General features: G+C 37.1%; 5 protein-coding genes across 8 annotated transcripts; 1 reads left to right on the forward strand and 4 right to left on the reverse strand.

Annotated features, from left to right (window-relative positions):
- Positions 1-5,377: 5,377 nt before the first annotated feature.
- On the reverse strand, positions 5,378-19,441 carry tmem192 (transmembrane protein 192). Of its 2 annotated transcripts, none has more exons than XM_030146966.1 (6): positions 19,397-19,441; positions 17,701-17,853; positions 17,198-17,459; positions 16,666-16,788; positions 7,518-7,623; positions 5,378-6,199 (listed from the first exon to the last, which is right to left on the reverse strand). In XM_030146966.1, the coding sequence occupies exons 2-6, from the start codon at positions 17,821-17,823 to the stop codon at positions 6,085-6,087; spliced, it is 729 nt and encodes a 242-aa protein (XP_030002826.1). In that variant the 5' UTR covers positions 17,824-17,853; positions 19,397-19,441; the 3' UTR covers positions 5,378-6,084. The 2 variants fall into 2 exon arrangements, with proteins under 2 accessions (XP_030002826.1, XP_030002817.1); XM_030146957.1 differs by having other exon boundaries at positions 19,303-19,436.
- A 4,343-nt stretch (positions 19,442-23,784) lies between these two features.
- LOC115424151 (LIM and calponin homology domains-containing protein 1-like) lies at positions 23,785-69,487 on the reverse strand. The gene is made up of 31 exons (XM_030141257.1): positions 69,051-69,487; positions 55,361-55,431; positions 55,183-55,252; positions 54,980-55,086; positions 54,429-54,459; positions 54,212-54,322; positions 53,308-53,435; positions 52,814-52,884; positions 51,166-51,367; positions 50,783-50,998; positions 48,971-49,279; positions 48,506-48,775; positions 45,232-45,489; positions 43,338-43,685; positions 42,884-43,201; positions 42,012-42,362; positions 41,697-41,735; positions 40,517-40,646; positions 39,285-39,439; positions 38,563-39,172; positions 36,970-37,293; positions 34,647-34,740; positions 33,550-33,575; positions 33,237-33,350; positions 33,009-33,101; positions 31,636-31,837; positions 31,435-31,537; positions 28,736-28,810; positions 28,002-28,110; positions 27,795-27,897; positions 23,785-25,162 (listed from the first exon to the last, which is right to left on the reverse strand). The coding sequence occupies exons 1-31, from the start codon at positions 69,156-69,158 to the stop codon at positions 25,137-25,139; spliced, it is 5,172 nt and encodes a 1,723-aa protein (XP_029997117.1). The 5' UTR covers positions 69,159-69,487; the 3' UTR covers positions 23,785-25,136.
- Positions 69,488-72,504: 3,017 nt separating this feature from the next.
- uchl1 (ubiquitin carboxyl-terminal esterase L1 (ubiquitin thiolesterase)) lies at positions 72,505-78,459 on the reverse strand. Its single transcript, XM_030141248.1, has 9 exons — positions 78,318-78,459; positions 78,212-78,223; positions 77,644-77,772; positions 76,469-76,610; positions 76,188-76,273; positions 75,461-75,508; positions 75,245-75,314; positions 75,106-75,164; positions 72,505-73,543 (listed from the first exon to the last, which is right to left on the reverse strand). Exons 1-9 carry the CDS (start codon positions 78,348-78,350, stop codon positions 73,460-73,462), a joined length of 663 nt encoding a protein of 220 aa, XP_029997108.1. The 5' UTR covers positions 78,351-78,459; the 3' UTR covers positions 72,505-73,459.
- A 12,148-nt stretch (positions 78,460-90,607) lies between these two features.
- anxa5b (annexin A5b) lies at positions 90,608-113,567 on the forward strand. Of its 3 annotated transcripts, none has more exons than XM_030146384.1 (13): positions 90,608-90,734; positions 91,050-91,085; positions 103,369-103,453; positions 103,816-103,910; positions 105,370-105,483; positions 106,269-106,359; positions 110,425-110,504; positions 111,319-111,369; positions 111,758-111,851; positions 111,929-112,024; positions 112,134-112,192; positions 112,945-113,067; positions 113,158-113,567. In XM_030146384.1, the coding sequence occupies exons 2-13, from the start codon at positions 91,083-91,085 to the stop codon at positions 113,218-113,220; spliced, it is 954 nt and encodes a 317-aa protein (XP_030002244.1). In that variant the 5' UTR covers positions 90,608-90,734; positions 91,050-91,082; the 3' UTR covers positions 113,221-113,567. The 3 variants fall into 3 exon arrangements, with proteins under 3 accessions (XP_030002244.1, XP_030002255.1, XP_030002233.1); XM_030146395.1 differs by having other exon boundaries at positions 90,660-90,722; XM_030146373.1 differs by lacking the exons at positions 90,608-90,734; positions 91,050-91,085 and having other exon boundaries at positions 103,360-103,453.
- Positions 113,568-140,576: 27,009 nt separating this feature from the next.
- On the reverse strand, positions 140,577-143,589 carry LOC115417897 (fibroblast growth factor-binding protein 1-like). Its single transcript, XM_030132115.1, has 3 exons — positions 143,568-143,589; positions 141,550-141,707; positions 140,577-141,432 (listed from the first exon to the last, which is right to left on the reverse strand). The coding sequence occupies exons 1-3, from the start codon at positions 143,587-143,589 to the stop codon at positions 140,677-140,679; spliced, it is 936 nt and encodes a 311-aa protein (XP_029987975.1). The 3' UTR covers positions 140,577-140,676.
- Between the last annotated feature and the right edge of the window lie 590 nt (positions 143,590-144,179).

The following is a 144,179-nucleotide window of genomic DNA, read 5'->3' on the forward strand; positions in this document are numbered from 1 at the left end:
CTGCTCCTGCTGCTGGTTGCTGTGGTGGCATCAGCGTCCTCTGCCAGGCCAGGTAAGAATCCAACAACTCATCTGCCTTGTCCAAACTGGATGAGAGGTGTATGTTTATTCATGGTTATTAATGGACAAGACATCTTAAGATCAGTTAATAGTCCGAATTAATAGTTAAGCAGTTCTTCCAAATCAGTTTCCCCTAGGCTAATTAGGGTAACCAAAGCCACGGCATCATTCTGCATAATTAGTACCTGATAGTTGATTTAAAAAAAAAAAAACCTAAGCATTGTCTTAACTATTACTACTTAGAAGTGTAAGACTTTTGAAAATTTTACGCAAAAGTCCGTCAGGCGTCCGACTCCTACAATATCTGACATATTTTCATTTATATTCTACAGTATTTTATGTTTAAAAGCCAAACAGGAAGGGATGTGTAATAATTAACCTGTTAGCCGAACACAAACCAGCTAGCTAGTTAGTTAAAACTACTGCTCAACATTTGTAAAAAAAAAAATAAATAAAATAAATAAATAAATAAAATTTGTAGAGTTGAATTCCATATTATTATTTTAGCCACAAGATGATGCCATTATGTAGTACAGCGAAATACATCATTTTATTTTCATTTCTCTGGTGAAATAAACTGATAGCAAAGAGGACATTTAAGCTAGCTTTAACGCTACCTGTAGCTAATGTACGATTGTAAGCTGCAATATATTTAGCATAAGCACTTTCACTTGAAATTTAAAAAAAAAAAAAAAAAAACACACAAACTAGCAAACTCTCTTAACAGTTAAAACGTTTGTATTTATTAATATAAGTACCAAATAATGTATATTGAAGACATATTACCAATTGGCTGTTGTGAATGTGGACAGAGTGCGACAGGTGCGCAGAGCCACCGTTCTGCTTTACGGCAGTATGTGTGCAGGTATGTGATGGTGGGAGAGGGCAAGACCCGGGGGTTATAGTTCGGGAGGGATGCGGAGGGTCGGGGATATGTGGGGGAATGGGACCCCTGTGAGTCCCTTTGTCCGCAGCTGGAAGGCACTCTGGCGCGCTTTTGTTAATGACGGTGTAAAACGCCATGCAAATACCAGAGCTTTATTAACATGACATGGAGCAGCAGTGCCAAGTGTAAAGAAGCCTACCTTCAGGCGTGGGGAGTGGGTTCTTTCAGTTACTTCTCAGGAGGAGAAGGTGGAGGGGAGGAGGAGGAAGACGAGTCATAAAGTCATCTGGCACTTTATCTCTTCCTGGGCTTGGCTGGCGGCCTGTGAACTGCAGGAGTCAAAGTGGATTTATTAGGGAGCTTAAAAATAATCATGTGTTAGGTCTGAGGGTCTCACTTTATTAGATGGGGGTCGCTCTGCTGTTGGTATTTGGGTCTTAACAGGTAGAACCAGGAAAAGTGAGGTTTTCCATGGTCAGTAGAGGATAACATCAGCCATCATGAGGCTTTCTTAGTGTCAACATTAAGACAAATTGAAAGATACAATAGATAGATAGATAGATAGATAGATAGATAGATAGATAGATAGATAGATAGATGTACAAAACCCAGTAACCCTCTGAGTTTCTGTTGTCCATTTGGGATTAACCCTTTCATGCATGAATTATGAGAACCTTAGTCACATTTTTTTTCCTGAGTGTTTTTATTCCTCTGTAGGCCTGAAAAAAAAAAAACCACAATTGATTTTTTTTTTTAACAAAGCTATTTTTCATAGTTACAAAAATGTCTACTAAGCCGGACACCATGTTTTTAATTTTTGAAGCAAAGAAACATGTATTCAACCCTTTCATGCACAAATTATGAGAACCTAAATCAAAATTTTTTTCCTGAGTGTTTTTATTCCTCTTTAGGCATGGAAAAAAAACAATGCAACTGAAAATTTTCTTCTGAACAATAAATAAAAATAAATAAATAAAATAAAAAATAATTGAAAAAATTTTAAAAATGCATTTAAAAAAATAATGAAAAAAAAAAAACTAATTCTAATGAACCAATTTTTCATGAAGTTGCAAAAATATCCACTCAGCTGGACACCACGTTTAATTTTTGATGCACAGAAACATGTATTTACTGATAAATTGTGTGAAAACTGTGGGGAGGGCTTGTAATTCTGGGGGTTTATGATCAGGAGAGATCTGCATAATGTTACCAATTCATGTCAGAAAAGACATGTAGTGTCTTAAAACTTTGATAAAGATATGTGTAAAAAAAAACAACAACGAAAAGAACAACAAAATCCATGAATATACAAGAGAACTGCTGTAGAATAGCTGTCCACTGTAGTGACCACTATGCATGAAAGGGTTAAACACAATATCAGAAAGTGATATACTGTGTGAAAACTATTAAAAACATTTTTAATGCAGGTAATTTGATGTTTTGTCTCATTTTAGGCCTTCGGGGTCATACTCTAATACTAGCTATTACTCACTTCATGGAGATAATACAAAAAAAAAAAAACAAACTCAACCATGTTAGTGCAGATCAGGTTTATCTAGAACAGCAAAGTTACAGTAATGGTATCAATTACAGTGTATGGGATGGTGCATAAGCATCCACTGTGTTGGCTGATATGGAAGTAAAACAACAAAACCCATGAACATACAAGAGAACAGCTGGAGAATATCTGTCCACTATGCATGAAAGGGTTAATATAAGCTATAAAATGCAAACATTACAAACAAAAAGTTAACCCTTTCATGCATACTGGTCACTATAGTGGACAGTTATTCTACATCTGTTCTCTTGTTTATTCATGGGTTTTGTAGTTTTAGTTCTATATCAGCCAACACAGTGGACACTTACGCACCATCACATACATTGACATTCATACAATTACTGTAACTTTTATTCTATTTATTCTTGATAAGGCAAATTTATTCGTATAGTACAATTCATACACACGCTTTACAAAAATGGAAAAAAAGACAGTTTAAAAACACACAATTATAATTAAAACATAATCAATAAACATAAATCATAACCAATTAAAATAAAGTAAAAGAGAAGAGTGCAGATAGAACACTTACAGTTGTGATACAAATCTGATCTGCAGTAACATGTTGAGTCTAAATCAAGTGCTAGTTGTTATTAGACTATAATTAAATGTTTTCTTACACAGTTTTTTTTTTTTTTGCATATTATCTAGATGAGGTGAGTAATAACTAGTATTAGAGTATGATCAAATGTGAGCAAACATTAGATTAACTGTATTAAAAACTGTTTTTATTTCATAGTTTTCACACAGTTTATCACTTTGTTATTGCATTTTTTTAAATACACGTTTCTTTGCTTCAAAAATTAAACGTATGTTGTCCAGCTGAACGGACATTTTTGTAAATCCATAAAAAAATAGGTTCATTTAAAAAATTCAATCACATTGTCTTTTTTTTAATACCTAAAGAGGAATAAAAACACTCAGGAAAAAAAAAATCTTGATTAAGGTTCTCATAATTCATGCATGAAAGGGTTAAGGATATTTCTTTTTTTGTCATTTTGGCCATTTGTTAATAAAACTATGTCTGGTCATTTAAAAAAAAAGTGTTTCAATTCAATTCACACACAAAAAAGTAAAAAGCACTGTGTAAGAATCCCAACTGGAAAAAAAAAAAAAAAAGCCCAAAAATGAAAAATATTCCTTAACTTTTTGTTTGTAGTGTATCAATTATCAAGAGACTTAGAATATTCTCTAACATTAAACAACCTGTTGAATGATTCTGTACAATAAAAATGTGTTCCATGTCTTGCAGATTTCTTGAATATCAGGAGAAAATACCACCGACACCACCACTGCAAACAAAGACGCTGCTTTCCTCTCCACTCCAGAGTACCTTTCCCCTAAAGTAAGACAAACACACCAACACCACAGCGCAGGTGTGCACTTATTCACTGCATGTGTTTCTGTGTAAAAGAGGATATGAACAGAGCTGTGTGATACATGGAATGAAACCACACAACAGAGTCAGCCGGTGGCACTTAAGAGGGTGTGTGTGATTAGTGGCAGAGGTGTGTATTCACTCAAAACACAATCCAAGTGGAAAAATCTTAAGGCATAAATCTTACTAATGATGAAAAAGAGGGATTTAGTACCGTAGGGAGTGTTTGGGGAAAGGGTGGGGTAGGGGTTTCTTTCATTTTGGTCTCAGGTACACGCTCAGTTCCCTAATCTGTTGATGCCTTCTTCTTCCATGCGACTAATTATGTTTTTCCATTACAGGTTCAAGCGCAAAAAAATGAGGGTGAAAACCAGTATGACGCAGCTGCAGTGTGTGGAGCAAACACCATGGATGGATCCCAGTGCCATGACCCAGAGTGTGAAGAGGAGGGGAAAATGATGAATCACTTCTCTACATTGTACATACTCTACATTATGCAGAAAAGATAAAAACAAACCCAAGCCCTGCTCCATTAACAAAATATAAACCATGAAATGTTGTGGCATTTGCAGCCTGGTGGTCACATATGTAACTTTGTGCAATTGCAAGCAGCTCCTCTACCCATCTTCAGCCAGTATGTCTTCATTGGTATGATTAAGTGAGAGGGAACATGTGTCTTTAAGTAATTTTTCAGACTCTACTTAAAAGCTATGGACCAAAGAGCTGGAAGCATCTTAGTGACTGCAGCTGAAATGAACAGCATCCACCGAGTGTTCTCTGCAAAGTGTTTATAATGCATGTATGCACTTCAGATGTCTATTGTATTACGTTTTAAACTTTTTAATAAATGTTTGTTTTGCCATTTCTTCATGAGACCTTGTTGTTGGTGCATAAAATTCAATTACTACTTTTTACATTAAAAATAAATATTAGAAAAGTCTTTAATGATACTGTAAGTAATGAATATGGGAAAATCCAGGTTTTAAATCAGACTTCATGAAAATTTGGGCGATATTTAGTATGAACAAAGTATTTTTATTTGTGTAACCTAAAAGCCTCAGATTCTGATCCTGCCCTAAAATACTTGAGAGTTCCCCATAGAAGCCTCATGGGAAAGGAGTTGTAAATACTGCACTCCCTGTGGAGTTACGGATGTCAGAGCATAAACGAATCACAATAGGGAACAAACACCAAGGCCTGGAATGATGACCTCAATATTCTGTTGCCACAGATTACTGTGACTGTTGCGAAAAGGTGAGGAGGGAAAAGGCAGTCTCACTGGCTGAAGCTAACATTCCAAAGTCTCTACTGTTTGAGCCCTTCTTTTACCTCTAAAGAAGCATTAAATGGGACAAATAGTTGTTTAAACACAGAAAACTACAGCCACCTGCTTGGATTTCATTGTAGTACTGCGGCCCACTGGTTAACAAGGTAGCGGAGGGTGTTACACTGTGTGTGAACTTAACCTGGAAAAAAAAAACATGCCTTGAATAAAAAAAGCATTAAAGAAGTATATTAAAGATTTATTAGAATCTGATCACAAATACACAATATCAATGATTAAACAAGTAGAAAAAACATCACCAAATCAGCAACAAACATATTTTATCTAACTCATAGCACATTCAGACATAAAAATAACATATAAAGACATTTCAGCTCAGCTTTACTTAATTCTCTCTGTTGACCCTGATAAATGATAACCACCCTCTCCTTCAGTCTCTCAGTGCAGATAATCTCTAAAACAATTTCCTTATTCTTTTCAGTTTCTCTCATAGTCATAAGCAGCGGCATACATAGTTCACCGGGGGTCGCAGCAAAGTGATAAAACCCCCTCACCTCTGATCTGTGAGCCATGACTCCTGTGACCCTCCTCCCACAGTGCCACTTTAACTGTTCTCCACCTTCAACTCACCTTCCTCCCTCTGGGTTATCTGTCCATCACAGGTGAGGATGCCTCGCACAGACTCACCCCGTCATTCTGTGCATACAGGTGCATATGTGCGAATGGATATCCCGGCATTATCCACTGGTTCTTGTTTCTGCGGTGCTCTTCTTTAAAACAAAACAACAACAAAAAAAAAAAACACAGAACCGCTCTCTTTTGCATGCTCCCTTCAAGAGCAGGCTGTTAAAACCATCAGGCTCTTGTTACGAAAAGGGTGGCGGCTGGTTCACAAAGAGGATGAGGTCAGGCAGGACTCAGTGCTGAGCGGTGAGGTTGAGGAGCCTCTTGCTCAGTAAGGTGTTGTGCTGTTTCAGGTATTCTATTAGGTCGGCCTGTTTCTCCACCACCTCCTCCAGGTTGGAACCCTCCCTGTAACTCACACAAATAAACACACAAGCCCTCTCAGACATGAAACTAAACAGACAAAGGGAGTGGATTCCTAATGGAGTTAGCTGCACACGGTTACAATTACTATCCTTCCACTGTTCTGCTATTTCTCTTCCTTCTAAAGGCCGATCACTGCGGGTAAACAGAACTGACAGAGAAAAACATTTGCAATTGATATTGGAGACTATAGGATTACAAACATTTTATATCCTATCCTATGAAAAATGAGCAGTAATTAAAGTTCTCCTACCTCTTGTCAGCTAACCCTAAAAATATACACATTAACATCGTAGAATCATTTTTATGTCCAAAGTAAAAGAGCTTCACTTCAATGTATTTCATAATAGACACTATAAAGACCCAACTGTTGGCACATATTGAAGTCAGATGCTTCTTTGCTGACCAGATGTTTAGGTAAAAAAAAAAACAATAAAGATGTTATACTGTGACACGCTGACAAAATGTTTCAGAATTAGTTTTTAGTTAGTTTTAAATCACTTCTTAAAACACATTTTTATAGACTTGCTTTTGTGTGATGTCTGTCCCTTTTTAATTTTAATTGTTTACATTTGAGTTTTATCCTGTTTGGTTATTAATTTATATTCTCATACATGATGTTTTATCTCACTCCATCATTTTTATACTGACTTGCCAGCATCATGTTATCCCTGCCCTCTTTACTCGAGTTCACTTAATTTATTTGAAGTGTCATGTTTTTGCATTTGCTGTCCATATCTCTTTTATTGTGTTGCCTCTGTTTTAGTGTCTTTACTTGCATCTTGTATCCTGCTGTTGTGCCTTCCGCTTTGTCTGTCAAAGCACTTTGTAAACTTCATTTTTAAAGGTGATATATAAATAAAGCTATTATTATCATTATTATTATTATTATCATTATTATTATTATTTACTTAATTTTGCTCAACACTGAAATTTTTATGATTATAACAAATGTTTTACCTCTAAAATTCTGGAAAAAAAAAAGTCACATTCTGACCCTAAACAATACATTTACAACACAAGTAACTGTCTGGTTTCTTCAAATCTCACTAACGAAAAAAAAAAAAGCCTTTAAATATTTGACATGATAATAAATAACAACAGCTGACATGAACATTTTAATAAGCGCACATTTCAAATGAATGAGAATGTTTAGTCTTACAACCTGTAGATGTGATGTGTTCCAAGATTTTTGCCCACTTACTGAGAATCCTCAGACAAAAGGGCAGGTTTGATCATAATGTACCCACATCTTACATAATTCGGTTCTTGTGTTATATTAGTAGGAGTGAAATGTGTGTACCTGAAACCCGTCTCAGTCGGCGAGCTTGTGATGCTGTAGTTGTGTGAATGCTCTTCTTGGCTCACATCTGGTGCGGCGCGCACTCTGTTGAACTGCGTCACTTTGACTGAAAAACAAACAGAACACTTTCTTTTGTTTTTCATTTAACTGATAAAACCAACATTTGAAATGCTACTTGTACACGAAGATATACAGTCGCGGAAAAAATTAGACCATCAAAAGTAATCAAAAACAATGGTTACGCAATCAAGTACTAATTCCTGTGTGACAGAACAGAAAACATGGAATGCCTAAAAGCACTATTTTTAGCAGTACAATGCTATAGATACTGATGTAAGAATTTAAATGATTTTGGTTATTATCAAGAAAACATGGAAAATGTCTAGATATCAGCTCTGAAATTAAACTCTTATGAGCTATTTTTGTTGCTATCGTTATATTTGTCCAAACAAATGTACCTTTAGTTGCACAAGGCATTAAAATGACTAAGAACTTGAAGAAAACAAGGGGTGGTCTAATAATTTTTTCTGCGACTGTTGGAAACTTAAGAGCTTTCCTATCAATGTTAAGCATTCAGGTGAGAAACGGCACACTCTTGTGTTTTTTTTTTTTAACTGTCCTCCATTCCTCTCCCTTTCCTAAACACACACAGGCTGTTATATCCTGCACTTAGTCCTTATGGGCTGTCATATCCTGCACTCAAACGTCTAATTCCTACACCCTAAACATACACCTTTACTCAAGGGGCGGGCTTAGTGGTAAGGTGTGGGTGTGGGTGAAACAGTAGCAGTAAAGAAGGGAAGGAAAAATATGGGAGATGGTGCTGATGTCTGAATCAAGATAAGACCGTGGTTTGTGTGTCTGTGTATGCGGATCGAGTGTGTGAGGAAGGGGGCAGGGGGCGGAGCTGGCGGAGGTATTGATAAGACTGAGTGTCATTAGCCAGAGGAAATTGTCAGGGAGGTTCTAAAGAGTGCTATCTTTACTTTGCTCCAGCACAGCATCTCTGTATCCACACTCACACACAATTCTAAAGAAATACTGGACATTCCTGCATAATGAGGCCCTAAATCTGTGTGTGTGTTTGTGTGTGTAAATATAGCAACAGTAAGCAAGTATGTGTGAGAGATAGACAGGGACATTCCAGAATAAGAAAGAATGAAAGGGGTGGAGAGAGGACCAGAAGATGGTGAAGGGACAAAAAAAAAAATAAATAAATAAATAACGATGAGGTTGTGTTTGCTAGGGGTTTGTTACAGAAACAACGAGGCACAGAGACAAATGAATTGCAAATATTTACAGTTCATACCAGAGTAAATAATTTTACCGTCTGTTTGGTTCTGTTGAACTGCTGTTGAAAGTGAATCACTTACTAAAACAAACAGAATGTCTAATGTCCATAATCCCCTAGGTTTGTAGAGGTCTTAGGTGCTCTTTTGTTATTATTTGGCTAAAAATGATAGGATTTTGGATTATTCTGGATGTAAAATAACTCAAAGACACAAATCTTTTTATCAATGAAGTTATCATACAACTATAATTTTGTGAATAATAGGTGACCCCTAGTACAAAAAAAAGCCTGTTTCCTAAAACGAATCTCAGACTGGAATTTAACTATTTTTAACTTAGGATTGATGACATGTGAAGAGTATAGTGTGATAAAAGAGTGGGTGATGCAGAGTGTTTTCAATACTATCACCTGTATATAGCAGTAATGTTTTCCAATTATGTTATTAATGATTGTTATATATTATTGTGTTGTTTTTGTTTTTAACTCCTGTGAGGTTCCTATTAAACTAAGTTATTAGTACTCTTAAATGTGCTATATAAAAATTGCATGAACATCAACATCAGTAAGGGCAAGAACAACTAGTATTAGTAGTAGCAATAGAAGTAGTAGTAGTAGTAGTAGTAGTATTGTGTAAGAAAACTAACTCAACATGAAAGTACCTATGCAAGCAGTGCAGTCTCATCATAAAAACATCTACTAGTTAAAACTATCATAGCAATACTGTAGAAAGAACTTTAGGTACAAAGACATTAGAGCTGCACAGGAAGACAATTAAAACCCACCAGCAAAGAATCACCAGCTTTCACCTTATTTAACTACATATTACACTGAGTGAATCAAAAAAGTCCAGTCCCAGTGTGACAGGAAGTAAACTAGGTCTTAAATTATACTTAATCCAATCCAACTTTATTTATAAAGCCCTTTAAAACAACCATAGTGGACTAAAGGGCTGTACAGACGACTAAAAGCACAATAAAATTAATAAAAGCATTAAAAAACATTTAAATCAAATACAATCACATAAATAAAACAAGTTAAAATATAAAAATAGGAACAAAATATCAACACTGCATGAGTGTTAAAAGACAAAGGAGAACAGGTGGGTTTTAAGATGAGATTTTAAAAAACTGAACAGAATTTAACTTATTCAGGGTGCAGTAACTCTCTTATTGCTGATAAATTTAGAAATGCAATCAAGCAGTGTTGACAGAAAAGACAAGTGGTTATGTAGAGTAAAATCAGTTTGGATGTTCAGGAAGTTCAAAAAGCAGTTACAGACCCCTGGATGACTGGATGGATAGATGACATGGATGGAGAAAAGTAAAAAAAGTGACACATTTCACACATCTGTCAGAGACGCACACAAACTCACACGGCTCAACAGACAAGTGCTCAGACCAGGTCTACTCAGATCTAACAGGAGCCTGAATCACCCATCTAGAAGCACACATTTACAGGTGATTCACAGTGAAGCTCAAGGTGCTAAGAGCTAATGGAACCACAGATAGTGCTTACACACAGCTCTGCCGCGCCTGCATTGAAATCAAACAACCAGAAGGAAACAGATCCCAGCAGCCGAGGTGACTGATGTTCAGAGACTGGGGAAAAGCACTGACTGACACCTTTTTAGTTGCAACACCACAGGACGTGAAAAGCAGCCAGTTTACAGGCACCTCATTGAAATGTACAGTATATCATATCATATATTAGCAGTGGGGGGTGTTCTACAACCAATACCAACTATTAGTAATAAGAGGACAGATTAGCAATATTTGAAAGTGATATATATTTGCAAAAATGAACATCTTGGTGTCAAAATTTAGGATAACACAAACTGCATCATAAAACTTAATAGAAATGCATTCAAGTGGATTATCGAATTATATACAAATACACATACAGTCTCCTACTGAGCAATGTTCAGTTTTCATAATGAACTTTATTGATGTTAAATGCTCCTCTGATAATGATCTAATAATGCATATACACTGTTTTCTCACGTTAAAGGAGTGATATTTTGCCATTTTAAATGGAATTATGCATTTTAAAACATTTCCCTGTGGTCTACATAAACTGTAAATGCTATGCTTGGGTGTGAATTCTTCATTAATTCAACTCCACAGGTCCATCTTCAACCCTATTTCTGAGGAATGACACCAGAAAAGTCATTTTGAGCGCTGCCCCTTTAAATGCAAATGAGCCACTACACGCCCCACCCCCTCCAGGTTGTTGACTGTGCTTTCTGTTCCATTCAACCACTTGTGTTTGTTAAAATGACCAACAACTGAACAGTTTAGGTAATCGGCTTGAAGTTTGGACATATTTTCAGTATGAACTTCAACTGCTGCTGCTGACAAACAATTATGGCGTATTCGGAGAAATGTTCGTCGGAAGTCTTGACCTTATATGTGCAAATGTTTTGATGTAACTAGTTAAAAAACTTAACAAATTAAGCAAGAATTGAAACGGGTTGTAGAAATCCACTCGATTTTTGCCAAAATGAATATAAAGATAGCTTTGCAGCACCTGGAGGGTTCAAAGTCAAACTTTTTGAACTATTAGGGTCCAAATATACAAATAAATGTACCAAAGACTAATAAAAGTGGATTTAGCAAAATATGCCCCTTTTTACTTTCAATATCTGGACATTAATTATCATTATTATAAACAATAAATGCTTAAAACAGTGTGTTTTAGTAAAAAAGAAAAAAAAATTGACATTCTTAGCATATTTATTATCAGAAAAAAGTGCAAATGTCCATAACAAAACTTTTTGAGATTGCAATATTCAATAAGACCCCTTTAAGTTACATAAGGGATGTATGTAGAAATGGAATAATTATATTTGAAAAAGGCCTAAAACAGGTACAGTACAGGCCAAAAGTTTGGACACACCTTCTCATTCTTTGCATTTTCTTTATTTTCATGACTATTTACATTGTAGATTTTCACTGAAGGCATCAAAACTATGAATGAACACATGTGGAATTATGTACTTAACAAAAAAGTGTGAAATAACTGAAAACATATCTTATATTCTAGTTTCTTCAAAGTAGCCACCCTTAGCTCTGATGACTGTTTTGCACACTCTTGGCATTCTCTTGATGAGCTTCAAGAGGTAGTCACCTGAAATGGTTTCCTAACAGTCTTGAAGAAGTTCCCAGAGATGCTTAGCACTTGTTGGCCCTTTTGCCTTCACTCTGCGGTCCAGCTCACCCCAAACCATCTCGATTGGGTTCAGGTCCGGTGACTGTGGAGGCCAGGTCATCTGGCGCAGCACTCCATCACTCTCCTTCTTGGTCAAATATCCCTCACACAGCCTGGAGGTGTGTTTGGGGTCATTGTCCTGTTGAAACATAAATGATGGTCCAACTAAACGCAAACCGGATGGAATGGCATGTCACTTCAGGATGCTGTGGTAGCCATGCTGCTTCAGGTTGCCTTCAATCTTGAATAAATCCCCTACAGCGTCACCAGCAAAGCACCCCCACACCATCACACCTCCCCCTCCATGCTTCACGGTGGGAACCAGGCATGTAGCATCCATCCGTTCACCTTTTCTGCGTCGCACAAAGACACGGCGGTTGGATCCAAAGATCTCAAATTTGGACTCATCAGACCAAAGCACAGATTTCCACTGGTCTAATGTCCATTCCTTGGGTTTCTTGGCCCAAATAAATCTCTTCTGTTTGTTGCCTCTCCTGAGCAGTGGTTTCCTAGCAGCTATTTGACCATGAAGGCCTGATTCACGCAGTCTCCTCTTAACAGTTGTTGTAGAGATGTGTCTGCTGCTAGAGCTCTGTGTGGTATTCATCTGGTCTCTAATCTGAGCTGCTGTTAATTTGCGATTTCTGAGGCTGGTGACTCAGATGAACTTATCTTCAGCATCAGAGGTGACTCTTGGTCTTCCTTTCCTGGGGCGGTCCTCATGTGAGCCAGTTTCGTTGGAGCGCTTGATGGTTTTTGCGACTGCACTTGGGGACACATTCAAAGTTTTTGAAATTTTCTAGACTGACTGACCTTCATTTCTTAAAGTAATGATGGCCACTCGTTTGTCTTTACTTAGCTGATTGGTTCTCGCCATAATATGCATTCTAACAGTTGTCCAATAGGGCTGTCAGCTGTGCATCAACCTGACTTCTGCACAACACAACTGATGGTCCCAACCCCATCAATAAGGCAAGAAATTCCACTAAGTAACCCTGACAAGGCACAGCTATGAAGTGAAAACCATTTCAGGTGACTACCTCTTGATGCTCATCAAGAGAATGCCAAGGGTGTGCAAGGCAGTCATCAGAGCTAAGGGTGGCTACTTTGAAGAAACTAGAATATAAGAGATGTTTTCAGTTATTTCACACTTTTTTGTTAAGTACATAATTCCACGTGTTCATTCATAGTTTTGATGCCTTCAGTGAGAATCTACAATGTAAATAGTCATGAAAATAAAGAAAATGCGAAGAATGAGAAGGTGTGTCCAAACTTTTGGCCTGTACTGTATAGCCATCAGCCTCCTGGCCTTTAGTAATTGATGAATAGAGGTCAAGAAATATTCATGACAGAAATGATGACTCTTTTACTTAAATCTAGAGGCAGAGGAAAATGATTCAATTTTCTTGGGATTCTTTGGATGATGAACATCCAGTGTAATTAGGCATTGTTACTTAAAATTTACAGTATGTGGCAAAAGAAAAAATGTTTTATATTTGAAGAAAAAGGCTAATAAAGCAGATTGTGTGTATGTATATCTGAATAAAGTGCTTGATTTCTGGAGAATGAAATAGAAAGTTCACACATTGTTCTTAAGATCAGTTTTACAGAGAAAAACAGGTAAATAACTCTGATTAAAAAAGTTAGAAAAATGCTGAAAATGCGATCTGATGATTGGTTACGACAATAGTTGGTTTCTGAAGTGTGAAAGTGAGATTGGTTTTGTCTTAAAGTGAATAGTTTGACTGTCAAAGTCCTCAGTCCTCACCTGGGTCTAAAATTGTACTGTATATACAATGGAAACTGAGTAAATTTATTAGATCTGAAGCTGTTTATTGTATATTTGTCCTTATGTTGGTGATTCAAGGTAAAAACATAAAAAAAACATGTAAATCATTTTATATAGCAAAGGGTTCTCTGGAGACTTTCTTCTTAAAAACAGCAAACCAAAATCCTGAAAAGCACAAATTTGTTCATAAATTAGGTGTTATCTGAAACATGTACACATGAAAACACTTTATACCAACACAGTAACCCATTCTGTTTTTCCTCTCATGGCATATTCTAAATTTAATACTAGAATTGCACTTCTCAAAGTCTCCAATTATTGACATGTGGGTCATGACCCTGAATGCTATGAAGTATAAGGATCACGATCAGTTTATAATGTGGTCTGGGCCTTCAACCCGGTCCGTTACTATGTGAAGTTTACATTTGACATGGCTGCAGGTATCTGTATCTGTGTGTGTGTGTTTGTGTGTGTGTGTTAACCTCATGCCCTGCAGTGCTTACATGAAGCTCTGACCAGGCAGAGCAGAGAGATGTATTCTAAGTTAAGCCTTTGAAGGCCAAGCCATAGCTTTGATGTGTATGGGGGTCTATAGAGGACAGAGTATTCATGTTAAAATGAGAGGCAGAAACATACAGCACACCTCAAAGACACACACACACAGGCAAAAGAATGCCCACACTCACACAAACACACACTTAAAATCAGCATGGACTTCAAAGAGAAGCTGAATGAGGTCTTCCTGTATGAACTCCATAGCTGCAGGCACTATATCTCTGCCTCTCCGTCTCCTCCTGAAGGACACATTTTATTTTATTTTCCACAAACACCGATGTCCCTGACTTTGCATTAGTTGAAGTGTGTGCACATGCTTGAGTTTGGGCTTTTAAAGGTTTGTACTGCGAGATGTCACTCAGTTAGTGTCGTGCCTGACTGCACGGATCTGAGCTGGAATGTGGCGGTGAACAGATACCCCCTCACACACCGAATGCCCCTCACTGTAAACACCAGGACAATGTGTGTGTGCCTGAGTGTTTGGGTGGAGTGGCTGAGGGCTACCCTTTGGCTAGGCTAAACCCTAATGTCTCTTATTTTCCCTCCTTGCCCCTGTGGTATCTCGATCCTCTATCTGTGCCCTTCAGCTGCCAAACACAACTTTACTATGGATTTCCTATTAAATACACCGTCTTCAATAATAATATCCTCTGATACAGCAGCTTGAAGAGTAGTTTTCCTTTACATAATGACAGAGGCCAGTGGCTAATGCTAAAAACAGTCAAGAAATGTTCACTTGATTTTCCATTCCGCAAAATATGAAATTAAATATAACTTTTTTTTTGTTTTAATTTAGCTATAGTCTGAGAAAACTGCATTACACTGAGGGTGAAAGAGTTCCCCCTATGTTTTAATCAAAAAATTACAGGTAATAAAAACTAAGACTAAACCTAGCAATGACAAAAATATTCTGTTAAGACTCATAAAAATAAAAACGATTCAAAACTTCAATGAACACTGCGGCATGAATGAAAATGGAAATGCTAATAAACTTTGTTTTTGTAGAGTATACACAATTAAAATTTATTTGCATAGTATTGGACAATAAACCACAGTTTTGTAAATATTTGAAGCCATTCAATTATTCTTTCTTGGTCCCACTAATACATAGTAAAATACTCCATGTCAGTCGTTCATCTTGCCATTTTTAAGTTCATTATAAATTCTGACAAACCAAAACTGTAAGATGTGAAAACAAAACTAATTCTAGCCAAGACATTAAAAAAACTACTTATGAAGTCAAGAACTAATCTGAAACTTTAACAACTATGGTTATGAAAATTTTGTGAAATTTTGCAGTCAGATGTTTCCTTTTTGAGGTGCAGGTATCATGTGACTGATCAGTTTAATAAACTCACACAAGAGGATGAGAATTTCACCTTAAAATGAGTAAAATCTCAAGTTATGTCAAATCACTGAGTAATTATTCTAAGAAAGTAGGTAGTTCTGTGACACATCTATGTCATCTCTCTGAATAAATCTGTTAATTCTATTTACTTTCAAGGTGTATGAAACCACTTTCCTTCATCATTCTTTGGTGTCTTTACTCTCCCTGATAATGTGACCCTTGTGGAACACAGCGCTACAGTATGACTGTGACACTTAAAGTAGCATTTTTCAATGGCATTATGAGACATTTGGAACAATTGGACCTGGAGTTAATTCACACATAATCACTTAGTTCTCAAGACAATAGACAGAATATATATGGGAATGGCTCTTATCGGACAAAGTTTGCATGGTGCTTGTGCCAAAGAAAGAGCAGATCAGCAGAGTGAGACAGAGACTGAGGGTGGACACACAGCTGAAAGGCTGATTGTCATGCTGTTGAGTCTGAAAAGGGCAGGGCAGGCATTGTGATGCGAATGTGCACAGACAGATACAGAGTGGGGGTAGTGTGTGTGTGTGTGTGTGTGTGTGTGTGTGTGTGAGATCTAAGGGGTGTGTCTCTTCATAAAGCACTATAATGCTTACATTTCTCATCTAATTTCGGCGAATACTTTTTACATTATGGTTTCTGTTTAAAAACAAACCCATTTTCATGTGTCTAAATAGTTACATTTTTAAGTTTGCTTTGAAGTAACAGTAAAGTTAATGATATTCTAACAGAATGACACCAGATTGGTCACTGCAGTGAAGAGCTTTAGGAAACTGCTAGCAACAGTGCATACATTGCTATATTTGTTAGGTTTTCTAAAGACTACTTTAACATGTAGACTGAATGCGTAAACATGTATGTGTGTGCTGTACATGCAGGCTGAGATTATTTGATTTAACACGGAAAGCAATAAGACACCTCATTTTACCTGTGTAATAAACCAAGCATGGCAATGCCACAAGGAGCTCCACCCCCAGAATACTGAGCAGCATGTAGGTGCACACTTTTTGTGATAATCCAGCACTCAGAAGCACCAGCAGTAAAGCATTACCTACACATAAACACACAAAGTCAGGATGTCAGTCAGGTAGTCACAAAAAAGGATCCATGTTAACATTACTGCCATCCTGTGGACAAATCAAGACTCTACAAGACTTTTTATGGAGCACATCGCATCATTTTCACACACAGATTGTTCACCACAGAGTCCAGACCTGAACCCCATTGAAAATCTTTGGGATGTGCGGGACAACACTTGCTGTAAATGTCAAACTCTACCATCACCAATGCAAAAATGACTTACACTGATTGTGACAGTGCATAAATATTGTGTGTCATAAACAATGCCATGGCAAATGCATCCTATAATTAAAGCTAAAGGCATTCCAACAAAATATTGTGTGTGTTTTTTTGGTTGTGTTTTTTTTGGCCAGGCAGTGTTTGTGATTATGAAGTTGTACCTGTTGAATGTATGGTAAGCGGCAGGTGCATCAGTCCCTGCATCTCTCTGTAGAATCGCAGGTACCCCTTCTTCCTGGCTCGACTGTGGTGGTGCTGTGCACACCCGGTAAACAACAGCACCAGCACCCATAAACATACCTTCCCAAACACAATGGCACTGTCACCTCCTATGACACCAAATATTTTTGCACACTGATCCACTTGGCCATATTCCAGAACACACAAAACTGCCACACACACTGACAACACCACATAAACCACCTGAGAAGAGAAAGAGTAACAGGATCAAGAAAGATTTTCAGTGACAATATTAAACTGATGTCAAACTTTGTGCTACTTTGTATTTTGATTCTAAACACCAAGTTTTTATAATACTATGTGTATTGTATTACATACTTTCCCCAGCATAAAAATGCTAAATTTACAAAGACAGTTGATGTTAGGGAAAAATCAAATTTCATCAAACAAACACAGGAGAGATGTGTGTTAATGCAAATCGTACATGCAGCAGAGACAGCAGACCGCTATGACAGTATGTTGGTATAGTTTGGAACTCTCTCCGGATGGCAGAGTGGAGAGCATCAGTAGAGATCAGAGGACCATCCACCAGAGAGTCTTCATCCATACTGCGTGAAAAATCTACTGCAGCACCTGTCTGATGAAAGAAATACCACTTCAGGGTCAAGCAAAGTGAGTATAAACTGGAGTTTTACTGTGTGCATTTATATACACATTAGTATCTAAGTTCATCATCTCATACACAATGTTTGCACCAACAATGAATGGATCAGGATGAACCTTCTACAGTCCATAGTATGCTAGTCTCACATATATTTAAACACATCACAATCAGTAAAAGCCCAATACAAATTTCATAGCTAGGATCAAAAGAGTTCCTGTGTATAAAACCAGATTATTCTAAAAATCTGAATTCGAAGTGTTAAAGTTTTTCTACTATTACTTGTGGATGTGTATGGGGAAATTATGAAGACAGTATAATTTTCATCCATACTTTTTAACTGATGGTCCCCTTAAAATGCCACATCCTGTGGGCTTAACTTCACTAACTCTGCACAGTTTGACCCAGTTACAATCTGGGAGGAGGGTATCTGGATCTGGTACAATTTCTTTTATATAAAAAACAAAAAACAAAAACATATTGTAAAAAAAAGACCTGCATTGAAAATCTTACTGCAGTAAAAGCGATATTGGTTTCAAAATATAGTTAAACCACCAAAAGCTAAAGAGCAGAGTGGTCCATTTCAGAATAATCTTTTTTACTGTTTTTTTTTTTTTTTTTTTAAATCAGCAAATCAATATATTCATCTTTAAAGTTGAAAAAGGTAACAGTTTGGCACTTTTAATATAGTGTACTTGTACACATATTTAGCAGCTAAATATTTAATTTTCTTCTTTATTTTGAATTACTAATATGAATCTGCAAGTAACTACTGACTTTTTTTCACTTGTAATATAGTGGAGCAAAAAGTACATTTGCTTCTGGAACTTAATGACATTAATGTTTAAACAATTAAAAATAGCAAAACTTGAGTGATCAAAATGGTATTTAATGTAAACATGATTATGTACAACTTCATTATATTCCACCATTTGTAGCGATCAATGACAAAACACCAGCGTGACAGAGACAGGCACGAGTTACAGAGAAAGAGCACTACTCTGAAGGGACTTTAAACAGCCATTTAGATCGTAATTTAAATGAAACATATGCGTGCATGACTGCTTTAACGACAGAAAAATAAACACATTCACTCGCTAACTAATGTTTGCTATTGGTCTGCAGCGTGCACTAGCTAGTGTTCATAACATTCTCACTGTAAACAGGAAACAGTTGATAAAACCACCGAGATATCATATCATATGCAACACTAGTATTTGTGCATAAGTGGTTTTAGATAAATCCCTGCTTATCATGCACGTTTTACTGATAAATATTGCTAAATGAAAAATAATGATTTTTTTCTAGCTTCTTTTAGTTGACAACTTTAGCTCCGATGCTAATTGTCTAGCATAAAACATAATTTTCTCTGTGTGGAAGAGGCGAAATGTTAATAACTTTCAAATGTTAAATAGTTTTACATACTGCATAAGGTGACGGTCCCTTTGAGTCCATAGGGTTTCAATATTGGATGTTTGTAAAGAAAACAAACAGAATACATTACAAATCATTAGCTTACATGCTAACTGTCAAAGGGGCGAGCTATCAGTTTTGTAAACTTCCGGTCCGCCAATGTGGTCCGGACGTCAGGTGAACTTTGGTTCCGTATATATTAGTTCCTAGGTCCGGACTGGGACAAAAAGTCTAAACGATATGGTATTTATTATGTTGCGTTAAATAACATGATTGTATTATTTGTCAGTTAATAATTTTGTGTATGCTATCTTAGTGAATATAATCTGACAAGAGCAACATTCAATGCAACAGTTAAAACAAGAAGTGGTTAACAGCAACTTCACTTAATATGATTGAAGTAACATGAGACTATGAAAAAGTCAACTCAGCTTCGACAGATAAGAGACTGTCCAACCTTATGATGCTGTTTGGCCCTGCAGAACCCACCAAATATTTCATGCAGTAAAATAATAATACATTACCATATATAAACAAATATGAAATACTAAAATGACTCTATGTATAATGGTTATTAATCATCACTGTAACGTTCCCTTTTTCAGTCTTTAAATATGGTGTGATGATCAGATGACCCACATCAAGCCCATTCAAATATTAGTGAGATTTTAAACAATAAAACAACAAAAATAAAAGGAAGCGGGAATAAGAATTTCGGATGAGAAATGGGAAGAAATCTGTCAGTTTCAGTGGGTCTTCTACAAATTCTTTAGAATGGAGAGAGCATTATTGGAAAAATGTGGTTAGATTTTTGAAGACACCCCATCAGGGTAAGTACAGAGATGGCACTTCTGAGTGTTGGAGACAATGTGGATCAAAAGAGGCCAATCATTATCATGGGCTCTGGGACTGCCCCAAGATGCATCAGTATTGGAGGGATATTCATGGGACTTTAATATCGGTCTTCAAGATTCATGTTCCTTATAACTTTGTAAATTTATATCTTGGTGATGTCTCAGTACTGGAACGGTGGGAGGATACAAAATTATTACAGGCGCTTTTAGCAGCCAGCAAGAAATTGATTACAAGAAAGTGGCTAAAGCCAACTCAACCATTAGAAGACTGGTACGAGATCGTCTTGCAAATTTTCAAAATGGAAAAATTGACTTACAATATCAGAATCCAGAGGGATAAATTTTACCATATTTGAGACAAATGGATTAAATTTGTATCCTCTAGCCGCCCAGAATTTGTATCACTCCTCTAAGAATTCCTTGTTTACAATCTCCCTGTATTTACTCTTTGGGAATGTTTTACTTTTGCATAAAAGTGTAATGTTTAAAGAACCCAGAGGTATTGAAAATGGTGATTGTCTTTTTTTTTTTTCTTTTTTTTTTTTTTTTTAGTGAGAAGTTCCAAAACTGTAAGCACCCAGTTCAGGTTTTGTTTTTTTTTTTGACACTGTTGAATGTATAAAATAAGAAAAACAAAAAGGACTCTAATGGATATCATATGTATGAATGTTGATGCAGAGATATCTTGCTTCTTGTCCAATAAAAACAAAATTAAAAAAAAAAAAATTTACACACATTCTTGATTTACAAGGTCAGCAGGTGATATGTGTCAGCTATGTAAACATATAAGCAAATGATAATACAGAAAATAAAGGGCTGAGATTTGTATATAAAATAAAATAAACATAAATATACTAAACTAAGATCGCTACCTCAGAAGGTCAAACAAGAGGCATGTTTCATCTATAGAAACACACATGCAAATAATACACATTCACAATAATTTAAGTATTTTTACCTCTTTGCATGAAACGATTGTGATATTGTGATTTATTCTTGACAGATAAAGTGTAGCCTGGAATCCTTGCGCCTGGTTGAAGGTGATGACCTTTGGCCTCCTACTCCTTAGTGCCTTCTCTTTTTTGTTTGAAGACATTCCCTCTCTGCTCCCCTTTCCAGTCCATCTAAACTTGATATATGTTTGCAAAAACAAATTTTAAAACCACGATCTGAATTTTGTTGGAAAACTTTGACTAAATAGTTGAGTTAATTTAAGATAACTCATTAAATGTGCGACATGAACAAATAAGGCACCTATTAGTTAGCTCTACTAAAATATATGAATTATTTGATAGTTTTACTCAGTCACATTGCCACAGCCTACAGCAGAAGTTCTCAACCATTTGGAAATCCTCCCAAAATAAAAGACAAAAAAGCTGAATATGACATCAAGAGATGAAAACCTGGTTTGTATGTGTCATGCCACTGTCAACTGTAATGTCCTAAATAAATACTGTTGTTTTTCCTGCCAACCAGTACAAAACCAGATTGATTTGTGATTTAGTGATTTACTTCGAACATGCAATGAAATTTAACATACATGTACTTGCAAAACATACATAATAATACAAATATCAAGAATCATAACAATCTTAGTCAGAAGAAAAGCACAATAATTCCATTTACATGCCCAAAAAGGGGTGGAAAGAAGTATAATTTATTTAATCCCACCCCCTCTCCCTACAGTATTATTAATAATATATGTCCCTCTTCCTTTTACATTACTCTTCAGTATTTATATATCTATTCACACACACAAACACACCTACACACACACTCATTCATCCATATACACATATATATGTTTATACATATACACACATAAAAATACACATATAATCTTTTACAAATGCCTTTCTTAGTTGTGCTAGCTAAAAAATAAACAAATAATAACTAACTCAAGGAAGGAAATATATACATAAACAACAGTGAACATATGGTGACAATTAATAACCCTCTTCCCTACATCTTGTGAAAAACATGTTCTTATAAGTGTTTTTGAATTGTCTTATGTTTGAACATTCCTTGTGCTCCTCCCTTTATTTAATCCATAAAGACCCAAACATCCATCGTCTACCAGAACCATCTACTGATCTAAACTGTTTAATACCTGTTGATCCACTAATCCTATCAATACATGTAAAAAACTGGTGTAAAATGCAGTTTGTCGTCTTTTCATGGTCATCAGATATGACCCATTTGGACGTTCAGAGGCTCCGTAGTGAACGTGGAAACACCGTCATCTTCTACAACATTAATTCACTAGTAAAACCCATGGAGTTGGATCAATGACAGTGGATGGAGATGCCTGTTTTATGTTCAGCTAATGCTATATTTGACTGTAAAAGTCACTTTTTCTTCCATTTTCTCTGTTTGTGATATAATAACCTTTGGATTTATTCTGAGGTTTCATGAACATCTACATGATCAGTGAATTAAACAGAAAAACACCAGATTTTTACTGAAGAAATGCAAAATAAGGAGGGTAATATTACCATAAATGGTGATAAATCACTTAAATAGGTAAATATAGAGAAAAATTCATTTGCAAACTGCCACAAAAGTAGAGTATGTATTCAGTTATATTTCCTATTTATCTATCTCCTATGGGAAAAAAAGACTGTTCTTGGCCTGATTACACTGGTCTACAATTTTTTAGAAATGATTTGCTTCAGAGATTAAATGTGCTAAATGTTACGTATTTTAATAAGATAAATTGGAAAATAAATGACAAAAGTGCCGGTTTGCTGATGTTTTCAAGGTATATGATTAAGTGTTATTACACATATATATTGGTTTATGTACATTTATATAATAGTTTTATAAATCTTCCACTAAATAGAACCTGTAAAGTGAATGTATTCTAATGTGCAGACAGTGTTTTGAAGTAGATCTTGTAGCTCTGAGACAAATATTCCTTTTGAGTCAAACCCATTCTCTCGTTAATTCTTGAATTTCACATTTTGACCCAAGGCTGTATCTTGGAAAGTTCAGCCAACCAGCATTTTTGACTTGATTTTTCTTTATCAGTGACTCTAATGTGGTAAAATTTCATTACTTTTATTCTGGAAGCATTTTCCTTGTAGACCTGTGTTATGTGTAATTTCCTACGTCAGACCTAATTAGTCACTGAAAATGCCGCTTATTTTTGTAAATTCTCACATCTATATAATAGTATATAAAACAGTACAGGTTATTTTAAATGGCCTCAAAATGCACTTTTTATCTGATCATTTGGCAGCACCACTGTTTATGCGTCACTCTTGATGTTACTTTGAGACCCACTGGTGGAACACGTCCCACTGATTGAGAGTTCTCCAGGGGGACAGATAGTACCAGTCCAGATGGCAGATCATTTTGTCCCTTGGACTTTATACAAGGTTTACACTTAATTGACTGGAGGATTTTTACTTGTAATATACTGCTTATGAAAAACTCAAACTCTAACATGTCACTAGAGGTCACTATTGCACCACACAAAATTAAGTGTTTTTGTTTTGTTTACATGTGTTGCAATTTCTTTGAGTATAATGTTTCACAGCTCCTTATATTTTATTCGTTGTAGATATTTTTCTATACCTTCAGAATCTCTCAGTCACAAAAAAAAACAACAAAAAACAACATCAAAAGGTTGATATAATCCCATTTAAAACATTTTATTGATAAACATACACTTGCTATAAAAGATGATGAACTCAGTGCTCCATTCCTCTGAGGGATGAAGATGCTGTCAGGTGTCCAAACAGAGGCAACGACACAAACAGAGGAGTTCAGCTCAGACTCTGGGGAGGCAACATTTGTGATACAGGCCGACGAGGAAAGACGGGGAAGAAGGGTGTTGGATTAACAAGAAAGCAGCAAATAAGTCGGTGTCATTGGTTTAGCTCGTGAGAAGGAAGGGGTTGAAGAGAATGACAAATGACAGGAGAGGCCGATCTATTCAAACATTTTTTGCTGGTATGGAACTGTGCTTCAAGTCCAGTCACACATAGATTACATACATACTGTTACATGCATGAATCATACACACATGCACACACTTATTACACACACACACTGTGCCTTAGACCCTGAGGTCTGTGTGAGTGTGAAATACTCCTAGCCCTGCCATTCATTACATAAGGCACTGATTGGGATGCAGTCGACCGACGAGAATTAACAATGACTAAAATATCTTAAAGGGAAAATATTTAAAATCCAAAGAACAAGTATTATTAATAACATGCATTCTCATTCCTGTAAAATTAATGAATAAAGAAATTGCCTGTGTAGTATAAACAGCCACACAGTTAGGAGTGACTGTGATCTGAAAAAGTCAAAAAGAAGATGATGTACAACATGTAACAGGAAATAGCAAAGTTAAAACTGCTGAGAGGATCACAACTGACGTCAAACTCACACTGTTCCATCTGAGCAATACTCACAATAACTTATATATGTTTTTCTTTCATGCAAAATATAAACAGAAAAGCCAAAATGAATGAGAAGATATGAGTAAGGCATAATAATGGTCAAGCTACTTCAGGTTATTCAACCCAAACCACTTTACGTCACGCTCAGAGACGAGTCACATGACCAGTGCAGAAGCAGGGGCTGATGAATCTCTGCTGAATTAGATTTTGGGACTGATGTGTTAAAGACAGTAGAGTTCAGGTTTGAGCTGAACCTTATTTTAGTTACTTGACTGTGCTTAACATGGATGTGCAAAGGCCTAAACACACTATTTTCTTGATTAAGTCCATGCTACAGATAATCATCAGAAGAAGTGTATTCACATGTACGCTTATGCAGGTGGTGTTTCTGTCCATGTATTGTGGATTTTTTTTTTTTTTTTTTTTGCTGTAAAGCTGTTTGCGCATTTCAGGAAAAAGCGACAATTCCAAGAGTTTTCCAGGAAATTCCAGAAGGTCCAGAAAGTGATTGAAGATTCCAGATTGTTCTCCGTCCAATCACTCGTGGTGACAGTTGGTGTTTGAGTCCAAATACAGGCCATCATAGTGTGGTGGGCTGACCTCTGCCTGCACACAAAACACACAACAGCGTCCTAAACACTGAGCCCATAAACGTCAGTAACTTTACATGAAAAACAATAAATGCTTTTTTTTTTTTCTTTACCTCTGATTTCAGTGAGGAAATACTCCCTGTCTTGTTAAAAACTCTGCATTCTGAATCAATCTTTCTATTTTAGGGGTAAGCTGACATCTTCATGGGCAGAAAACTGACCAACAAACCAATCAGTGCATAAGGCTGATGCTAAGTACAGAAAGAACGTGCGAAAAAATGTTAATTTAGCAAATCCTTCAAAATAAAACCAGTGCCATTGTATTGGTTGCGTCTATTACAATGATATATATTTGCAATGACTTTTAATTTGCCAGTGACCTCATGTGGGCCAATCAGGGTCAGCTATCGGGCCGTATGTGGCCCACAGGTCATACAATGCCCAGGTCTGGTCTAGACAGATGTGCTCATGGTTTCACAGTACTCATACTTTTTATTTTAAAATCAAGTTTCTACTGTTGGTACTCAACAGACAACAACATATGTACTATGTGCATCTATAAACAAAGCATGTTTGGCCCATATTTACTGATCCTTAGTGTCAAAGTGTTTTACAATCTACCCTCCTATGAAACAGGCTTCTTTGTCTACATTTGAAGTCATCAAATTGCCATGTTTGTCATCAAGACACCCAAGGACACTACAACAAGATAAAACAGACAATGCATAAAATACAAAGAAGTAAACAAATAGATAAAAGAATAATTACAATATATAGAAAATCAGTAATGCATTCAACCCCTTATGCTGATTTTAGACCTACATAAATTACTTATGTAGAACATTGACAGAGGGTCTGTATTTCTGGGTTGTACCACCCAAGATGAATTTAACTTGAACTCAGATGAGTTCTCATTAGACTTCAGCAAAACTAGGTTTAAAATGAAGAAATCCAGATATAACATGAAGCATCGCTCTGTTACAGGAAATATGATTTTTTAATGTAAACTGAAATTAAGCAGAGTTTAACCAATATGGAGATGTGGCCATAAATTAAAAATAGAAATAAATTAATATATAAATATAAATGTGTGCTGTCATGACCTGGTAAGTATAAAGAAGCTATAATTTGTCCTTCAAGAAAAACTTGTACTAACAGAACAATATGGCTAAATAACAGTAACAGTAATCATTATAGTAATATATAGTAAAGGCAATAGTAACATAGTGACCTCCATAATAGTTTTGTCAGTGAACAGGTATTTTGACAGTTTGGGTTGAGTCTGTCCATTAACTTTCTATGAGAAATTTGATTATTTTGCTCAATCCATCTCAAAATACATTAACCCCAAAAGACCCAAACATCCCCCAGAAACCAAAAGCATCATCTGAGCTAAGATGTTTAATACCTGTTGATCCACTCATCCTATCAATACATGTAAATAACTGGTGTAAAATACAGTTTGTCATCTTTTCATGATCATCAGATATGACCCATTTGGACGTTCAGAGCCTCTGTAATGAACATGGAAACACTGTCATCTTCTACAACATTGATTCACCGGTAAAATACATGTAGTTTGACAAATGACAGTGGTTGTAGATGCTTGTTTTTACTATATATTTTGATGGAAACGTCACTGTGTCTTCAATTTTATGAATATCTATATAGTCAATGTATTAAATACATGGCAAATGGCAAATGGACTGAACTTATATAGCGCATTTTCTACACCTTAATGGTGCCCAAAACGCTTTACACTTCTTCACATTCACCCAGTCACACACACATGCATACACCAAATATAGGAAAATACCTGATTTTCACTGACAAATGAGAGCTAACAGAGCACAGGTCTGGTGATGTGAGACTAGTTTCAGACCAACCAAATCAAATCCAGGTATGAAATAAAAACTAAACTGAAAAGAGTTAAATGTCATCTTTCAAAATTTTGGTTTTTAACATTGGTTCAGTTGGGTTTATAGTGTTAAAAGGGTCATATTTTGCTAAACCCACTTCTATTAGTCTGGTACATTTATTTGTATATTTGGAGCCTAATAGTTCGTAAAGTTTGAATTTGAACCCTCCAGGTGCTGCAAAGCTATCTTTATATTCATTTTGGCAAAAATCAAGTGGATTTCTACAACCCGTTTCTATTCCTGCTTAATTTGGTACGTTCTATAACTAGTTACGTCACAACATTTGCACATATAAGGTCAAGACTTCCAATGAATATTTCTCTGAGTACGCCATAATTGTTTGTCAGCAGCAGTGGTTGTAGTCCATACTGAAAATATGTTCAAACTTCAAGCCAGTTACCTAAAATGTTCAGTTGTTGGTTGTATTAACAAACACAAGTGACTGAACAGGACAGAAAGCACGGTTAACAACCTGAAGGGGGACGGGTCATGTGGATTTAAAGGGCCAGCGCTCAAAACGACCTTTCTGGTGTCATTAGTCAAAAATAGGGGTTGAAGATGGACCTGTGGAGTTGAATTAATGAAGAATTCAGACCCAAGCAGAGCATTTACAGTTTATGTAGACCACAGGGAAATGTTTTAAAATGCATAATTCCATTAAAAAAAAGCAAAACATCACTCCTTTAAATTGTGATTTATTCATGTCAGTCTATGTTTATGTGTTCTCACCCCTGGATGCTATGTAGCATTCATGGCAGCTCAGCAGTCCATTACGGATCCTGACGTCAGTCCCTGAAGTGGCATCGCCCAGCTGCCCTTGACACACGCCACACTGAGGACAGAAACAACAAACACACATAAGATATCAACCATGGTTAAGATGCTAAAATTCTAACACAGTAGGTAAGAAACTCGAAGAAAAGGCTTTGAAAGTACCTTGAAGCACTGCATGTGGAAAAACAGCCCCAGCGTATCGATGATCATGGCGGCTCCTTTCCCCAGAGGCTGAGAACATCCTGAACATAGCCTCTTCCCGCTAACACATCTACACGTGGAAAGGAAAAAGCAGGCGTTCAGATAATAACTTAACTCATAAGGATACAGTGATACTTTTGTGTCAGTTCCCAAATTAATTTTCTCTATATTTGACCTTCCTTAAGCGATTTATCACTATTTATTGTCATATTATCTTCTGTATTTTGGGTTTTTTCACTGAAAATCAGGTATTTTCCTATATTTAATTTACTGATCATATAGATGTTCATAATAGCTCAGAGTAAAGTTGAGGGTTACTATATCAGGAACAGAGGAAACTGAAGAAAAAGTGACTTTTTCCGCAAATCTGTCCTTAACTAAACATAAACCAAGTGTCTCCATCCACTATCATGGATCCAACTCCTCAGGTTTTACTGATGAATCAATGTTGTAGAAGATGACGGTGTTTCCATGTTCACTACGGAGCCTCTGATCATCCAAATGGGTCATATCTGATGACCGTGAAAAGCTTTTACACCAATTATTTACATGTATTGATAGGATTAGTGGATCAACAGGTATTAAACATTTTAGATCAGTAGATGGTTTTGGTTGACAGTGGATGTTTGGGTCTTTATGGGTTAAAGAGTGAAAGTCACATTTCTGCTAATCTTTGTAAATGTAGTGAGCGTCACCTGCTTGGTGAAGGAGGCTGAGGCGATGACGGGGAACACTGCTGGGTGCTCGTCACAGCATCATGTGATCCGGACCTGAAGGCAGAAAATCATGAACGTTAATGCTTTCAGTGACTTAAGAGGATTAAAAAAGTTACACGTCTAACAACTCGTTATGTAAAAAAACGCATTATGTAATAACGCAGCAAAATATGACCAATTTTAAAGTAATACATAATAGGTTTAAATAAATTTCCCCACATTCTGCGACAAAGTATTACACATTGCAGTGGTGTGTTTTCAATGTTTTTTTTTTTCCATGGAGTCCTGTCAAATGACCTTTATATTTGCAAGGAATAAAAATCTCAGTAAGTTTTTCCAGAAGTCTTTGAAATTGTTTGTAATTAGAATAGAATAGAATAGAATAGAATAGAATAGAATAGAAAAGAATAATTTATTGTCATTGCATTGTACAGTACAACGAAATTTAAAAGCTCGCCACTGGTCATTCACTCCCACACACATACACACACTCACTTACACACCCACACAGGCAGATATCAAATGAATAAATACAGTGGTAGAGTGCAGGAGAAATAAAGTGCGATGCAGTGCTGAAGAAAAACAAGTAATTGTAAGATAAATACAATAAACATCTGATTCTGAGTTGAATTTCCCTCAGGATTAATAAAGTGTCTATCTATCTATCTATCTATCTATCTATCTATCTATCTATCTATCTATCTATCTATCTATCTATCTATCTATCTATCTATCTATCTATCTATCTATCTATCTATCTATCTATCTATCTACCTACCTACCTACCTACCTACCTACCTACCTACCTACCTACCTACCTACCTACCTACCTACCGATCTATCTGAGTCTGTTTAGTCCAAGGTCAAGTATAACTCTGGACTGATTTTTTTTATGTTGGGTTTTATTTTGAGTTTGATTCAGCATACACTATTCCCATTTTCATTGTAAAAAACACTCCCACATTCTTCAATATCTGCTACAACATGTGATGCTTCAAAATGCAGAAGATTAGGGTCAAATCCAGGTGTTACATAAGTGAAAACATATTACATTTTGCTGAGTTACATAATGCAGTTTTTATATAACAGGGTTGCTACATGTACGATATATAAAACCAATGCAATATTAAAGAGAACAAGTGAATATTCAGCATTTGTTCAACGCTGTGGAACATGTCATCCACTTTTCAGATAGGAAATGGTTTCTGTAACATTAAATTATCTGCTTGAAAGAAAACGAAATCACGAGAGAAGTGAGATATGAAACCCCCCCACAAATTTCAGGATTTTGCCTTCCATTACAAGTCTGAGGTGCAACACCATCTAAGCCAAAATTAGAATAAAACCAATGTGGAGAGCATTATCAGCGATGTTACAGAATACTTACAATTTAAATACCACCTCCTTAATGTCAACAGTAAGTAAATCCAAAGAGTTTAAGAACATAAGTACTGCCAACTTTCTGCCACAAAATAATAGAGATTAAAGTTGCAAATATTAGGCAAATAACTTGTAGTAACAAATAATTTCGACCCACGACCGGATAGTGCCTACGACAGTGGTTCCCAACCTTTTTTGGCTCGGAACCCCATTTTAACATCACAAATTTCTAGCGACCCCAGACATTCAAAACTGAGACATTTTTCTCTTGGAGATGTCTTAGCGGGGCCAGGCGAGTGAAGAAATCTTTCCATTCTCTGTTCGGTCCTCTCAGATGTGACATCCTGCATTTTATTTGAACTTGATTTTTATTAGGAAAAATGTGTGGTGTTTTAATTATAATGAAATATATATTGAATCATTAAAAAATATGTTTTATTAGTAATTCATCTACCTTTTTTTTTTTTAAATCAATTACTAGAAATTTCAAGCAACCCCATATGAATTCCCTGCGACCCCACGTCGGGTCTTAACCCTCAGGTTGAAAAACACTCGCCTAAGACCTCTGAAAACATCAGAAAAACCCTAACATTTAATACTAAAGTGAAACCACAAATGAAATATTTCAAGAGCAAAAATGCATCAACACGAGGGCAACTCAAGATAAATGTATAATAAAACACAAACACTAAAAAGACTCAATTGTTTGGAGACTTAGACTCTGACCCCTGACCTTAAACCTGGTCTTTACCTTAAATTTGACTCATTTACATTGTGGGGTCCAACATTTTGCTCCCACCAAGTTCTTGGACCATAGATGATCAGTTTGTTTGTTTTTTTTATTACCTCCGCCAAGGAGGTTATGTTTTTGCCAGGGTTTGTTTGTTTGTTTGTTTGTCTGTTTGTTTGTCTGTCCGTTAGTGTGCAACATAACTCAAAAAGTTATGGACAGATTTGGATGAAATTTTCAGGGTTTGTTGGAAATGGGATAAGGAAGAAATGATTAAATTTTGGTGGTGATCGGGGGTGGGGGGACCCACGGGGGGGCCACTGATCAGCCTTGGCGGAGGTCTGTGCTCTCCGAGTGCTTCTAGTTTAAGAGGTGTTATTAATAGACACAGACCAAAACTCCTCGGGACACAACAGGATAGACCTTCAACCCAACAACACATGGGCCACAGAGCCAACTGATGAATTAAACTCACCAAAGCGTCTATAATACGGAAACACATGAAAAAACAAAAAATGCAGACTCACATACAGCACACACACACACACACACACACATCCTGCTTTACCTTTTAACAGTGTGTGGCTGGTTGGGCTGCTGAGGGTTGCGGTCCAGAGATGCCGTCTTCCACAGCTCCTGTTTCTTTGATGCTTCTTTGTCACAAGCGGAATCTGCACAAAAACACATTTTCAAACAACTACCATCATAAAAACACTAACTGATATAAGACTGAATCATATATTGGAAGGTATTTCTGAATGTAGCTCACCTTGGAAAAAATGCAGCTTTGAGGCATGTTGACCTTCACTGGGTGTGATGAGGTTCTGTCCATTGTGTAGCAGGAGGTTGTTGCTCTTCTCTGACTTGTTGTTTTCTTCAGGTGATGGGGTCATATCTGCTTGTCCAGACTGCTGACTCAACAAGCCAGAGGGATTGAGTGGTGTCACAGTTTCCTCCAGAATACGTCTCTCCTGGAATAGATGCAGATGAAAAAAAAATATAAGACACTTAAGATAAGATAAGATAAGATAAGATAAAATAAGGTAAGGTAAGATAAGGTAAGATAAAATAAGATAAGGTAAGGTAAAGGAAGGTGAGATAAAATAAGATACGGTAAGGCGAGGTAAGGTAAGATAAAATAAGATCAGATAAGGTAAGGTAATATAAGATAAGTTAAGATAAAGTAAGGTAAGATAAAATAAGATAAGGTAAGGTAAAGCAAGGTAACATAAAATAAGATAAGGTAAAGTAAGGTAAGGTAAGGTAAGATATGATAAGGTAAAGTAAGGTAAGATAAAATAAGATAAGTCAAGGTAAGATAAGATAATGTAAGGTAACAGGGTGCTTGCTCTTTATCCAAATAAAAATTCCAGACTTTTTCAAACCAGCGATTTTTTCCCCCCAAGACCTCATGTATTTTTATACTTGCGTGCCTATCTTTTGGTTGAGATTGTACCTGTTGTGTGTAATAGAAAAGTTCATTTTAAAAAATGTATGAATGAATGAATGCATCATTCGCAGTAAATTATGTTTAACTGAAAGAAACATTTTCAAAACCTATGAAAATCACAAAAGTGCATGGATATAAACAAGTTTCACTAGAATCATTCCAGTACTGACCGGTTAGCGAAATCATATCCAGTTTGTTAGATGGTTCCCTCATGTATTTTGTATCTTACAAGATTATGTGCCTTTGAGCATACTCTAAAATTCTACTATGACAGAAACTTTTTTCCATACTTTATTAAGACTTTCACATAAAATTACAGACTTTTCAAGGTCTGGAAAACAGAATTTCAAAATTCCATACGTAAGACTTTCAAGACCTGCGCAAGCACCCTGGGAAAGGTAAGGTAAGGTAAGGTAAGGTAAGATGAGATAAGATTAGGTAAGATAAAATAAGATAAGACTTTATGTAGGGAAATTTCACAGGTAATAGCAGTAACATACAACAAACAAGTGTAGAGAAAAAACAGGTTGAAAAACCACAAACAAGTGAAAAATGAAAATATTACAGACAAATAGTAAAAAAAAAAAAAAAAGAAAATCACAAGACAGAGCTGCTGGAACTCGCAGTCACTCAGATGGTGCCATCTTGGATTTCAGGAAACTGTATTTCAGTATCTGAGTGCGAGTTTGTACCTCTTCATTGTGTTTCCGCTCCTCCTCCTCCACCTCTAACTGTGCTCTCTCCCACTCCTTCTTCAGCTTCTCCTGTTCTTTCTGGTATTGCTCCTGCAGAGATACCATAAAGTTAAGTCCTGCATGCACAAACACGCAGGAGCAGACATAAACACCTACACATATATGTACACACATCCAGTACAGTCTGTGTCCGAGCCATGCATGCACACACCATTCCACCAGTACCTGTAGGAGGCGCTCCTGCTCTTGCTGCCACCTTTCCAGGCGTTTACGCTCCTCATTGGGGTCCCAGACCCAGTGATTAACACGTTTAGCCAAGTTCAACATGGGGGTCTCAATCTAACCAGACCCAACCCACAACCACATACACAAACACACACATGGATACGAACCAAAAGGACAGAAAAAGAGGAAAGGTGAGAGGACAAGTCTGACTACATCCACTACAACTACTGGAGACGAAGGGTCAGGACAGGGTCAAATTTAAGAATGAAGAAGGAACAGAAAGAAGGAGCCCGAGCTGCTCAGAGATACTCACAGTAAAACCGCTCTCCTCAAGACCCTCTGTGGGAAAAACAAAGACAAAGATCACAAAGTACTCTGACTTTAGTACAAATCTGAGACATCTGAATTTTTCCATTTTACACAGCTTCATAAATCTACTCTTCTACATCATTCCATCTTGTTTTTTTTTTCAGATGACAAGTCATTTGATTGATTATGATAAACTGAGGTAAGAAGTATTGGTTATAAATACAAATATCTGACACGTGTTGAATGAAATCTGGTATAAAACATCAGAAAATTAATGCCATAAATCTCACGTTGTCTGAACAAAAGGATTAAAGACATGTTAAGTGCAAAGGGAGGCCACACTAAATAGGACCACTTTGGTTTATAGAAGCTGTTTTTTCAAAAACTCATTTATTTAAGATTGCTTTTAATGTTTTATTTTAATATTTAATTGTATTATATTCATATACCTGCCTTTTGCAGCTGCTTTTTATCAGTTTTTAATGTGTTTGGTTTCTGTTTTTTATCTGCTGTATGTAAAGTGTCTTTGAATTTCATGAAAAGCGCTATACAAATAAAATGTATTAGCATTATTATTATTTCTTCCTTGACAGTTTAGTTTTTACTGCTGTACATAATTCACATATGAGACCCAGTAAGTAAACATTTTCACCATTTCACACTAAATAATTGCCTTAATTGGAAACATGATGCAACAGTTTTTTCAGATACAATTTTTTTTATTTAATTTAAAATTTTTCATGTAATGTCCTTTTCAGCGGACATTTTTTTAAGTAAAGCTGTGGATTGCAGGATCTCAGGAGGATAAATCCAGATTGTATCTTAATGCAGAGACTGTAAAATGCATATGTGTGGTCATTAGAACTTTAGTAAACCAAGAAACATAATGTTGGACTAATAGTTCTGCACAGTACTATAATAACACAACACTGTCAGGGACTATTTTACTTCATAATGACTATTTGTATTTTTCATAATATAAGCACATTTTGATATCAATAGTTCATATTCTACTACTATACTTGAGTATAGGATGTGAGCACTTGTACCATCACTGTAAATAACAATACTCAAGAAACAGAAGAACAGAGATACTTTTACCTGTCACGGTGGGAGAGTAATCTTGCATGGGTGTTGTCGCAGGTGGACTCTTTTTTTCCTCTGGTTTTGGACAGAACCCTGTTGTGCCATTCACCTAAAAGTGCATTGAGCAGAATGTAAAACATGTAAAACATGTTAACTATACATTCATCCTTTTCTTTTGTCTTCATTCATAAACCTACCTACATTATATTACTGCACTGAGATTGCTACTAATACAATACATTTTATGTTTGTTGAGGCTTGTCCTACCTTCCTGCCAGTCATCAGTTTGAGTTCATGTAAATAAATATTAAAATCTCTTTGCAAACACTCGCTTTACATAAGCAATCCATCTCAACAACTATTCTGTCAAATCATTTGTCAAAGCTCTGTTCTCATAAAGGAATGATTTCTTTGGGGAAAGGTCTCTGTTGGTAAAACGTAGACTGGTTTCTTCACTTTTATTTTCCACCAGCATGGTCCGTGAATGGCATGAATCAGCAGCCGACCTTTATTCACTTCCCACGATCATTTGAATGCACCAGCACAGCACAGAACAACCATCAAAGCCACCCACAATTCACCCACATTAGTCTTACACAACACAACACTGACCCAAAAAAAACACACACACAGAGTAAAATTCCCTCTGATACATTGCCTTTGTGAAAATAGTAAAAGCACTGATATGTATGGATGTCTGATAGGTTGGAAAAGCATATTGTTTGACCCATATAAGACCCAAACATCCACCGTCTACCAGAACCATCTACTGATCTAAACTGTTTAATACCTGTTGATCCACTAATCCTATCAATACATGTACATAATTGGTACAAAATGCAGTTTGTCGTCTTTTCAGGGTCATCACATATGACCCATTTGTACGTTCAGAGGTGCCGTAGTGAACGTGGAAACACCATCATCTTCTACAACATTGATTCACCAGTAAAACCCATGGAGTTTGATCAATGACAGTGGATGGACACAATTGTTTTATGTTCAGTTAATGACAGATTTGCTGAAAAAGTCACTTTTTCTCAAGTTTTCTCTGTTTTTGATATAATAACCCTCAACTTTACTCTGAGCTTTTATAAAAATCTAGATGAATAGAAAATTAAATGTAGGAAAATACCTGATTTTCACAAAAACACAAAATACATAAGATAATATTACAGTAAGTGGTGATTAATCACTTAACCCATAAAGATCCAGTGCTAGTTTTGTGTCAGTTCCCAAATGAATTTTTCTCTCTATCTTTTTTAATTTTAAAAATATTTTATTTTGCAGTTTTCAGTTTTGTTAAAACATAACATAGGATTAGATGTGTGACAACTAATTAATTAATTAACTAGTCAGTCCTTACTTAAAGAAAGAAAGAGGGGCAGAGGCAGAGGACAGTCACTGGTATACAGATATAATCCTTAGTCTAATCTAACTTCCTCCAAGTAATTCCTCTCTCTATTCAATCTTTCTCAAGTGATTTATCACCATTTATTATAATATCATCCTCTGTATTTTGAATTTTTCAGTGAAAATCAGGTATTTTTATTAGCTGATCATGTAGATGTTCATAAAGCTCAGAGTAAATTCAAAGATTATGATATCAAAACAGAGAAAACTGAAGAAAAAGTGACTTTTTCAGTCAAATCTATCATTAACTGAGCATAAACCAAGCTCTGCAATTTATCAAACTCCATGGGTTTTACTGGTGAATCAATGCTGCAGAAGATGATGGTGTTTCCACTGTAACTACTGAGCTTCTGAACGTCCAAATGGGTCATATCTGCTGACCATGAAAGCACGACAAACTGCATTTTACACCAATTATTTACATGTGTTGATAGAATTAGTAGATCAACAGGTAATAAACATTTTAGGTCAGTAGATGGTTTTGGTTGCTGGTGGATGTTTGGGTCTTTATGGGTTAAAGTGGAGATGGAGGGATTAATCAGTTTAGGATGAATAACATAGCATCAGTATGGGTTCCGATTGTGACCAGTGGTTACTATTAGGGTTGTGAAAATGGAATAATTGACTTTGAGGTAAAAAGAAAAATGCAAAAACTAAAAATCACATCTAGAGTTGCCTTGATTTTTGATGGTTTTTGATGAGTTTGTACAGCATTTATTTAATGAGTTTACTGTTGTTCAGGAAGTGGCGATAACAGTCAACGATCTGCGTTATCCTGTTAGAAACTATTGTTATTAGAAAATCCATTAACGGTTGACACTAAGCTCTGAAGACACTCTTAAAAACTACACCATTAGCAATGTCCATCAGTATTTTCAAGTATGTGTCCATTGTGATATTTAACTTTAACATGCAGATGTCATTGTACCTGTCCATTGCTTTGGATATTGTGGGGATGTGGCTCCACATGCGTCATTTCTGTCACAATGGTCGTGGTGATGATACAGTTTCTGCCTCCAATAAGGGAGCTGATGGCTGAGCCTGAGGACGGCGTTGACCTCAGTGTTTGTGGAGAAGGTGGCTGCTCTGCTGTTTTCTGATCTGTCACAGTCTGTTCAGAGGGAACGTCTTTCTCCGTCTTTTTGGGTGAAACAGTTTTGTTCTCCTCTGGTGAGTGTAGTGGGGAGGCAGGAGGAACAGAAACAGACAAATCCTCTGTTGCCTCTCCATTCACTCGAACCAAGCCGTCCATCTGAGTGAGACATTAATGTTAAAAAAGTTAGGTAGTATTTTAGACTGAATGCAATTATAGACTCATTCCGCTCAGTAGGAGTAGCTGTAGCTCCTGAAAAACACTTCTGTAATGTAACTGGTCTGTATAATTTGCTGCTGTTAAAATAAGTCCCTAATCTAGTCTTTCTTTACAGTGGAAGAACATAGAACTACAATTACACATTTGAGATACTCATACTATTAGTACATTTTCTACTACTTTTAACTCTACTCCACTTCATTTTGGAGGCAAACATTGTCATTTTTACTGCACCTCACATATGTAACAACTTCATTTACAAGTTACTTTGCAGATTCACCTCAATAATATGTAACAAATATACAGTAAATTATAATAAAACTATTATGTTGATCCTTTGGGATCCACAGGTTCCAGATGTGGTAGTTTTTAATGCTATTGTGTATTCCTGCATGTTGTACTGCATTTGCCCACTAGTCACCGCCAAAGTGTTCTGGGTATAGTAACATGATTGCAAGGCTATTGTATTCCAAAATTGCTAATATCTCCCAAAATATTGGTCCTATCAACTTGCCGTTTTTGCTTGTATGTTCCTTGACCAAAAATACATAAGTATGCCAAACTGCAGCAGTCAGCTCTTTCCAGATTGTGTGTGAATCCCCAGACACACATACAAGCATGCACACAGAGGCCCCTTGGCTTTTATAATATAGATAAGCTACTGGTGTTGTGAATGATCCATTTCCAGTATCGGTATCAGGTGCCATTACTGAATTTACTCATGCATACTGATCTAGATTCCATAGAAATTCTATAATTGAATTAAAACAATTAAATTTAAAAAATTTTGAATAAAAAAAAGTAATGGTTCATGAAATTTTTGTCTAGATCATAGAGACTAACATGTGCAGTATCATGAGCCCACTGTAAAGAGCCCACTCTTTCTTTAACTCTTGAAATACAGAACAGTGAGGTGTCCATTTTTAATGCAGGGCTTTTATGTGTAACATAGAATATAGTTTAGGTATTTTTGCACCAAGACATGGCTACTTTATTGAGTAAACATCTATGCATCCCTCTACAACTCCTTTGGAAAAACCCTTTTTTGTACTGAAGATGATCTGGTGACAGCTAAGCTAAGCTCACAAGTCGACACAATTACAAATGACAGGAGCAGAACTACAGAGTGAATAATGAAGCATGAGGTAGAATAATCAAGTACAGGATGATGATGAAGTATCAGTTGTTGCTGACTGGATGTACCCTCACCTTGACAGGTTTGAGTCCAGACTGTGAGCTCCTGGGCTGACAGTAGGGTTTGGCTACCAGCAGGGGGACGGGTCTAGAGGATACAGGTGGAGGGGAGGGAAGTGTGTGAACAGGATGTGAACTGTGAGGAGGCGCAGAGGGTTTGGTCTGAGGCTGTGTATCCTCTGTCATCGGCTGTTGGTGTGTGGTTGGAGTCTCTGCTGGTTTAGACTGAGGTTCACTAAGTTCTTTTGCCTGAGGTGGCACATCTTGTGTGATTGCTTTAACGGGACTGTTGGGTGTAGTGGAGGTGGAGGACTTAGATTCTTCCTGTTCAGCAGATGTCTTTGTCTCCGTTTCTGCAGGCTTCGGGTCCTTTACAACGACTGATTCTGGTTTGTGCAGATCCTCTGACATCTTAGAGTCATTAACAGGTGACGTGGGCTTGTGTGCATTGTCCTCTAGTATTAGTTCGCCTTTGGGTTTTGAGGTGGATCTGGGCAGTTTAAGGCTGTCCAGGGTTGCATCGCTGATGGTGAACCGAAGAGCATAACGCTGTAAAACTGCAGCTGCTTCCTCTGGAGTGGCTGCGCTCCTGTAGGCTTCACACAACTCCGCCTCCCTTCGCTCCCTGGAAACAAGAGATGGGGAGGAAGTTTTGTAGAAAACAATCCGCTATTTGTATAAAGTCTTTTGAAACAGCAATAAAAATTTAAATGAAGGACTTGTACAACATAACTTACTTCTCCTCCACTATCTCTTTGTAGGTTTTTATGCTTTTCCTTTTATTGCTTTCATTCCCCCCCTCCTTCATCTTCTCAATCCTCTTCCTCTCTTCCTCCTTCTTGATCAGGTCATGTGATGCAGTGCGACGGCGGGTCTTCCATCGAGCCAGATCCTGTCACATTTACATCATCAGTTGAATATTATGGTGTATTTTAACATGCATGTATAACTTTTTAAAATTATTTATATTTGGGTACTTCTATGAAACTGGTCCCCCTAAGAATTCAAACCAGATGTAGACTAATGTTATGAAGCAAATTTGGAAGGACTTTGGGTCTATTTTAAAAATAAATACTTACTGAGATAAAAGAGAAACTATTTTTGAGATAAAACACATTTTAATATTTTTTAATATTATTTTTTATTCAAAAATCCATGTACAACACGGTAAAAAGTACACGAAAATTACATGCTACTATTTTTTTTTTATATCTTTCTGTTCTCTCACAGGTATATCTTGGGAATCAAACTAATTATGCAAGGCAGAGTGTTTCACAAAAATGACCACTGTTGCAAAATCACTCACGATTTATTTGTGTTTAAATGGGCAGGTTCTGCATGCAACGCAAGTGGACATGATGGGTTACACACGAAACCTGGAATGAGACTGCCAATTCATGAAAAACCTGCATGTCTGGATTAGAAAAAGCACTAGGATCGACAAATTTAACACAGTGTCTTTATTCATAGCGGTATATAAGACCATTTACAGCCATGTTTTCCAGATCAAATGTACTGACACCTAGGCAGTTTTTCATGTCCCAGTTTTGGTCCTATTTTTGGTCCCAATATTTGATTTACCAGTGATGTTTCGGGCCGAGGCCCTTCATTGATGAAGGGCCTCAGCCCGAAACGTCACTATTAAATGGTTTGGGAGCTCACTGGTTGTGCGGACCTTCCTTTATTTTTTTCACGTTCTAGTTTTTTGGGATCCTGCACACCTCTAATTTTGGATGTCCTGTTCACCTTTTTTCCCAATATTTGATTAAAAATGTATTAATTTTGGGATGACTCAGAGCAAGAGTATAATTTTTTTGTATTTATCTGAGGTCATCATTAGGTACATCCTAGAGGGAAATATATCTACATTTCTCTTTTATTATTGGATCTAAAAATCTGGCAAAGTGCCAGGTACCAAAATGAACCCAGTTTCATAGAAGCACCCACTTACAAGTTCAAAGTCTCTTACATTTTGCCACTGGTCATCTTCATCCTGGAAGTTGTTGTACTGTTCATGCATGCGCTCGTATCGTGACTGACTAAGTTGTGGTAACTGTCCCAGCTCGTCTTCATTAAGCATGTCGCTCATACTCACACTCCTGGATGGAAAAGAGAAACAAGTAACCATGTACAAATTATTCAGTCATTCACATTCACACTCTGTCCAGTGTGCCTATGGAAAAGAGCAAACAGTGAAATTAGTCACTTCTCAACTGAAGAAGCAGGTTTGTAAATTAAAGTCGATATGCAGCCAAATACTGTACACAAATGTTAGTTATCAGCAAAGGAAAGAAAAACAGCACTAAATATACAAGCCTAAAATCAGAAAAAGTATGGAGAATGCATATCAAAACAGAAAGCAGTGGTTTTCTGATCCACTTCCTGTATTTTATCTGCAAATAAAATTCCAGGCTTAATAAAATTTAGGCTTGTGGTGTACTCCAAAACAGATTGGAGAGGGCAGTTTAGGACATGTTTAGGTCTGAGACGCTAATGTTAGTAGGTTACTGTCATTGTGTTTTGATACATTCCAGGAAAGTTCTGTTTCTTCAGGAAACAAATATAGGAAATTTGTTGATCCTTTAATCAACAAATTTCCCTTCAAATGAGGGAGAAAAAGAAAACACAAAACAAGGCAGGAAAAGGCTTGGATGTTCCACTCAATATGGTGATAACAGTACAAAAAGTAGTGTCTGTTTGTGAGGGGCATGGGCATAAGCGTAGACTGAATGTGACCTAAAGAAATCATCAGAAGTTGAAGCTGAACAGTAAAACATCAAATATTATATAGTGTTTGGGCATTTATTTACTAGTTTATTGGTGGCAGTACAAAAAAGACAGGAAATGTGGTGGTGGTCAGAATGAATTTAGAAATAGCTTCTTTCTGTTTGCATGTGCATTTTCATACCCTCCCAACTTTTTCTTATTGGGGCTGTGAATAAAAAAAAAACAAAAAAAAACAAAAAAACAAGAAAAGAGAACAATGCTAAAAACAAGCTGGATGTTAGTAATGATGAGCTATGACCGTATCAGTAATCAGCAGTAAAGTTATACATTTTTGGGCAGCACTTTTGAAATCCAACATGCACAGTATAAATATGTTGTGATCATGCAGAAGAAGTCCTCCAGATTCACGCACGGAGACTTACTCAGTGTCCTCAGACATAAAACCAATTCGTCGGCTCATCCTAAAACAATACAGAATAGAGTAAATAAGAGTAAGGAGAAAAAAACCTGAGGCAATGGGAGGCAGCAAGCAATGCATTCATGAAAATGTCACATCTCATATCTCAAGGGAAGGCTTTAATGCCACCGTTAGAGTTAAAAACAATAATAATCTGTTTCGCTTCCATTCCCAGATCTGAAAATTGAGATAAATAAGCGCTGAGTGGATGCATAGTTGAGCTGACGTTCTGCAGATCTGAGAAAGGAAGTGAAGATATGCAACGAGAGTTCAATCTCACATCATGGGAGGTAGTTCATCGTCCTCCAGCCAGAAGGGTTTCTTTCGTGGATGCTCACTCACATCCTCCCTTCTCTCTTCCACTTTTTCCTCAACTCTTTCCATCGCATTCTGTTTGTCCAACTCTGCCTCCGGTTTACGAGCCAAGATGGAAACGGGGCTGAGTGGAGGGGTGAGTGATGGAGAGAAGAGGGGCTCAGTCACACCGGTGACAGGGGGGTTACACTCTGCCTTGTATACATCTTGCTTTTTATCCTCCTCCTCTGGCCCTCTAGCCCTCAACCCTGCAAACCTCCTAGTGTGTGGCTTTGTGGGCAGGGCCTGAGATTCTGTCGCCACGGTAACGATGCTGCTGAAAATCCAGTGACAGGGCCAAGATTACCAGGAAATACAGGTTCATGTGTAAATCAAAACTGCATCACTCTTCATTTACTCGTGTGTTTCAGTCTTACATGATTGAACGATGAATGTATATTTATTAGCCAGCAGCCCCACACTCAAATGAGACCTGTCAACCAAAGCCATGCCAAACAAATCCAAGGCTAGACCTCACTGACAAAAAAATGACACTGAGATTAGTCTAAAGCTGGCAGACACCGGACCGAGCTATGTGAAAAACAGAGTTGGAAAACTCAACACAACATCATATCAAAGTAGGCGATTCCTTTCATATAAAAATAATAGAAATGGACCCACATCAAGCATCTCAGACATGCTGCCTTAACAATGACACCATCACATCATCTGCAAAATGATTAGTATTGCACACACTATGCAAACATGACAAAACCATTATCTTTGCTTGTTTACTACTAGTTAATAGCGGTTGCAGGTCACGGAAACAAGCACAGGTCATAGGCTCACAATAGGTACCTTTCGCTGGTGATTTTTTCTGTGATTTTGGGTCGACTGTGTACTTGCTTCATTGCAGAAACTGAGGTGACGTTATATTTAACCGATCCAGGCACTGGTAAGAACTGGTTGAATGCCTGATTTGTTTTGACTGCATTTGTTTTCTGCAAGAATCGCGCCCTTCGAGCCATCATATCATCCTTCTCTGGGTCAGGCACAGTCTCGTTTTCATCATACTCATCTTCTTCGTCGTCATATTCACGTTCACTGTGAGCTCTGATAATGTCGGGATGAGGTTGAGGTGTTTCCATGGTGACTCTGCTTTGATGCTGCTCCGCTCTAGAAAAGAAACTCCTTTAATTGAAATAACTTAACAAAAAAAGCTGAAGGGTCTCTTTGAGGATGCAAGCCACATCAAGCTTATTAGTGTCCTCTGCACACGGTTAGACACAGTTGTCCACAAATATGAGCCCACCTGATGTTCAATTTCTTGTTCCCATCTGCTTGCACTTCCTTTTTATTCCACGGGAAAGAATCTGTACAGATTTCACCTTGTGTGCTGTGTTTGGAGCGAGGCAGAGGCAGGAAACGGTTGTAACTCACTGTCGCAGAGCTTTGTTTATGGAAAACCCCTGTCCTCCTTGCCATCATGTCATCTTTCCGAAGATCTGGGATTCTCTCCTCTTCCTCTTCATCCTCCTCCTCCTCCTCTGTTCTTCTTACATACTGAGCAAAACATGCATCCATCTCAGCAGGAGAAGGGGCAGCCTCAGGAGTGGAGGGCAGGAGATTAGATTGACTGACGTCAGCTCCAACTACCTGGCTGAGAGATCAGCATATAAAGTCTAAGAACAGCAAAAGGAGAATCGCTGACTAAGTCTATATGCAAAGCTTTCATGCAGGGACATGCAGAACAGCAGGTAATGGGCGGGTACATGGACTGTTGTCAATAATAGTAGAATAATAGGGTTAGAAAAGAAAACATGCAAGTCCACCGAAATAAAAACTCAAAAATAGATGTAATTTCCATTTGCTCAGCAGCAAAAAAAAAATAAAACAAAACAAAAGAGCAAACATAAACACAAAATAAAAATGGTTGATGTGCATGTCCTATGGGCAGTGTTGAGGGATAATAATTTATTTGTAACCTGTTATATTTACTTAAGAATATGTAATTACATTAGACCTACTAATCAAAATGTTGTTTGATCACAAATGAGCGCATTCTTTTGGTAAATGCAGAATATGGTATTATATTTATTCATTTTGACAATACAGTTATGCCTTATTTTGATATTTATTTTTACTAGTTTTATCATATCTTGTATTTTTACCTATATCTTTGCACAGCACTTGGGACACTTTGCATTGTTTTAAATGTGCTATATAAATAAGCTTAACCTTGATCTTATTTTGGACAAACTTCAGTGCAAAACCATCAAGGGTAGTTAGGATGGCTTACACAGAGATGTCGCTCCATCTACACAGGCTCAGTTCAATTGGCAATAGGCTTTTGAATTCCAACCGTTATTTTAACTCATTCTCTTCTTTAAATTTACACCGACTTTCATCCACCAGTACAATCAATGTGCATTGCCTGGCATACATTTCTTTAAAGCTTTTAATGAACATTTGACGGTGTTGTTCCTTCCTTAAATGCCGAATTGAAAACACTTGTTAGAAAAAAAACCCTGATATTATAAATTATAATACTTTGATGAAGTAACTGAAACATTACTTTTTATAACAAGTGACCTATAAGATACCAAATTCCCAACACTGTCTATAGGCCATTAACACAAGGCTAAATCAATCCATTTGCAAATATCATCGGTTTATGAAAATAAATCAACAGGCAATTAATAGGAAATTGCAGCACTAGACTCTTAAACATGTCTGAGGGCATTTAAAAACAGTCTCTACTGGTGGTCAATCAGTGCCTCTCTCTCTCTCTCTCTCTCAGTGTATGGTATGGTTAGGTCATTATGGTCATAAATCTTTTAAAAAAAATGAATCTATTAATAAAGTGCTGAAATGGAAATAATTGTGCCTTCATGTTCAAAACCAGACTTAACCAGGGATTTTCAAGGCTTTACTGAGAGTACTGAGAGTGTGCATGCATATGTTTACATGTGTGTACCTTTGTTTCCCATTAAAATTACACGCAAATCATTCCAATGCAGAGAGCTGTAGCCAAACTCTCTAATGCACTAATTCAAATAGGCCTCAAATGTAAAACATTCCCAAGATGACTTTGACAAGCAAACATGAAATAAATAGAGCAGAAAGGGATATTCCTTTTCCTCAGTACAGCTCATACTAATGCAAACTTTAGCCATTGAAGTCTTTGTATTTGGCCTGGTCCATACCTGCGTTCCCGCTCTGAAAGCTGGGAGCCCAGGCCAATGGTAGGCATGGCTACAGTCGGTTTGAAAAGGAGTCGTCTTAGCAACTCCGTCTCCTCCCCTTCACTTGACGTGACTGTGTCTATTGGCTGCCCGATCTCAGTCACGCCCCCAAAGGTCACAACTTTGCTGTGACCCCGTGCAGCCTTTGCTGATCCGCTGAAAGGGCTTCCATAATTTTTCTCCAGACAAGCCTGACACACAGGAGCTGGGCTAGCCTCACTACATACAGTCTCACAAATCAAGACAGAAACAAGGTAACAAACACACCCAACAGCCAACAGAAGAGCAGGAGGGAAAGAAATCATGAGCAACTACACACAAAAGGATCAGACTATGAAGACAAAGGAAGGATGAGGTGGAAATGATGAATCAGTCAGGAAATGTGGATGACAGAGGAGGACAAAAGTATGTGGTTGTGTACTTCACTTCAACACATATACATTTGCACATTCACGCCAAGCTTTTTCCCACTTCTCTACTCTAGGTAGCCATTTGCCTGGTAACCACTGCTCCTCTGGGAACACAAAACACCCTTTATCCTATCTAATGACATCAGCGCAGACGAGAAAAACAAAGCCTGAGCAGTGTTAAATGCCAACAGTTGCCCCTCTCTCAGTCACACACAGAGACTCATACACACCGGCCAATTCCCGACTCTGTCTCAATGCCTGTCAAAGAAGACTGAAGAGGACTGAAGTGCACAATAATGAGGAGAATAAACAAGCTGATGAGAACATGGAGAGCAACACAGACAAAGAGAGACAGGAACAAACGAGACGTAGAACCGCTTACAAACCATACAAGAGACTACAGTCAGAACAGAAATGAAACTAAAGGTTATTTTTAATTTAGATAATATCTACACAGAATAAGCAAGATAGAGAGGTGTTAATAAAGGTATATAAACATACACACAGTTGCACTGATTGTTATCTATTGATTGAGTTTTCTATTCCTTTGTCTGTTTGTGTTAAGTCTTTTTCTTACACCTTACAGTTTGGTGGGTTTTTTAAGTCTTACAAAAGCCTTTTTCTTGTTGAAGTTGAAGTAGCTTGGGCTGCTAACTTGAGCTGAGGTGGTTACTCAATTAATGATTAGTCTATAATATGCTAAAAGCTAGATTAAAATGTCATATTGTATATTTTGTACAATGGTGAAAAACCTAAAATGGCTGGATTTTTAGTGACATTTTCAAAGGATGCTGTAAACTAGTGGTCAGAAGTTTTAGAACAATCCAGATTTTATAGTTTTATTGATATATAAATGGTTCAAGTTTAGTGAAAAAGCTGAAACAGAACAAAGGCAAACAGTAGATAAGAGGTTAAAAAGGTCTCCAAAAAGTGAAAATAATGTACACTTCATGTTACAAAAATGCTTTTTCAGGAATAACAATACATTTACAATTTATAGTTTTTCTGCAGCAATGAAAGTAAGTGAAGCTTTGTTCTGATTTTGGATCATAACTTACAACCCCTCTGTCTGTATAAAAGCAGTGTCAAAAGGGAAAAACTTTAAAGTATTTCTCAGAAAATATTACACTGCAGTTAACAGTATAATGCAGTCATAATGGTCAGAAAAACACAATTAACACAGGAAGACAGACCATTAGAGCCCTTAACACTGTGGGACTTAAGAGAAAATGGAGGTGTTCTAAAACTTTTGACCTGTGTTGTATATAATTAATGTGCTGGGTTTTAACCCTCAAAGACATAACCATAAAAGACATGACCAAAATACTAATCTAAAATACTTAACTTTAACTCACTAAGTCTATCAATACTTTTAAATCGACATACCCAGGAAAATTATATATAATGCTTTATTTTCACAGAAAAATGCAAAAAGTAGGTGGTAATATTAGAATAACTGGTTATAAATCGCTCAGGAAAGGTTTTCTGGTCTTTAATTAATAGGCTGCCACCAACTCTCAGATGAAAGTTTGCCTGGAACTTCACAGTTTGCAGATCGAAATCCAATTGTACAGATGTACAAGCAATCACAGGATTAAAACATGTGATGTATTTTTATCAACAAAGTATAGCTGTTTGTTCTTTTACAAAAAACATAGTGCCTGTCAGTTCATGTAATACTGACACAGTAGTACATTCCAAAGACTATTCCACATCAGCAGCAGCCATCTTGTGTTTTTACTTTCTGTCAGTCCCTGTATCAGGCTTTCTGCATATCAAATGAATGGTCACTGGCCTGCCACCGGTTCAGCCAAGTGGAAATCTGTTTTCACAAGAGTGAGGTCTAACACACGCACTAGAGTAAAAGAAACACAAACTCTCAGATGCTAATATTTATGTGCACTAGCCCCAAAATGACCGATTCAACTTAATAAAGGAGATGACATTGTGGTTTCTCCTAAAGCTTATTCTTAAAGGGGTCATATTTTGCTAAACCCACTTTTATTAGTCTTTGGTGCATTTATTTGTAAATGAAGTAGATTTCTACAACCTGTTTTAATTTATTCTTAATTTGTTACATTTTATAACTAGTTACGCCACGACATTTACACATATAAGGTCAAGACTTCTGATGAATATTTCTCTGAGTATGACATAATTGTTTGTCAGCAGCAGCGGTTGTAGTAAAAACTGAAAATATGTCCAAACTTTGAGCTGATTACCTAAAATGTTCAGTTGTTAGTTGTATAAACAAACACAAGTGGCTGAACGGGACAGCAACCTGGAGGGGCTGGGGTCATTTGCATTTAAAAGGGCCGGCACTCAAAATTACTTTTCCCATGTCATTACTCAAAAATAGAGTTGAAGATGGGCTTGTGGAGTTGAATTAATGAAGAATTCAGACCCAAGCATAGCATTTACAGTTTATGCAGACCCCAGGGAAATGTTTTAAAATGCATAATTCCATTTAAAAAAGCAAAATATCATTCCTGTAAAGTTCACTTTCAATGGAAATAGACTGAAGTGATTTTAAATGACACTCTCATGCTATTTCTGTCTTATATGCACTCCTGTCACTGTTTGTGCAGCGATATTCAGATTTAAAACAGTCGACACAGAATGAATCAGGATTTTTGTAGATTTATAAGCTTAGCGTAGATCCAGCTGGATGCCATTCAGACGTAAACAAAAAATTCACGAAGCTGTTTAAATCTGTGCAGCCTGATAAAAACTGTAGACGAAAATCACATACACAACACACACCACCACAAACTTGACCTACAGCAGTGTTTAGTGCTGCAGTGTGTTGTGTGTTTGCTGGGCACCTGGGTTCAGTCATCTTGAGTCTCTCCCACTTCTGCATATCAGCCTGACTCATGGAAGTCGAAACAAAGCTCATTGGTCCATCCCTGTGAGGGAGGGGCCTGCTCTGAGCCCGCCTAAGAGCCAGGTCATCCTTCTGTTTATTAGGTATCGCCTGAACAATCGCCTCTTCCTCCTCCTCCTCCTCCTCCTCCTCTTGCTTGTGGCGAGGGGTGAAGTTTAGGAAGGGGTTGTCTCTGCGTGTAATGATGTCAGGGACTGCTTCCTTCTCACTGTCCAATCACAGAGCCAGTACAGAAGCATCACACAGCACACATAACACATAAAGGTGGATCACACATCAAACCACAGGTGACCACAACACCCAAAAAAACAGAGAGTAGGGAAACAGGAATGAGTTTTAGAGGTAAGTGAGCACTAATAGAAGAAAAACAACAAACTCACACACATAAACACACACGTCCAACCTCATCTCCTTCTCCTGGAGTGTCTGCTGTGAGGCTCGTCTAATGCCTTCCCAGCGCTCTCTGTCTTTGCTGCTACAAACAGGTGGAGGAATGAACTGATGCACTTTGGGGGCAACAGTGCCACGTGCAGCACGTCTGGACGCCAGGTCATCTTTATGAACATCTGGGACCTTTCGTGAATCTGCTTCTTCCTCCCCATCGGATGAAGAGTCCCACGCTGATTTCTGAGAGCTTAAAAAGTCATTATCACGGCGAAGGATGATGTTCGGTGACGGTGACCTCACTTCTGGTTGGTCTTTTATTGGAGGGCTGGGGTCAGAGATGGGATTGTGATGCTTTAACATTCATCCACATTGTGAACAGAGCCAGTGACGTGCACAGTGCAGACTTGGCACTTAGAGATATGGATTAGTGGAGTAGTTTGCATCTAAATCCTTCAGAGAATTAGAATGTTTACACACCACATGTTAACACGATGCAGTCACCCAATAAGGAAACAATTTCCAACCTCACAATATCTTTTGGTAGCACATTTGACTTAACAATACAGTTTGGTAACAGTGTGATAAAAAGCTACCATTAAGACAGAGCACTGTAAATGCCTTCTAAGTCCCAATGGAATAATGAGGTAACGTCTTGATGTTAATTATGGGTATGGGTAATAACAGGGAAACACATTTAAAGATAGCAATGAGGCAGCTAATCAGGTATAGTGCAGGCACATTTTGATGACTATATGGTAATCTGATGACAATAAAGTGCTTTCAGTGCTATATTTAATACATTTAAGGGAGGATGAACTGAAGTTTTTTGACTTCAGAATTTCAGAGGGACAAGGAAATCATGATGCATTTAGGTGCACCTTGTTTTTTCTTATTATTAACTAGCTAAAATCATAACATTATCTCTTTTGGAACAGCTTAAAAAATCTACATAGAAAATACCTCATATATCAAGTCTCCAACTACCTCTGTGACAATTATAATTAAATACTTAGTTCATACCCAATATGCATAATATGTTTTTGGCTGGTTGATTTTTTTTCATCTCAGAACTGTAATTTTGGTCACTGGTCTTCATTCTTCAGTGCAATTTTATTATGAGATGGTGGGAAATGTACAATCAGTCTCAAATCTGATCTCATAAACTTTCATGTACTTAGTTTAATTTTTTTTTACATTCATCATTTGCTGTGTTAACAGTATTTTATAAATGTGCATATTATGGCAATTCAAGACATCTTTAGTTGTATTTTTGTGTCTCACAACATCATCTGTGTTACCTTTGTGTCTCAAGATGAAAACGTTTTGAGACCTCTATCATATAGTTATCAGAGAATTATTACACTATTATTTGATATATGTGTTTTCCAATTATTATCACTTGCTTTTTAATTCTTTTTACACTTTTATATAAAATATTTGTAGTCCAAGCCATTAACTGGTTAATACTTTGGTAATTACAGTGCTATTATTTGATTAAATTATTACCTGTTGTTACCAAACTGTAATGTAAGATGCAGCCCTTTTTTAACCATACAAACAACACACATCACAACCTCTTCCTTAGCGCTAAAAATGAATAAGAAGTTATATACACTAACGGATCAGTAAACAAACCCAAAAACTTGTCTTCAAAAGCCACAACTGCTGCAACCACTTAATGAGACAAACCCGGATGTCAAACCACAGCACCAGTGTAAATGAAGTAAACAGAACAAATCACAGAAAAAAATAACTGTTCCAAACATTTGTTAGTGAACAAAACCAACAACCCACAGAAGCAGCAGTTTTCATGCTGGTCCTCTCTGACCTGCTGTAACGAACGGCAGCAGGTAGAACTTTAATCCCAGCTTTTTCCAATTTCTGCAGCCTCCTTTGTTCCAACACGTCCTGGGTCACCAGTTCGTCTTCCTGTTTGGGCTTCTCTTCGTGGTTAGAATTGTTTTCAGGTGCCCAAGTCACAGTCTTGGGGGGTTTGTTTTGAGGTCCAGTTCTTCTGCTTTGCTCTGCAGTGGCTTGAGTGTGACTATAAGGAACAGTTTGTAACACCAGGGTCAAAAGTGGGACTAGGCACTTTGTTTTCACACGTTCTTACCTCTTTGCATTTCCTTCTGTAGCACTTGCTGATTTGCTTTTCAAATAAGAATCATCTGCATTAGCATTATTTATGTTTAAGAGTGTGTGGGTTGTTACCTCCGCTGTTCTCCCTCTTCCGTATGTGCTTTCCGTCGTGGGGTTGGGATGTAGGCGCTGGCATTGGCTCGGTTTGGAAGGAACTGGTTAAAGGGAATGGAGCTTCTTGTATCGCTGCTGGCGGTCCGTCTGGCCAGCATGTCATCCTTGCGAACATCTGGTTTCTTGCCGGGGGCATCGGCCTCTGAGTCGCTGCCTCGCCCTGGGCAACAAAAACCAATAGTGCAGAAAGGAGAAAAGAGTGACGGAGGTTAGAAAATATGTCAGAACTTTGAAGTAATACTTTTAATTAGCCCTTCTATAATAATCTGTGAAACTCTATACAGTTGTCAAGACTGTTTATAATTACTTCTAGGCTATTGTCCCATCTCATGCCAGTAGATGCACATTCTGTCTCTTTAGATTTTAGATTTTGAGCTTTTGTTTTAAGTTCGCTGAGGGCAATTACATTCACTGTAGGTAGGAATGACTTTTTCCCCTGCTTGTTAGGGGATGGTAATTTTAATTTTCAACAAGCACACAAATGTCTAACTATATTTGTATCACTTTAAAGTTAAAAGATATTTGTGATTTACTGCAACCATAGTCTTGTTCTCATAGTTCTCATAATCAAATCTAAGCGGTGAGTTGATTGTGGAAAATGGGGGGAATATTGTTAAAACGATGTTAGAAACATGAGCAGTCAGATAATCAGACAGATTTCAAACAGACTTCCAAGACTGTCAAACATATTTAGAAAAAGAAGACAAACAGTAAAATTATTTCCTAGAGTCTTTGAAAACATTAATGGGAGTATAAAGGCTGTTCTTTACATCAGTAGGGTTCATTATCTCAGATTATTTGGCTAACTTCTGATGTTCTGACATGTAACTTCTCTTTTTAGATGCAACCAATGACTTTTCAACGAAAAATCAAAACATTAAGAATCACGTCTGTTGCTCAGGCTCTAATACCATTATAGGACCATAAATCTACGAAAGGTCTTGCAAACAGGCATGTAGACAGAGAAGGATCAACAATATGCCCTGTCCATCTTCCTCAGTGGGTGCTAAATTCTACTTGGCTACCCACTGTACTTTCTCTGTGACCCACAGGGAATGTAGGGAATGAGTCTATTTCTGTCTTAGGAATAGTGTTTTTCTTGACAGCTGACTGCACACACATAATGCTGTCAACATAAAAGAATAAACAGAATGCCTGTGATGCCCCCCCCACACACAGCCGAACCCCCCACCTCAAACATACACACACAGCAACATATTGGCACAAATACCAAGCTGGATGTTGACCTGCTTGTATTTCCCAGGTCCAGATCTCTAATGATTGTTACTTAGACCGACAGCTGCTGCTGCATCTGGGACACACACACACACACAGGCTGGGATGTTCAGCTGTTGTCCACAGCCGACCTGAATGACTATACCATACCAAGGTTAAAACCTCAACATGTAAGAAAAGGCCAGTCAAACTATTTATGGAGTGGTTTTGTATTTGCTCCTTTAGAAAAACAGCTTAAAACATGAATTTATTTGACGACAAGCATTCGTACAGGGAGTAGAATGTGGATGTTCACTTCTTTAATATACTGAATGGATGCCGGGGGAGAAGGACACTTCATCCTCACTGAAAGATATTTATGAAAACCAACCATCACTGTTGACCCGATTCACCACATCAGGAGACGGGCTGTGCTGTGAGCGGGAGCCAAACGAGTCCAGACTGTCAAAAAACAAAAGAAATGAGAGGAAATGTAGGAAAATATAATACTGTTTCAGACAAACTTAGGGTGCAATTGTACACTTTATTTTTGCAGATCAAATCTCATTACTATATAATAATATGACTGTGATCAGAATATTTAATGTCTCATGAGTTATATACAGTATTCATATTACTATGGATTCTGGATATGTACGTATGTGGTCCAGGTATTTATTATCTTATGAGGACATACTTTGCTTCCATACTGGGCGAAATGCACAACACTGAGGTTTAAATCATTAAGCTGAAATATTTAAGAGTTGTTTTAAGGTTAGGTTTGGACATGAACAGGGTATGCCTCCAGGAAATAAGTGTAAGTCAATGCAATGTCCTCTACCCACATGGAAATCCAATATGTGTGTGTTGACAGATGGTTGTCACCTGTCAAGGGAGTTGTCTCGAGTGTGTCGTGGCGGAGAAAGAGACTCGCTCCTCTCTGAATCCCAGCAGTCATAGCCGCTGTCTCTGACGCTACGCTTCTGTGGACTCTCACCTCCCTCCTCGCTCTCCTAAAAACACACACACAAAGCACAAAATGTATCAAATAAAAGGAAAACATAGAACCAAATGATAGTCGTGCTTAGGCAGACCCACAGTATCTCCACAGTGTGCCAGTGCTAGAGATAGATCTGGCACTATTCACTATAATTCTGGAAAAGGCAAAAAAAAACTATGTCTTGTTTTTATTTCTTTAAATAGATCATGCTCATCCCTGGTCAGTGCCAGATACACGATGCAGTGACAGCACTTTTGGAAACTGTGTCGGGGAGAACTTGTTTTGGTGGAATATTTGCACATGGATTTATGACTAAATCCTTGCAAACAAAAACACCACATATAAAGATTTTGGTTAAAAATGCCATTTTCAGCATGCAGTTGCAGCTCCTCTGCTATGCTGTCACATAGCTGAGGAAACATTGAAAAACACACACACACACACACACACACACACACATAAAGGACTATACTGGCTGAAACGGTCGCCCTATGGCATCCTGTGAGCCAGACGGCCAAGAAACTTGAAATATTCACTAATTTTTGTGCTAATAAAGCGTCTAAACCTAATCTACATGTCACAGACTAATTAATTTGACTTCCAAATAACACAAAGATCAAATGTGGAGAGCTGGCATCCTGTTTCCCCTCAGTGTTTACTCCTGCCCCATGTGTCTCGCCTGCATCCCAATAAGAACAGGAAACTAACAAATCCATCCCCCACTATCCTCATCCATGCCACTATCTCTCTGTTTCTCTATCTTCCATTTTCTGTCATCGTTTCACTCACCACTTTCATTTGAGCGAGCAGCCCTTCAAATTCTTTGAGGTTAAGTGTGGGACCGCTGTAGGAGGCACAGCCACTGGCAGCCTTTCCCAGCCAGAAAACTGTGTTCAGCACCTGAGAGACAGACACAGGGGGTTTGTGTATTTTTATAAATGATAAACACATGGATTGATGATAGTACAAGAAAATAAAGAAGAAAGAAGAAACATTAATAACTCACATTTTTCAGTTTGCGGTTGCAATCTGAATCCCTGATGAGATGGAAAAGAAGACAAGAGAAACACATGCACTATATTAAAATACACACACCATAAAAATGGGATTTCTGGGAAATGACTGAGTCATAACTTTTGTCAAAGGAAAAATAATATTGTCAAGCAGGATTTTCATAAAAAAAAGTAATTTTATTTTATGAAAATATACTTAACTTTGTCTTACTAAGATATTCCAGCTATAATTAAGATGGATTTAACCAGTTTAAACTCAAATGCTGGTTTTCTTCGTATCCCACCAGAAAGACAAGACTGTTTTCTTTGTTTTAAAAGTGAGATGACTTGTTCCACTTCTCAGTTTTGGAATATTAACTCCAACTTAAATAACTAACTGTGTTTTTATTACTTGCGTAAATGTAACATTTTTTCCCCATTAGGTTCATTATGGTCTCTCAGTGGCTTGGCTTTTATTCTAGTTTTAAGTCATCCAGCCAAACTTTTTTTTTGTTACATTCAAGAATATCTGGCTTCTTTCATCAGGCAAATAAAAAGGACTTACTTGAGGTTAGCTCGTATTGAAGTATCTTGTAAATCTCCGGGGTCAAACAGCTGGGAGCCCTTCAGACCTAGCTCCTCACAGCCCCGCAGGAAGACTGATAGGTTGTCCTGAAAAACCAGCAGGGGACCACGGTCAGAGTTTATCACTTTGACAAAGTGGCTGCTTTAAGGGGCTGAATGTCACACGAGCAAGTGTCTACTTACCAGGCCTGCGATGGGGGTGGGTAGTCTGTTGATTTTCTTGACCAGCCCTGGTTTGATTGCACTCAGCAGCCTGTTGTGGAGGAGGAGGGGGAGATTTACTGAGTCTTAAGGGACTTAATGGAGGTTGTTGCTACTGCAGACATCAAAAACCTTAAATGGGGTGATGTCACAGGCTTACTCGCATAACAGGATGCCGTTCTCCAGGGCACTGCGGAAGTCCTTGTCTCCAAAGCTTTTCCCTGTTACGGCCTGGGGAAGGAGGACAGGAAAGGACTCATGTAACAGCAAGGACAACAAGGCTGAAAATAAGGAATTATCTGAGAGAAAAGTATATGTATCAGAGAGAACTGGAATCATTATTTTCCAAAAGCCCAGTAGAGCATCTCCAACATCATCATCTTACTGTAACTCAGTGGTTCTCAATCTTTTTCTGTGGGGCCCTCCTTTTGGAGGACAAAAAATCTTCAGGCCCCCCTCAACCCCAACAACATTGCAACAGTGGCGCAACTATAACTTTTATTGAAAGAAACATCAGTATTGTAAAAATACTTTTTGCTTTTCCGTGAATAATTCGTTGTTCAAATTAAAAATAACTTAGGTTTTAGCTTTAACAATACAAATAAACTCAACAAGAATGCTCCATGAGACAGTATTTGTCCAAATAAAAATAGGAAATGCGCAGTTATCTTACAACTATGAAAATAAAGTATCTTTTTTTAGAACAACAAACTTTGGTAACAAAGATAAAAATTTTAACAATATCAGTGGCTGCAATGAGCCCGTTTATATTGAACACCTCAGAACATTAAAGTGCAATCTGTACAAACTGTTCAAAAACAGAAACATTGCACATTTTTCTTTTCCAGTCAAATCCTTGTCCATTCTCCAAACCTGAACTCTTTGTTTAGTCTAGTGACAGATCACCATGGCAGTAGATTTGTTTGTTGTACATCCCTAAAATGAGTCCAGGGTGCTCCAATGCTAAAACATTAGTTCCACCTGCTACATGTTTTAACCTGAAAAGAAAAAAAAAAAAAAAAAACACGCAGGAGTGATCCAATGCCCCCCCCCAGCAAGCCTTCACGGCCCCCCCTAAGGGGCCTGCCCCACAGTTTGAGAAACACTGCTGTAACTGATCAACAGAAAAATGTTGAAGTCTTTATGGGACTATACTTAAATGAAAAGTGTAATTTCACTATAGCACTGTCATTTCTCACATAAATTTGTGTTAGTTGAGTAAAAATCACATACACATATGAGCTTTCTATGACCATATTACAATGAAAATGGAAAAATTCTAATTCTACAGCAATATAAATAATGTACCCAGTCTTTTCCATCTAATGCAAGCAACAACCGAGTGAATAATAAAATGAAAGTTCAATTAAAGGTTAACAGTTAACACAGCACCTGCCATTAGCTTTAGCTCAGTGAAGTGAGCTGCTGATGAAAGTGCTCAGGGAATTCTCTAGCAATTTGCAAATAAAAGCAAAACTATCATTTAATTTTTAAACAACAATGGACACCAGTCAAATGCATGTAGATGTACGTGCACTACTGTGTCTTCACAGTTTCACATAATGTTGCTGTGATCTTGTACATTTCTAAGTTTGGTTTAAACCATTAATTAGTCTGATCATGTTGTACTCAACATTAAGGAAATCTACTCTTTTTAGTCAAGCTATTAATTATAATTGTAAGAACGAGATTAAAATGACCTTTTCACACATCAAAACCAGCTTACTCCAAGTGACAAGTCTTAGATTGACGTAGTCAGTTTTATTTCACTTCAGGCTTTCAGACCATACATTTGTAGATGAAAATGTGCATTACAAAGACTCAGGCATTGACAGGATGAGGAAGGCCACACTTACAGGAAGTGTATCTCCATAACATTAAAGTGTGAAGGGAGGAGTCATGGTAATCATGGCTGTAGTGGTCCATCCACAGTTACCACTGAAGATCAAAAAATGTGAAAGATACTAAATTTCAATACCCAAGTCTTAAAGGAGTGATATTTTGTTTTTTTAAAAGGAATTATGCGTTTTAAAACATTTCCCTGTGGTCTACATAAACTGTAAATGCTATGCTTGGGTCTGAATTCTTCATTAATTCAACTCCACAGGTCCATCTTCAACCATATTTCTGAGCAATGACACCAGAAAGGTGGTTTTGAGCACTGGCCCTTTAAATGCACATGAGCCACTTCAAGCCCCACCCCCTCCAGGTTGTTGGCTGTGCTGCTCTGTCCCGTTCAACCAACAACTGAACATGTTAGGTAATCAGCTCGAAGTTTGGACATATTTTCAGTATGGACTACAACTGCTGCTGCTGACAAACAATTATGGTGTACTCTGAGAAATGTTCATCGGAAGTCTGGACCTTATATGTGCAAATGTCGTGGTGTAAGTAGTTATAGACATAACAAATTAAGCAGGAATTAAAACAGGTTGTAGAAATCTGCTAAATTTTTTGCTAGAATGAATATAACGATAGTTTTGCAGCACCTGGAGGGTTCAAATTCAAACTTGAACTGTTACTTGAATACCTTGAGCAACTTGAACTATTACGGTTCCCAAACACACAGATAAATGTACCAAAGACTTCTAAAAGTGGGTTTAGCAAAATATGACCCCTTTAATCTCCGTAGCATTTGTGAATGTAGCATGTACACACAGATTTTTTTTACTAATATTTTATTCACAGACAACTTTAACATGTTGTAAAAAGGTTCACTTTTCATGGTGTGAAGCTGTTTGATTCTGGGGAGTCACTTATTTATGTCATGCCGGGTTGTAAATGGGTTTGAATGGAAAAATGCTGGGTGATGAAATATAAAACTAAAGAGCTTTAAAACTTTATGTAAACCACACAGTGCAGTACATTGTAAAATCAGGGTCCCTACAGGTTTACAAGTTAAATTTATGACTTTTTAAGACATTTTTAAGACTACTTAGAACAGAATTGAATGCCCATTTCACAGCCTATTTTGCGGCCATACTGGCAAAAATTCATGACTCCTAGAATTAAGGAAAATGCATGTATCTACTTGAACGCCTTGATTCCCACTGTTCCGAGTCATTTCTCACATGGGGCTGCAAAGTTAGCCATAATTGGTTCCAAATTTCAATATAAATTGTCAGGTCGGAACAGGTGGAACTGAGTAGAATAATGTTACTTTCTTTGCAGGTTGGACATTTAACAGACACATTTAAACACAACACACCTACCATATCAAATTTAATACCTTTTAACGACTTTTTTAAGGTGTTAAACATAGATTTGTAAATTCAAGACTTTTAAGACTTTATAAAACCTTGGAAAAACCTGTAAAATGTGTACATTTTTTATGTTGTGAAACTGTTTTGACTGAATATAATAAAACTAAGAATTTTTTTTTGTAATACGCAAAGTACTTTTCTTTTTCTAACAATGAAAGTATTGTTCAGGGCCTTGTATCAGTATCAGTGCTGTTATTGGAAATCGCTGAACCATCCCAAACTGAGTGATTGAACAATGTTTTCTCATCGACCAAAAAAATCCTGGGCACGAAATGGAAGAAAAACAACTCCTCACCCCTTTCATGTGTTTTCAGTAACTGTTTTCTAGCATGTCTAATGTGTTTAAAGACAGACCACTGAATTAGTCAGACTTTCACACACATATACTGACACCAGTACACGGCAGAAAGTCTGCTGAATTGTGCTTCGTCCTAGACAGAGGAACCTGCTGCTACCACACTCTCCCTTCCCCCAACATTTTGCTCCAGTAGAAACCAAATTAGAGTGAAGCCAGGCCAGTGATACACTACTCTGTGTCCTCATTCCATTTTCCCAAAATGTGCCCCCACACACATCCCTGATTTAGATGCACACAGTCAGTCACAGAGTAACAACGATAACCTCAATCCTCTAACCCAGAATCTGATTTGTGGTCTAGCCTGATTTGGAAAGAAACAAAAACAGAATCATGGAATAACATGCTTTACCACACCACCGACCCACACACTGTGCTTTGTGGAGCTGTTGTGTAACCAGTGGCCAAAGATAAATGGGAAAGACGGGAGGTTTGACTGACTCGTTTAGACATCTAATCCAGATTAACACAGATTATAGTTCACACCCAAATTACAGGCACACCCTCGCTGTTTCTACTGCTCATATAAAGGATCCAGGACATGCACATCAACATTTACACCTAAGCTGAGACACTTCTTTTACTTCTGTCCTGCAGTCTCAGTCCGTTCCATTTTCTACTTATTATTTCTGCTTGTTTCGAGTTAGAGTCACATGTGCCATATGTATGAGAGGAAAAGACCCTCAGACACACACTCACTACATCTGCAGCTATAAAAACAGCCTATTGTTTTTTTGTTACATAAGTGGTGACCAGATGTTTCCCATTGGCATCTCTTTCTTGTTCTTGTCTTTCATAATTACATTGTCACTCTCTCCGTCTGTCTCTCTGTTTTTCTCACACTGACATGCACATATGCTGCACATGTCACGTTTATCAAGGTTTGACTCCAGGTCTTTGAAACATTTACACCATAGTCATGCATAATTTACTCACTGAGGAGGGCACTATATTGAAGGAGAGCAGGACTACTGTGTTTGTACTTTTGTGTGGGATGATAGTGTGTGTGGGATGCATGAGGATACAGACAGTGAGAACAGGCTGGAGGAGGTTGATGATAAGGTATCTCTGTAAAATGCAAAAACTGAAATTTATGTGAGGGTGGGGTGTTTCTGACACACAACTCATGGTCAGCAGAGGATAATATGTTGTGTGACGTGTGTGTGTGTGTTAGTGAAAATGAGTGTGTGGAGCAGAATGTGTGGCTGTTGAGTGAGCATTCATGCCTGCTACTAAACAACCAAAAGGCGCTTGGGGTATTTCAGCGCCAGCATCGGTAATTTGACCCTCTGTGTGGCTCCCTCCCAGACTACATGGCGGATGGCTCTGCTCAGTCTGGATGAATGGCAGCAGCAGCAGCAGCAGCAGCTTCCATTTAAACCTAGACATTGTGTGTGTGAATGTGTGTGTGTGTGTGTGTGTGCAGGGGGTGCAGCGGAGAAGAAGAAGTAGGCCAAAGTGCTTTTTACTTTTTTAACAACTGCAAAAATGGAAAGAATGAGAAAGTAGAAAAACAGAGGAGGCAGAAGAAAGAAGAAACGCAGCACATTCTGTTCGTCCAGATTTAGCAGTGGCACTTTAAATGAGCGCAATATGTGCTGTAACACAGCAAGTGACAGAAACCACATGAAAAGTGACAAGTGATGATAATTCTGCTTTGGACGATGACACTGAAATTGAGATAATACGACACAGACAAATGTGAAAACCATGGCAGACTGACTGATTATTTGATCAGCATTTTTAACTAACTCTGTTCCAATATTTTTTTAATCCAAGATCCAATAATGTAAGTGAATTACAAACTGCAGCACTTTCGGTATTCTCATGCAGCTTTCAAGCAATGCGTTATCTGATCAGCTGCACATCTGCGATATCAGCCTCAACAACGACATATGAAAACAACATTAATTAATTTATTTTATTTACAATCCCTCTGGTTTAGTGAGAAACTTTATAATAAGTAAAAATATTAATATTAATTTTCATAATGGTTCCATATACAAGTTATCAGTCTCCTTGGTTTTACTAAACTAAATATTTCCAGTTTCTAATAATAATCAGGGGTAAGGACAACGCAGACAAATAAAAGCCAGTCCTCAAATACAGGCTGGGTAAAAATATTGACAAAATGACATAGAGAGACTTTATTTAATCTCACTGGCAATATTTTCTCTTTGTAACATTCTTTTATAATTTCTGACTGGTTATCGATGATCACTTCTATGACAGCGGAGACAGATGACCCCTCCCCTTGATTTCTGTATATGTTGTTCAATCTTTAATTAAGTTGTATCAGAGTGTTCTTTAAGTGAGTATATGAACCCCATCTGACTATGTTTATTTTGGGCAAACCAGATCATCCTTTGGAGGATAATGTATAAGCACTGTGATTACCTGAGTGCAATGACTGTTAAATTTAAGATATTGAAGGAGAATGGTCACTGCAAAGACAAGCGAAATTTGTTTCATGATTCAAGGCTTTCTATTTTTAATACTCGTTTGCCTAATGGGCCGGTGAAGTGCATCTCCTGGACTAAACAAAACTGGAATGATGTGTCTCTTTTTTACCAATGTTGATCTGCTGGTGAATTTACCTGTTCATTCCAAATAAAGATACAATTAAAAAAAAAAAAATACAGATAAACTTCTATTGTCCATCATGTAATGCCAGTTAAACACAACATTCACTTCATTCTAATGTGCTAAATCTTGAATAACAAGACGAATTGAAAAACAAATGACAAAAGTCCTGGTTGTCAAAAGTTTACAGTAAGATAAAGTTATATTACACATACACAGGTTTGTGTAAATTTATATGATAGATTTATAAATGTTACACTATAAAGAATCTGCAAAATGCATATATTCTAATGTGCTGACATTTTTTTTCATTCCTTTGACTTCTACATATCTTTTCATTTATTCATGAAATTTCACATTTTAGCAAAGTGTTGCATCTTAAAAACTACAGCAAACTAAGGTTTTGACTTAAATTTTTCTTTACTAATCCACATTTGCTCTTTCCTTGCTTTGCTCATCTTAAGTGGTAGTGTCCAGTTTCAGTCACTGCAGGTGTGTGTTATATTTTCAGCAAAACTGCCATTTGTAGAAACTGACACAAGAATGGGACATTTACATAATAAAGTCATGATTAAGTAGTGAATAGTTTCTATCCACTGAATAACTAGACTGCTTATATTTTGTAACAGTAAAGGAAGGGTTGGATATGTAGAAAAGCACATAGTAGTAGTTTTAACACCGCCAACAGGAGCCAGGTCGTGACAATGTAAAACTAGGTTTAGTCAGACTTACGACCATTTGTACTGATTAAAAAGAGAAAATTTGAAAGAAAGGCAGGCCTCTATTGGAAGCCTCCTTCAAATAAAGACCTGGCACCTTCTGCAGTGAATGTCAATAAAGACCCCAGCCGCTGTTTGAGGAAATATGGTAATCAGTATCCATATTGACCCTTAAAAAACATAGCATCACTCACTAAAGCCCATATGCATGAATCTGCACAGTAAGAGATTCTATGAAAATATAACATATTATAGTCTTAAATGTTATTATAGTTAATAACATAAAAAGTAAAAGAAACAAAAATATAAATGATGCTTTACATTTAATTCATGTTGTAGAAATTGAGAACTAATTATTACAATATGTCATTTATTTTAGGGCATACAATTTTGGTTTGGGTTTGAAACTCAAGTCTCGTGTAATATTTCTCTGAACACATTTGAGGACCTATGGAAAAACACACGACAGTTATTAAATAAAGTAGTGTGATTGCCTGAAAGTAATCTTTCATAAGCATGCCCAGCTTGCACTTGCAGTATGAACTCAGAGATTAGAAGCATCAGAGCTCAAGTGTGATGTAACCACCACATTAAAGCTTAGTGTGTGAATGTGCACAGTTGTACAGGGAGTCTTGTTATAATGTTAGGATGCGCTGTGGGCAATTTGTATACTAATTGCCATGTGACATATACCGAGAAGATATGCCAACAAAGAGAAAAAACTGAGAAAGAAATATGAAGAGAGAGACAAAGGATAGTCATAATCCAGATGTATCGTACAGGGGATAAACTTAATCTGGATCAGAGTAATTAACCAGAGTGACGGGACACGAGAGACACCAGACTGACTCCTCAGCAGCAGACAACTGATATCTGCTCAAAATGAGGAACAAGAGTACTTATTTGGTGTGACTGAAGCAGCTTTTTCACTATATATGTTAGAACTGCACAATATATCATTGGAGCCTTGTCATCACAATGTATGCGTGCACAATGGTCACATCACAGGTCTTGCAATGTAGGAGGCAAATGAACTCAACGTGTTCTCATCTAATTTTAAGAGTACCTGACACACACTGCACGCAATTACTATCATTCTTAATCAGTTTGGAGTGAGTTGTTGGTAACAATATTGAAAAATGAGCAGCAAATAAGAGAAAATCACCATAAACGAAGACTTGGTGCATAAAAGAAAAGCAACGTCAGTTATCTGGAATTATTTTGGCTACAAGGATGATATTGAAACACGTAGTCTGTGTCGACAGTGCCTAGCACCTGTTGCCGCAAGAGGTAACACAACCAATTAGTTTGACCATTTACGTCGGCACCACACAGCTATTATATCCTCCTGAGTATTTTTTCATGTCGCAATATATATCGCAGGGTAAAAAAAAATCACAATGTCAGTTTTCTCCAATATTGTGCAACCCTAATATATGTTGTGTTTGTTACAACTTAATCTAAATTCTAAAGATAAAAGCAGTACATTTACTTCACTGAAAATAGAGTTTAGAGGAGACGCACAATAATATGATAATGATATATTCTATTGAGTTTTGGTGTTGCTCTCTAATACTACTCATAATAAGTATCTCACAGCATGGCTTTATCTGAAACTACTCAAGCTTTACAAAAACTTTACAAAGTCACTGAGCCATAAGAACATGTGTGCTAGCAGCAAGTCTAAGTCGTCATTATTTCACATTCTTTCTTGCGTTTCATGCTTGGTAAATCCATTGATCCCAGTGTCGTGCAGACACAGCTGGCTGTCTGCGACCATTGGAGTTAATCTGCCTCGGACAGCTGTGACATCTGGTTCGCACACACATACACACTGACTGTCACATACAATTCCTTCCCTTATTCTCTGTGTTACATATACTAACTCTCATGTTCCAGTGACAGTAAAGGTTAAATGCTGTTGCAAAGTTCATCTAAGCTTATGCAACTTTAACCTTCTCACTGTCACATCCAACAGGTTTAAAGCACCTTTGCATGGCCGGTACTAGCACAGACAAACATTAATCCAGCCTCGTCTGTCTATAAACAGAAATGTCCTGCCCACGCCGGGGTAATTTCCTGGTCGGGTCATGTGGTGATATATAGCCTACTGCTCTACTGCCCCCCTAGAAACGGTGACACCTGAGAGCCTACCCATGTTATGTTCCCATAGCAATCGGTGACACCCAACCTGGGCGTTTCCGAGGGGTGTGTGTGGGGTATCGTGCACAGCTGATCGGTATGTGTATTTGTGTGTATGTGCATACGCTTTGCATACTCTCACAAAGACATGACTGGCACAAACACATACACATACAACATTAAGAATAGTGTGGTGTAGTCAACTCTGAATCATCCCCACCTGTGAGAGTATAAATACACTCCTAGGAATAGAATCAGTCTGACCAGTCTGAAAATAAGTACGGAATTAGAAGACTGGAAAATACACAGAAGAGATTAAAAGACTTAGTGGCATTTATCCTCAAATGGCGCGTTAGCGGTGACTACATCATCAACTACATATCAAGAAAAGTATCAAAAGTTGTGAGAGAGTAGATTCATTCAGGAATTTGTCTGGATTTCTCCAAAATGAAAATAATAATAATACAAGTGGTGTCAGGCACAACAAACGCCACCCCTCGCATGTATTGTAGCTTATTTTGGCATCAATCAACTCTTTCATTTATATTCAATAGTTGTTAAATATAAAAAATTATATATGTGCCAAGTTTGAAGTAAATTGAAACAAAATTGATGTTTTTACAGACATTTATACGTAAATGGGAAAAGAAAAAGATTTAAAAATTTAGCAAAAATTTTCAAAAACAAGCTATCACTTAGATATTTTTGCAGAGTGATGTCTAAAATTAATCTCTATATCTCTGCAACATTTAAAGTAAATTGAGTAAAAATTGAGGTTTTTATAGCGATTTGAAATTTCACCCATTATAAGTAAACGGGGAAAAAAAGATTTTAAAAATTCATAAAAAATGTTAACTTTGACCTACTTTTCCCAAAATGTAATCAGTTCTATTCTGGGTCACCAGCAATCTATAAACCCAATTTGGTATGAATTCAACCAATAGTTTTGCTGCTAAAGTGTTAACAAACAAACACACCAAACCAAAAACAATACCCCTTGTCTCCCCTTCAGACGGCAGGGTAAAAAAGGCAAACACATCAAAAACATTCATAAGTAGTTTCTAATATTTTATACATTTTTAAAATGATTGTAATGTTATGCTGAACACTTTTCATTTGTGGTAATGTTCTAAATCATATAACAGACATTTGGGTTTTCAAGTGGACATTTCTAAAGTACAATAATAACAATAATCCTGCAATTATTCAAGCATAGGAATGTCGAGAAACTGAGTGATTGTGATGTGTAATCCTTAAGTAAAATTGGTCTTACAGAATGTCACAAGGTGTGACCATAATTTAAAGGAGTGATATTTTGCTTTTGCAATGGAATTATGCATTTTATAACATTTCCCTGTGGTCTACATAAACCATAAATGCTATACTTGGGTCTGAATTCTTCATTAATTCAACTCCACAGGTCCATACCCTATTTCTGAGTAATGACACCAGAAAGGTTGTTTTGAGTGCTGGCCCTTTAAATGCACATGAGCCACTTCACGCCCCACCCTCTCCAGGTTGTTGACCGTGCTGCTCTGTCCCGTTCAACCAACAACTGAATATTTTAGGTAATCGGCTCGAAGTTTGAACATATTTTCAGTATGGACTACAACCACTGCTGCTGACAATTATGTCGTACTCAGAGAAATGTTCATCGGAAGTCTTGACCTTATATGTGCAAATGTCCTGACATAACTAGTTACAGACGTAACAAATTAAGCAGGAATTGAAACGGGTTGTAGAAATCCACTTGATTTTTGCCAAAGTGAACATAAAGATAGCTTTGCAGCACCTGGAGGGTTCAAATTCAAACTTTTGGAACTATTAGGGTCCCCAAATACACAAATAAATATACCAAAGACTAATAAAAGCCACTTTAGCTAAATATGACCCCTTTAAGTTAATCATATCATATCATATGGTATCACATCATATCATATCATATCACAAATGGTTTTAGGAAACTTAACCTGAGTACACACAATACATATATGGGTCTATATAGAGATGTAGATTTCTTTTACCTAAAAACTTACTGAGAAAATAACACCTCACAGACATTTACAGCCAAAGTATGTATGAGGATATTGGAGAGGAGTTGTGCAACATGATCAACTGTTTGCCCTGAACAGTCATTTGGTCATTAGCTCTGCACAATATGAGGAAAGTCTGCACTGTGTGATAACATTGTTCGGTATTGCGATGACGATATGACAACCGATAAATAAACTAACTTGCACTTGCTGCCAAGCTGGCAACGATTAATCTGAGTGTAGCTGAAGGCTAGCTGCAGCCAAATGGTGTAAACGCATGAGCTCCATCTGTTCGGTCAAATGTTCCCATGGTGGGTGAGAATGCAGGGTCTCATATCACGATATAGGCAGCCTTTAATCTTTAGGTTCTGACTGCACATGTTCATAGTTTGGCAACAGGATTTATTCGTCAACTCTAGATTTGTCATCTATTTCAGACACATTATTTCAAGCTCCCGTAAGTTGTACTTAAAACAATTTCAGATATTATTTCATCTTGGTAAAGCACTTGTAAAGCTCCTTACACTAAACTATAAATCACTGACGTATCTTGTAAATGGAAAACATAGGCTCAACCTTTATTTTACTCAAATCACTGTAATGAAAAATGTATGTATTTCACAGCAGAGGACAGCTAAGCTAATGTGTTGCCACTCATACAGAGTTACTTTAACATTTAGCTAACAACTCTCATTTTATTTAAAACATTGCTCTCTGGACATCTACTGACACATTTAGCATCATGTTTCTGCCAGCCCTTACTGAATACTAAATTGTGCAAAGTGAAAAGTGATACCATCTTTTGCAGGCATCAACATTATTAATTTACAGGATGACTGTGTGACTTTGGTGGAAAATTATCAGTGCATAATAATGCCACAAAAGACACCTTAATGGGTCATTGTGCTTCATAGACAGCAATTATTTGCTTTAGGGTGACATTCATGAAGATCCCTGGGATCAGTCATATGAATTAAACCTTCACTATATCAGAATTTGTTAAAAAATCTTCCCATTTCCAGTAACATTTTCGGATACTAGTCTTGCAGTGAAATGCACCAAATGTTTGTTTTGCTTGTTCTAGACATTTTGGTTAAGGAGATACAGCATTAACTCTCCTTCTCAAACACAGTGACAGTAATGCACCTTAACATAGGATGCCACCTGCTATAAAATGGAAAAAGAAGCCTGAGGTACTGAAAAAACATGAGTCGTATCATGTGTGATTCTGTGAAAAGCAACCCACTATCTCTAATGATATAAACATCTCATATTTAGGTAACGAACACAATTCTCATTTCCATGTGATTACACACAGATGAAAACATAGTCGAATGAAAATTATTTTCAATTTCTGGAATATCCTCTTAAAACCCCCCAAATGCATTACACAGTGGATGCAATATAATCATTCCCACATGTAATATATATCCATCTGTGAATATTACTCACCATGTGTACTATAATTATTCTGTACTCAACCATCCTGTGCAATATATTCTTACTTTTTAAAAAAATATATATTCTCATATTCTCAATGCTTTCCTTTTATCTTCATATTTCTTGTCGGACTTTATCTTGTACATATCTTGCATATCCTTATATTTATAGTCACCTGTGTGCAATGAAAAAGGAGAAGCTTTCCAATCTCATTGTGCACTCTGTATAATGGCAATAAAGGGCATTCTATTCTGTTCTTAATGGTGTGTTTTGTATGTTTTCAACCAGTTTTAGCTTAATGAACTAGAATGTCATTTGTACCTTGGACCACAATGGAAATGTAAAGGCTTTTAGCCATTTTTCTGAGCATATACATGTTATCTGAGGACTAGCAGTATGCTTGCTGTTATATATTTATCTTAAGTAGCTTTCTGTGAAATAAATCCAGGCTTTTAACTTCTTTAGCCATCCCACCCTGTAGTGCATTGGCATGTGCACAACACAAACCTGTGAAACCACCACAAAGGCATAATGTTAAAGCCAAAAAAACAAAAAACAAAAACATTTTGTTGTACCTCCAACCCACTATTTCCCTAATATGAGACTTGAGTTGGCAAGTACTTAGAACAGAGTGGGAAGAGAATCAGCAGTGACAAAAAAAAAAAAAAAAAAAAAAAAAAAAAATAGGTCATAAAGCAGCTCCACGGGCAAATCATGATTCACCACTCAAGCTTATAGATAAAGACGCTTTAGCCGAGCAGATGATGGTGGAAGAAGCAATGCAGCAAACCATAAATGATAATCTCATCTAGTGCTAACCTCTACTGTAGCCTATAGTAGCATCTCGTGCATGAAGGGTTTGATAACCATGGCAACCGGAATCCCCTCGCGCCCGAAAAGGGGGGCGTTCCTGCTCCGGCGCAGAGGAAAACAGGCTCCTCATCCGCACATCAAACGGAAATAAACACATACTGGAGAGGATAAACTTTATCTTTGCGGTTTATTTTCTTCCACTGTCGAGGTAAAAACCCCGACACGACAACCGTTGGGGTTTAATTCCACTAAAGCGCCCCCCACACATGTCTAAAACTTTTGACCCTCACGGTAGTCGCTGCTGCAGCCCACTGTTGTCCTCCGCCGTAACCTGACACCGCATCGTCCCCCCAACAGGTGACGGTGCACCGGGGCCGTGGGGGTGTATTTATATCCGCGTTCCACAGTCCACAGTATGTATGTGACACTATGACCCACTTATGTACCCGTTATGCCGTAGCAGCAGGCCCCGGAGCCCACTCCATCGGTCAATTTCACCTACCTCTATCCATTTCTGCGCCTCCTGACAGGCTGGTTCTGGATGGTTCTGGCCCGGCTCGGCTCGCGCTGCGTCGGTTACGTGGTGACCTGCCGCTTCGGGGGTAGCCATCTCCACGCAGGCCGGTTTGGGTCACACTGATACCGGGAAAGCTGATGGACGGACGGACGGACGGATGGTGGTGTTAGGGCGATGTGTGTGATCTGTGATGAGGCTGTGGTGCGTGGCGGTGTGCGTTCCCGTCCCGGCTCCGTGGGTCCGTTATCCGCGTCCTCGTCGCGTTGAGGCTGCTCGTGCTTCCCCGGGAGTCCTGCTCTAACTGATGGAGAAACAGCCTCGTGCGACCCTGACACTGCAACGGGAACCAGGCGCTAAAAATAACAATTTCTATGCTGAAGTGACGTTGTGCTCCGCCACCGGTGCCGCGCATTTAAGGGACGGGAACGCGCAGGCAGGAATCTATGCGGGGGGTGGGGGTGTGGAGAGAGAGAGAAACACTGGAGAGAGAGAGAAGGGGGGGTGGGGGGGGGCGTAGAGGTTTTTTTTTTTTTTTTTTCTTTTAAAAAATACTGTATACACATGTACCAGAACATGGCATGGAGAAAAAAAAACATAATGCTCGAGTTGAGGCAGGAAGAAATTAACTACAATTACATAAATAGGTAAGTAAATTAGATACAAAAAAGTAAAGGAATAAACAAGAAGAGAGAAAAAAAAATTGACAACTTAAATTCTTCACATAAGGCTTTATTCTTCACAGCTTTAGGGTTAGTGCAAAAGTTAAGTGTGTCTAGATAGCACTGGTCAACAACAAATTTATTGTTTAAGTTTTTTGAGCTGATTTAGGATCATTTTGGTGTGCTGAATCCAAAAATCACATTCATTTTGCTCAATCAGGTCAACTTTCTGAACTATGCTACATATTGGCTTTTTAACATTTTTGCTTACATTTATGGGCATTTTCACATCATATGATACAAAATTCTGTCATATTTCTTGCAATAAACAAGTTCTGAAGATTTTACTTTTGCCAATTTATGATTAATGTTTATATATATATATATATATATATATATATATATATATATATATATATATATATATATATATATATATATATATATTACAGATGAATGAAATGGCTTTGACTAGAAGATCTTGCAAAAATAAGCCTGACGTATTCTGCTACATCTGTGGTGAATACACCAGTGTACCTAACAGGAATCCTGTTAGAAAATGATTTTTTTTTCTCTTAAAACCTATTTTTGGTGAGAACTATATAAAAAATGAACTGATAAAGTCACAAAAATGTAATCAATTTTGTGAGAAGATCAAATTTTTCAAAATCAAATTAGCAAAAAAACCTGACCTGATTGAGAAAAACAGATGTCATTTTTGGATTTAGCGGTGCAAAATGGTTCTAATTCAGTTGAAAAAACCTAGACAACTTGCAAAAAACATTTTTTTGTAACCCAGTGTAGGATTTCAAATAAGATTTAAAGACCACAAAGCTGGGTTTCTGATTGGCAAATTTGCTTGTATGTATATGAAATTTAGCTAATAAGGAAATGAGATTAAGAATAAACAAGTTCTGAACAGGCAAATTAGTAATAAAGAAACCAAATAAAATATCTTCAATTTTGAAGTTAAAAGAAATATCCAGCTTTCTATTTAACCCTTTCATGCACAGTGGTCACTACAGTGGACAGTTATTCTATAGCTGTTCTTTTGTATATTCATGGGTTTTGTTTTAGTTCCATATCAGCCGACACAGTGGACATTTATGCATCAACCCATAATACATTGTAATTCATACCATCACTGTAACTTTGCAGATCAGGTTGATAAACCTGATCTGCAGTAACATGTGTTAAATCAATTGCTAATTGTTTTTAGACTGTAATCAACAGTTTTCTTAATCAAAAAGGTTTTTTTTTTTTTTTTTTTTTGCATATTGTCTGCATGAAGTTAGTAATAACTAGTATTAGAGTATGTTAAAATATGAGAAAACATCAGATTAGCTGCATGAAAAATGTTTTTATTTCATAGTTTTCACGCAGTTTGTCACTTTCTGATGATAGGTTTTAAATACATGATTTTTTGCTTCAAAAATTGGTGTCCAGCTGAGTGGACATTTTTGTATCTCCATGAAAAATAGGTTCATAAAAAAATTTCAATCGTATTGTTTTTTTCATGCCTAAAGAGGAATAAAAACACTCAGGGAAAAAACTCAACTAAGGTTCTCATAATTCATGCATGAAAGGGTTAAAAAAAAAGATTGCTATCACACCAAAAAATTTGACAAAAGGCACATTCCCAAAACAAATGAGTTAATGTTTCATCTAAATTATGACAAAATGAGCAAAAAGGGTCGACATTGATGTTATACTTAATCAGAGTTGAATTAGTTGGATAACACCTATGTAACAGTTTTAAAGATACCCCTCTCACTTTATTCGAGGGGAGGGGGTTTCCATTGAAGCTTAAAGCGCCTGTGGAAATTTACATCATTTCAATCACTTACTTTCCCTTTAAACTAAAGAACAAAAATCCATGAAGCAGACAAAATCAACACAAACATTCCCCCTACCCCATCATGCTTTTGCTCTACTTTTTGCATACGTCTGCTTTTTCACAATCCTGCACAAACTACACATTTCTCCCAGATTTTAATAGTTATATAATTTGAATGGCTTTGGGGGAAAAAATGCACCGTGACAAAGCAGTGAAAAGTCAGTAACTGTCATAACTGTGTCTGAATAAGCCAACAGGGGTTTCTTGTAAGCAAGAAAAAAAAAGGCAAAAATCTTATGAAGACCATTAAATGTTTCATTCAAAAGGAAAATACAAATCAAGAATGTCTAATGTTGTAAAGCAGTCTATTCCACAAAGAGAATATCAAAATTATCAGGCTGTGAATGTCAGAATGAGATGATTATGGAAATTATTGCAATATGAGTATATCTGTGTACTGAACATTTTGGAATTAGTATTCATTTCCAAGTCTAACATATAAACTTAAACTATGGTACAATATCTTACCATGCACCGGTCCTGTACAGTAAACATTGCAAACATCTGTGATTGCTTAGTAAAGAAACAAACATCCAATTTTAATCGTACTAGATATTTATGCCTGTTCTACTGGAATGTTGAGAAAGGCCTCTGCTTCAGTGTACATCAGTATCCACAGTGATGAGGACTCTGACCCACAATCAGTCCTCTACTCTTCTGTCCTTATTTTGCCCTTTTACTGCTGGATTACAGCCAAAGCCTGTGGGACTGAGCCCCACACTGGGACAGTCATAGTTTATCACCCACTTCATTAACTCATCTGACAAAGTGTGAATACGTATGGCGTAAATACAGGTTCAAGACAGATGTAAAGGAGAGGTTGTATGTGCTTGTTTAATTTCCACCACTAGTATTTTCTTGAGCACAAAACAAAGGCTCACAGTTTGGAAGTGTAAGGTTTGCTTTATTGAATTCTCACAGCTGTTTCACCAGTAGGGTTACAGCAACAGAGTATTTGCACATTGAAAGATAAACACGTCTAGACATACCATCACTGGGCACAGCACAACATCCCATACAGTAGCACTTTATTTGGATGGTCCCTATCTGGTTTGACGTGTTATTTGTCAGATTTTGACTTGCACCGTCGTAGTTTTATTGATAATTGTTTGGATTGTTTTTGAAACGTGAGAGCAATTTCCAAATAAAGTGTGAACAAAAGTGCTTTCATATAAATTAGTGATAGTAATAATAAAAGTAAACAAACTGGCAGTAATCCTAACACATTACTATCATTAGGAACAAGAACACTTTTCAATTCTGTAACAAAAACCTTTTTTCTGAAAAATGTCACTAACACCCAAGAACACTCAAGGTTGTGTTCTTGCTTTAAACAATGGGAAAATTATTCCTACGTATACTTTTAGGGTTGCTCAGTAGAATGTCAACTCCTTGTAAACTCAGTAGAGCAATGAAAGGCATTCAGAGAAACTGGTAAAACCTTTCCATGTTCAAGTTTGGTGCCTTTTCCTTCTATTTTTTCATCTCGCTCTAATTGGCACACAAGGTATTAAAGCATCAGTTTTTGCGGCACAAATGCATTAACATTCAAAAAGGTGCAAACAGATAAACACACATACGACCAGCAGTGTTGACACTGCTGACTGACATAAAAACAGACAAGCTTGTGTGAGCACAACAAAAGGTTCCATTTGTGTCATGTGCACATGTGCATGTGCTCAAGAATGCTTGGTTCAGAAGATGAGAGTAGAATACGTGGAAACAATATGTGCTTCATAGTGCATAGTGTCTGCAGATGTGTGTGTGCCTGCTGATTGTGTGTGCCATATGAATGCTCCAGGACATTTTGGTTTACTGATTTCTGTTTTCTACAGTGTTTAACTCTGACACAAAGCCACAGCGGAGAAACGAACTTCCCCTTGTTCTCTCTCCATGAATTCACGGCACACGCTGGCTGCATCCTACAAATGAACAAAAGACAATAAAACTTCTATTTAATGAGTTTTCATATGAAGAATGCCACTATGTTGATGAAAAGACATTCTATTAGAAGTAAAACACTGATGTCCAAGTGTTTTCCTCTTTTCTGTTTCTACCATTTTACTCCCCATATTTTCATTAATGATATAAACTAAACGATATATAGGCCACTTAATTAATCTAAGTTTGTCAAAACTTCCGTGAACTGCAGTGCTTTCATCTGAAATGCATGTAGCGCCCTCTTATGGCAATCTGACATGAGTCAGTACATTCACAGGCGAGAGTAACTTGTACAGAAAAGTAAGCTGTGATTAAAAAATTATTTATTTATTTACTGGCTTTCAGTGACTTTACTTTCCCGTTAAAGCTCAAATGTTGAAAAATTTTTTTTTTCAAATTTTTTAAAAAGATATTAAAAAAAAAAAAATCACTGTCAGTCTTGAAGATCTCTTAATTCATTAAGTGCATTAGAGGCCCAAGAATATGCATTATCAGAATTTATTGGCTTGCCAATTCCACTGTGACATTTCTTGGAAACAGTATTCCCTAGTCTGGTTTACGACAGCAAGGGCTCAGAGAGTGTGCTTACATGACTTACACTGCAGATATATTTAACATATTCTGAACTAACCAGTGATGTTAAGAGTGACATGTACACATTTACACTAGTATCCCAGTCATGATGCTTATCACAGTTTTGTTCATATCCAGGATATGACATTTACATGAAAGGCAGCAAACTGTGGATATTCATATCCCTTTATTATAACCCTACATGATAAATAGTAGCACCCAAGTTATTCATGACTGCTGCTGCTTGCACAAGGACCTGTGATATTTACAACATAACATATTAATTAAATGTGAGAAAGGCAGATATTAATCAGTACCCAAATGTAAAAGTTACTCTGCCTATAGAAAATGAGACCACTCAGATTTATGTCAGCTTTAGCACTTATAAACACAAACATTGTGTTGTGGATTTATCTCACTAGTATTTTATCTACTGCCATCAATGAGATAAAGCAGGTAAATATGTCCTCCAGCTGGTGTCCATGTCCTCCAGGAGAAGAATAAAGACACATGGCCTTGTCTGGTTACAGAGGGTCACCACGATGACCAGTAAAACTGGATCTTTTTATTGATCTACATAGTAATGTTTCTGTGGCGTTTTCCACTGTGACCTGTTTGTTTTGGGGAGGCCAATGTCCTTTTGCTTCTTTTACTACGGAACTAAAACTGTCAGCTTTCTCCATGTAATCTGACGAGCATATTTGATCATTCATTCACTGAAAGACAATGTCTGCTATGTCATTTAGTGTCTGTGCAATAATCCTCAACTGTCTTTCACCGACAGAAGTTGTATACATGTAACATTATCACAGATACTATCAGAGTACTCAGAGTATCCAGGTTTCTCAAAAAAGGATAAGGTCGCAACACAGATACCGTTTTTACATGAGCAAACAAAAAGTGGTTCTTCAAAAACCCACAGTATCTGGGATACTGACGTACATATAAACACAGTCAGTGTTTTATATACCTTTACAAAGGATTCATCATTGGTGGCTCCGTGGTTCACTGCTCCATCCATTCTCCCATCTTAGATACATAAGTAAGATACTTAGAATTAAAGCAAGTGCGAAAATCATATTATTTCATAAATGAAAATAAACACTTACCAAATTCGTAAAGATGTCCATTTACATTGACAAAGGCAATAAAGTGGAAGTTGACTTTATCTGCTTCTGGCTGTAAAAATGAGTGATCAGAAATAAAAACAATTAAATTCATTTAAAATGTTATAAGATAGTAATTCAAGGCAAACTGCTACTTTGAATAATGCATCTGGTATAAATTATTAATCTTTGAGATGGCATTATGGTACAATATCTTACCCGACACTGGCCCTGTACAGCAACCTCATTGTGAGCATCTGTGATTGCCTGATGCAGAAAAAAACATGTAATTTTAATCCAGAAACAGACACTTAAACTTAATATCAATATCTATAAATACAAAACAACATTTGTACTGTATCTAAAATTACTGCTCAAGAAATGGTCACAAATCAAAAGCGGCCCTGAAGTCCTGGCTTCAACGTGGTTGGATTTAACGGTGTCTGACGCCCTCAAGTGGCCAGAACGAAAACATGTAGGTTATGCAACAACACACTAGAAAGTTGAAATTGGGTTTAGATTGGTTTCACTTTCTTTACATGCAGTTTTTCTCCTCATCGTCTCATACGCATGTTGTTAAACCCTCCTGAGACCCAGTCAAGGAGAAGTTTTTTTTTTTTTTTTTTTTTTTTAATTCAATAATTGATTTGATTAGAAACAGCATATTGTAAGTTTTTTCAAGATACATTTTTTATTTTTTGATGGGATGTCCTTTGCCGTGGACAGCATTTTTGTTTTGTTTTTAGTAAAGCTGTGAAACCCTTGTCCCCAACAGAGGACAGACATGCATTTCTGGGTCTCAAGAGGACATATAGAAAAATGATGCATCCATCTTAAATTATGAACTCCTTTATCAAATCTTCATGAGCAGACCACAATACATCAGATCCCAAGCATTTTCTGTATGTAACAGATATTAACATTGTGTGTGTTGTGGATGTGGTACCTGGTTCTTCTCCAGCTGTTTGGCACGGTCATCAGCAGACATGTTAGCAGTTTCATCTAGAAACTTCTTCAAGGCAGAGTCACTATCTGGAAATATCAAGAGAATGAAAACTCGCAAAAATCAGGCTTCTTTGATGTGAGGGTTTTAGTGATGAGACTGAAACTAAAACAATGCATCAATATTAATGTAACATGTAATTAAGAAACAAAATGTCAAAAACACTTATCCATCAATGCTGATCAACAACACCGTTATGTGACTGTACTTTCAATTGAACTCACCAAATGTCAGTTTGTTTTTATTGTTGGCCACAGCATGCAGCAGGGCAATGGTGCCGCAGGAATTGACCACGGTCTGTTTCATAAAATAAACCTCAGAGCCTCCTGCCACTTTGTCTGCCTGCTGCTGTCTGAAAGACTCATGCTGCAATGGATGGACACAGAATAAGTATTATCATCTGCACATGTGAGCAAGTGCTGCCAAATCTACCTCTCCTGTAGTTGGACTGAGAACTTGTGTGGCAGTGAGTGTATTGTTGAGTATTTGATAATAAGTCAGATGAATTAGACAGTCTGATCCCATACTCTCAAAATGTTTTGATCTATCAACTTCATTCTTAAGGTCCTTTTACATTCATAGAAAGTAGTTTAAAGGTTACTTCCTTGTATAGTTTAAGTTTCACTGTGCAGAAAGGCGTCTGTGGACAATAGGACCCAGCCAAAATACTTCCACCTTTGTCTGGTCTATGTGGAAGTTCACCAAAATAAATCTGAAAATCTGAATAAACAGCTTTTACTTTTGACCAGGATCTGTGATAAGGGTCATAATATTCCACACTGGTCACAGCTACATCACAAAGATTGTGAAGCCAGTCACAATCAAATATTTTACACGTTACCTGAAACCTACATGGCATGAACATTTAGAGAAGTTAGATGCCTCAAATTTGCATAGTATTAAACTGCGAAATTTTAAATGAGGGAGGAGGAGGTCATTTGCAATAGGGTGAGTTTACTTTTTTCTCTTTAATATTATTTCTTATAGTGTGGATAGAGGGGAAGATGATACCCTGAGAAGTGATTCATCATTACCATTTCCTTTCACTTGTTGCAGTCCTATGTATAATGTATTGGAGTGAAGAAATAGCACCTGTATGGATTAGACGTTTCCTTTTAACCCTGGCTGTCTGGCTCCCTGGATCACATTACTAACTAAGAATATAGTCATCTTGATTTATGTCAAGATGACTCAGACATCAGAACGAATTATTTCCTGTCTCACCATATTCTAACATCATATGACACTACAGCTTTGTCTCCCTCTCTCTCTCTCCATCTCTGCCCTCCCTGCACCTCAGTCTCACCCCACCCCTGTCGGCTTGTATCACTGGATCACCCCACCCTCAGCCCTTCCCTTCCAGGAAGAAGTCGTCAGCCTCTAAGACCCCCGTTGGTACCTGATGTGTCAGCGGGAAAAGCAGCATCAGGGCACAGCACGGTCTTGGGACACCGGAGAGCTGCTCACCCTCCAGTCCAAGCACATCCACGAAGCGCCAGTTGTCGCCCACGCCTAGCTTACTCATCATCTGAAATATATGACCAGGATGTAAACAAAAGCACACCGGCTTTTAGCTGATACCAAGGAACTGAGGTTTAAGTGGCGACATGTATTGAGATGCTCTCTGAGCGTGGTTTTAAAGATGCTGCGTTGTGCTGGTCCATTCAGACCACACCCTGTAGCCCAGACACAGGGGACAGCGCTCATAGGGATGCTAACGCACATTACACGTAATGAACAGTTAGCTTGTTAGAGGTTGTCGCTTCTGTGAATTTAATCCTCCACTTCTTATTAAATAACCAACTGAAAACGTCACTGTTAAGTTAGCTAGTAGCTGGTAACAGTGGCCTGCTTATAAGTATACTTAACAGCCACTACAATAAGCTAATACAGCTACTGTGAAACTTACCCGGTGGTTGAATCGGACATGTTTAAAGTGTTTTAGCCGTTGAATGCTAAATACTCACCTTGTTCAGCATCTGAAACCAAACAAACAAACATAACAGGTGAGTTCTTTTCTGGGCGGAAATGACACTACGTGAAAAAGTAAAGAAAACACAGTTCTTTCCACACCTCGGGATTGATTTCCATGGCGGTCCACTCCATTTTTCCGGCGGTTGGTTTAGTTTAGTTTAGTTCAGTTCAGTTCGGTTCGGTTCGGCTCGTGCGGTCCCTGCTGTTGTCAGTAGAAGTTGGAGCGCGTGCGGTGCGGGTAGATCTTATGGTAAGGGTCGTACCACTGAGCGGCAGACTGGGGGGAGCACTCAGATCAAATAACGGCAAATCCTCCGATTTCACCGGCTTCAGAGAAACAACACAAGCATTTAAATCTTGTATTTTAGTTGCAATGCGGCTAGCTAATCAGTGACACTACAGATATGTTAATGTTTTGTCCAGGAAAGTCTGTTCAAGTTGAATAACAACCTTAAGTGCCACATCATGCTGGTCAGATCACCCTTTACCAGAGGGAAGTAATGACGTATCATATTTTTCTTTAATAAATCAAATGCTGGTCTGTTGGACTGTACATTGTGTAAAATTAACCTCAGCAGTAACATTTACTGTAAAGAAATGTAAAAATGTTTTCGGGCATGAATTAAATACAAACATTTGTGGATTTTGCAAGATAACTTCTACATTCAAAATACCCAGTAAGAAATTTGACCACATGCTTTACCTAATTCAAAAATTATCCTTTAAAATACATTAACCCAGTGGTTCCCAATCTTTTTTGGTTTGTGACCCCATTTTAACATCACAAATTTCTGGCTACTCCAGACATTCAAAATGGAGACTTTTTTTTCTAAAATTTATTTGTTTTTGATCATGTAATAGTTTGCTATACTATGTTGCAAATAAACATTAATTTTAGACGACATTTAGTCTCCATAATGTATATTATTATGGATGGAGGCAGAAAAGCCAGGTGTAGATTACTGCACAAAGTGAGAATTTCATTTTCCTTGGTCAAGATATGTACAGTCAGTCCAGCTTGTAATTACAAAGCTGCAAATTAATACTGAACAAACATCAAACTATGAATTATGAAAAAGCTGCAGCATCTGAAACCGACCACAATGAACATTTGAAAGATAAACAGAACCACAGTGCTTCAGTTTCAGCTTCATAGTTTGTCATGTCTGTTATGTATTGGGATTGTCTCTCAACTCACTATACATTTTTAATTTTTATTAGTAAGTTTTTTTTTTTTTTATTATTATTATTAATTACTAGAAATTTCAGGTGACCCCATTTGAATTCCAGGCGACCCCACATGGGGTCCCAACCTCAAGGTTGAAGAACACTGCATTAATCCTTTCAATACTCAAATTTGTAAACAAAGAAAGCAAGTTAATATATAGTAGTGTGCAGAAGTCTTAGGCCACCATCAGCTTTGATGTTTTTTCAGGGTTGAAATGAGCTTACATATTTGTTTCAATTCATTTTTCTTCTGATACAACAAGAAAATACAGGGAACATGTGCAGAGCTTTAACAGACACAAAAAACTGGACTAAATGAGGTGTAAAAGTTAAAGTCACAATTTAATGTGAACCCTGACCCCATGACAAGCAGCAAAACCAATTACAAACATCTTTCATGTGTTGAATGAAACCTAGTGTAAAACATCACAAACTCATATTGTCTGAACAAAAGGCATAAATACTAGCTCTTTGGTATGCAGAAGCTGTTTTTCCCCTGAAACTTTTGTTTTCACTGCTGTACATACTTCAGATGCAGACTGTATCCAGATTGTATCTTAATACAGAAACTGAGAAATGCATGCATGTGTGGTCTTTATAAGTTTACTAAACCAACAAACCTAATGTAGGCCTAGGATTTTTACACAGTACTGTATATAGGACATTTCATCCACAAAGGCAATTCATTGTACTTTACATATAGAATGTAACATGAACATCTAGAGGGAAACAAAAACAGAGATGAAACAACATAAATAAATAAATAAATAAGTAAGTCAGGGTATAGAGCATATAAAATCAAAAAGTAGTAGTAGTAGTAAACAGTAAAGTATATCCACCACAAATTAGAAACTGCTGAACCTGCCATTTTGTTTAATTCATTGTTTAATAAGGGATAAGAGGGATTTTTTTTTTTTTTTTTGTTTTTGTTTTTACTTTTGTTTTTCTTTTCTGTATATTCCCAAGTCATCCATAAAAGTTATTTATCTGTGCACAAAATTGTAAAACTATACAGCATACACACTATGAATTCCTATAATACACATTAAAATGATACAGGACTTATGAACTCACACTTCAGTTTACCTTCCTCTAAAGTCCAAAATTATTCCAGTGTCATAGTGAAAGAGGTAATTAAAAAGTTTCTCAAGCGAGTATGATGTCCAATTACTGGACAAGACGTGTTCTCCTACTGAGCAATGTTTAATCTGATGTGACAGAGCACAGCTGCCAAATATTACCTCAGTGCAGAAATGCTGCTGTTGTTCCAAATGTCACATATTCAGAGCACTAGGTTAATCAGTACTATTTATGTTTTTCTATCTGGGCGTAATGCTACACCTGTCTTGTTTTCCAGGTTTTTGTGCACCTGTTTGTTCATGCTGGTGTGTTTTTGTGTGAATGTTTGATCATTCATGTTGGTACAGGTTTCTATCACAGAGACAAACGGAATCAATGTCTTTTTATTTCTGTTGTGGCTGCAACCTGTTCTCCATGGTGGGTATGTTGAATAGTTTTTCCAAGAATAATAAATGATGAGATGAGACTGAACTGACTTTTTTGTATGAATCTATTAGGGACCAAACAGTAAGACTACCAGGAGACAGGATTAAAGTTTCAAGTGTGGGTTTTTACTCACCTAAAAATATCCCAAAAAATGATTACAAATGATAGTTTTAGCAATTAAGTATATAAAAGAGGTCAACATAACAGAACTGTACTCAAAAAAATAAGAGCCACTAAGGCTAAGAACAAGAACTGATGCATCAAACTGACCTGACAAAATGAGACAACGGGGGAACATACAGTATATAGTGGCTTGGCCAAACCGTTAAGCAAAAAAGGGGAAAACAAAATGGACACTAACTATAACTAAACACAACTGAAGCTTTGGTAACATTAAATTCCTCCATGACAACACAACCCATAGTTTCTCCTGATGAGGCGGCTGCAGTATATAATGTTGCTCCATCCTTGGCCATGCCTTTTTTCCACATCAGGATGGCAACAGGAAACTCCAGCACATGGTAACTCAAACAAAGGAATCAAGGATTAATATAACAAAACATAAATGATTTAATGGTCACCCTACACTGTTAATATATATGCACCTATACAACAGTGTATGATTAACCGTTTCATGCATGAATTGTGAGAACTTGAGTCAAGATTTATTTTTTGAGTGTTTTTAATCCTCCTTAGCCACGAAAAAAAACGTGATTGAGTCTTTTTTTTTTTAATGGAGTTACAAAAATATCCAAACATTTAATTTTTGAAGTAAAGAAACGTGTTTAAAACCCAATATCAGAATGTGATATGAAACAATGAAATAAAAACATTTTTAATGCTGCTAATCTGATGTCTTCTCACATTTTAACATATTCTAATGCTGGTAATTACTCACTTCATGGAGATAATATGCAAAAAAAAAAAAAAACAACCTTCTTGTCTAACAGATAACAATTGATTTACATTCAAACATGTCACTGCAGATCAGGTTTATCAAGAACTGCACAGTTACAGTAATACCATACCACCATACCAACTTTATTTATAAAGCACATTAAGAACTTTACAGCTGGCCAAAGTGCCGTACACCAAACATAAAACAAGGGATTAAATAAGTAAATAAAATTAGTGATAACACAGGGTGTTAAATGGGCTAAGAACAATAAAATACAACCATCATAAAAACAAACACAAATTAAAATCTATTAAGAACAGCATAAAAAAAAAAAAAAAACAGACATGTCACTCACTGATTAAAAGCTAATGAGAAAAAATGCGTTTTTAGATGTGATTTAAAGACAGGTACAGACTGAGCCTGTCTAACAACTAAGGGCAACTGGTTCCACAACTTTGGGGCGACAACAGAAAAGGCACGATCCCCACGAAGCTTCTTTTTAGTTTTTGGAACCACAAGCTGCAGCTGATCGGCTGACCTGAGAGCATGAGGGGGGGCGTAGGGGTGGATCAGGTCAGACAGGTAGGAGGGGGCAAGGCCATTCAAACATTTAAAAACAAATAAAACAATTTTAAAATCAACTCTAAAATGCACTGGTAACCAATGGAGTGAAGCTAAAACTGGTGAAATATGTTGAAGTTTCCGTGTCCCTGTTAAAAGCCGAGCTGCAGCATTTTGGACCAGCTGCAGTCGGGAAAGTGCATTTTCACTCAGCCTGGCATAAAGTGCATTACAATAGTCAAGTCTAGTAGTTACAAAAGCATGGATCACAGTTTCAAACAGATCCCTGGGCAGAACAGATTTTACTTTTGAAAGCTGTCTTAACTGAAAGAAACTGGACTTGACCACACCACTAACTTGTTGGTCGAGTTTAAGATTGGGGTCCATTTTAACACCCAAATTTGACATGACCAGTAATGGTCTGAATGCCAGTGTTTGGGATGATGCATAAGTGTCCACTGTGTTGGCTGATATGGAACTAAAACAACAAAACCCATGAATATACAAAAGAACAGCTGTAGAATAACTGTCCACTGTAGTGACCTATGCATGAAAGGGTTAAAATAAACAAATACAAAATTAACTAAACTGTGTATGTTAAATGACTGACTGCAACTGAAGACCATGTGCTGCTAACCAAACTTATAGAAACAATGAGATATAAAAACTAGTAAGGTGATAGTGTGTTTGTGGAGATGTTACCATGTGTGGCTGCGTCCATCACACAGTCACACTTTGTTTAATGGCTTTAATTATTTCGTTGCTGTCCACTTATCGTGAGCATTTTTTCAAAATGATTATTATATGCTGTATTTTATCAGACAAAATCCTCATTGAAATTAAAAACTAATTTAAGAGTGACCCAGCCGAGAAAGCAGCACAGATATGGTTGCAACTATTAATGAAGGCGGAACAAGCAAACTTTCATACACTACAAATAGATAAATACAGTGCAATAAAAAGGTCTATTTTTTTTAATCATTAGGTTTTGGCATTCCGCTGTATCTTTAAGAAGTATCACATTGACCAAGACTATTTTTTTTTCTAAATTGTCTAAAATAGACTTAATTCCCCCAAAGTAATGAGTTGTGACATTTTGAGGTCTGTCTGTAAATTATTGCATGATGCATAAAAGCTTTTTTATGCAAGACTATGAAGAGCTGTAACAAAGGGATCATTTTCACCAATAGGGTATGACCCAAGAGTCATGTGATCAATTTTATGTATGAAAATGTGCCTCCAGAGCTTGCATGTGAAATTGTTCAGCTATGTGCAGAAATATGCAGATTTCACAGCCAAAAGACAGATTCCTTGATAAGTCAGTAATGTTCTTAACCAAGTCCATATCAGTACATTCACTGTTGAAATTTGAATTATGTGTATTAAATTAGGGAGTAGTCAGTAAGATAAAATGTGAGGCCTTTCACCTTATGGTACCAAAGTACTGTGCCATGGCTGTAAGAATGTCTGTGGTCTCCTGAGTTAGTTTTGTTCTTGGTGAAGCATAAGAACATGAAATGCAAACAACTGTGCAATAAACTGATTGTGATTAATATTTTACGGCGTGGTTTCAGGTTTTTTTCTCAGTGTTACAGCTACCGTCAACAGTAGTGAGTTTGCTTTTATTTTGTGATGTTATGTCATTTTCTGAAAGCTTTTTGCTTTTTAAGATGCATATACAGTATATAAAGTGATAATTATTATAATCAGAATCACCTTTGTTAGCCAAGTATATGAATACATACAAGGAATTTGGTTTTGGTTTTTACATTGCTCATGACATACAGTTCCGACATGAATTCAGACAACATGAACCCAATCACATGTGGACCTAGACATGATATAGACAAACATTCAACTGGAGACAAGGGCTACAATGGGTTGAGATTTACAGTGGATTTATAATGTAATATGTACAGAGTGCAAATCGGTGTTTTTATACAGTGAGGGGATGTATGGATCCGGTCTATTAAAAATATGTATGTTTATGTATGTATTATTTACAGTGGATTTTATATTGTAATATGCGCATAAAGTGCAAATTGGAGTTTGTATACAGTGAGTGGATATGTACAAGGATACGGTTTGTAAAAATATATGTTTATGTATATATTATTAGCGTGTGAATTAGTCAGAGTTTTTTTTACGTAGCACAAATTAGTCAGTTTTATACAGAGTGCAAAATATAAGTTTGTGAGTTGGTGAATTGGAGTCAGGGGGACACTGGCACTGGATGGCTCATAAAGTTTATACAGGGTGTCCCATAAGTCTCCATACATAGGAAAAATAAACGTTTCTTGACATAAACCATTTTTACTTATATAATATGCTCTATATGACCGCGATTTTGTCAGGAACACATTTCAATGCGTGTCCTCCACTGCTGAAGAACTATAAAGAAGAAATATAAAGAAATACATGTTAGAACCATATATGTATGGAATGTATTATGTCTCCTATGTATGGAGACTTATGGCACACCCTGTATACTGTATATTATAACTAGCAAGTCCAGACAGAGGGTGCTCTCCTTAGCTCTCTATAGGAGTTATGTGACAAAATAAAAAATAGACTTTCCTATTGCTAAAGGCATAATTAGGGAATAGATTAAGAAACGTGCTATTTTATAAAATTCGGGACTGCATTTGGGACCATGACTCACATTTTTTTCTAGCTAAACTTGTTTTTTTAAGGATTTGTTTTCAATTCATGCGGCCAAACAAGCTTCAATTCAAGACTAGTTTCTTTCATATGCACATGTAGGATGATGGACTGGGAAAATATGCATGTAAAATTAAAAGATTTTCAAAATGCCTAATAGTTTTGCAGTTGATTTTTAACATGCATTTTTTATTCATGCTTGTTGGGGTAGTTGGACAGTCAGAGGTGAAGACAGAAACTGGAGCAGATATTGATCACGCAAACCTGCAGGGTGAGATCAATGGCAATGTGAATGACAGAGATTTCCTCTGTGGCATTCTGGGTACATAAATCAGAGATATATGGTAAGGTGATGATTCGTGCAGAGTGTTTGTGTGTCTGTCTGGGTGTTTGTGGGTGAATTTAAAAGGCAGCCATTTGCAGCCAGAGCTCTGTGAAATCCAGTGGAAGGAGAAGCAAGGCAAGGCAAGTTTATTTGTGTAGCACATTTCAGCAACAAGGTAATTCAAGGTGCTTCACACAGGACATTGAAATAAAAGAAACAAAAAGAAACACACTTAAAACATTATAAAAGAAACATGTAAAAGGTGATTAAAAACAGCAAGTAAGAAAACAACACAAAAAGTCAAAAAACATAAAATAAAAATAAAAACACACACACATTAAAGTAAGAGTTGCAGTGCAGAGTTTCAAAGAGAATATAAAATTTAAAAAGTCCAAAGCCTTTTAGTCAAAGGCAGCAGTGAACAGGTGAGTCTTTAACCTTGACTTAAAAGAACTCAGACTCTCAGCAGACCTGATATTTTCTGGTAGTTTGTTCCAGATATACGGAGCATAGAAACTGAACGCTGATTCTCCATGTTTAGTTCTGACTTTTGGAACACAGAGCAGACCTGCACCAGACGACCTGAGTGGTCGGGATGGTTCATACTGGACTAGAAGGTCTCTGATGTATTTTGGGCCTAAACCATTCAGTGCTTTATATGCTAGTAAGAGAATTTTAAAGTCTATTCTCTGAGAGACAGGGAGCCAGTGTAGAGACCTCAGAACTGGACTGATGTGGTCCACTCTCTTGGTCTTAGTGAGGACTGGAGCAGCAGCATTCTGGATCAGCTGCAGTCGTCGGATAGACTTTTTAGGCAGACCACAGAAGATACTGTTACAGTAGTCAACTCGACTAAAGATAAATGCATGGACAAGTTTTTCAAAGTCCTGCATCGACATCAGTCCTTTAATCCTAGAAATGTTCTATGAAATGAAGAATATAAGAAAGCATGAACAAAATGTCATATACCACATTCACATAAATAATACCTATAACAGATAATACCAGAAACAAATCCACACAACATCAGTTGTTCACATTCATCTGCTGTGACAGAGTGAACCAGGCAAACAGACTGAGGTGAAGAACACAGACATGCAACTGCAACCGCACTCCCTCCAAGGATCAGGGACCGACCAAGAGGGCCCCAAGGCCCGGCCATCCAGCAGACACCACAGAGAGGGGGGATCCAGCCCGCCCCCCCCGAGAGGCAACAGTGTGCCCGTCCCGAAGATGGTTGAGGGAGGCCCCCACCAGAGGCCCCACAGCAGCCGAGCACAGGCCCCAGGAGGCCAGGGACGCCAGCTGCCACCCCCCCGCCGGGGGCCGGCCACCCAGGGGCAGGCAAGGTGCTGGTCCCCGAGCCCCACGAGCCCAGGAGCCCAGGAGCCACCCATCTCCCCGGGCAGGGGTCCCACCCAACACACCGGGCTAGTTTTGTTTGTTTTGTTTTGTTTTTTTTCTCTCTCTTCTGCCCAGTTTACTCAGTTCTGGTTGTAGTTATTGTCATCATTATAATTGTCTCCATGGTTGTTGCCGTTTGTATTGTTGATACTTTCTTGTGAGGGTCTTCGCCACCTTCAGGTCCGGCATCGAAATGTGGTTCAACAAAACTCATAATAAACACAGTAGAATATCAAAGGGTGCTTCATATACTTTATGAAGTTACCCTCGGCAAAGCAAATTTGTTCAGCACCAAAAGGAACCAGACTACCATTCTGCTGTTAGAACGCTGGACAAGACAAGTAGGAAAAAAAAAAAAAGTAGTGTGAGATACTCCCTGGTAAAATGTCCAAATAAAAGAGGATACACAAGCAAAGGTGTTAGAAAAATGGGCAATGATGACTGGGAGTACAGTTGGTGTTGGCTGCTGCCTTATCGGTACAAACAGCTGCCTGTCAGCCAGCTGAGCCCATAAAAAAAAAAAAAAAAATCCTAGAAATGTTCTTGAGGTGATAGTAAGATGACTTTGTAATTGTTTGTATGTGGTTTTTAAAACTCAGGTCTGAATCCATGACAACACCCAAATTCCTAGCCTGGTGTGAGGTTTTTAACTGAAGTGACTGGAGCTGCATGCTGATTTTAAGACGGAAGCAGAAGAATCCTTCATGGTCTTGTGGGATAGATAGGAGAAAATTCTGAGATCTTGGGACAAGTGCAGACATGCTTCATTTTCTGATAACTACATTTACAGTAGGTGGTGAAAACCTCACATGCCAGGACTTCATGGAAGGATTTAAGTCTTTAGAAGGTAAAAAGGAAGTCAAATATTAACTTGTGGACAGAACTGGACACACCTGAAGTCAGAGTTGCTGTATCACCAGGAGGATTTACACTGGAGCTCACAGATATTCTCTTGAATCGTACCAGCATGCCAATCCCAGCACAGGTTGTAGTGGTCATTGGTGTGCCGCCTTTGGAGTCAGGTTGGGAATGGAGTATGGTGGTGTACTCCTGCCTCTTCATCTTACTCAGCATCCTGTTGGTACTACTTCTCTTCTTCTTGTTTCAACAATCGCAGCATTACAGATACAGAAATTGATGATGCGCTGAGATCAGCACCTGCACCGTCAAAGCAGTAAATGCCTTGAAGCAACGACAAGTGATTTACATTCATTATTTCATAATGAAGGAAAAGAAAAAATATACGTCGTACATTGACACTGCTCCTGAAACTTTTCCACAGAGCTGTTTTTACTGGGTTGTTAACGGTCAGAGTAAAACAGTTTCATGTATTGTGTGATGATTTCATGATATGTGGGTTCATGTTCCTGTCTGAGAGAGAAGAAGAATGCTCTGTGGAGGAGTTTATAATGGTTGGCCTTATCAAGCCGATGTGAAAATTAGGAGAAAGGGCGTTGTCGTAACAGGACGTGACTATGAGACAAAAGTTAACTTATAACACAATCACAATCAAATTTAAGTTTTATGATGTTACTATAAAATGTTAAGTATATTCTACTAATTTGTAGACATAGTAGAAAGTACAAAAAAGTTTAAGTTGAATGGAATTAAATCACTAAGTTTTAGTCATGACCACACCTTTTTATCTTCGCATTGCACTGTGGGTATTGGGCATGTTGTTGAAAATGTGTTATTTTTCTGTGCAGGGGTTCAGCGGGGTTGTGGTGTTAGTGTTAATTTGGATTTAATGTGTGTATGGCAGTGTTTATTGGCCTTTTTGTGTTTGTTTTTGTATTTTTGTAGAGCTGCAGAGAGCAATAGGAAGAACAATGGCTTTCCTGTTCATCCAGGACTGATATTATACAATCAAAATCTTGATGTTTTGTCAAATTAAAAACACTTCCTGTACAGGCAAATGACATGGAGCTAATTTCCATTCATGCCACAATATATTATGTTGAATAATTTCATAACTATTTTAGTCAGGAACAGGATTTTAAGTTTGATTATCTTTAAAAAAGTTGTTAAATCAATGATAAATTAATCTGGCTGCAATTGAGAAAATTAGTCAGTGTAGCCTAAAATGCTGAGTTGAATGGTTGGATAGTGGGTTTGATTTTACAACAGATTTAAAGTACAAATAACTTGTCTTTTAGTGTTTTCTACTTCATAGTTTAAGTTCAATACTTTTAGCATTAAAGTTGAACCTACTTAAACCAACTGATTAGTCGATCATCACTCAAATCATTTAAGTGCAATCACTTGCCTCAAATTTTTAGAGTGAACTCTACTTATCCGGGCTTACAGTGCAGACCTAAATGACATACAAGACAAACTGTTATAAAAGACCCTGTAAATGATACAACAAGATGAAAATGTAAGTATTGTAATTCATGGACTTTAACATAACTTTGTAAATGTGGGTCCCAAGGAGGCACATTCTTTATCTTTAGAATCTCATGCTGAAAATGTCTTTGAACCACTGTAGTAGCAGATATGAAAAGCACACAAATAAAAGGTACAACCTGATGTTCTGTTGGACTTCATTAAGTATGAAAATAATGTGATCATTTTCGTATGTGAATTGAATGAAGTGAATCATTTCCATACCTGTGTCCAGATGACTGCGGTATTTATAGTCACCCCAGATGAACACCTATGGGAGATTTTGGACCATCATGTTCACCTTCACCCTCAGAACCAATCCTGGAATGGTGTTCATCCCTTCAGCGGAGTTCATGGACAATCGCTACCACTGGAGGCACCGAGATCCTTGATGTTTGTTTTTGTCAGCGGTCTGCATGGATTAAATGACGGATGCTTCAGGCAGGAGCCTCCAACTATTTCCCGGACAAAGAATTGCTCCATAGTCTCCCAGATTCAGATGACATGTCAGGTATTTCACATGTGGATGGGCATACAATGACAGCATTGTCATTATGTAAACACATTATTTACCATTTCTACATGGTTGTCCTTGTCTGTATTCAGGGTGTTCTTCTTGAGCATCTAACAATTATTTTCAGTATCATTTAATCTCTTGTTTATTTTGTCCATCTATTGTCTCCTTGGTAAAATATCATATCATCTACTTTCATGTAAAAAAAAAAAAATACTGACTGGGGGTATTTTTACTGCACAATGACAAATTTGAGCAGCAAATTACTGAAAAAATTTAGTGTAAAAATTTTACATTTGACTGAAAAATGTTATGTAAGTTAGGTTTGAAAATTAGAAGTTTGACTTATAGCCAAGGGTTTAATCTGGTTTGGTGTCAGCAGTGGTATTATTATTATTATTATTATTATTATTATTATTATTATAACTAATAATTGCTATATAATGATTAGATGGAATAGTAATTGGAGGTAGGAGTACATAAGTTTTTACTTCTTCCTACTCCTTTTCGAGCTTGTATAATTTTCATTTCATTTGTTTTATTATTATTATTATCATCATTATTATTATTATTTACTACTATTATTTCTTTATTTTGTTGTTTGTTTACTTATCAATCATTTATGTACCAGTACTTATATTTTGTTGGCTGATTTTTGTTTTGACTTTACTGTCTACATGTTTGAAATAAAGATTTAATTAATTAATTAATTATTTAATTCATTCATTCATTCATTCATTCATAAATGAAAGTTAACACATTATCGCACTGTTTCTCTAAATTCATGTATCATGACTCATAGTCGGCTATGAAACATCATTTCCCAGAATGCTCCGGACCAGGCTGCTGACAGAGGCTCCTCTAGCCCGTCGTGCGCACCGGGGTGTGGCCCACGCGCACGCCCCCACACTCACGCGCGCAGCTGAGAGTTTTATTCCGGTCGGGTTTGTGCGCTCCGTCCCTTTTCTCCCGTGTCTGCTCCGTGTGCCGGGTCTGTCCGTGTCTGCTCACCGAGCTTCACCTGTGAACTCCACGGTAAGTTTTCCACAGAAGCAGGAAAGTGTGAGTGAGAAGGTGAATGTCAGGTCCATCAGCCAGGTGAGTGTGGACAGTCCACCTGAGGACACACACACACACACACACACACACACAAAAAAAAAAAAAAAAAAAACACAGAAGAAGAAGAGGAAGGGTTGGACTGACATGGGTTAGCGGTGGTGGACAGTCAGATAGGAGGACTACAGTGGAGGGACTTGTCGGCAGATGTTTACTGTAAATAAATCTGCTTCTCAGACAGTCAGGGCTTTGTGTTGTTTTATTTTTGGATAACATTCTCCTCTTTTTCCACAGCTTTCTCTCGAATAAACTCCAAGAAACTTCATCATGGTGAGTCCCTTTGTCATTTGTTTGACTTCAGAAATCTTTTAACCGTTTTAAATAAATATACAGCAATTATGTCAAATTCTGCAATGAACGGAGATAATAATCCGTTACTTATGCTAATGTGTGAGTCAGGATAGTGTTTACCCTCTGAACTCCAAGACAACGCCCACTTCCATCCTGTTATATAATGTTTTAGATCTGATCCAACTGGAGGCTGGAGTTAAACTATGTCTGACTTATACTCTGTCTGGTTGATGAACTAAAAGTCAACATTTAATATTAAAGTATTTTATCTTTTGTCAAGGGCAGAGCTGTGCAGGACAAAGTCATTGTTAAACTTCATATGCAGTTAAAGTCCACTAGATACCATGATGGAGTTTGTTCCACAGTGGGGTTTGTCACTTTAACACTTTTTCACTTCACATCTGTGTATGTCTGTGTTAAGTGCGCATGTCCGTGGGGCTGCAGAGAGGATCATTTTGGGAAGTTTGGAAGTTTGGTCTGTGACTCATACAGTGTACAGGCTCCAGTCCATTCGGGTGGGGCTTTTCATGTCTCTCCACCTCTCTCTGTGTTTAAACACCCATTTCCACGTCTGGCCTGGTGTTACAGCCGACCTCCTCCTCTTAAAGGGGAATCGCTGTATCAGGGTGGAGCAGCGTTCTGTCAAAAAAAAAAGTCAGGTCAGTTAGTCAAAATGATGTCCCTGCAGACACTGGACTCTGGGAGAATAACACTGGGTTACAAAAAAAATGTTTTTTGCAAGTTGTCTAGGTTTTTTCAACTGAATTAGGACCATTTTGCACCGCTAAATCCAAAAATGACATCTGTTTTTCTCAATCAGGTCAGGTTTTTTTTGCTAATTTGATTTTGAAAAATTTGATCTTCTCACAAAATATAATAATTAATACCAAAATAAGATTGGTAAGCACACTTTATGAAACTTGTGACTTGATTCCTGTTAGGTACAATGGTGTATTCACCGCAGATGTAGCAGAATACATCAGGCTTATTTTTGCAAGATCTTCTAGCCGAAGCCATTTCATTCACCTGTAATATTAAAAAAAAACAATCATAAATTGGCAAAAGTAAAATCTTCAGAACTCGTTTATTTTAAGAAATATGAAAGAATTTTGTATCATATGATGTGAAAATGCTCATAAATGTAAGCAAAAATGTTAAAAAGCCAATATGGAGGACTTCCGGTTATGGCGGCCACGTAGGAAGACGCATCTCGCGCTGCTCTTTCCTGGGTGCTACAATTTCTACAAAAAAGATGTCATTTTTGCTATGAGGCTTCATAACATAGTGCTAGTGTGGTTGCTGTAATGCCGAAGGTTGGAAAGTTGAGCAAAGATAAGAACAAAGCATCAAAGCAGCCGAAGCTAACTGACTACCAAGTTCGTGGTGAAACACAGAAAGCTAATGACGATATGGCAGAACAGGGGGCTAATGGAGTCGGAGAACTTGTCGATGCCAAAATGGATACTGTATTGGCTGCAATAAACTCAATGAAAACGGAATTTTCGACCAAATTTGATGGGATTATGGCGGCGATAAATGCTATGGGAAAGGAAATAAACGACTGCTCTGAGCGAGTGTCACAAGCTGAGATACGTATATCCAGTGCCGAAGACGAGGTAGCTAACCTGCAAGCTAAAGTAAACAAGCTGGAGTCAAAAAACAAAACTCTGGAAGAGAAGCTTCTGGACTTGGAAACCAGATCTCGTTTGAACAACCTGAGACTTGTAGGACTACCAGAGGGAGCTGAGGGCCAGGACACATGCTCTTTTTTGGAGAAATTGATTCCAGAGCTGCTGGATTCTGTAACTCTACGAACCCCAGTGGTAATTGAAAGGGCACACCGAATCGGACCGATGAGGGACAGCAAAGCGCCGCCGAGAACACTAATAATGAAGTTTCTCAACTACAAGGATAGGATGTCAGTATTGACCGCTGCACGGGCTAAAAAGGAGATCCGGTACAAAGACCAGCAAGTCAGGTTCTACTCAGACTTGGCTACGGGAATACACCAACTGAGGAAAAAGTTCGACCCGGTCCGGCAGGAGCTGCGCAATCTAGGGATCCGACATGGAGTGATTCACCCTGCCAACCTTTTGGTAACTTATAAAGGACAAACTCGCACTTTTAAGACCCCAGACGAAGCACAAACGTTCATAAAGAAGATCCGGGAAGATGCCGCGGACAGTTAAATGACGAGGAACAATAACGGTAATGCAAGTACATGAGACTGTGGCAATGTGCTGTATTTGAAGGATGGTGCTATAACAGACTAAAACGATCCAACCTCACTGTCTGATACAATAATTAGCAGATAGGACGAGCTTTTCACATAACCATGCACATGTAAAAAAAATATATGGACTAGAATTTATATTTCATATTAAAGTTCCATCTATCCCAATCTTAAAACATACATTATAATAATTTGGTATATTTTATAAGGGGAATAAAATCTGTAACTGTTATGAGGTGTAAACTTAAGACAAGATAAGTTAAGTAATGATTCAATAGGAACAGCAGCAGCAGAGATTTGTTAGTTTAGGGGAAATAGGAAGTGGATTGACTGATCCTCACTAAGTATGGAACTGTCGCTAGCGATAACGGGAGACAAGAGATTTTTTGGGGGGGCTCCCACAACTGTGGGCACGAGGGAAATGTTCAAGTTCACAATGTTGGATGTAGTTCTAACATCCAGATATGTTATGCTTCTCAATAAGTTTATTTCTTTATGGCAAGGTGATCTACTATTTTCCATTTGGAATGTCTCAAGGAGTAAATCTTAAGTTTGTTTCTTGGAACTGTAGAGGTCTGCAGCAACTTAGAAAAGTCAAACAAGTCATGAATAAATTAAAAGATATAGACGCTAAAATTGTATTTCTACAAGAAACTCATCTATTAGAAGAGGATAATAAAAAGATTAGGAGGAGGTGGCAGGGTAGTGTATTTACAGCGCCATTCTCATCCCAGGCCAGGGGAGTTATGACCCTTATTCATAAAACCGTACCATTTCAAGTAAAAGATGTAATCAAAGATAAAAGGGGAAGATACTTAATAGTCCAAGGTTCCCTGATCTCAGAAAATTTAAATTTAGTGAACCTGTATGGTCCTAACATAGATGATTCAAAATTTTTCATAGATTTGTTCCTTATGCTATCAACACTAGCGGGACAACATGTAATAGCCGGGGATTTTAATTGTACGTTAAACCCCAACATGGATAGATCCACAGGAGCAGATCAATCACACAACAGGTGTAGAACAGTAATTAACCGCTTCATTAAGAAAATGAATCTGTTGGATATATGGAGAGAATTGAAACCAAATGCCAAAGCTTACTCCTGTTTTTCAAACAGGTTTCAGACTTATTCCAGAATAGATTATTTCTTAATTTCCTCAGAACTACGATCAAAAACTCCAAAATGTTTTTATGATAATATTGTGATCTCAGATCATGCACCATGTTGTTTGATGTACATAGATAAAAAATTGACAAAAGACCCGCCTAGATGGCATTTTCAGCATAAATGGTTACAAGATGAAGAATTTGTAAAATATATAGGAAAACAGATAGATGAGTTTTTTGAAATTAATACTACACAAACATCTGCGGGAACAAAATGGGAAGCATTTAAAGCCTTTCTCAGAGGACATATTATTAGTTATACTGGGTCAAAATCAAAGAAGGCTCGTGAGGAAAGACTGCAGCTGGAACAGAAAATAAGGATTCTCCAAGAAAAAGTTAATGAGAATAGTAACCCACAGTTGGAAAATGATTTACTAATTTTGAGAGCTGAATATGACAAAATTTCTGCCTCTAGAGCAGCTTCTAGTCTTTTAAGACTAAGGCAAACATTCTATGAGCAAGGCGATAAATCAGGTAAAGTATTAGCATGGCAGATTAAACAATTAGAAACCAAAACATCAATCACAACCATTTTATCCAATGGCCAAATTATAGTGGATCCTCAAGAAATTAATGATGCTTTTAGAGATTATTATGAGGGATTATATGATACCAATAATGAAACAGACTTACCAAACCTGAATAGATTTCTAGAGGAACTATCTATACCCAATATCCCAAATGAAATAAAAAAAGATCTAGAGCTAGAAGTTACTAAAGACGAAATAGAACATGCTATCGATAATATGAAGTCAGGGAAAAGGGCTGGACCAGATGGTCTCCCAATAGATCTGTATAAAACATTTAAAGATAAATTGCTAACACCGCTTTTGGAAATGTTTTTAGAGGCATTTTACAATGGCAGTCTCCCAACTTCTATCAATAATGCCTTAATTATTTTACTTCCAAAACCAGGTAAACCCTCTAACAAATGTGAAAACATGAGACCCATTAGTTTGTTAAATTCTGATCTTAAGATAATATGTAAGCTCTTAGCAAAACGCTTACAAAAGCTATTGCCAAGTATTATTGATAGAGACCAAAATGGTTTTATAATGGGAAGACAAGGTTTTCACAATGTGAGAAGGATATTGAATATTATTCATGCAAATAAAGAAATGCCTGACACAGCACTTCTATCATTAGATGCCGAAAAGGCCTTCGATAGGGTTAAATGGCCTTATCTTTTCAGGGTTTTAGAAAAATTTGGGTGTGGAAATAACTTCATAAAATGGGTTCAGGTGATATATAAACACTCTACAGCTGAAATTATAACAAATAGAAATGTTTCAAAACCAATAAAAATTAGTAAAGGATGTCGGCAAGGCTGCCCTCTGTCGCCCCTACTGTTTACACTGGCAATGGAACCTTTTGCAATAGCAGTGCGATCACATTCTCAGTTTAGTGGAATAACAGTGGGGCCGACGGAGCACAGAATAGCTTTGTATGCTGATGACGTAATTTTAATGATGACAAAATTAAATAAAACAATTCCAACCTTGTCACAGCTAATAGATGCATTTGGTGTTGTTTCAGGGTATAAAGTAAATAATACTAAATCCTCTATACTACTACTTAATGCAACTGAAAGAAAGAACCCAATCACTGAGGTAATTCAATTTAATGTTGTAGAACAATTTAAATATCTGGGAGTACAGATTTTACCAAGGCTAGAACATGTTGTCAGTGCTAACTACGAACCTTTGATGATAGAAACGAATGAATCTATTGATAAATGGATGTCATTACCAGTATCTACAATTGGGAGAATTAATATTTTAAAAATGAACATTCTACCTAAATTTCTTTACTTATTTCAAAACATTCCTCTGCCACCACCTTCAGACTTGTTTTCTAAAGTTAAAAAAATATTTCTTGGATTTATATGGAACAATAAGAGGGCACGACTTCGTTTGTCCCTACTGTATTTACCGTTTGACCGAGGAGGGTTAAAATGTCCAAATTTGATGTGGTACTACTGGGCTGCACAGCTGAGGTCTATTATGTTCTATTTTTCAAAAAATGATTCTCCTCACTGGACTGAAATGGAATCTTATGGTCTAAAATTACCTCTTCCCTTATATATACATTCAGACACAGAAAAAAGATTGCGGAAACAAGCTAAAAATCCAATTGTAAAACACGTGGTAAAGATATGGTATGATATAAAAAAATACTTAAAAGAAACATACTCCATTTCACAGTATAGTCCAATATGGGGTAATCACTTCTTCGTACCAGGTAGAGCAGATGCAACATTTAAATTATGGCACCTTAAGGGACTTAGAATGATCCAGGATCTATATAAGGTAGACTCAGATATAATGATGTCCTTTGATGAACTGAGGTCTAAATTCAAGCTAAGTAGAAAACATTTCTTCAAATATCTCCAGCTTAGAAGCTTTATTAAAGTGAATCAAGACAATACATTCACCAGACCTCCACGATCTCCGCTGGAAGAAATGCTGATAAAAGACAGTTTGAGAAAGGGTATCATATCAGAGTTTTATAATTTGCTGACATCTGGCTCATCTGAAAGCTCACAATCTAAGTTATTTGCCTGGAAAGAGGACTTGCAAAGTGAAATTTCAGATGAAGACTGGAAAAAAGCCTGTGCTGATGCCCAATCCAAAAGTATTAATACACGCCTAAAACTAATACAATATAAATGGTTAATGCGGACATATGTGACACCGGTGGAACTAAATCGATACAGAGAAAATATACTAGACACATGCACAAAATGTTTGGAACATAGAGGGACATTGTTTCACTGTATTTGGCAATGTACAAAGATTCAAAAGTTTTGGGAAGAGGTAAGAGCTATAATTGAGAAGATAATTTCAAAACAGATTTCGCTGGACCCTAAGCTTTTTCTGCTGGGCTTATATTCAGAGACACAGAATTATAGTAAAAATGAACGAACCTTTATAGACCTCAGCTTACTGTATGCCAAAAAATGTATTGCACAGTTATGGAAAAATGTTCACAGACCAAATACAGCTCATTGGATGAGACAAATGCTATCAGACCTTCCATTAGAAAGGATCACTTACATATTGAAGGCTAAACAGCACAGATTTGAGAATATATGGAGACCTTTTATTAATTATGCCAAGAATCTTGATTTAACAGATGTTCAAGTTGACTGATTGCTGTAGGCAGTACAGTTCCTACATTTTTACAAGTTTTACTTTTTTCTGAAGTATGCAATACATTTTGTATTTACTATAATTTAAAATCCACTTAGTATAGATTACCATTCAGTAATATCAGAGAAGCAAATTGTTGTTGAGTCTGTGTTCATTTGTTGGTTTTTTGTTTTTGTTGCTTTTAGAGCTAAAACAGTTTTTGGATAGGCTGTTAACTGTCGAATTGATAGTTACTGTTTTTTGTTTTTTTTTGTGATCAATTGATCAGTTTGAATACTGTCCTTCAAAAAGATCAGTGCTGGATCTTGGTTGTGAACAGAGGGAGACAACTGAGGGCGCCATTTTGGACCTTGGTATACTCTGAAAACTTTTCAGTGTTTTCTGACATCTAATGGACGGTTCACCTGTCTGGGGATTAGGAAGATAATCAGCAGGATTATTGGACAATATTTGGATTTAGGTTGCAGCCGTCTCTATTTATTTAATTTTGTATTTGTTGTTTTTGAGTTTAATGAAGCAAACTGACAGCATATATTGATTGTAAATGCCTGATTTTATGCTGTTAAAAAGTTAATAAAAATATTGTGGAAAAAGAAAAAAAAAAAAAAAAAAAAAAAAAAAAAAAAAAAAAAAAAAAAAAAAAAAAAAAAAAAAGCCAATATGTAGCATAGTTCAGAAAGTTGACCTGATTGAGCAAAATGAATGTGATTTTTGGATTCAGCACACCAAAATTATCCTAAATCAGCTCAAAAAACTTAAACAATAAATTTGTTGTTGACCAGCGTAATCTAATCGCCTCTTGCCCCATGAATCACTCAGTCTGTGATATAACAGTCTAATCATGCAAGGGTGTCAAAGTCATTTAGTTCAGGGTCCACATTTAGGCAAGTTTGACCCCAAGTGGGCCAGACCAGTAAAATACTAACAAAATGATATATAAATAATGTCAACTCCAAACTTTCCTCTATGTTTTAGAGTGAAAAAGGTAAAAACTTGCATTATGAAAATGTTTACATCTACAAACAATCCTTTAATGTGAATAACAAACAAACTGAAATTTCTTAAGAAAAATAGTTGCAATTTTAACAGTAATATGCTTCAGTTGATCATTTGCACATGTGCATTACAACTTACAGATCACAGTGGATCTACAAATACAACATTTAAGAACAGGCAGAATATTGTAAATTTGCACTACTTAAGACATTTCAGGTGAATGTGTCTTCAGGTTATTCATATTTGTTGAGACATGATAGCCTGTTTTAGTGTAAATATAGTAAAATTGCATGAAAATGTGAACATTTACAAGGAGAAAGAAATATGGGAGGAAGCTGACATACCCGGAGAGAACCCACCATCCAAAGACATGCACTAATAGGTTAATTGGTTAATCTAAATTGCCCATAGGTGTGAATGTGAAAGTGATTGTTTTGTCTCAATATGTCAGCCCTGTGATGAACTGGTGACTTGTCCAGGGTGTACCCCGCTTTTGCCCCTATGTAGCTGGGATAGGCTCCAAGCGACCCCCGTGACCCTAGTGAGGATAAAATGGGTTCAGAAAATGAATGAATGAAGAAAGAAATGTGGAGTTGTTATTATGATTATATTTTACAGGTCTGACCCACTTGAGATTGAATCGGTCTGAATGTGGACTCTTAAATAAAGTGACTGTTAATATTTTAGTGTAACTTTTTGCATTTCACAAATTCATCCCATGGGCTGGGCTACGCCCTTTTTTTGGGGGGGGGGGTGATTTGGCCCCTGGGCCACATGTTTGACAGACCTGGTCTGAGGCAAACTAAATTTAAAATTTTAAAGATGCTCACAGTGCAGATCATTTTGATACAAATGTACACTTATGTTAAATTTATTGTATTTTGTTATGTTTTCTGTGATTAATGACCATGAATGTATGTAATTGACTTCTTGCTTTTATTGTTTTTTTAATTCTTTTTTCTTTTTTTTTACTTCAAAGTTTGAGATGAATAAAATGGATAAAATAAATTTTAAAACCATCGGTTAATAAATCTACTACACAAAGCTTAACTGAACTTCAAGGAGCATGTGTTGTTGTAGTAGGTTATTAAAATCTTATTTTTTTCATAGTCACTGACTTTCATTTTGAGTCAATCACTATAAACACTCTCTTAATAGTATTTATATTAATTTGCAGCATAAAATACAAAAAGCCTGTATGTAACCTTTTTTCCTTACTGTGCATGGTTGTCTTTGGTGCTGCTTTTAATCAAACTATTTCTAACTTGTAAAAGTCTAGAATGGGATTATTTTAAGAGATGTAGCCATGTTTGAGGTTAAATTCTTGAATGAAACAAAGACTTATGCCTCTTTGAATTGTTAAAATGAATCTGAACACGTCTGTTATGAAATTTATCACTATTTCATTGATACCTTTTTTTGATGAAACACTAGTTGTATGTTAATATTTAATGTTTCTTGGCCGAAGTCAGAGGTCAGCAACCCTGGTACTCAAGAGCCACTATCCTGCATGTTTTAGATGTATCCCTCTGCCAACACACCTGATTCAAATGATCAACCTACCATCAAACTCTGCAGAAGCCTGCTAATGACCGTCAGGTGTGCTGGAAGAGGGAAACATCTAAAACATGCAGGATAGTGGCTCTCCAGGACCAGGGTTGCTGACCCCTGGCCAAAGCAGATCAAGGGAAAGTTAATGTATAAACACATTGATTTCAGTTTCAGTAATGGGATGAAACTTTCCGTTATCTAATGCATCACTGTGTACCGTATCCATGGCAACCATCATCTGTAAATGTGCAAGGGGAATGGAATGATCTTACCTCCAGATCGATTACCCACAGTATATGCAGTCTAATCAGATTTAAAAAAAAAAAAAAAAAAAAACTGAACTAAAAACAAGCCTCAATGTCAGACTTTAAGGATCCTATCTATAAATTATTTAATGGGGTATGAAATCAATATTTTTATTTGATTTGGATTTTGTTTTACTTACCAATGCCACATTGCTGTTTTAGATTAGGTTTGAGCAAAAATAGTAAAAGGGATAAATGTATCTGAAGAGATGTGTTGGTTATTTAACTGCATAAAGACTAATGCAGTTGGTAATTTTAAAGATTCATTCCCAAAGACATGGTCTCAGGAGATTTTATTTGGGTCTACAAATATATTTGCATTACAAGATTTTTAAAAAATGTCTCACAAGAATCTTGTTTTAGGGGGAATAAATTGTTCCGATCATTTTACCCATTACATAAAAAGAATAAAATACAAAAAAAAAAACTAGTGTATTTTGACTTTATTTTACTGATGACAGTAAAAAAAATACCTTTTTGTGTTTTCAATAAACATAAAACAAGGCAAGAGGTGTGAGAGGGATTGTTTGTCTCTATATGTCAGCCCTGCTATGAATTCCCGACTTGTCCAGGGTGTACCCAGCCTTTGCCCATAAGTAGGTGGGATAGGCTCCAGTGACCCCCGTGACCCTAGTGAGGATAAAGCAGGTTCAGAAAATGAATGAATGAATGAAACAAGGCTGTATTCATCTACAAATGTTAAAGTAATATTAGTAGATGATGTGGACTTGATACAAAAAATGGACATACATTTTAATTTATTCTGATTATGCACAGTAGGCAACAGTAATTGTATAGATGAAGAGCCCTGTTGTGAATTAGGTCATAATTATATGTCATTTTTTTAATAGTGGTACCAAAGGAAAAACTGTTAATGCTGCATTAAAGCACACATATGAAGTATGGCAGCCTCCTCTGTTTATGTTTAGTGCCAGCATAGTTCCGTCGAAGCCCCCAGCCCCAAGTCATGTCTAAACTCGCTGCATAGGACATGACCTGTTCTCTGCCTATAGAGTCTAAAGATGAGATACCCCCGTAGAAATGATCAGTATTGTGTTGTTGCGACATTCCTGATGAACCCTCCTTTCCTGAATATCTGCTTGTTCTGCTGTTTGCATGATCAGCTGCATGTTGATTTAATTTTGTTTAGCTTGTGGGCCTGAGTGTGTTTATGAAAAAGGCGAGTAAATTAACTTTTTGGCATTCCGTCCTGCAGGAAAAGACAGAATCCTACTTGTTACCAGCATCTTGTTTTTCTGACTTACCATTTCTCTCTTTTTTTTTTTTTTTTCTTTTTTTTTTACCAAATTTCCAAGGTCAAAATTCCAGAGACATTCCCGTGGTTTGCTCTCTAAACATCTCTCCTCTGAAAAGACCACTCGGATGTTTCTTTGTTAATGTCATAGTATGAGGGAGTGCCTGGAATGAGTGTAGCATTGTTAGAGCCAGAAACACTTTAACCAAAATCAATGTGAGAGTTAATTTTTCACAGCTTTGTCATATTTTACCTTGAGTGAAGGTTAGATTACTGTTTTGAATGAATGAACTGAGTGGGTTCGATCTTGTGTTAAACTTGTAATACATCAATTTCACACATTTCCTTTCCTTAAAACGTTAGTATTTGTTCGCTGGCTAAAAAGCACAAAAGCTGTAATATCTCCTCCTTTGAGTAAAATATCTTGGCAGAATTGATGGCGCCATCTGGCCAAGTAATAGAAGGAGAAAAATGATCTGTTCACTTTTTTTCTTTGAGGAAGTTGAGGATTTTGCTCAATCCATGTCAAAGATCACAGCCTTTTTAAAAGTTAAACTCATGAAACATAAGTGGAAAGTTAAAACTGGATTGCACTTTAAACTGGAATTTTTGGTGCAAAATCATTAAATTCAACCTCAGAGTAAGAGAAGAGAAATTCAATCTTTATTGAAACAAGTTCTGAAGTTTGGTGCAACACAGCATTTATTCAGGTTTAAGTTGTGATCTTGTTGGTTTTCCCTTTAAATTGTCTTGTCTGTGTAGACATGAAACATCCTGTTTATGAAATGCAAATGAATAAAGATGTGAGAATTTGTAGGCAGAGCAGCTGCGCATGTGTTAGTCATTAAGTTCGTTAAATGCTGAGTCTTTGAGTGTGTGCACAGAATGCATCTAACAAACCTTTGTAGTATTAACCCTTTCATGCATGAATTATAAGAACCTTAATCAAGATTTTTTTCTGGAGTGTTTTTATTCCTCTTTAGGCATGAAAAAAAAAAAGCGATAGATTTTTTATGAATCTATTTAATCACAGAGTTACAAAAATGTTCACTCAGCTGGACACCATGCGTTTAATTTTAGAAGCAAAGAAACATGTATTTACTGATATACTACATGAAAACTATGAAATAAAAACATTTTTAATGCTGCTAATCTGATGTGTTCTCACATTTTAACATACCTGCATGGAGATAATATGCAAAAAAACAAACAACTTTTTGTTTAGGGAAAAAAAACAAAACAAAACTGTTTATTTCAGTCTAGTAACAATTAGCAATTTTTTCCGTTCGAACATGTTACTGCAGATCAGGTTTATCTACAGTAAAGTTATAGTAATGATATGAATTGCAGCATAGGGGATGATGCACAAAAAACAAATCCATAAATATTCAAGAAAACACCTTTGATCAGCTGTCCACTGCAGTGACCACTATGCACGAAAGGGTTAATCTTCACATTATTTATTTATATTCTATAGGAATGTTTGAGATGCTGCTCTGCTGAAGCTTACATTGAAAGTTCTTTTTTCTTCACCCTTTGCTCTCTACTTTTTATAATACAATTAATAAAACTTCATTTTCCTGTGTCGTCCATGTTGCAGGCCGCCAGGGGAACCGTAAAAGCCAGTCCAAACTTCAACGCCAGTGCAGATGCTGAGGTTCTGCAGAAGGCCATGAAAGGGCTGGGTAAGACGGTCATATCTGCTGTCAGTGCGGTGTAATCTGATGCTAAAGGCGTGTCGGTCGGCGCTACAACAGCAGCAGACCAGTGAGTGAGCATTGTTTGAGGAGTTCCTCTCTGAACTGTTACTGTTGTAGTAGTTCCTGCTGCCACTGCCGAGATCCACCCAGACAACGATGAGTCACTAAACACGAGGCCAGTGAAACATGAGACGTTTCACTATGAGCCAACACACATCCTGACTAAACACTGCAATTATGCGGCTTGTAATGTAATCAGCAGCCACCTCGACAGCGCATGTTCATTATGTATCATGTGAAGGTAGTTGTAAACACCGGCTGAGTTACCATGGTGGTTGTCTCCATAGGGACTGATGAGGATGCCATCTTGCAGCTGCTGACTGCTCGCAGTAACGCCCAGAGACAGGAGATCAAGAATACCTACAAAACTCTGTTCGGAAAGGTTGGAATTGTATTTATAGCTCCTCAGTCACAACAAAGTGTTTATAAAATGTTTCGGATGCTGTTAATGCATTATTGTCTGTTTATGAAAACACATTTTGAAACACAGTAGGGGAGCTAATGATGACGTTTAGTACAGAAATAACAGTCAGTGTCCAGGCAATACACATGACAGAGAGAATGTTACAAAAGACACCAAAAATAATCATATAACCTGAAGCACCCACAACTGAAGAATGGATCGATAGCGTACAGGACATTTACATTCTGGAGAAGTTGACATTTTGTTTTACTGGTCAAAGAGAATCATTTTCCACTATTTGGTCAAAATGGACAAACTATGTAAAACCTGTAATTGATGTGAATTGAATATATTGGTTATGTGAAAACATTTACATGATATACATTTCTGTTTAGGTTAGTGTAAACATACAAACCTTAATGTGTCTCATCTTGTTAATGAAGAAACGGAACAAGCCTTCTCCTCCTGTCCACTTGTTATATTTGTTCTATATTCTCCTAAAAAAGTTGTATTAGCAACTCACTCTTTATTCACATTTGAGGTGTGGACATTTAATTGTATCCGAAAGGGAAGTTTTGTATGATCTACTTCTCTGAATAAACAAAGAATGGAAATAATAATAATAATAATAATAATAACAATAATAATAACAATAATAATAATAATAATAATAATAATAATAATAATAATAATAATAATAATAATAATAATAATAATAATAATCATCATCATCATTATCGTCATCATCATCTTATAAGATTGAAAGTAACACAAATTAATAACAGAAAATTTAAGATGGTGAAAGTGCATGTGGATGTGAAAAGTGGAATGATGGCTTATGGCTTATATTAGTGATTAGATTCATTTAAAGCTTAAGTGATCAGGAAACCAAGCCATGTTTGGTCATATTTCCTAGAGTACATTCATTAGGAAAGATGGGACAAACGGGATAGGAAAGATTATTGGGAAATAAAAAAATGAACTGACTAATAGTCAGGTGACTTGATAAACACGACTGATATTTAGTTTTTGTGTTGCTCGTACTATCTTCCATTCATTGTTGTCGCCTAAAAGCAAAATGATGAACCACAGCTCTGTTTTCATTATATCATGAGTGTATTAACCTTTAAATAGTAAAACCACTTGATTTATCACTAGGGATGCAAGGACTGTAAAATTCTGGTTTGATACAATGCAAAATTTAAAACAAGAACTTATCCAATAGCTGATGCAGATGGCATTACTATTTTCTGTTTATTTTGCATTTGTTGTGATTTAGTCCTCCTTTTGTGTCATCACGTGGTCTCAGCAAGCTTTAACATAAAGGAGTCCATGTTTTCCTTATAATCCAGCTGCACACAACAGCTGTAGCATTTCTGAACTGCATAGCACTACAGCAGTCACACTGATTAAAGGTGATGCTGCATCTTCTTGACAGGATCTGATTGATGACCTGAAGGGAGAGCTGGGTGGTAAATTCGAGACCCTTATTGTCGCTCTGATGACCCCACCCATTGCTTATGATGTCACGTCCCTCCGCAATGCTATCAAGGTAGGTGCTTCAGCTGCCAGATGTGAGACAGGGACAGGCTGGAGATGTTCTTCAAAAATATCAGGGTGCTTGCACAGGTCTTGAAAGTCTAAAAAGTATGGAATTTTATGTGAAAGACTTAATAAAGTATGGAAAAAAAGTTTCTGTCATAGTCAAATTTTAGAGTACGCTCAAAGGCACATAATCTTGTAAGAGAAGAAATACATGAGGAAGGCATATTAGTCGGTTAGTTTCAGTTTATTTCGAATACACAACAAAACAATTTCATCCTACTTAAGTCCTTAGAAACAAAACAGATTGCAAGAAAACATGAAAAACGTATATATATGAAAACAAAACATGACTTCATTCGAATATCAAAAAAGAGTGGGAGGAAGTGTAACTTATAACACTTAGAAAACATATAAAAAAAAACTATGGATTCACTAACCGGTCGGAACTGGAATAATTGTTGTGAAACTTGTTTGTGTGATATCCATGCACTTTCGTGATTTTCATAGGTTCTGAAAACGTTTGTCAGTAAAACATAATTTACTTCAAATTATGCATTCATTCATTCATACATTTTAATAAAATGAACTTTTCTACAATACATAATGGGTACACTCTCAACCAAGAAAGTAGGCACACAAGTATAAAAGTACATAAAGTCAAGGTCTGGGGGAAATGTGTAGTAGTTTTGAACATGTCTGGAAAAAGTCTGGAATTTTTATTTGGATAAAGAGCAAGCACCCTGAATATGAGCACTGAGATGATTTTAAAACCCAAATGTCCATGTCCTGTAGGGGGCAGGAACAGATGAGAAGGTGCTGGTGGAGATTCTCTCCTCCAGGACGCCTGAGCAGGTGAAGGACATCATTGCTGCGTACAGACAGGGTAAGTAAGACACAGTCATACAGCACCAACACCTGAGGAACTGTCTGTGAACTTTATGTTTACAAAACTGTGAAATTTACCATGGTGGAATAAATGAAATCTTATCTGATCTTATCTGATCTGATCTTATCTCATCTCATCTCATCTCATCTCATGGCGCGAATTGGCAGCCACACTTCTGTCAGTCTGCCCCAGGGCAACTGTGGCTACATATGTAGTTTACCACCACCAGAGGGAGAATGTGAGGGCGAATGAATAATGGATCAATAATGTAAAGCGCTTTGGGTGTCTAGAAAAGCGCTATATAAAATCTAATCCATTATTATCTGGTCTTGTCTGGTCTCGTCTCGTCTGGTCTCGAAAGCTGTGTTTTTATTTACAGCAGGGGTGCCAAACATGCGGCCCGGGGGCCAAATCCGGCCCACCAAAGGGTCCAGTCTGGCCCTTGGGATGACTTTGTGAAATTCTCATGTTAGTTCAGGGGCCACATACAGACCAATTCACTTTCAAGTGGGTCAAATCGGTAAAATACTACCATAATATCCAATACTAAATGTGTGTATTTGTAGATCCACTGTGGTCTGTAAGTTATAATGTACCTGTGTAAATGATAAACTGAAGCATAATATTGTTAAAATTACACTTATTTTTTTCAGTTTGTTCATGCTATTCACATTGTTTTAAAGTATAGTTTGGAGATGTAAACATTTTCAGAACGTAATTTTACTTTTTTCGCTCTAAAACACAGAGAAAAGTTTGGAGTTGACATTAGTTATATATTGTTATCTTATTATTTTACTCATCTGGCCCACTTCAAATCAAATTTGGCTGAATGTGGCCCCTGAACTAAAATGAGTTTGACACTCCTTCTTCTTCATACATAAACTTAGACAGCTGGTTAAAATAACACTGTCTTATAGTCTAATCATGTGCTGTGTTAGCTGATAGTTTACATTATAGCTCTGTTAGCATAGCTCTGTATTTGCACATAAAACAGTCACAGTAAAACCACAAACCACCTCTGTTTTCTGCATGGTTTGTGTTGTTAATAGCTGCACTAAAGGTCTGTTTGGAAATGAAACAAATAAGGTCAGAATTGTCACAGTTTAGTCTGAATCGTGGATCAACAAACAAGCAACTTAGTAAAGACAATAACATCCCATAATAATATTATACCTTCATAAGCCACAGAATCAAACTCACCTGAGTAGAAGAAATGCTGAGATTTCAGCATCAAACTCCGTTCTTTTCATTTAGAGCTGTGTCCAGTGGAGTAAATGACAACAAAGCTTCTATTTTTTTTATTACTTTGTCAATTTTTTTTACTCTAAAAGTTGTTTTTTACTGGTTTTCACCTCAGTTCCCCCTTGATGTTTGAAACAATGTGGGGTGATTGACAACTCTTTGGTCTGTGGCTGTGAAAGAATTAAGTTTGTATCTGCTATGTAATACAATGACATCTTTGATATAAGATAAGAATTCTTTATTCTCAACATTCTAATGACTTTTAGAGGTCATTTTTAATCTTTCAACCCCTTTAGCCCTATCAGCCCGCCCGTGGGCTGAAAAAATTATATTAATATTCATCTACTATAAAAATATAATAAATCAGGACAATGGATGTTTTCTTCAACTTTTGCTCAAAGTTTAGACCCTAATGTTAATAAAAGTACATCAAAAGTGTATTTTAGTGCAAACTTTAATGTTCAAACATGATTTTTAATCTTTGTGGGGTGAAATATACGCTATTAAAAAATCTCCGACACGAACAGTTAATTTATGCATATCATCGTCAATCCAGCCGAAAAAAGACAGGCGAGGATAAAACAATTCTAATTTCTCTTTTAGTTTGTTACAGTTTACTCAGGCATAGTAATAGATACAATATTTTAGACAATGGGACTAGATTCTGTGGGGTCTCTAAATGTCCATAGACACCAAGAACATCCATATGAACCTTATTATTGTAAGTATTATAAGTAATTCTTCATTTACTTTGGGTATGTCTTTTTAAGCGTTTTTTCCCCTGAAAATATGGTCAGGGTTAAACAGGTTAATGTATAAATCCATACAGTTAGGTCCCCTAAATAGTTTTTTGTCCCTTTTCCAAAGCAAAAATCTTCTAATATTATATGCTTTTCTTTGTCCTAACCACTGAAGACCTTTGCAGTTTGAATTAGGTTAATTTATGAGCAAAATGTAAAACTTATTGGTCACAGTTCAGTCACCTAACCGAGGATCTGAACGTTACTAGAAATCTGAGCATACAGGGTGGGGAAGCAAAATGTACAATATTTTGAGGCAGGGATTGAAAGACAGTGTATGACCAATTAGTTTATTGAAAGTCGTGAGAATTTATTTGCCACAAGAAAATTGACATAATAGAAAATGTTTTTATTCTATGTGTCCTCCTTCTTTCTCAATAACTGCCTTCACACACTTCCTGAAACTTGCGCAAGTGTTCCTCAGATATTCGGGTGACAACTTCTCCCATTCTTCTTTAATAGTATCGTTCAGACTTTCTCGTAATAGTTTTGCTCATAGTCATTCTCTTCTTCACATTATAAACAGTCTTTATGGACACTCCAACTATTTTTGAAATCTCCTTTGGTGTGACGAGTGCATTCAGCAAATCACACACTCTTTGACATTTGCTTTCCTGATTACTCATATGGGCAAAAGTTTGTGAAAAGGTATGGATAATAGTGTTAGGTATGATTATGACATCAATATATGTTTGGTTTCAAAACAACTGACGTAGTGCCTGCTGAGAAAAAACAACTACAGGGGTTGGACAAAATAATGGAAACACCTTAAAAAGTCAACAAAATATAATTTAATATGGTGTAGGTCCGCCTTTTGCGGCAATTACAGCCTCAATTCTCTGAGGTATTGATTCATACAACTTGTGAATTGTTTCCAAAGGAATTTTAAGCCATTCTTCAGTTAGAATACCCTCCAACTCTTTTAGAGACGATGGCGGTGGAAGTCGACGTCTTACTTGAATCTCTAAAACTGACCATAAATGCTCAATAATGTTGAGGTCTGGGGACTGTGCCGGCCATACGAGATGCTCAACTTCATTAGAATGTTCCTCATGCCATTCTTTAACAATTCTAGCTGTATGGATTGGGGCATTATCATCTTGAGGTGAAGGTGTTTCCATTATTTTGTCCAACCCCTGTAAATGTTCATTGTAAATTTTGCTTCCCCACCCTGTACAATTGACAAAACTGTTTTCTACTTCAAGCAGTATGAGTTTTTCTACTGTCATCATTACATACACTGAGTACAGAGGTAGTATTAATGCGTGGGTCATTAACTGCTCAGGTTAAACTCGTAATCAGCTGTGATAGGAATAGTCTGTCTGGGTAGTCTCCAACAGAGAAGATAAGTTAGTTATTTGTCAGATATTCATGTTAATTGATTCATTGAAATAATAATTCACCAGGAGGAACTCACGAAACAGAAGTAAGCTTACTGTTTTTCTATAAAGGGAAGTATGTGGCTTTAAACTGCTGTTTTTACAGGACACAATGTCTGTCATTATCCATCTGGCAAATATTAACCTAATGGACAGCATGTACAAAACTATATTATGCTTCACGTTTCTCCAAAAAATGTGGTCTTTGTTCTAACTGGCTTCCATTTGCATATTATGGATGCAGAAAAAAAAGATAATTAGTTAAAAAGATAAAAAAAAGTTCCATGCATTGATAAGGATTTAAAAGTACAAGTATAAATGACTGGTACCACCATTTTTTTCTTTTAAATAACTGCTTACTAAGTTCCCTTTGTGGTCTGAGTCACTCCATGGTTCTACCAACTCCCATTTTCACCTCACTTTTAAAACAGACGTCAGACTTTTGGGAGCTGATCGTCTCAGTAAAACAATTCAAATGCAAGTCAGTAGTTCAGTTTTATTAAGGGACTATTTTCAACAGTGGATTAGTACACATGTGGTCCTGAGGTGGTTGTTCACAGTTGCATGGTGGGTAACGGATGCTCTAAAAAGAGACTTCTGAGCTCAAGAAAAAAGTCAAAACCCTGATCTGTGTTTCTCAGAGTATGATGACGACCTGGAGGAGGACGTCTGTGGAGACACCTCAGGACACTTCAAGAGACTCCTGGTTATTCTGCTGCAGGTGAAAACAGACTCTACTCTACTCTATTCGATTCAGTTGTACTGTACTCGACTCGACTCTACTCGATTCTATTCTATTCTACTGTACTCTACTTTATTCGATTCTACTCTACTCTACACTGTTCTACTCGACTCGACTCGACTCGACTTTACCCTACTCTACTCTACTCTACTCTACTCTACTCTACTCTACTCTACCCTATTCTATTCTATTGTACTCTACTCTACTCTACGCTATTCTACTCGACTCAACTCGACTCTACTCTACTCTACTCTACTCTACTCTACTCTACTCTACGCTATTCTACTCGACTCTACTTGACTCTACTCTACTCTACCCTACTTTACCCTACTCTACTCTACTCTACTCTACCCTACTCTACTCTACGCTGTTCTACTCGACTCTACTTGACTCGACTTTACCCTACTCTATTGTACTCTACTCTACTCTACCCTATTCTATTCTATTGTACTCTACTCTACTCTAAGCTATTCTACTCTACTCTACTCTACCCTACTCTACTCTACTCTACTCTACTCTACTCTACCCTGCTCTGCTCTACTCTACTCTACTCTACTCTACCCTACTCTACTCTACTCTACTCTACGCTATTCTACTCAACTCTACTTGACTCTACTCTACTTTACCCTACTCTACTCTACTCTACTCTACTCTACTCTACTCTACTCTACTCTACTCTACGCTATTCTACTTGACTCTACTTGACTCTACTTGACTCTGCTCTACTCTGCTCTACTCTGCTCTACTGTTGCTTCTATTCACTGAAACCCTGTAATGTTTTATCTGCCCTCAGGCCAACAGGCAGAAGGGCATCCAGGAGGGAAACATCGAGGCTGATGCTCAGGTGAGTCGCTTGGTAACTGTTGGTCATAAAATGTTTTGACTCTCCACCATCAATGGTGTCTTTGTCTTTTACTCTGAGGGTGTAAGTGTCACATGTGTTTGTTGGTGGATTAAACAGCCTGTTTTGAAGATGGAACTCAGTGTTTTGCCTCCCTCTAGTGGATGAAGTTAATACAAGTATTGACCAAATCTCTTGTTTTCTAATTTTAAGACTGTGGCTTATTTTCAGTTTTATTTATAATTTTTCTGAATTAGGAAATATTGTTTCCTCTGACTGTTTTTAGAGTAGCAGTGAGGGCATTTTAATAAAACTACAGAGTTATTTCTACTGTTACTGTGATTAGATGTATGCATACCATAAAGCTGACTTTGTACTTTTGTGATTGCAGGCCCTCTTCAAGGCAGGAGAGGAGAAATTTGGCACTGATGAACAATCCTTCGTCACCATTCTTGGCAACCGGAGTGCAGAGCATCTGAGGAAAGGTCTGTGCTTTAGAGTTTGTAGTTCATTTATGATATTATATGAAAACCAAGCTTAATATTTACGTTTGTTTTGTTAGTATTTGATGCGTACATGAAGATGTCTGGGTATGAGATGGAGGAAAGCATTCAGAGGGAGACGTCTGGACCTCTAAGAGACCTGCTTCTCGCTGTTGGTAAGGAATTAAAACACTATCGCTGGTTCAGTTCTGTGTCAATGTCAGGAAGAATTTAGATTTTGTATAATTCACATGTTCAATTATTATTTCCATCTTTGTTTTACAGTGAAGTGTGCCAGGAGTGTTCCAGCTTATTTTGCAGAGACTCTGTACTACGCCATGAAGGTAGGAGGAAAGGTTCAACAAGGTTTGACCTCTTTCTCACAAACATGGTGAAAGGGTTGTAAAAGTTTATTAAAATTCCAGTAAAATGTCTTTTTAGATTCTGCATATTCATTTAAATGTCTCTGAATGTAATTTAAAAAAATATTTTTCTTGATGTACAATATTATTAATAATGTATCCAAAGACAATTAAATACATTAAATTCAGAGTAGTTGGCCTATAATAACTGGTCACTTAAGCCAAGTGTTGGATTATTAATAATAATAATAATAATAATAATAATAATAATGATAATGCCCTTATAAGATGCTTATTAATTAATGCGCTTATTAATATGCTAACAAGACATGTAAATTATAATAATTGTCAGATTATAAAACATTTATAAGCTCTTGTAAGAAACATCTTAACACTTTACAGACTTTAACTATAATAAAATCCTTATGATTTTTTTTTTTTTTAGAATTGTTAATAATCTCCAGTGTGTGTATGCATTTACATAAATGTGATATTTACTAATCACCAACTAGGTTTTTATTTGCGTGTAATCACCTTTTTGAGTTTTCAGTAGTTTATATCAACAGAGGGAGCAGGGCTTTTCTACAGAGTCCAAGATATTTTATTTTACTAATCTGCAACCACACCCGTTACTGAATATCACTCACTGAACCTTTTAAAAGCAGCAAAGATCAAGTCAAATATCCAGCATGTCTGGAGTAAGTGTATTTTCCGCTGTTGTGTGTTTCTCTCAGGGCGCAGGGACCGATGACAACACTCTGATCAGGGTGATGGCGAGTCGCTGTGAGGTGGACATGATGGACATCAGGAATGAGTTCAGGAGGATGTTTGCATGCTCTCTGCACTCCATGATCAAGGTACACACACACACGCACACAGAGCATCATTACTTCCTGTTTATCCATTAAGTGTTGGTCTGGTTGTTAAACTCTCTGGCTGTATTACAGGGAGACACTGGCGGAGACTACCGTAAAGCTTTACTGTTGCTCTGTGGAGGAGATGATGCGTAACCATAGCAACACGCCTACTAGGAACCACACCTGAAGTGCCTAAGTGAGTCCTTTGGGTCGTCAGCTCATTGAAACAACAAGCTCGTTGTTTAGCAAGTTTATCATAACAAACCTGCTTGTGAGTGACAGACAGCCAGTCAGGTCTTTAACTATGATTCCAATATGTCTTTGAAAGGTAGCTAACATTTTGTCCACATGGAAGCTTTGGTCCACTAATATTGTCAATGTAACCAATGTTATGACATGCATTTATAGTTTCAATTATCAGACTACAATTGTCTCTGTTGCACTTTGTATGGCATAAGCAATAAATACAATAATAAACATTTCATTTGATGAAGTTTAAACATGAGGACTGCTTTTTTCTGTTCTTTGTTGTCTTACTGATTCCTGTTTGACTTGTACTGGCTGGTTTTGACCATTAGAGGGGGCTAGAGCACCCTTAATAGAGATTAAATGTGGTGTTCTAAACCTTGTAGCATCTCAGACAAACATCTGTTTCAGAAAAGACAGTAGAGGCAAAGCAAAAATCAACACCAAAGCCCAAGTCCAGGGTTCAGATGTAATGTTAGGAATGGTCATGTCAATGTGAGAGGAGTCTCATCTCAGTGAATAATTTTCAGTTTGTAGTATTTGCATTCTCTGAAACTGGATTTTTAAATGAGGAAAATGTTTTATTGAAGTCATGAATGTATAAAGAAAATGGCAGAAAAGCAGATAAAGCATTGAATAGATTAAAATACGGAAAATAATTAAACTCCAACAACAGAAGGTAACAGACAAAACCAACTGCAATGATTAAAAAAAGATCTGTTCTATGTATCAAAAGTTTTGAGCCAGAGGACGTAGGAGGCACATATTTCACCATATCAGACAGATAAGACACAACAAGGACATTTGTGACTTTGAAAAGCAATAAAAAACATTTAAAAATATATATATATTATTGTGACAGAAAGATAGACTGTGTAAATATGTTAAGATGGGAGTAATGTGGTTTCAGACATTGGACCCAGAAGAGCATGATACCAGCCTAATAATCTGGAGATATGAATTTGTGTTTACTTTTCTGTTTCTGTCTTTGAGACAAATAGAGATAATATGAGGACAGTCACACTGTGAAAATGTAAGTCAGATAACACCAAGGTTTTAGATCAGTTACTTTGTATTTGTTGTTAGTAATTTTAGCTGTTAAGTGTTTCCCTTACAGCTCCAATAACAGAGCACTGATCCCACAGTGAAATATAAACACATGGCCTTGAATCAAATGATGTTACCTATGAGGAAATCTATTATCACATATACAGGGTGAGTCAGAAAAAACGCTCTTTTCATTTAAAGAAATTGTACCACTGAAATGGAAATGCTTATTTTTCTTTTGATTATACAGTCATATTGATGTGGTTATTGAGCATGTCTGGTGATTGAATCATTGATTTATGGCATAGCATAACAGAGGGAATGTCCATTGTTTATTGTGCACCGAAATATCTGCCAACACAGTTTATGCCACCGTGAATGAAATTGAAATTGTCAACCATTACAGCATGTTTACTCGCCATCAAAATGTTTTGTCTCAACGAAGTCGTCCGGCACGACCTTCAACCTGGCTACCATTCAGATTGATGCAAATCTGTGCTCGTTGTCGCATCTCTAACACAGCTCTTCTCGCCATTCGTGTTCGTCGTAGGGCTTGGATTTCAGCCGTGATGCGATTTCGGAGTTCCTGAAGAGTTTGTGGAACAGTCTGATACACACGGTTTTTAAGATACCCCCACAAGAAAAAATCAAGGGGGGTCAAGTCCGGGGATCTAGGTGGCCACTCTCTCTCCTGACCCAAACAGACAACTCGATGTCGAAATAATACCTGCAATCGCTGTGGTCTTGCCATGATGAAAACTCCCTGGGCACTGTCATGTAGGCCTATGTCCTGAGTGTGAAAGCAAAGCCCCGACTCCTGTAATTGTTGTCAATTTCAAGTTTGTTCACTGTAGCATACATTGTGTTGTCAGGTATTTCAGTGCCCAATAAACAATGGACCTTCTCTCTCTTATGCAATGCAATAAATCTATGACTACATCACCAGACATGCTCAATAACCACATCAATATGACTGTATGGTCAAAAGAAAAATCAGTGTTTCCATTTTAGCAGTACAATTTCTTTAAATGGAAAGAGCGTTTTTTCTGACTCACCCTGTATATCCCCTAGACCAGTGGTTCCCAACCTTTTTAGGCTCATGACCCCATTTTAACATCACAAATTTCGGCTGACCCCAGATATTCAAAGTGGAGATTTTTTTTTTTTTGCTAAAATTAATTTGTTTTTGATCATGTAATAGTTTGCTATACTATGTTGCAAATAAACATTAATTTTAAACGACATTTAGTCTATATAATGTATATTATTATGGACGGAGGCAGAAAAGCCAGGTGTAGATTACTGCACAAAGTGAGAGTTTTACCTCAAACTATGAATTATGAAAGAGCTGCAGCATCTGAAACTGACCACAATCAACATTTGAAACATAAACAGTACCACAGTGCTTCAGTTTCAGCTCACAGTTTGTCATGTCTTTTATGGATTGGGACTGTCTCTGTCAACTCACCATATATTTTTTTATCAATAGGTTTTTTTCTTTTTTCTTTTTTTTTTTTTTTTTTTATCAATTGCTTGAAATTTCAGGCGACCCTGTTTGAATTCCAGGCGACCCCATGTGGGGTCCCGACCCCAAGGTTGAAAAACACTGCCCTAGACAAATGGATACATACAGTACATCACATATATTCAAAGTTTATAATACATATAACAAAACAATAGTCGAATTTAGATTGAAGTAGTTTTTCTATAGACAGTTATTACAGTGGCTGTAGTGGAGGGCCCTTCCAAATAACATTCATTAGATTTCTTTTCTGATACAACCAAAAATGTGTGAAATGTAAACTTTTTTTTTTTTTTTTTACAAATTGAGTCCAAATCCTCACATCAGTATATGATACTGTACCAAAGTCTTGGGTCAACATGAGAATCACCGCCTTACTGCAGTTCTAATGACCATACATATTTATTTCTTAGTCTGTATCAAAATCCAATCTGGATATACATGACGCATGTACAGCAGTAAAAGCTAAAGATTCAGGGACAAAATAACTTCTATAAACCAAAGTGGTCGCATTTAGTGTGACCTCTTTTTGCACTTAACATGTCTTTAACCCTTTTGTTCAAAATCAGATTTATTGCATTAATTTTCTGATGTTTTTTTTTTTTTTTTTTTTTTTTTTATCAGATTTCATTCAACACGTCAGATGTTTTTAACTGTTCATGTTGCTTCGTGTCATGGAGTCAGAGGTCACACTAAATAGAGACTTTAACTTTTACAACCCATGCAATTCAGAATTTTGAGTGTCTTTTAAGGCTGTGCAAATATTTCCTGTTTCCTCGTTGCATCTGAAGAAAAAAGAGTGAGAAATAAATGTGTACTCGTTTCAACCCTGCAAAAATAACAAAGCTAGAGATGACCTATGAATTTGCACAGTAACTGTAATTTTCTAACCCTTTCATGCATACTGGTCACTCCAGTGGACAGTTATTCTCCAGCTGTTCTCTTATATATTCATGTGTTTTGTTGTTTTAGTGACAAATCAACCAACACAGTGGACACCTATGCATCATCCCATACACTGACATTCATACCATTACTGTAACTTTCCTGTTCTTTTATCTAAATCAATTGTTAATTGTTATTAGACTGTAATTAACAGAGTTTTTTTTTTTTAACAAAAATGTCCTTTGTCTTTTTTTGTCTTTTTTTTTTTTTTTGCATATTATCTGAGTGAGTAATAACTAGTATTATAGTATGTTCAAATGTGAGAAAACATCAGATTAGCAGCATTAACCTCCTGAGACCCAGGAAAGTGATTTTTTTTTTTTTTTTTTTTTTTTGCTGTTTTCCATTAAACAATTGTCTTGATTGGAAACTACGTAATATAACATTTTTTTTGTTTGTTTTTTTCCTGAGATATTTTTACAAATTATTTTTATTTATTTATTTTAATGGAATGTCCTTTACAATGGACAGCATTTTTAAGTAAAACTGTAAAAACTTTTGTCCCCAACAGAGGACAAAAATGTATTGCTGGGTCTCAGGAGGTTAAAAATGCTTTTATTTAATAGTTTTTACACAGTATGTCAGTAAATACATGCTTCTGAGCTTCAAAAATTAAACGAACGGTGTCTAGCTGAGTGGACATTTTTGTAACTTCATGAAAAATAGGTTCATTTAAAAAAAAAAAAAAAAAAAAAAGAAAAAAGAAAAATCAATCACATTGCTTTTTTCATGCCTAAAGAGGAATAAAAACACTCAGGAAAAAAAATCTTGATTAAGGTTCTCATAATTCATGCATGAAAGGGCTAAATATAATCTATAGAATTGCATAGAATTTTAAATAAAAACAATATAAACTGCAAAAACATGCCTAGATCTGAAGAGACTTTACAGGGGGTTAAAGTTTCATTTTAAGGCCAGTGTTCATCAGCTCTGTTCTACATTAATGACGTGGGGCCCCTTTAGGGAGGTTCCTACTGACATGTCTTTGCAAATCGATGTATTGAATTAGGAGGCGTCACAGTTACTGCAGTCCCCACACTTAGAGACATTGCAGTAGAATACATTTGTCAGCCTCTGGGGTCCCTAACAGCCTGGGGCCCAAAGCAGGTGAATGCCTTACCCATTCATAAGCTGCACCTCTGTGTCCGGCCTACATGTAAGTAAATACAACTGGTCCAATTTCCAGATGGTTTCATATTTACAGAACCTATAGAAAGTCCCCCTTGGATGTTTTCATGTTTTATTGCGTTTATAAATATAATCATGGTGAATATAATGTGGCAATGTAAGTTGGCGAAAAAAAGCCATTAACCCTTTCCTGCATGCTGGTCACTACAGTGGACAGCTATTCTACAGCTGTTCTCTTGTATATTCATGGATTTTTTTTTTTTTTTTTTTTAACACATATCTTTATTAAAGTTTTAAGACACTACATATCTTTTCTGACAGGAATTGGTAACATTATGTAGATCTCTCCTGAGCCTAAACCTCGAGAATCACAGGCCCTCCACATAGTTTTCACACAATTTATCAGTAAATACATGTTTCTGTGTGTCAAAAATTAAACGTGTGGTGCCCAGCTGAGTGGACATTTTTGTAACTTCATGAAAAATAGGTTCATAAGAATTTTGTTTTTCATTATTATTTTTTTATGTATGTATGTATGTATGTATGTATGTGTGTATGTATGTGTATTTATTTATTTATTTTTCAGAAGAAAATTTTCAATCGCATTGTTGTTTTCATGCCTAAAGAGGAATAAAAACACTCAGGAAAAAAATTTGATTAAGGTTCTCATAATTTGTGCATGAAAGGGTTAATGTAAGAATAAAATTTCTACTTACTGATGACAATTAATTGATGTTGTCTTCTGTTATTCACAACTTTTCGACACGACATTCGAGCAAATTTTATCTTCCGTACTGCCGAACTTCAGTCTGTCAGTATTCTCTGAAATATCGTGGATCAAATCTGTGGAATAATCTAAGACCTGAACTTCAATCCACATCTACTTTATCATTGTTTAAAAAGCATCTGAAAAGGACTTTAATTCATGAAAAAATGTAAGGCTGTATATCACTTGATTTGTATTTGATGATTTGTAATGTGGATTACATTTTTGTTGTTTTTACTTTAGTTTATTATTTCAGTTATATTGTATTTTGTAATTGGTTTTTCTGTGTATTGTTCATTTCGGGGGAGGTATTCATATAAGCCTTTTTTTTTTTTGGGCTTCTAACCTCACCTGTACAGTTTTGTTACTTGTTTGAATGTTGTTGTTTTTTTCCATTGCTGTTTTTATTATGTGCAAATAAATAAATAAATAATTATGTAAAATAAGTGATTGCATAAATATTCATCCCCTTGAAAGTGACTGACCTAAATCTGGAACGTCAACTCAGTAGTTAATCTGTATTCAATTCAGTTTCATTTACTGAGCCCAATATCGCAACAATGTCGCCTCACAGGGCTTTACTGAAATTGTTGAATTGATAAAAAACACATACACACACACACACACACACACGCACACGCACACGCACACGCACACGCACACGCACACAATGAAACAGTCAAGTAATCAGTTAGGAAAACAGTTGGTGAAGTAAATGGATCAATGTCCCCCATCCTTAGACCCTCCTTCTTGGCAAAGAAAAACTCAAAAAAAAAAAAAAAACACTGGGAAAAAGAGAAACGTCAGGGAGAACCAGAGAGAAGCAGAGATCCATGGACAGACAGGCTGTAGATGTAACCAGGACTGACGGACATCCATTTGCTGATGATATTCCAGTCTGTGTGGGGGCACATGCAGACAGCTGAGGGGGTACATCTAGTCTCATTTAGTATTCATGACTACATTTACCAAAGAAGGCCACCAAGACCCCTATGATTACTCCAAAAAGCCTCAACAACTGAGACAGGAGGGACTGTACGACAACAACTGCAGGTTCTTCACTGGTCAGAGCTTTATGGGAGAGTGGCAAAGAGGAAGCCAAGAACCCTCGACAGCAAGAGGAAGAAGGCTGCAGCAGGACACACCATCCACAGCCTGAAGCATGGGGGCAGCATCATGTTGTGGAGATGCTCTTCAGCAGCAGGCCCTGGGTGGCTTAAAATAGTAGAGGATAAATTACTGTAGTAAAATACAGGGAAATCCTGGAGGACAATCTGATTCAGTCTGCAGGACTGTTACTGCTATTTCTAATTATAGATTATGGTCAAAACTGAGCCCTGTGGGACACCACATGCAAGGTTTATTGGACAACCATGGCAGAACTGTCAATTACTGGTATGTTAAATACAGCAGTGGCTGCTCATCTTTCAGACAGGGGAAGCTCATTGTTGGCTTACATCAAAAAAATGTCAAGTTATTTAAACATAAATTCAGCCATTTTTAAGAAAATGGTCAATGACCGTATCGTACCGAGTAAACAAGAAAACGTTGAAATTATGTTAAATTGAAACAAGGAGGTACAATGAGTGTGTTTATTTACAGTGCAAGAAATGAACAAATAATTTCGTAGTGGTTTCTCTCTCTCTTTCACAGCAGAATGCGCGACGGTATTAAACTGAACTGTGTCAGTGAAGGAGTAAATCTGAAAATAGCTGTCAATCAAATGGGATTCAGCCTTTCAACTGATCCTCCAATCAGCACGTGGAATCCTGGCATCCAGCCCGGTCGAGCTCCGCCCACAGCTCCATTCACCCCCACAGATGCCAGGTGTCTGGGGGCGGAACAACATCGTGGCATTTATCCAATTACCGTCCAGTTTTGAGGCAATGAAAAAAACTGTTCCACTCAGTCCCATTGAAGCCCAGAGACGCCCAGCGTCTACGGGCAAATGCACTGAACAGAGATGTATGAGAAAACAGCGCAACGGGAATGGAGGAGAAGTGAACAACATCGAGTCTGCTGATTTGTGATAAAGCTGATTCTGAACAAACTCATCTTTGAGATGAACGTATTCTAACACATTTGTAGTCAATGAAATGTCAACACAACCGTACATATTTCACCACTGAATTTTCATAATTTTAGGGGAAGCCGAGCTTCCCTTGCAGTCTATGAGAAATCACCACTGGTTAAATAGATAAATGATCAATGTGAACAAGTTGTTTTCTGGGGCGCCGATAAGGGGGGGTTAAGCATGACAAATTCATGGGGCCCAGCATTTGTGGGGGGTCCACTGAGCAGTGGAGGGGGTCCGGTGGATACAGGTTAAAAGTTGTGAAAATTTCATGTAAGATCCGATGTGTAACAGAGGCATAGAATTCAGGAGTCAGACATTGAAAGTATGTAAAGTTTCAGTTTCGTTTCACGTTAGCATAAATGATGTTATGTATGGATCACATCCCCCTGGTCCAACATATTGAGAAGATAGTGAATTTATGAAGGGTCCACAACATTTATGCTTTCATGGGGTCCACAGTTAGTAGCAGTGCCTCTACTTGTTTTCCTCAATTGGTTCTTTGTTCACAACATTTGTAATGGACATTTGTAATGTTGTACTGGGAAGTCCATTTATACACTAACAGTAGCTAATGTTACAGACTTACCTACATAAGTCACGAGTAAGCATTATGATCTTGGTGGAAAAACTATCCCATAACTACTACATCATCAGTATAAGTGCATGTTATTAAGGATGTATACTCAGTGCCAATGAAAACGCAACACTTGAATGTGTTTTATGGTTCCTGAGCTGCATCAATATGTTGAAGTTTCACCTGTATAAGATAATCTCAGACAATTTCTTAGCAACCTGAGACGGGTTGAGCTATTGTCATGCTTGAATGAACTTGTCTGCATTCATAAGACTTGTTTTTCTCATTGCTCAGCAATGAACTGCTCAGCTTCAGGAACTGTGGTCAGTTAAGGAGTGGTCATGTTCTGTATATAAAGGCAAGCTGAAAAGCACCAAAATCATTTGCAATAACTCAGCGATGCCTAGACTGACACGTGACCACAGATGCCATGCTATGGGGCTCCTGGAGGCCGGAATCTCTGCTCGGCAGGTGGCGCGCCGTTTTGGATGCAACGTGTCCACCATAGTCAGGATGCAACAGAGGCATGAAGAAACTGGCTCAACTGCAGACAGACCTCATCCAGACCAGAGCACGTGTGACCACGCCACAGCAGAATCACTACATTGAGCTGCAGCACCTCCGGGACCGCTTTGTGACTTTTGGTTTTGGGGGTCCTTGAGTTTCTTTCTTTATCCTTATTTTTTGTCAACAAATTTGGATGTGATTTTTTTATTTTTACTGTATAGAAATAGCCTATGATTAATTCCAAAGAGCTTATGGAATAAAAATCCTCATCAATTTAAAAAAATATAAGAATCTTCAAGTGTTGCGTTTTCATTGGCACTGAGTATAGGTACCTGAGGCAGTCATTAGCATAAATATGCAGTTAGATAATGGCAACAAATGAATTGCTCCCTGCACAAACTTTATGTATGCACATGAGCATGTACAAACCTTACATACTGAACTTTAAAATTCCAGCGGTTTATAGTTGTCTGGCAGGGAAAAAGAAAATAGAATCCCTGCCCATTCTGTGGACAGAACCAACTGAAGTCTGGACAATCTACCATCAGATGCAGACTTATTACTAATCACAGGTAGAGAGTTAAATATGTGTCATGATAATCAATAACTTTAACTGATCACTGTAAAGCAGGGGTGTCCAAACTTTTTTTAAAGAGGGCCATATCTGATAATGTGGAGATTGACAGGGGCCAGTGGTCCCTTCGGACGTTTTTTAAACAGTAAAAATTACATATAAAAGCGATAATTTTAAAAACAACTTTATTTTCATTGTCACAATATCATTTTTTTAAATGGCAATGTAACCAAATCTAAGCCACTCAGGTGTGAACAAATTAAAAAAAAAAAAAATTCTGCCTTCCTTTCACATCTGGAGTCAGATAACATAGAACAAACCGTGTGGAGTATCTTAAACGTCCAAGAAGTTGATAAAAATCTTAACCCCACATTCATTTTAAACATGACTTATATGAGTAATCATTACTCATATATTACTCAGTAATGTAAAGTCTGTTAACATTTAAGATGAAAACATATGACTCTTACTCTTGTCTTTCACAAAATCATTCAGAAAGTAATATTTGTGTCACATCTACAAGTACATAACACCAGCAATTATAGGCAACTAACCTGGCAACTTGGTAGCCTGCCCTGGTGGTGAATTCATTGAACTCCCAGGTTCACATGAAGAGTCACTGTTGTGAGTTTAAAGCAGCTTGAATTTGCTTCACTTTTTCAGAACGCTCACTCCCTGCTAGCTCGTCATATGCGTTAGCATGTTTTGTCTGCTAGTGTGTCTTTACATTGAATTCCTTAAACAACACAACAGTCTCTTGACAAATTAGGCAAACATAATCGCCTCGATTTTCAGTGAAAAAAAATTGTAATTCCCATCTCTCCTGGAAGCGGCGGCCCTCACTGTCAACTTCCGTTTTTTTTATTTACAGGCGCCATGGTTAGAAATTAGCGAAAATGGTTCACGGCAAAGTCACAGACCCAGATAGAGTTAGAGTGGTGCTGCCACCATGAGGTGAAAGGAGAAACTGCATTTTGAACCTTTTATGATTCATGTACTCGGATCAACAGTCCAAGAGGGCCATAAAGAATACATTATAAAACCGAAGCTGTGGGCCGTATAAAATCTGACCGCGGGCCGTGATTGGCCCCTGGGCCAGACTTTGGACATGCCTGCTGTAAAGGTTTCCTCAGATATTACACAATTATTTTACTCCATGACTTGATATTGAAGTTTTTAAATATGTCTTCCCTTTTCCACAGCAGCATTAAGTGGGATCTTCTATCTTTATATTTGGTCTTTTGATTTGGACAGAGAGGAAGAATCTGCAGGTGCAGAAGTGTGTATTTTCAAGATCTGGAATATATATTCATGAGGGTAAAAACCATAAAAACTAAACAATAAGAGATCCATCATAGCCTTACGGAACGTTTACATCAGGGGTGTCAAACATGGGGCCCGGGGGCCAAATCCGGCCCACCAAAGGGTCCAATGTAGGATGAAAGTGCAAAAATTCCACAGTCAGAGCTGTGGAACTCGTTTTAGTTTAGGTTCCACATACAGACCAATATGATCTACAGTCAAATAATAGCGAAAAAAGTACTAAAAATAATGACTCCACATTTTCTTTTCGATTTGATGTGATTAAAAAAAAAAAAAAAAAAATTACATTATGCCTATAAATCATGACAACTTCAAATTTTTGTTTGTTTTAGTGCAAAAAATAACATTAAACTAGAAGCACTCAGAGAGCACAGACCTCCGCCAAGGCTGATCAGTGCCCCCCCCCCCGTGGGCCCCCCCACCCCCGATCACCACCAAAATTTAATCATTTCTTCCTTATCCCATTTCCAACAAACCCTGAAAATTTCATCCAAATCTGTCCATAACTTTTTGAGTTATGTTGCACACTAACGGACAGACAAACAAACAAACAAACAAACCCTGGCAAAAACATAACCTCCTTGGCGGAGGTAATTATGAAAATATTTACATTTACAAACTATCCTGTAACAATAAAATGTGAATAATCTGAACAAATATGAACAACCTGAAATGTCTAAAGAAAATTAAGAACAATTTTAACTGTTTTCTGCCTGTTATTCAGTGTTTAGTGTCTTTGTAGATCTGATCTGTAATGCACATGTAGAAATGATAAGTTGAGGCAGAATATTGTTAAAATTACACTCATTTTCCTTAAGAAATTTCAGTTTTTTTAGGTCATTCACATCATTTTAGTTTGGAATGTTTATAAAAGTAAGTATTTTCATAATTGAATGTTGTTTTTTTTTGTTTTTTTGTTTTTTTGCATTAACCGCCTAAGACCCAGGACATGTCAGCAAAGTACAAGCTTTTTTCATTTTTTATTAAATAAGTGCCTATATTGGAAACATCATGATGCAACAGTTTTTTCAGATGCAGTTTTTAAAATGTTATGGAATGTCCTTTGTGGTGGACAGTTTTCTTTTCTTTTGTATAAAGCTGTGAAGCTCTTGTCCATAAGTGTGGACAGTGGGTCTTAGGAGGTTAAAACAAAGACAAAAATTTGGAGTTGTCATTATTTATAGGTTATTATGCTATTATTTTACTGGTCCGGCCCACTGGAGATCAAATCGGGCTGAATGTGGCCCCTGAAGGAAAATGAGTTTGACACCCCTGGTTTCCATAATTCAGTGATGATACCTTTTACAGACAGAATATGTTTCTATGTATTTCTCTGTCTGTAAATGAAGGTACTCCCTAAAAACTCATTAAGAGACATTCGCTGTGGACTGTTTTTAATTCCAAAAGCTTCATCTGCGTCTGAAGCTTTAAAATGAAGTTCTGATGCTACACGGTGGCTGTCTCTTGGTGAATACACACCAGAGACTTATTAGTGCTGACTTCCTGGCTTCATCGTTGCCTCTAAAATAATCTCAGAGTGAATTGTTTTTCTGTGTGCATCAGTGTGTGTCTGTCTGTGTGTATTTGGCTGAAGTTTGGGTCATCCCAGGTCCTGTTAGTTACATTACTTTCTGTTATTCTTTCCACTAAGGCGGTTGCCCTTGATTGTTGCCGCAGTAACAGGCAGCCAATAACAAGGTCTGAACAGCAGGGTGTGGGGTCAGGCCACCTCGAGCCACAGGAGGAACAATACCTCTGACTCCTCCCTCTCGCTGGGTTGCGTGTGTGTGGATGTAGGAGTTTGTGGGTGGGCATGTGTTTCGGCCCACTTTGTAGGTCAGATCTGTGGTACTTAGTGGAGCGTTGAGTTGTGTTTGGATGTTTTCCCTCCTGCCATCCAGCCCTCCCACTCCTCCCCTCATCACTCACACTCAGATCTGAAACAAGCAGCGACTCAAGTTCACCGTGACTTAGATTAGGGGCTTGTTTTGCAGAAAGGCTCATATCAGCTACCATTATCTGTAGGTTAAAATGTACAACGAGACCAAACTGATGTTATTTAATATACTGTTTTTTAAAATTGGGTTTTGCAGAAGTATACATTTGTATTAAAACACTTACAAAGAATTAAGTATAAATTGTTTCTTTTAAAACCCCTTTAGGCCTATCGGCCCGCCGGCAGGCCTAAAAAATTATATTAATATTCATCTACTATGAAAATATAATACATCAGGACGATGGATGTTTTTTTCAACTTTTGCTCAAAGTTTAGACCCTAATGTTAATAAAAGTACATCAAAAGTGTATTTTAGTGCAAACTTTAATGTTCAAACATGATTTTTAATCTTTGTGGGGTGAAATATACACTATTAAAAATCTCTGACACGAACAATTAATTTATGCATATCATCGTCAATCCAGCCGAAAAAAAACAGGCGAGGATAAAAAATTCTAATTTCTCTTTTAGTTTGTTACAGTTTACTCAGGCATAATAATAGATACAATATTTTAGACAATGGGAATAGATTCTGTGAGGTCTCTAAATGTCCATAGACACCAAGAACATCCATATGAACCTTATTATTGTGAAGTAATTCTTCATTTACTTAGGGTATGTCTTTTTAGGTGATTTTCCCCTGAAAATATGGTCAGGGTTAAACAGGTTAAGAAAAACAACAGAAAGAAAAAGTGGTCACTGAAGTATTGCTGCATTCTTGAACAACCACAGGAAAGAAACTATTACCCATAAAGACCCAAACAGCTACCGTTGACCAAAAGCATCTGCTGATCTAAACTGTTTAATACCTGTTGATCCACTAATCCTATCAATACATGGAAATAACTGGTGTAAAATACAGTTTGTCGTCTTTTCATGGTCATCAGATATGACCCATTTGGACGTTCAGAGGCTCCGTAGTGAACGTGGAAACACCATCATCTTCTACAACATTGATTCACCAGTAAAACCCATGGAGTTGGATCAGTGATAGTGGATGGAGACACTGGGTTTAAGTTCAGTTAATGATAGATTTAGCTGAAAAAGTAACTTTTTCTTCATTTCTCTCTGTTTTGATCTAATAACCTATGAATTTACTCTGAATTTTCATGACCATCTAGATTAAGTATAGGAAAATAAATATAGGAAAATACATGATTTATAGTGAAAAGTGAAAAATATATAGGATAATGTTATAATAAATTGTAATAAATCACATAAGAAAGGTCAAATAGAGAGAAAAATTCAGTTGGGAACTGCCACAGAACTGGCACTGGGTCTTTGTGGATTAAATACAAAAAATGAAAGAAGAACTAGGACAGAAAACGACAGTTAAAAAAAAGGGGGGATAAAAGGAACACAGGCACGTCAGTCAGGTAATAGTAAACTGCAATAGAGAAAGCCACAGACACCCCAAGTCAAAGTAGCAGCATATAACCCTCATCACAGTAGGAATAACATATCTATCCCTGTAAACTGCTTCAGTCGTGTCAGTAAGGGTGAGTGGAAGATCTGTCTTCTTAACAAATTGAAGAAATGGGACCCAAAATTTCCCGAATTTACTGGAGCAGTCAATTAAAGACAGTCTGATTTTCTCTAATTTAAGAAAATAAGGGGTGTCTCTAATCCAGCAGGCATGATGGGGCGGTATTGTTGATTTCCAATTGTTAATTCCCAGCCCCCCTATGTGGAGGCAAGGGGTATTGTTTTTGGTTTGGTTTGTTTGTTTGTTTGTTTGTTAACACTCTAGCAGCAAAACTATTGGTTGAATTCATATCATATTGGGTTTATGATATGAATTGCCAGTGACCCAGAATAGATCTGACTACATTTCGGAAAAAGTAGGTTCAAATTTTTTTTTCAATTTTTAAAATCTTTTTTCCCCCATTTACTTATAATGGACAAAATTTCAAATGTCTGTAACAGCAAAACTATAGTTGAATTCATACCAAATTACATCTATTACATTCTGGGAAAAGTAGGTCAAAGTTCAGACTTTTGATGAATTTAATTTTAATTTAAATTTTTTTCCTATTTACTGATAATGGGCAAAATTTCAATTGTCTATAAAAACATCAATTTTGTTTCAATTTACTTCAAACTTGACACATATATAGAGGCAATTGATACGCTTGCATCAGCACACGCATAGACATGATGACATCAGCTGGATTGATGCCAAAATAAGCTACAATACACGCGAGGGGTGGGGTTTGTTGTGCCTGGCACCACTTGTTACAATTAATCTTCTGGCCAGCAGGAAACAAAAGCAAGTACATCCTTTTTGGACTTAGAGAGGAAAGGGGGAGGGGGAGGGGGGGGGGCAAATAGTGCACTCAGTATTTGGCCTTATTTATTCCCCAACTACCTCTGACAGGGTATTAAAAATCTTAGTCCAGTACTTTTATAGAGATGGACAATGCCAGAGGGTGTGTGTGAAGTTTGCAGGAGATTGCTGACACCTGTCACAAGTTAGAATTACACCATCATAAATCTGAGCCAGTCCAGCCTTAGTACAATAGTTACACTGTACAACTGTGCACTGAATGAGACTGTGCCTTGGACAAATAGAAGATTTATGTACCTGTCTCAAAATCTCTGCCCAGACGTCATCTGATACCCCCCACCCCCTGGTCCTCCTTGATGTATTACTTTTATGTCTTTGGTTCAATAAAAGCTGCATCATTTTATGTTGTGATTGAGACCAGAGGTGGATGAAACAATACTTCATACTATCCCACTGAAAAAGAAGCAGTAGTGCCCAAACTCCAAGATCCAAAAGTTCAGTGTTGTGGTCAGAATCTCCCATAGTCGAACACATGTTTTATAGAGGTTTGACCATCAACCACATTTAGCACGATACAGTTAAGACACACCATTATTCAAAAAGACACAAAAACATCACATGCTAACATACACAAACATGACTGATGCTAAAAAATATGACGTTTTCCTCCCATTATGTATTTTTTTCTTTTACCTAATTTTCATTCTGTAATTTTTGTCTTGTTACATCATTCACAAATCTCGATCTTCTTACACAACTATAGTTGTATAATTATTATTGGAGGGGCACAGACTTTCTTGTGAGACACAAAGGAATATTTTTTTTATTTGACACTGCTTTGTTTATATAGATAAAAACATGACTATATAAAACAGTCACTGGTTATTTTAACAGCTTTGTATTGTACGCCCAAATTAAAGTATGTTTGTTACATTGCACCTCAGACCACTGTACATGTCACTGTTGGACCATTTTAATATTTAACTTAAAGTAATTCTATAAAATGTCACCAGGTTCATGATCCTTCTTTCTATGGGGTCTTTGACCTGGAAAAGGCTTTATAGATTCAACAGATGTGAGGATATTTTAAAACAGTAATTTACAGTAATTATCACAGGACATTCTGTTCCGTCCATGATCTGTTTATGTGTTTTCCCTCATGAGGAGTTCAAGTCAATGCCATATTTATTCAGATAGTATCAGCGCTTAGATCGGATCTGAACTAGATTGTAAAGTGTAATTTCATGTTAACTCAGACACTGCTGCTTTCTATGAAAGAGCATCAGCTGATTTTCTCAGCTGTTTTCATGACTTTAACATGTGACCATAAATCTGCTGGAATCTGACGGTGATGGAAGTTGTCACAAATCCAAAGCGTCCAAATTCCTGAACGGGTTCTATGGCATTCCCCACATTCTGCTTCTAAATTAAATTATATATTGTGTATATTCATATGTTCATCACAGAAAATACACAATTGTTTTTGTTTTGTTTTTTTGTGAGTGCATGTGGGTGTGTCTAGCTTTTTGTTTTGTTTGGTTTTTGTTTTTTGGTATTTATATATATGTACAGGGTGGGGAAGCAAAATTTACAATTAACATTTAGTTGTTTTTTCTCAGCAGGCACTATGTCAATTGTTTTGAAACCAAACATATATTGATGTCATAATCATACCTAACACTATTATCCATACCTTTTCAGAAACTTTTGCCCATATGAGTAATCAGGAAAGCAAACATCAAAGAGTGTGTGATTTGCTGAATGCACTCGTCACACCAAAGGAGATTTCAAAAATAGTTGGAGTGTCCATAAAGACTGTTTATAATGGAAAGAAGAGAATGACTGTGAGCAAAACTATTACCAGAAAGTCTGGAAGATACTATCAAAGAAAAATGGGAGAAGTTGTCACCCGAATATTTGAGGAACACTTGCGCAAGTTTCAGGAAACGTGTGAAGGCAGTTATTGAGAAAGAAGGAGGACACATAGAATAAAAACATTTTCTATTATGTCAATTTTCTTGTGGCAAATAAATTCTCATGACTTTCAATAAACTAATTGGTCATACACTGTCTTTCAATCCCTGCCTCAAAATATTGTAAATTTTGCTTCCCCACCCTGTATATATTCTTTGCATGGAGCCTATCCCAACTGCAGGTTCAGAAAATGAATAAATAAATGAACACATATCCATTTTACTACAGAATTTTGTTTTTTGTACATATGTGATTTTACTTTTGGTTTTCAGGGTAAATTCTTCTTTTTTTTTTTTTTTTTTTTTTTTTTTTTTTTTTTAATTTATTCTTATTCTTATTTTCATTGTGGGTTTGGTTCTTGTACACCTTGTTCAAAAAAAAAAAAAAAGAAAAGAAAAGGAAAAGGCTAAGTGTGGCTCTGAATTCAGGTTTTTTTTTTTTCTTTTGTTGGACAGTGACTATTATATTTTTCTGTCAGACTTGAAATGCCTGAATTGTTGAGTTTGTCTTTGTTGTGCCATACTTTTCAATAAAAATATGTATATAAAGAAAATACACAAAGGGGTTATTTTGATTTTACCTTCGTGGACAAAATCAGAAGTGCCTAACAAGCAAGACAATAGTCACAGATGTAAATACAAACACATGTTGGTAAAAACACAAGAAGAGCATGTACCTCCACCAAGGCCCCAATGTAATAAAGTCAAACAGTCTGTCCTAGTATTAGAAAAATGGGAGGAAAATCCCAGATCCAACACTTCTGATGGTTCTTCACTAACATTTCAGAGGTTTGTTCTTGGCCCATGTTTTATCTTTCCATCAGGTATCAAGAAATGATTTGGGCCAACCAGAAGTAGTGGAGACTGTAAAGAAGCTGATCATAAAGTATCAATATGTAAGATATGCATGTACTTATGTGAAATATTTTTGGGAGTTTTGCTGGATGTTGCTACTGTGATGACACAAACTGGCCGTGAGTTTGCGTTCTGGATGTCATCATCTTGGCTCTTTGTGCTAAAAGTAACCATGTTTATTATTGTTCTTTTTGGACAAAGTGTGCAGCCAAGTGACCTGGTGTGAAAGATAATCTTATTCCCAGTGAAACAATAAAGTCCATGAACACAGCTGTTTGTCTGAAAGCACATTTATCCAATAAGTGGTCAAACACACCTGTCAATAAAAGCATGACAAGCAGATGTTATTGCCTTCTATTACTCATATAGTCTTATTAACAGAGAAAAAATGTTTTAGAAGACCAAAAGTACAATTATTGTAAGATTTTAAATAAAGCAAATGAGACCAGAGTGTTAATATATATCTGGAGAGAAGTTCATCAGAAGCCAGTTGGAGGGTGGAGCTGAAGTGTTGAGCATCATGCTGTAGTTGTTGTCCTGCTCTTTAGATGAATAGAAGACACACTTGAACATTAGGCTGTAGGTGACTAAAGATAACCCTCTAAGAACAGCCTTTTTTTAGCCTTTGGTTAAGACATAGATAGAGATAAAGCATAGATAAAGCACCACAATTTTACATAAAGGTACAGTACAGGCCAAAAGTTTGGACACACCTTCTCATTCTTTGCATTTTCTTTATTTTCATGACTATTTACATTGTAGATTCTCACTGAAGGCATCAAAACTATGAATGAACACATGTGGAATTATGTACTTAACAAAAAAGTGTGAAATAACTGAAAACATCTCTTATATTCTAGTTTCTTCAAAGTAGCCACCCTTAGCTCTGATGACTGTTTTGCACACTCTTGGCATTCTCTTGATGAGCTTCCAGAGGTAGTCACCTGAAATGGTTTCCTAACAGTCTTGAAGAAGTTCCCAGAGATGCTTAGCACTTGTTGGCCCTTTTGCCTTCACTCTGCGGTCCAGCTCACCCCAAACCATCTCGATTGGGTTCAAGTCTGGTGACTGTGGAGGCCAGGTCATCTGGCGCAGCACTCCATCACTCTCCTTCTTGGTCAAATATCCCTCACACAGCCTGGAGGTGTGTTTGGGGTCATTGTCCTGTTGAAACATAAATGATGGTCCAACTAAACGCAGACCGGATGGAATGGCATGTCACTTCAGGATGCTGTGGTAGCCATGCTGATTCAGGTTGCCTTCAATCTTGAATAATCCCCAACAGCGTCACCAGCAAAGCACCCCCACACCATCACACCTCCCCCTCCATGCTTCACGGTGGGAACCAGGCATGTAGCATCCATCCGTTCACCTTTTCTGCGTCGCACAAAGACACGGCGGTTGGATCCAAAGATCTCAAATTTGGACTCATCAGACCAAAGCACAGATTTCCACTGGTCTAATGTCCATTCCTTGGGTTTCTTGGCCCAAATAAATCTCTTGTGTTTGTTGCCTCTCCTGAGCAGTGGTTTCCTAGCAGCTGTTTGACCATGAAGGCCTGATTCACGCAGTCTCCTCTTAACAGTTGTTGTAGAGATGTGTCTGCTGCTAGAGCTCTGTGTGGTATTCATCTGGTCTCTAATCTGAGCTGCTGTTAATTTGCGATTTCTGAGGCTGGTGACTCAGATGAACTTATCTTCAGCATCAGAGGTGACTCTTGGTCTTCCTTTCCTGGGGCGGTCCTCATGTGAGCCAGTTTCGTTGGAGCGCTTGATGGTTTTTTGCGACTGCACTTGGGGACACATTCAAAGTTTTTGAAATTTTCTAGACTGACTGACCTTCATTTCTTAAAGTAATGATGGCCACTCGTTTGTCTTTACTTAGCTGATTGGTTCTCGCCATAATATGCATTCTAACAGTTGTCCAATAGGGCTGTCAGCTGTGCATCAACCTGACTTCTGCACAACACAACTGATGGTCCCAACCCCATCAATAAGGCAAGAAATTCCACTAAGTAACCCTGACAAGGCACAGCTATGAAGTGAAAACCATTTCAGGTGACTACCTCTTGATGCTCATCAAGAGAATGCCAAGGGTGTGCAAAGCAGTCATCAGAGCTAAGGGTGGCTACTTTGAAGAAACTAGAATATAAGAGATGTTTTCAGTTATTTCACACTTTTTTGTTAAATACATAATTCCACATGTGTTCATTCATAGTTTTGATGCCTTCAGTGAGAATCTACAATGTAAATAGTCATGAAAATAAAAAAAATGCGAAGAATGAGAAGGTGTGTCCAAACTTTTGGCCTGTACTGTATATTATTTAACATTATTCTGAAATTGTTTTGCTATTTGTAGATTGTTTTGCTATTTTGGCCAAGAAAATGTGGCCTTTGAACCAAAACTACACTCCTACACTAAAACGTTATTTCACATGTAAAACCCCAATTCCAGAAAATCTTAAATGTTGTGTAAAATGTGAAGAAAATGATCAGATTACAGGATCACACCTGGTTTTAATGCAGTAGCACCTGAGGGCCTAAATATCATATGCAACACAAAACTGAAAAACTTTTGGCAGTCTATATTTAAATTTCTTTCTGCCGTAACAGGGTCTCATATTGAACCTGAGGCAACAATTGCAATATTTGGCATTACATCACATTCTCTCCATTTTAACCAAAAATCATAACATCTAATTGCCTTCACCACCCTACTAGCTTGTACACTAATACTACTTAAATGAAATGATAAACAACCTCCAACATTTAAATCTTGGTTTTTGGATCTTTTATATCATTTAACATTGGAAAAAATGAGATATTCTATAAGAAGATGTGCCAATAAGTTTTTCAGTACCTGGCAACCTGTTCTGAATCATGTAAACGAGTTAGATCCTTCACTTATTCCAGAGGAGTCTTATTAATACGAGTCTGTGACTAATATCTGTGTTCCTTATTATTTATTTATTTATTATTATTGTCAATTATCATCTTTTTTATGGTGCAACAGGATGGGAATGTTCATGGGTTTGGGTATAAAAAAAACAAAAACAATGACTGTATTATGCTTTTCTGAATGAATGTAATAAAAGCACTTTGAACAAATATCATGTGGAACAAATGCAAAGTTTTGGAGCCTTACTCCTTTTTGTTCCTTTTTTGCACAGATTTCTCCAGATTCTCAGAGTCTTTTGATCATATTATTTTCGTTAGACAATTAGATATTATACATAGAAGTAAGACGTTAAGGTTTACAATTCTGAAAAGGTTTTGCTATTTGTAGATGCAGGGTTTTTTTTGCAGATTGGTGAACCTTTGCCCATCTTTACATCTGATAAACCCTACTTCTCTAATGTGCAGTTTTTATTCCTGATCATGTCACTGACCTTTTTGCCAATTAACAGAATTAATTGCATGTTCCTCTGGGTCTTTATTTTTAGTTCCTATTTTTTTGTAGACATGTTGCTGCCTTCAAGTTGAACGTTACCTAATCTTTCTTAAATTTGTCCATTTGTCTCTGTTTAAACGTGTTATGTCAAATCAGTGCGTGGGACTGGGATGGTGGATTCTCAGGTTTTCAGCATCACAGATGTTTCATTTGGATGTTTTGAGGTTCTTTAGTGAATGTGATCATGTTACGTAGCATGATTAATTCATCATTTAATTTTGTTTGTTTAATAATGTAAGTTTCTCCAGAAAGGTTTGAAATGGGAAAACAAAATTTCAGAAATTCTAAAACAATTCTCAATAGTTCACAGTAAAAAGTTCATTTTTTGGTTTATTATCTTATACATCTTTATTTATGCTGTTGAGTTTTATGTGTTTTAAAAGCCCAGTTTAAATGCAGGCATTAGGATCACCTTAGGCTACAGATGTTTTGATCTGTGGCAATAATCGAGGCTACATACCTGTCACTTTATTTGTTTATTCTATTAATCCATAAAGACCCAGTGCTACTTTTGTGTCAGTTCCCAAATGAAATTTTCTCTATATTTAACCTTTCTTAAGTGATCTATGTACATTTATTATAACATTATCTTCCGTGTTTTGTATTTTATCAGTATAAATTTGGTATTTTCCTGTATTTAATTCTCTAATCATGTAGATGTTCATAAAATCTGAGATTAAAGTTGAGGATTATATAAAAAATAGAAAAAAAAAATCCAGAAAAAATGACTTTTTCAGTGAAATATATAATTAACTGAACATAAACCAGGCAGTTTCATCCACTGTCATTGGTCCAAGTCCATGGGTTTTACTGGTGAACCAATGTTGTAGAAGATGATGGTGTTTCCACGTTCATTATGGAGCCTCTGAACGTCCAAATGGGTCATATCTGATGAAAAGATGAATAACTGTATATTTATTCAATTATTTACATGTATTGATAGGATTAATGGATCGACAAGTATTTAACAGTTTAGATCAGTAGATGCTTTTGGTCGGTGATGAATGTTTGGGTCTTTTTGGGTTAAATTCATCCACATAGACAATGCAAATGTTAAGCTGGAACTTATTACTACACTTATTCAACATCTACTTAATGATGCTAACTGGAATAATATATTAAAATAACAAATAAAGTTTGGAGTTTAGTTTAGAACTTTACAGAGTTTCTGATTGTTCAATACTGCAGGTGTGACAGCGCCACTACTGCCTCGGATACTGAACGTCTAAACTACAAAGGCTTGGATAAAGAAATCCAGCATTAGCAAAGGTACTAAGGAAGCTATTAAACTAAAACCAACAGAAATGTATGTACACCTGCTTCATTCATCAGAAAAAAACATTTTTGGTTTTGTACCAACAGGCTCAGGTTGAACCAAAGAAAATCAGAAAACACTATCAGCAGTTGATCTCCTGTTTGTAAAATCATGCTTTTACATGTTTGAGCCCAAACCTCAAAGGGTTTTGCAAGGAAGTTTGTTAATACTTAGAGCAGAGGAGTTAAAGGATGGTGCTTTCACAGGCCATTGTTTAGTTGCAAAAGCCTGGCACTGCCTCGCTCAGTGAGTGGAAGAAACAAGATCAGACATGAGACCGTTATGTTTGATGAGAGTAAGCAAAGAACGCACATACCTAAACATGACTCAGGTGATGATTCTCAACAATTATGACTTTCCTTCAGGGATTTGTTCACTTCACTGAGATATTATGGGTCTTAGCTACACTATGGCAGTATTTGTCTCGAAAGTTATACAGCTTTTAATGACAGTAACGAGTAAATCACGCTCCATTCCACACATTTTGTTATATAAAACTGCCATCTGAAAAGTCTGGGAAGATCAAGTGATGTCTTATGAAAGAATGTTCTGTTTTTGGCAACAAGAGGAGAAGTCAAAATGTCTTAGCTGTTTCTGCTCCAATTTATTGACTAATTACAGTTGGGACCTGTCTATACAACATTCCCCAACTTGCTTGCCTGTGTTTGAAATATTTCAATACTTTTGCCAGGTACATTTTCACTAAATAAAAAGATTAATAGTTTGTCTCTATATGTTCAGCCCTGCAATGAACTGGCGACTTGTCCAGGGTGTACCCCGCCTTCGCCCCTGTGTAGCTGGGACAGGCTCCAAGCAACCTCCATGACCCTAGTGAGGATAAAGCGGGTTCAGATAATGAATGAATGAATGAATGAAAAGATTAATAGAATAATTAAACAAAAGATGTACAAACCTTTGTATATGTATTCATTTGAAATCCATTTCCAGCTAAATGACTGTTTAAACTGTGAAATTAACAAAGAATTCAAAGAATTCATACTGAAACACAGAAAATATTTACTGTATCTAAATTAGTCTAAAAGTCATGTAAAAAAAAAAAAAAAAAAAAAAAAAGATTGGACAGTGTGGTACATTACTGGAAATTAGCAACTAAAACATGATGATATTAAAACATGTTGACTTTTTGTACAGTTTAAAACATATCTGATCACGTTTGTAAACCTGACCTCATCTGCAGTCTTTTAATCCCTGTAGTTTTCGCAACGATTCTCCAATATTTAAATACTAGTGACGCAAACAGAGGATCAAGACATGGTATTGGTTGATATAAATCGTATGATTGTGATGTTTTATGAAATAACTACACAACAGTTTTGTGATATTGTGTGAGTCAGTGCACAGTGTGTATACTTCACTAATACATATGGAGTTCCCCGTGAGCAAATTCCAGTGAAAACACTTGTAATGACGGGGCAGGGCACCACACACACACACACACACACACACACACACACACACACACACACACACACACACACACACGGATATACCCTTTACTATCATGAGCAAACATGTCAGCAATCCTTCATTTCGGCTGTGTTTTTTATCTTTTTTATTGCGGCCGCTGATCACATGACCGCACGACCACAGAGTGTGAAACAATGGTGTAACAGGAAAAACCACACCTGACTTCAGTGTCACAACTTACACACAAAATTAGATTAGGTACATTCACTTATTCATTTATTTTTGGGATTAGAAAGCACAGAAAATGTTTTATTTAATGTAATATTTGTCACATTTTCTCTTATGTAAAATGTTGATGTGTTTAATGAAATGTTGCATTTTGGGAAATATTTGCATTTAACGCAAAAATACTCAAAACTCCACAGTCCACCAAAACCACTTACTGATTTTCATTCATTATCTGAACCCGCTTTATTCTCACTTTATCCTCACTTACTGATATAAAATGTTTAATATCTGTTGATCCACTATTTTATTCTTTTTACAAGTATTTTATGTGTGTGTTCACTTAGACCAGCGTTTCTCAAACTGTGGGGTGGGGGGCCGTATTTGTATTGTTTAAGCATAAATCTAAGTTATTTTTTTAATTTGAACAACAAATTATTCAAGGAAAAGCAAAAAGTATTGTTACGATATCGATGTTTCTTTCAATAAAAGTTATAATTGCACCACTGTTACAATGTTATTGGGGTTGGGGGATGTGATTTTTTTTGTCCTCTAAAGGGGGGGCTGACAGAAAAAGGCTGAGAACCACTGACTTAGACTAATGCATCGTCATTTTGTTTTGCAGTACATCTACGATGCAACGTTTAAATGACAAAAACAGACTCTGACTCTGACTGAATGAAGGTTAATTGAGTCGTCACATCTGTATCTGAAAGCAGACATAAAAACTCTCAAGTGTAGCAGGTTTTCGAAGCCCACACTGACTGTGATTTATTGTCTGACTAATCTGTGTGTCCATTATCCTGCAGGTGGATGTTTTGATCAAAGCCTGGAGGAGCCAAGAGACAAAAGAAATAAACACCATGTGCTCACGAGTCGAAGTAAAGAGGGGGGAGGAAGCGGGTGGATGGTATCCTCATTTCCTCCTTAACCCCTCACCTCTAACCTCTAACTACTTCCTTCCTGTGTGGTGTCACTGGAATGTGTCCTTGGGTCAGTAAAACTATATCTCAACAAAAATCTCTGTTATGGCATCAAAGAGAGCGGACGTCCGTTGAGAGTGTGGAAATCATTCTCCAGTTGTTCTTTAAGTGTCTGTCGAAGCGGACGAAAGAGCAGCAGGTCGGAGGTCACGAGGGTCAGAAGCAGACAGGAAAGCATAAAATCTACATCTGGGGTTGCACTTGTTCAGGGATTACAATCGCACAGCGCAGCCTTCGTTATGTCCAATCTTCCTATATATAACCCTGAGCCGCTGTCACTGAGAAAGTAATTAGAGAGCCCTGCAGGAAACTGGAGGAATGAGCCATAGATTTGGATGCCATGCACAATTGCTCCACTTGTGCATATAAAAAGGAGGGAGTCTTTCATCATGTGTGTGGTAGCTTTAACCTTAGGGCATGTGAGCTGAGCGGGAAGCCTAAAATACAGTCTACTGGAAAGTGTATTCAGTGTGTACAGCTGTTTGTCATGTCAAACCATCTAACACTAACTTGGGATGACAGGATTCTACTCTGTTAGGAAAGAAAAAAAAAAGAAAAGGATTGTACTCTGTTTAGGCTGCAAAAATACACATCTAGCACATTCTTCAGTCCAGTTTAAGGCATTTTTTGCTTTAAATAACTGGCATAACCTATAATGTTTGAGCCTATTCCACAAAAAACATCAATAAATCAAACATTGAGGATAATATCATCTAATTCTTCAAGGTGGTTTTTACTAAGGGTTTAAAAATGTAAAAATGCTTAGAATATCTCTTTTGTTTAGTTTTTTTCCAGATACAGGACAATAATGACATGATAAATGATAAATTCAAGCCTCAAAACACATTATATAAATAGAAAATATTTATTTGTGGTGCATAAATACAGTGGCATTTATATCGAGTTAGTGGTTGATGAGAAACTTGACTAGAGGTAGAAGAAATTAAATCTCGAATGCGTGTAAAAAAAAACAAACAAAAAAAACAAAAAAAACAATTTTCAGTTCTTTGTGGTTGAACAACTCCAACCAAGCATGAGAACCAACAATAGAAGCAGAATTTACAGGGTTTTATCAGGTGATTTGAGGGGGGTTTGGAGTGTTATTTGACAAAAAATGTACACTCATTTTCACATTTTTAAAACTATTCAAATCCATGTATGTGGAAAACTTAACCAATTATTTTCAGATAAAAAAGTATGAAATTGCACAGAATTTTAGATGATTACTACAATACGTACAAAACTTAGAAAAGCTAGAACAGGTACTGACAAACAGCCTAACAAACAAAAGTCAACTTTTTTTCCCCCTAAATTGGAATGGATGCGACACCTAAGCCTTAAATAGAAGGAAACCTTGAAAGTAAAAGGAATGCCCACTTCCACACTTCTTTTTTTTTGTTTTTGTACACTACTTGAAAGGTGTGCCTGTATTTCTGTATGTAGAACTGTAACATGTCCTTCTTTCTGATGTTTGGTCACAGACTATAGTAGCTCATCAGTACCTGTTTAGTTGTGTTTATTTATTAAACTTTTGATCTGAAATGGAACTGCCCAAAACAGTGAAGTACAAGTAGGCCAACCAAAGCAGTACCTATGTTAAGAGGGACTGTACCTCTTAAATTAACTGTTTATTAACTATAGTGTTTAGATGTCTCTCATTCACTGCAAACACCTGTTAAATAGCTCATAATATGCACACCTGAGTACATTAACCCTTTCATGCATAGTGGTCACTACAGTGGACAGTTATTCTACAGCTGTTCTCTTGTATATTCATGGGTTTAGTTGTTTTAGTTTCATATCAGCCAACACAGTGGACACTTATACATCATTTTATAAACTGCAATTCATACCATTACTGTAACTTTGCTGTTCTTGATTGGTTCTTGAATGGAAATCAATTGTTAATTGTTACTTTTTGCATATTATCTCCATGAAGTGAGAAATAACTAGTATTAGAATATGTTAAAATGTGAGAAAACATCAGATTAGCAGCATTAAACATGGTTTCATTTCATTGTTTTCATATCACTTTATGATATTGGGTTTTAAATACATGTTTCTTTGCTTCAAGAATAAAATTCTTGGTTTAGCTGAGTGGACATTTTTGTAAATCTATGTTAAAAAACAAACAAAAAACAATCTCATTGTTTTTTTCATATCTAAGGAGGAATAAAAACACCCCAAAAAACACCTCAACTAAGGTTCTCATAACTCATGCATGAAAGGGTTAAAAAATATTTCAGTTCTCTTCTTTAGAATAAACACTAAAAATCTACAAAAAAAAAAAAAAAAAAAAACGAAAAAAAAAAAAAAAACGAAAATATGTTTACATAAAACTGTGTATTTTCTATTTTCTGTGTCCACACTCCGTCCAGGGACCTGAAGCTAACAGTCCTCACTTTGCACCATGGACAAGAAGAAGGAGCACAGGCTGGCCCACGAGCTGCTGCAGTACTCCTCTGCCGTTTTCCGGTGGTCCGCGCGCCCCTTGCAGGTTGTGGTCCCCGTGGGAGCCTGCGTGGTGGTGGTCGCCGTGGAGGCAGTGGAGGAGGCGGAAGTCCTGGGTGTCGGTGGGACAGTGACATCCTCGCCGGACTGAGCGGACACCACGGAGCTGAACATGTCCAGTTTGAAGTGCGCGTCCCGAGGCGCGCGCTTACACATACCGGCTTTAACCAGCGCGCGCTCATCTCGGCACACTTTGCGCTGGAGTCGCTTGAGCGCGCGGCCCACCTGTTTCCAGAAGGCCTTGGGGTCGGACTGGAACCCCGGACAGGTCTGGGGTTTGGCGTAGTACTCACAGCTCAGGTCCGTCTCTCCGCCCTCGACACGCGCCCGCGGGTTCTCGCATTTAACCGACAGTTTGACCCTGTCCCCGACGTCTTTGGCCGTCCACGTGCACTGCATCCCGTCCTTGATGGGGAACTTGCCCCGGGTGGCCCCTCCGGACTTGGCCCCGCTCCTCTGCGCTCTGCCCGCCGCCGGTGCCGCACTCTGCGCAGCCGCACTCTGAGAAACTCCGCGTCCTTTATCACGAGCCCCGGAGGACAGACAGACGAGCTGCGCGAGGAAGGCCAACAGAAGCCAAAGGGTGGAAGTCCTCAGCAGCAACATGTCTTCAGCAAGAGGAGGAGGAAGCACCTGAGGGACACAGGAGACACTTATTAGAAAGAGGACATCACTTATGCTCATCACTCAGCCCCCTTTTAAACTGAGCAGAGGGTTTTAGTCAGAACAGCTCCAGTCATGTCCACTTACTGGTACTGGAGTGTGCGCAGCTGCGTCTGTTTGTTCTGCTGGGTGTCTCCGGCCCCGCACGTGCCTTTCATAGTGCACCGCTGCGTCACGCCCACTCCTCCCGCCCAACACACGCACCTCCTTGCAGTGGAAAAGCAGAGGAAAGCTGGCAGCGGGTTCTGTGGGCAAATGGGAATGGGATTATTCTGAACTGACAAGACTCTGAACCGCCTTCACACTGTAAACCCGGATAAGTAGAGTTCACTCCAAAAATTTGAGGCAAGTGATTACACTTAAATGATTTGAGTAATGATCGACTAATCAGTTGGTTTAAGTAGGTTGAACTTTAATGCTAAAAGTATTGAACTTAAACTATTAAGTAGAAAACACTAAAAGACAAGTTATTTGTACTTTAAATCTGTTGTAAAATCAACCCCACTATCCAACCATTCAACTCAGCATTTTAGGTTACACTGACTAATTTCCTCAATTGCAGCCAGATTAACCCTTTCATGCATAGTGGTCACTCCAGTGGACAGCTATTCTACAGCTGTTCTCTTGTATGTTCATGGATTTTGTTGTTCTTTTCCTTGTTTTTGTTTTTTTTCTTTACACATATCTTTATTAAAGTTTTAAGACACTACATGTCTTTTCTGACATGAATTGGTAACATTATGTAGATCTCTCCTGAGGATAAACCCCCAGAATCACAAGCCTTCCCCACAGTTTTCACACAATTTATCAGTAAATACATGTTTCTGTGCGTCAAAAATTAAACGCGTGGTGTCCAGCTGAGTGGATATTTTTGCAACTTCATGAAAAATAGGTTCATAAGATTTTTTTTGTCATTATTACTTCTTTAAATTTATTTTTAAAATTTTTTAAAAATTATTTCTATTTTATTTATTTATTTTTCAGAAGAAAATTTTCCATCACATTGTTTTTTTCATGCCTAAAGAGGAATAAAAACAGTCAGGAAAAAATTTTGATTAAGGTTCTCATAATTTGGGCATGAAAGGGTTAATTAATCATTGGGTAAATAACTTTTTTTAAGTTAATCAAACTTTAAAACCTATTACTGACCAAGACAGTTATGAAATTATTCAACATAATATATTGTGGCCTAAGCAGAAATTTGTTCAAAACCATTTACAAATACAGGAAGTTCTTATTATTTGACAAAACATTAGGATATCTACTATGTCATGACGTTTACAGATGATCAGGAAAGCCATTGTTCTTCCTCTGGCTCTGACTCATGGTACAGCTCTACAAAAATACAAAAACAAACACAAAAAGGCCAATAAACACTGCCATATACACATTAAATCCAAATTAACACTAACACCACAACCCCGCTGAACCCCTGCACAGAAAAATAACACATTTTCAACAACATGACCAATACCCACAATGCAATGCAAAGCTAAAAAGGTGTGGTCATAACTAAAACTTAGTGATTTAATTCCATTCAACTTAAAGTTTTTCGTACTTTCAACTATGTCTACAAATTAGTAGAATATACTTAACATTTTATAGTAACATCATAAAACTTAACTCATTTAAGTACATTGTAATTAAACCATTTTAGTAAATACAAATTCCGGGCTTACAGTGCAGAGACAGATCCGAGTCTGTAAACTGACGCCGATGATCTGATACTCCTGTAAAGTACTACTATATACTGCAGTCATGAGTAATCCCGCCTCACAGCATGAGTATTTCTGGGAAGCTCGTGTTTCCGTCAGTCTGCACTGATCCACTTCACCCTCATCCACCTCCTTATCTGTCCTCTGGCATGTGGCTCCACTTCTGTGTGTGTCTAAAGTAGAATCTGTTTTGTTTATTCCAATATAATTAACTTTAGAGTATTCAATCACTTTGGAGTATTTTGTCACTTGAATTTTGTAATAAAATAAATAATATGTATAAATAGGTGGTCTAATTGTAGCTTGTATTTGTGTATTTGCTTAAAATACATTGTTTTGTATGTAACATTACCTTCAGATACAACACACTTTTTTATCCACAGGTTTAACTCTTTGAATCCTGATGCGTCATCGCCGACACACCCTGCACATATGCAGTTTGGATGGCGGTAACTCTTTCACTGTTTGTGCAATTGGAAACATTCTAATGACTGCTGAAACCTGAGACATTGCACCTTTTGGGCCATTATGGTAATTTCACTTATACCTTTACAAGAAGCTGCACTGTAAAAAAAATCCTGTTGTTTTTACGGAAACAAAACTGGCAGCTGTGGTTTCCAGAACAACACTGTAAAAAACACATCCAACTGTAAACGTGTACGGAGTAACAATTTAAACATGTAGATTTAACATTTTAAACATGTAGATTTAACACTGGATTTAAATGGTTAATGGACTGCACTTATTTAGCACATTTTCTACATCTTCATGGTGTCCAAAGCACTTTCCAAATCCACCAGGTCCAACTGGGAGCAATTTAGGGTTCAGTGTCTTCCATGGACACTTTGACATATGGACAGTCGGAGCCAGGATTTGAACCACCAACCCTTTGGTTACTGGACGAGCCACTCTACCAACTCTACCAACCCATTCATTTACAAGTTTAAAATGTTAAATTGTCAAATGTTGACTTTTTTATATAACTTTAAAAAAAAAAAAAAA

This window comes from Sphaeramia orbicularis, chromosome 1 (assembly GCF_902148855.1).
Source record: "Sphaeramia orbicularis chromosome 1, fSphaOr1.1, whole genome shotgun sequence".
In the NCBI taxonomy this organism is placed as follows: domain Eukaryota; kingdom Metazoa; phylum Chordata; class Actinopteri; order Kurtiformes; family Apogonidae; genus Sphaeramia; species Sphaeramia orbicularis.

Coding starts and splice junctions, on each gene's coding strand:
- tmem192 (XM_030146957.1), bottom strand. CDS start 19,332: ATGGACTCAAAGGGACCGTCACCTTATGCA. Junction 17,460..17,700: donor GTCTGCTGTCTCTGCTGCAT/GTACGATTTGCA, acceptor TTCTCTTCTCAG/GTGGTTTATGTGGTGTTGTC. Junction 7,624..16,665: donor ATGCTTGGTTTATTACACAG/GTAAAATGAGGT, acceptor TTTGTTTTTCAG/TCAAAGTGACGCAGTTCAAC.
- uchl1 (XM_030141248.1), bottom strand. CDS start 78,350: ATGGAGTGGACCGCCATGGAAATCAATCCCGAG. Junction 76,611..77,643: donor TTTTCCCGCTGACACATCAG/GTACCAACGGGG, acceptor CATCCATTGCAG/CATGAGTCTTTCAGACAGCA. Junction 73,544..75,105: donor ATGATGAATCCTTTGTAAAG/GTATATAAAACA, acceptor GTTCATTTGTAG/GATGCAGCCAGCGTGTGCCG.
- LOC115417897 (XM_030132115.1), bottom strand. CDS start 143,589: ATGACGCATCAGGATTCAAAGA. Junction 141,708..143,567: donor GACGCATCAGGATTCAAAGA/GTTAAACCTGTG, acceptor ATTTGCCCACAG/AACCCGCTGCCAGCTTTCCT. Junction 141,433..141,549: donor CTGCGCACACTCCAGTACCA/GTAAGTGGACAT, acceptor TGTGTCCCTCAG/GTGCTTCCTCCTCCTCTTGC.
- LOC115424151 (XM_030141257.1), bottom strand. CDS start 69,158: ATGGCTACCCCCGAAGCGGCAGGTCACCACGTAACCGACGCAGCGCGA. Junction 55,432..69,050: donor AGGCGCAGAAATGGATAGAG/GTAGGTGAAATT, acceptor CTCCTTCCCCAG/GCCGTAACAGGGAAAAGCTT. Junction 51,368..52,813: donor GAATCGGGTCAACAGTGATG/GTTGGTTTTCAT, acceptor TTTGTTGCCCAG/GGCGAGGCAGCGACTCAGAG.
- anxa5b (XM_030146373.1), top strand. CDS start 103,360: ATGTTGCAGGCCGCCAGGGGAACCGTAAAAGCCAGTCCAAACTTCAAC. Junction 105,484..106,268: donor CCCTCCGCAATGCTATCAAG/GTAGGTGCTTCA, acceptor CATGTCCTGTAG/GGGGCAGGAACAGATGAGAA. Junction 106,360..110,424: donor CATTGCTGCGTACAGACAGG/GTAAGTAAGACA, acceptor TGTGTTTCTCAG/AGTATGATGACGACCTGGAG.